This window comes from Labrus bergylta, chromosome 6, assembly GCF_963930695.1.
Source record: "Labrus bergylta chromosome 6, fLabBer1.1, whole genome shotgun sequence".
Taxonomy (NCBI): domain Eukaryota; kingdom Metazoa; phylum Chordata; class Actinopteri; order Labriformes; family Labridae; genus Labrus; species Labrus bergylta.
The window spans coordinates 16,407,393-16,539,905 of NC_089200.1; the positions used below are offsets into that span (position 1 = coordinate 16,407,393).

General features: G+C 38.5%; 1 protein-coding gene across 5 annotated transcripts; it reads right to left on the reverse strand.

Annotated features, from left to right (window-relative positions):
- Positions 1–623: 623 nt before the first annotated feature.
- Positions 624–93,888, reverse strand: pex5la (peroxisomal biogenesis factor 5-like a). 5 transcript variants are annotated; one of them, XM_065955858.1, is made up of 15 exons: positions 93,410–93,888; positions 54,837–54,941; positions 40,770–40,881; positions 36,318–36,527; positions 35,446–35,569; positions 34,603–34,696; positions 34,303–34,332; positions 30,461–30,556; positions 20,659–20,775; positions 18,583–18,726; positions 13,461–13,531; positions 11,454–11,672; positions 8,938–9,103; positions 5,061–5,218; positions 624–2,781 (listed from the first exon to the last, which is right to left on the reverse strand). In XM_065955858.1, the coding sequence occupies exons 1-15, from the start codon at positions 93,437–93,439 to the stop codon at positions 2,580–2,582; spliced, it is 1,878 nt and encodes a 625-aa protein (XP_065811930.1). In that variant the 5' UTR covers positions 93,440–93,888; the 3' UTR covers positions 624–2,579. The 5 variants fall into 5 exon arrangements, with proteins under 5 accessions (XP_065811930.1, XP_065811932.1, XP_065811931.1 ...); XM_065955860.1 differs by lacking the exon at positions 54,837–54,941; XM_065955859.1 differs by lacking the exon at positions 34,303–34,332.
- Between the last annotated feature and the right edge of the window lie 38,625 nt (positions 93,889–132,513).

Consider the following 132,513-nt stretch of genomic DNA (forward strand, 5'->3'; position numbering starts at 1 on the left):
AACAGTTTCCGAGATATTTCTGTCTTAACCAAAGTGCTGGATGAACAGACTAACTTTTCCATAAATTGAGCTATGCTCTGGAAATAATATTATTCAGGGTCCAAATGATGAGGAAATACTTAACAGGACTATTGGATATTATTCAAATAATCTCAGCAAAATAAAGTCTCTTAGACAGTGAGTACATTTTCACCTTGCTTTGACGTTGTTTCCTTTGCCATTGTGTGACCACTGTCAGCATGCAGATGGCATGCACATACTTGCTTGTGTCTCAATGGGTTCCTCTGCCTCCATGATCTATTAAACATTATGGATGGCCACAGCAACTCTCTGCAAACTTTTTTTTTTGATGTCTTACTACAGCTTCAGCCTTTATAACTTCATAACCTTTATGTTAGTTGTTCTGTTTCAATCCAATTATTGTAATTGAGAGAAACAGTAACAGTTTTCTTCTCAGTGCATCCAAGGTGAGTTTCTGGGAGAACAAATGCAGCAGACATGTGGAATGTATCAGATGGCAAAGTTTGATGTACAGTTTGAATTTGGAGGGAGAAATGGAGGCCAAAGACATATTGTTCTACCATGTGGGTATAAAACATGAAGGCTGCAGTTCAGGTGGATGCTTTGTCTGTGTGTGTGTGTGTGTGTGTGTGTGTGTGTGTGTGTGTGTGTGTGTTTGTATCTGTTTCTCTCTTTTTTTTGTTCCCCAGTTTCCTAATGAAGCACTTCTTCCTATTCAGACCATGGCATCAAAGTGCTACAGTTTGGGAAATGAATGGCTCTTGAACTGGTCTCTGGTTTCCCCTGATAGCATTCTCTCAAAGCACTGAATCACCACTTCTTTTTGGTCTGCTAAGGCAGACAAGACCAAGCTGACAATCTGAATGGCAACATAAAACATGACCTTTTTGCATAGGATCTGAATATAGAAACCCACTTCCTCCAGCACACCCAGGCTGTGGACAACACCTGTCAAACCAGCAAGGTCTTGAGCTATAAAGTACAGCAGATTATCTATCCTTTACTTGACTCTGTTGGTGTTCAGTGCACAGAGTGACTAGTGACACAGAAGAGGGTATTTGCCAAAAAGTGTGTTATAAGAAAATAACTTTGCTTCTGAGGTTTTGCAACAACAACAAAAACATCTTCTGAAAGAAATGTCTCCTTACAAACATGTTTTTTGGTTGCAGGATAACTAAATGTTTTCTATAATCATTATGTAAATTAAAGTTCGCAGACGGTGGCGCAAAAACATTTCAAATATGTGCAGCATCCTGCTCAAGCTTACACAAATATTTAAATCATGCATGATGGCTGAGGCAAACTGATTTAATTAAATGTGTGAGCTTCCCTGCCCGCAGAGCCGCAGCGAAGATACAAATGACTGCATTAGGAAATATCCAAAGCTCTTTAAGGTCTTGGCTTGCAGCTACACATTTATTTTTACCTGTAATGCTATTAAGCTGTATTGAATTCTGTTAGGAAAATGAGAGAATGATGTATAGGCTACTAAAGCCATCCTAAGCGGACAGAGATATTTTTAGACCTGTCAAACTTTCTTTCATCAGAGAGAACTCTGAAAGTTTTCACACAAATGAAGGTTTGACAGATCAGTGTTGCCCAGATTTTCTGTATTTCTCCTGACAGTCAGCATAAAGGGAACAAACAAAAGCCAGGAGCCAAGACTGAAAAAATAAATAAAAATAAATGGCTCAGACAGCTTTCAAGTTCAAAAGACGACAGTTATTTAAAGAAATCAAAATCAGTCTGAACATGGCTTAGTGTTACTGTGTTGCAATAAAAATAGTATAAATAAATATTGTTGTTCGCATGCATTAGAGTAAGGCTTTACAACCTGGCTTGCACATTCCACTTGGGTTGAGGAAGTTATCTGTTTGTCTGAAGTGCAAAGGGAAAACTTCTCAAAGTATGTTAATTTTTTAACAAGGATCCATTTATGAAAATGCTTTTCATGCAGTATCATTGTCTGTTGAAAGAGGATGAAAACAAGCCAGGAATTGAATCTGGAGTTCCAGGTCATATGGTGCAGTCTTTATCACTTGCTCACTAAATCCATCCTTCAGGAGGGTGAGACAGTCTCGAGTCTTTGAAAGTAATTGGATAACGAAACCTTTTTTTTTTTTTCCTCGAGACCTCCTCTTTTCTCTGCAAAGCAGCAAGTGAAGGTTCCTCTGTGAGACTCTGCTGGAACTGTCTGTCTGCACGTCTCCACTGGCTTAGCTCTGTTCCACTGGATGAGTCAGTTTTTAATTGATGTGTTCTCTAAGGCATTGCTCATACAATCTTTGCCCGTCCTTGTGCTCTTCAGGGAAATCACAAATTGCAGTGCAAATCCATCACAAAGCAGTCACTACTTGGAAGAACCTGTCCTCAGACCTGCTCCAAGGTACTTGAGACAAAAATATAACAACTTTAACGTCTGTAGTTAACTTTGACATGCATAAAAATCACACTCTTGTCTGTAACACCAGTTTTGATCCATTCTGATGTGTGCACTTTGGTCTTTGGCTGAAATCAAGAAGTGAGGATGAGCTGCTACTGTTAGTACCACCCACTCCTCAGATGTCTAAATTGAAGGCTCGCATGAGAAGATCCAGGTCACCAATATTTGCAGCCTGGAAGAGCTCGGGCTGGTCCATCATGGATAAAGCTATCCTCAGAGCAGCCCAGATGTTTCCAGACATCACCTGGTGGTTCTGCTGGCGACTCCCGCTTTTCCTCTGAAGGCTTAAGGCTGTCAGGAAGTTACTGGCTGCCTCTCTGTGGAAGCAAAAATTAGAATGAATTAACAATTTAACTTTTTAGATAGACAAACATCAGGGCTGTTTTTAGCCACGACAGAAATCATTACAAAATATTAATTTCAGACCTAATTGGTGCTGTTTTGAAGACCCTGTTTTGTAATTTATTTTGAAGAAAAGACAATTTTACTGTAAATATCACTTGAATGCCCCTTGCTCCACCAGGTGTTGGCGATATGGACAGAACCAAGTCAGACTTAGGAATGGGGAAGGATGAAATATATAGATATATTTTTTCTCTTGGTATTTTGCCTACAACCTAACCTGAAAATTTAAATGTATAAATATTGTATATTTAAATGCCTTAAGGAAGAAGACTGATGTAAATGACATTTTAATAACTTAATTTGTGTTTACTTTTCCCCTTCTATTAGGAATATGGTTTGACTTGGAAGTAGGCTATTTAAAGCGTTTGATCCACATACAGTAGTCTCCATACCTGTTGGCATGGGACCCCCCCCCCCCCCCCCCTTTCATGTATGTTTTTCTTGTTTTGTATTGATGCAATTGATTATGCTAAACAGTCAAGCAGAGTTATGTAACTAGGCCTAGTTCCTGGACTATTAACATCTTGAACAACAGGTTTTAAAAACGGTGCCAACACAAAACTCAGACATAAATAATAGTGAACAATGGAGTCGTGGTTTGCGGATAATTAGGAGACGTTTACATCTGTGAAATAAACTTTGTCGGCTTCATAGTCACAATGTTGAGCAAAACTAATTTAACAAGCCAGCAAGCAAGCTAGCTCAGACGGCTACTGCCTCTGAGAATTGTTACCTCGGTGGCTAGAAGTAATTATCACTAATGCTGTAAGTAGTGTCGATAGGCCATCAGACAGGACTAACTTTCATAGGATGCACAATGACCATTCCAACACGTGCAGGACACCCATAGACTGTGATAAATAAATAAATAAATTATAAATGATAATAATGAATATTACAGGACACCTTTATCTTTCCCACGTGCACAAGCGAGATGACACAGTGACCGAACAAGCACACTTACCCTACGAAACACCAGCATAGCCAAGTAGCCAATTAACTAGCCTTAATAACAACCGTCAGCTACATATTGTTTGCAATGTGCTGCATTATTACACCATTAAAGCAATTCCAAAGAAGCGTGAAGCTAGCTTTGGGTTTAAATCTAGCCTGTAAAGTTAGAAAGATTTCGATGTCGGTTTCGGCTCAGCAGCCGAAATAAAGCCATGTCATCCGGAGAAGCTGAGGTAAAGCACCATCAGACGACATGTTTTTACCTTTGGTCATGCCAGTTTTAATGCTAAACCGTCATGTCAACCAAACCCTGATGCTACTTTTTGTCCTTGCTGTGTCCAGACTGAAGCAACTCCTCCATTACTGTGATGAACTCTCCTTAAGGTGCAGACAGTCCCTGCTTCTCTTCACCAATTCAAGTGTTTGTGTTCTGTTCTAGATAATGTTCTGTAAAGATTGCATTTGTGTGCTTGGTTGCTGTGGTAGCTCTCTGTTTTTTTCACATTGTCTCAGAGTCTTCCCGCTCCTTGCCTAACATGTTATCATCGACTATACTTTCTGGTTGTATGTGACATAATGTGTTAACTATGATTGCTGATATTGGGTAAATAGTTTTGGGCAAAATGTTTTCAATTGACACATGACATATGTAAACACACAAATTATTGATTCATTTTTTTTAAATGATGACTATCATGTGAAGTAATTTATTGCAATAACAACACAATGCATGCTTTGCTCCATATTACACTGAATAATAATTCATAAAGACATGTTGCCTATACACTCAAACTTTGTGATTTTTTTTAATGAGAGTTCTTCAATCAGACAATCGACCGAATATGAATAATATTCACTATGGGGAATAACAAGTTTTTATTTTCTGTTATTGCACAAATCAAAAGAGTAGTGATATGATGATAGGAGGATTTGTGGGTGAGAGAAACTAGTTTTACTGCTGCTCTAATTTGAATATGTGTGTGTTTTTTTACTGCACATTAAGAAGGACTAAGCCATCTGCTGCATAAAAGCTGTATTTTTCAGTTTACATATATTCTTTTTTATCTCACCTCAAAGAGCAGCTGGTACCAGACGTTCATAAACAATTTCACATAGTTTTAGATGTTTGGCTGGTATCTGCTTCATAATCCTCCCTCTCGATGGACTGTTTGCTCGTGGTTAGAGGTGAAATCAAAGCATATCGATAACAAATATTAGCTCTAACCAGGTCACTCACCGGTGAGCTCCGAGGTTAATACAGCTGATTCCCAGGTTGTAGCGAGACCTGATAAATCCTGGCTGTAGCTTCAGGGCTCGTGTGTACGCCTCCACGGCCTCCGCACTCCGGTCCCCATTTGCAAGCGTGGCTCCAAGGCGATTCCACAACAAGTAGTCCTGGATGGAGGGCGAGTGGTGGGGTTAGTAGTGGAATGTCAGAAAGGTGATATGAAATATGTGTATTAGTGCAGCTTACTGCCAAGTGAGTTGTCAGCCTTGAGGCTTGCATTTATTTATTTCTGTATGTATTAATGAAAAGGTAGCTTACTGTTTTTAAAAAAGAAAGCGCAGGTGGAATAGAGTTAAATAACCTGCTACACAACACTCAGCCTTTTATCTGCAGTGAAATCATGACAGTGTAATAGAGCTAAAAATGTGTCCTTTATCAATGCACAAATACCAAGAGAGTTCTCATATATTACACAGCCCAGTGTTTTTTGAGTAACCTAACAATGGTAGTTTAAGGGGAGCTGACGTACATCACACAAGGTGTCCTTGTCGTTGTTCCCCACCTGCAGGGGGACAGGCGAATACAGAGGTCATGGTCTGCTACAGTATAGGGGTCCTTCATCTTTGGCTAAGCCAGCCAGCGGGATATAATTATCTCCCTTTGTGTTCAGAGCTAGTTTTCCAGCAGGGGAGCCCATATTACCAAGTCAAATTTGGGAGGATGGATTTAACACTGAGTAATACTCCTTCCGGCCTGGGACGATTTTTGGAGGACAGAGACTGATTTGCATGAAGGGGAAGCAGAGATGGAGGAAAAGTTGGTGCTTGTAAACGCATTTGCCAGTTTGTTTTGTTCCATGCTTGCATATCAGCATTTGAAACGTGTCAGTCTGTTTTCTTTTTGTATGTGGGTGAGCTCTGCTTTGCTATAGATCTTGTTCTGCTCTGAAGCTGCATAATCAGTGACAGCGTATGTGTGCCAGTCAAGAGTTCACAAGGCCAGATTCAGCAGCTCCTTGCTTCACATATTGCTGTGACAGTCGTGTGCTTCACTGCCTCTGTTTGCATGAGCTGTCCCTTGTTGTTTGCGGAGCCATCAAAGATGTGTTCAAGCTTGAGGGCTTCATGCCTACTATGTGTGTTGGCATAAGAGCATGTTGTGTGTGACGATTATGTGTGGCCTTTAAGAATGTGAGTGTTTCTATAGCAGATCTTAGGCACTGGATTTATTTCTGAGAAGCCAAATCTGTTTAATAACCAACAAACCAGCAACACGAGGTAATCAATATTATATATGTGTGCTCTTACAATATCATATGTCGTATAATATTATATGTCGTATAATATCACATGTCGTATTAAAGTTTGCTTTTAGGTGGTAAACTGTATTTTACAGTATAATTTACATGACGGTTTTATGAAAGCAGCACATACAGTAACAGTATGGCAGCTTTCAGTAGCAATTCCCGCTTCCTTATGTAGCTGTCTTTGACGTAACATCCGGTATTTCCGACAGCAACGATAAAAATTTTGTCTGTCATGGCAGCTCATCATGGCAACTGCCTGGGCAAGACACGTCCAGTTACAACTATAAAATTACAGATTTGATATCTGTTGGAAATATTTGAGCTAATGTAAGTACTCAACAAAAAATTATAACATGGGTTTAGTCACATTTTAATAAATGTAGATATTTTTATTTAAACATTGTCATAAAATTCTACATATTGTACGCAAAAAACTAATAATTGGACAGTTGCCCAAGAAGACTGGAAAAGATGTGAAAGGATAAAACACCTGATACAACATCCCAGTTAATTAGGTCAACTGGCAACAGGTTGGTAACATGATTGTGCGTGCGAAAAGAATCCCAGAGAGGCGGAGCCTTTTGGAAATAAAGACAAGGAAGGGTTCAGCACTCTGTGGAAAAGTGAACTGGAATATAGTGCAACAGTTGAAAAATGCTTTTTAACATAAAATTGTAAATAATCTGGGAATTTTACTGTCTACAGTAAATAATAACTAAAGATTTAGAGTATCTGAAGAGATCTCGTCACACAAGGGACAAGGCAGAAAACCTGTTTTTGGTTGCTGTGATCTTTTGGCTCTGCACTTAAAATGGATATAGTTCTATAGTAGACATATGGGCACAGGAACACCTCTAAAAACCAGTCTGTGAAAAAGTGTTGCACAGTATACCATAATTTCTCTACTTTTTATATGTAATAGAATTTTCCAGATGTTCAGTACTATTTGTAGGTCAAATGTGGTCCCGGTTTAAGTCACTGAGAGAGGATGATTGAGATTGAGATTGAGAGAATTAAAAATCATTATCTGTATCTCCACTAGGGGGCAGTATGAGCAATGCAGTGATGCACCAGTCATTCATTCCTGTTTACAGCGTGAGCCTTAGCCACAAGAGAGAGCATTGCCTCTGTCTCAACATGTCCACTACCAACAACACCAGCAAGTGATCTACTGAAAGAATACCTTGGCGTTCTGAACTTCTAAACACGACGGGCTACCATGTTCTACCTTCCCTGCAGAGCTGACGCTTATGGCGAACCTACTGACTTATTGTAACTATATGCTAAAGGCTCAAGAAAACAGTGTTGTACCAACAAGCAAACACTTCAAACCTCACCAAGCACCTCAGTGACAGAAACTCGGACCGCTCCATGAGGTACAAGGCAAGTTAGCATATAAGCTATCTGGCTAGCCGGCTTGTAGGATGGTGATGAGCTGCTAAATTATGTAACACATGATATTTAACGTAAGCGTATCGTGTCGGTATCATCCCCAACCTTCATCGAACATAGTCATGACAAGCAAATTAGAACATGTGACTTCCAAAACGACAATTGTATTAACACACTGTTTTTTGGGGTCTCCTTTGTGTGGTTATTAAAACAGTTGAAGATCTCAATAGCATAAGGAAACCGTATCAGATCAAAACCGTGCCACCTTCTCTGGGCCGGAGATCAGTTTGACTCGGCTGAAATGGAAAGCTGTCCTGTGGTCTGACGGGTCAAAATCTAAAATTCTGTAGGGATTGTTATCAGTGTAATCCAGCCAGCGTGATATGTGGGATGTTGGAGATATCGCTGTAGCATCTTTTCCAGGGTAGGATTTGCTTATTTCAGCAATACGATGCCAAACCACAATCTGCACGTATTACAATAGCATGGCTAAAAGAGTCTGGATGCTAAATTGGCCTGCCTACCACTTTCCCCCCGTTCAAAGTATTTGGAGCATTATGAAACGTAAAATACGACAAATGAGACCCTGAACTATTGAACAGCTATATCCTACATGAAGCAGGAATGTTAGAGTATTCCACTTTAAAAGTTACAGAAACTGGTCTCCTTAATTTACAAACGCTTAGAGTGCAGATGTGATGCAACATGCAACAGAGATGCAAATATATGTATACTTTTTTTTTCTTCTTTTTTTTTAAACATGTTGCTGGCATCAAATTAAAAATGTACATATAATCTTAATCCCAAAACAATGACATTTTAAATTAAGTTAAATTCATACTTGCGTAGCTTGGTACTATTATGGACTTTTGGGAGAATTGACCCTTTAGTGACCTATGACACCAATAACATCCTTTTTTTCTGTAACTTTTTTTTTATTTTAACACTGTAATACCTATTGGAAAATATAAGGCAGTTAAAAATCTTCACTATATGTGGATATTTGGTTTGTCACTGGGTGTCAGAGGAATACTTAATGCTTGTCCTGTAAGTGATGAAAAAAGGGTTTAAATTGACAGATAAGATTAATTGTGCCTGCAGAGTATCTCTGCCTGTGAGAAGTGCAGTGTGAACTGCAGCTTCACTCTGTCTTATGTGCCTGGTTATTTGTGTGTGTGGTGTTCCTACCTCGGGCCGCACTGATAGCGCTGTATTAAAGGCCTCCACAGCTTTGTTGAACTCTCCGCTGAGGTTGTAGAGCACCCCAAGGCCCGTCTGTAAATCCGGGTCGATGCTGTCAGAGTTGTGCTGAACTGCTTCCAGAAAGAGCTCCTTGACCTCGGGTTGCAGGGAGCTGTGGACACACACACAGCAAAGGATTAGTGTGACTTAAGGCTGCTGAGTGAGCGCTCCTAGGATTGCCATGATGTTCTATACTGCATGTTAACTTTTAAACATGGAGTGTCAAGAGAGAGAGTGACAGGAGAGTAAAGGAGAGAGGGAGGGAAGAGACAGAAATGAGAGCAAAGAAAAGTGGAGAGAGGAGAATATAAGGAGAAAAAATATTCTGATTTATGTGCAGTTTCAGTAAGTTAAATTAGTCTCGTGTTCTGTTTGGAATCCTTGTTAGTTCATTAAAATATTAGGTAATACAATATTTTAGTTGTTATTTAATGTAGCTGGTAAGTTGGTATGTTGTTCATTGTTTTACGTCAGTATTCCCCACACATGGACGATACCTGGGCGGGCCGCCAAAGTATATTTCCGACCTGTTTGTATTTCATTTATTTATTCATAAAATTGCTGCGTGCACGTGAGAGCGAGAGAGAGAGAGAGGGAGCGCGCAGAAGGACCTCACAGCTCCATGCAACATAACAAAACTCCCATTTAAAAAAAACAAAAACGGCCCTCTCGACTCCTGCGGAGAGATACGACACAGCAAAACCAAGAGTGAAGAATCATATCCTCAGAGAGCGAGAGAGAGAAAGAGAGGGAGAGATAATGTCCACTGTCCCTACACCCCTCTTGTAAATGCACAGATTGAGGTGCCTTGCTCAAATCAAAACTGAAGCCTCTCATGGCTTTGTTTCAATAATGCTAATGTACAGCTACTTGCTGCTGTTTCTGTGCTGAACACCTATAAACAACGGAATATCGAGTGGAACTTTTCAAAATGCGAGACATAGTCGTTGTGTTTGTGTCTGAGCGCGTGCGTGGATAAATTGAGCAGATTAAAGTTGTTGCACAAACTAAATTAATTTAGAGGCAAAAAAACATTTGATATGAATACAAACCTACTATTGAAAAATACCCTAAGATAAGGGTTAAAAAAAAAAATAGTTAAGTTTTTTTTACAGTGAAGCAGTGATTTTCACAGGGAGGCAACAATAAGAGGAGATGGTGTGTGTCATACTGTGAGGGTCCATAGCCAAACTTGAACTCAAACTTTCCCCAGTTGTTCATTACACCTTGTTTTGATTTTTATTAACTAAACAAGAAAATGTTTTTGTAATAAAAATAATGAATAATTATGTTTCTATCTTGCTACTTTCTAAATGAAGGTTTTAGGGTTACTAAATTACTTGTAATGTAAGTTTTTATGTGTATTCTATCAAGTAGTTCAAATTCATCTCGACTGCATGAATGCTCAACTTCATGCTTAAAACCTCTGGTTCGTGCGCCTCACTCCCCATACCTCCCCCAGAGGGCCTAGTGTAGATCCACAGTTTGAGAACCAATGCACTAGAGTGAAAAATGAAAATGACAGCTAGACAGCTTCTTCTGCCTCAGTAGTCATCCAGTCCTTAGCTTTTGGGTAAAGATAAGATTGCCCTTTTGTTATGTCTCAGTTTCCACCAGGCTGGTCAGCACAAAGGGAGGGAGGTTAAAGAACTAATAGAGGACGGTGAAACAGGAGGAAAGGAGTGAGCAGCTGACATAAAGGATGACACTCCATGGATAACAGGGACAAATATACTGTAATAGTCAATGTTTTCTTTTATTTGGAGAAGACATGAGTCATAAAAATTAGGTTGTTAGGTGTATCAGATGGAACAGGCCTTAAAGGGATATTTCACCCATTTGCTTTAAGCATTGTATCAGTAGCCGTCGCTGGCTGCTGGGGCAGCTAATGCTGTGCATTCTGGGATTTGGTGTCTTTCATCCACATGAACCAAAAAGACACTTTCTGCCTTTTCATGGCCAAGAAGGCACCAACTTCAAAATGTATTTCACATTTCCACTACATATATGACCCAATGTCAATACAGATTCATGTTTCAATGGGTGACGTATCCCTTTAAGATTACACGGACCATCTGACCTCTATAGTAGTAAGAGTAGTAGTTTGACAAGATAGATACACTGCCAGTGAAATTACAGCTTTAGACACCATCTCTTGATGAGGAAACATACAAATTAGTTCTTGCTTCTCCTTACAGAGAACTAGACTAACAATGAAATATGAAAGGCTCGTGAATATCTTTGAGTTTGCAACATAAAAACTCATTATATATCATGTTTTTCAGTACCGGTACTTAATGACTGTGCAGATGGATTTGGGTTCTTCAGTTGTTGCATTCTAACATTTTACTATATACATACAGTATATATATATATATATATATATATGTCTGTGTATATATACCATATATATGTGTGTGTGTGTCATAGATGAAGGATGATTTTCAGTGTAAATATTGCACCTTTCATGTCTTCCCATGTTAAGAACATGTGACATCCTTCGTTGAGAGTTTGGGGATCCGATCAGTTGTGTCTTTCCCTTCAGCAGGTGTTTGTACTTTGGATTGTGCCGCAGCCAGCGGAGCAGGGCCTCACAGGCATCGTTGCGCATACCCGTGTTGGTCAGGCTCACTGCCAGAGCCATGAGGGCTGGGAGGTTGTTTGGGTGGAGCTCCAAACACCTGGAAATAGACAGAACCCGGGCATGTGAGAGAAGAGGTGTTGGAAGGTGTACACTTCAAAGGGAACTCTTGATTTGACAGGCATTAATTGTGACAGGCCAAAGCAAGGGAACATCAGGCTGAGGCTAATGATTCTGGGTCAGGATGGAGGAGCCGCACCTTTCCCTGCCAGGCCAGGGCTGCATGCTGTCCTCAGCACCAGAGTTCGCTTATTTGCATTAGGTTTGCATGAAGGAAAAAAGTGCCATGGCTGATTGAGCCACAACTCCAGGAGGAACATTGCTTGTACTAAGTGCTAAAGTTATATCACCGGTTATATCACTGGGGCTAATGCTGCTAAGTTCCACGCTGGCCTTTGTAATTGAAATGGGGAGAAGAGCAGCACTGTGTCAGAGGAAACAACTCGGATTAGTTAACAGACTGGAGGAGAGGCCAGGAAAAGATTTAGCTTTCATCAAGATGATTTTCAAGCCAGATTTCCTACGACTGACTTCCTTTAAACCCTCATAATCTCAGTCAGACCAAATTATTTCAGGCCACTACTGCAGTGTGCTGAAGGTGAAGATTACATAAACTTTACTTAAGGACACCCGCATCTAAAGTGTTCTTTGTTGAAGATGTTTTGCTTCCCATGAGTACAAGGTGTAAAAGTGGGAGGACAAATATAATTTATTTATAAAAAACCCTAATCCAGACTGACCATCCAGCTATGCTTTACATGAGAAGACTCAGACTTCTTCTTGTAAAGAATTGGAATGTTGGCCCCTTAAATAACACCATTATAGGACCCCAAATCTGTGAAATTGCCTCATCAATTATTTACACATCTCATAAAATATTTAAGATTTTTAAAGTTGCAGTGGCAGAGCTCCCAGTCGAAAGACAGAAAATTGAAATTAAAAATGGACATAACAGTGAAAATAAGTGTTTAAGTTCATAATCATAGTTGTCTAATTCTCTGGCATTATTTCCTCTCGTTGTTACAGTTTACACAGAGTTTACATTGAGCTTGCCAACTAAAGTGTTGACACTGTCGCAACAACAGGACAAATGCCAGTTAAACATCTAATCTCACTTCATACACAAACACTCCAAGAGCAGATGGAGCAATTACACAATAAACTAACACAAATATTAGAACTGCAAAGTACAGCAAATCTACATTGTGTTTGACAATATGGTGCAGTGACATTTACATGCAGAATGTTTTACTTTTTTATATTGTGTTTATATCACAACATGAACCAACCATAGATCACACTTCCAAGTGTGAGGAGGCTTTTCTACTCAACGGTTATCTCTTGTGTTTTCATTTTACTTGTCAGTGTTCACACACTCCCAGAAAGGTGCAATTTCAGGCTTAGGCAGTGTTGTGAATGAAAGTGGGCCATCTCCCATTGAGGAATCTGTTCAGACTCTGGCTCTCTGCAATCACCATCCATGTGGGGAGTCTCTATTTTAAGAATAAATATTGCAGGGTGTTGGCTGGTTTAGTAGACACTTAAAGCAAAAATTATGCTGCTTTCGTTTTTTTTCTATACATTTAAGAACTTTACATAAAAAATGTTGGGTTCACTTGCCAGCTACTGCCAAAAAGTTCATTGGCACCTATCAGGCAAATTTCATAGGGATTAATCTATTTAAAATGATATTTGCACTGAGCCTCATTCGTGCAAACATAGATTGTCCTCGAGCAGGAACAGATGACAGTTTGCAAAGTCCAGGAGTGATTTTTTTATTTTTCTATTTTGTATTAAATGAGAATTTGTTGCAGTTGTTTCACCTTACCGCTGTAGGGAGACGATGGCCGCCTGTTCGTTCTCATTTTCAGCCTGGGTGGTCCCTAACACTTGCCAAGCCTGCAGGGACACCAAACACAGGTAATGATAAACAGCAGGGTATACAACTGGACTCCATAGTCTGTATTCTCCAGGGGTGAAACACAGTAACAGTGACTAAGTTAAGTCTGTCAGACACACTGTGGGATCCTGCACAGAGCAGCATTTCAGACGCATCACTACACAGGAGCTACATTCAAACAATTAGAACAGTGAACAATTTAAAACCATTATGAGGTCAATCAAGGGCAATGTAATCATGACTTAAAATGAATTTTGAATGTTAGGTTGGAGGGTTGTGCTTAGGTGCTCACAGATACACCATTAAATTATTTGCCTGAAAATATATATTCTAGTTTAAAAAGATATCAAACTTATGTGTGGGGTTTATCAGTATCAAGTTTATGAAGGCTTGTGTCCTTTGTTTTATAGACTAAGCAAAATATTTTTCTTGATTGATTGACTAAAAGGTGTGTTGTATTTTGAAATGCAGAAAAATGCCATCAACTGAACTGAATCGGGCTACTTGCTTGTATGACAGCTCTTGTTATCATTTGGCTAATATAAAATAGATTTTTCTCTTAACTATCCCTGCGCTGCAGTGCTGTTTGCACGTATTTAAATTATCTTATTTGCATTTTCTGTATATGAAGCCCCTTTCCATGCAAATAAGCCTTGCAAAAAACGTCTCATTCACAAACCCCTTTTGCTAACAGCCACGCAGTTGAGGGGAAATGATTACTGTCTGCCGAGCGTTGATGGTAACTATGCTGCAGAAGAAAACTTGCTTAAACTTTCCTCTGATCATGGCAAAATTCCCACCTGTAGACGACCTCAAATCTGTAAATATACCGTAACTTGGACATTATTGACATGACAACTTTCTTATCCCTGCTATCTTTGCTTCTCTGAACTAGCTCTGTTCATTTTAGAATTGATTCTAAGATTGCACTGGTCACTTATTAGTGACAGTTATTAGTGTGCTGAAGGATTTGGAAACATAATCTAATTTCAATTTTTGTTGTGATTATTTTTTTTAAAGTTCCTTATCTTCAGTATTTAAAAAAAAAGCAATAAATCATTCTTTATTATAACCAACACGATATAGATTAAACAAGAACTATTCTTTCCGACAGGCAAGGCCTTCAATCACAGTAGTACAGTATATTGACTGACTTGTAAGCTTGTAATAATTATCATGAAAACATAACAAAGCACTGCCACATACGCATGGTGTATACATTAATATGAAAGTCAGTAACAAATAACACGAGCTAAAGTGCAGATTGCAGGAATCTGTGGTTTTCGATCATTCAAAAGACTAAAAAACCCTGTTTGAACATTAGTATAAATAATTGTAATGATCTCCAGTCGATAACAGTAACACACCACACAGACTACAGTGCAAAATAAGTATGGCACCGCAAGCCACACTGATCCTACTGTATGCTTCTCAGTAGCTTACAGGTTTTTGCTAGGGAAACCAGCATATCGACTTTTGCTGGCCGTATGGACGAGTGAGTGCAAGACACGGCACATAGGGCAGGTACACAAAGATTCTTGAGGGCAAATTTTGCAGAGTCGTGGAAAGTTGATCTTGTGCACCTTCCACAAGGGCAAGGGATCCTCTTCTCCATCAGTGGCAGGGTTCATCCGGTAACTGTTTAACTCTGCCTCTGCAACATTTTCCAAGTTGCATATAGGCAAAGCAGGAGAGGACACACTGGTCTCGAAAAGCTGCCAAGAGACTTCTTCGCCTTTACGATGCAACATTCAAAGGCTTCTAGGTGTGTCATTTGTCATCGAGGAATGCCAGGAACTTGGTTTCAATCGCTCTAGTAAGGTCAGCTGACAATACCTGGGATACAGCTTTGGCCGGTTCCATCACTTTGGCAATCATGATTTCTTTGGATCCCCATTTTGTTGGGCCCTCACTTTGAGGGTGTGCTCAGGAAGTTTGAGCTCCCTCTGTGCCTCCATCATTGCTGCCTTCTAACTGTGGGAGAAGTGCCCACCAGCTTCTTGAACAGGCTTTTTGCTATTGACACTTGTCATCTATGAGTGTATTTCCTGAAAGAAATAAAAATAAAAATGGTGTAGTCCCTACAATTGGAGTTGTGTGTTAAAAGGCTATCACCATTACACACACACCGACATTCTCTCTCTCACTCACTCTGCTACTCACACTCTCAACTCACAAACACTCGCACATGCACACACACATTCTCACATACAATAGCGAGATGTAATCGGTTCCCCTAAACCCTGGAGCCTGGTCCATTCATTGAGCTGCGCTGCCATTTGATGCTTTGTCCGTTGTTATGCAGACATGGTTCTTTTCATGGAGATCCCTGCTGGCATGCCCCTCTCTCAGGCTGCATGTAATGTTTTCCCCTCTGTGGTCGTCTCGTAAGTTGGCAGCTTTGAGGTGGAAGTCTTCTTCAATGAAATGCACCACAAGTTAGAGCTCTGCTGTACAGCCTGACCACATGTCAGTTGTAGTAGCGAAAACTATATGTGCAGGAGGGCACGCTGTACCGCTTATCCAGTGTAGTTATCCAAGCTGTAAACCCAGTCTTGGTCGCCGTAGGCATTACGTCTTTCCCTATGAACTCTCTTATTGCCTGAGTGACATCCCTGTCCTGTTTTGAATCAAATTCATAAGGAGTTATGCTTTCGAACATTTTGGTCCGTGTCTCTGTCAGGTGGTATTTGGCTGGATTGGCACACTGGTGGGCATTTTAGCCATGCAACTATCGTACATGGCTTTGTGGTCTTTTTTCAAAGTGCTGATACAGGTTAGTATGAGCTGTATCACTGCCAGGTTCTGCCAAGCTTGAGGTGATTGCACAGCAGGGCAATGTGTAGTGTGTCAAGTTGTTGCTTCCTCTTTTAGCAGACTGCTATACTCTCGCTCGCATGTCATGTGACCAGTAGGTAATCGCAGCCTTAACGGTTAGAAAATCGTATAATATAGTGCATTTAATCGTTCAGCCCTTCTTATGAGCCACCTTGCAACCTTAGATTCTCGTTCTTCCAAATTTGAGGCTTAAATCTAAAGGATTAAGCCTCAACTTTTCATTCAGACTCACCAGTTACGCTAGTGTCTGTTACAGACTGACACGAGAGAGGGACAGCGATGTCAACCCATCACTAAGTTTTCATTAAGTATTGAACTGAGTGTTTGCTGTGATTGACACACATGATGAGGATACCTGAGAACACATACACCACCTTACACTTACACATGAGTGATAATCGAGATTAAACATTTTAAATGGGTCTATAGCATCATTTGGGGAAAATCCTCATTATGCCTAGTATTACTGTTAACAGTTGGTATATGTTCATTGTTTCCAGTACTAGCATTGTGAGCAGGTTGGTAATTTAAATAATTAAGTAATTCAAATTCAAATCCTGAACTAATCACAATACCATTTTGTTGCTTAGGTATCAATACAGGTGACATTGTTTAATTTGTACTAGTTTCATATCGACATTTACAAATCCGGTATTGAGAAAACAGACATTTTGAATTGAATAGTTTTGACTTAATCACACAACTAAATTTATTTCTCTGCTACTATTAATTTGACGGTAAATAATGTAGATTTTAGCAAGTAGTGCGATACACATCTTATCGTGATAAGATTATCGTGTATCGCATTGTAAGGTGTTGCCAATGCACAGTTGCACAAACACTTTGCCCACACATGTGGCAATGCTCTTGATGAGACTTATTCAATTTGATGAGCTACTCTCGCTGGCTCACACCAGGAAAGAAGCTTTGTTAAAAATGGAGAAACTCATATCGGATCTGTTGAGACTTGCCTTCAAAATAAGTGGATAAAAATGATCCACTCCCCAATAAGCCCGCCATGAGAGTGCAAAGTGCAGCTCTGCAGTAAATATAATATAATCCACCGCACACTCGAAATGACTTCACTCTGACTTAATTGTAAACACAGTGTAGTCATTTTCAGTGTGTGGCGGATTATTAATTAATTTTCTCATTGTATAATCCTGTAACTGAGTGGCACCTGAGCATAGTTTGGTGGGGCATGAGGAACCCGGTTGGTTTCTATTATTTTTAGAGTTTTTTTCTCAAACTCAATTTAATTGATTAGTTGATTCATGAAGGTACTTGATCATTAATTTTCTCTCAATCAAATGATTTATAAATTGATCCATATTTGAGATGCTGACATTTTGCATAGTAAACCTTGAGAGTGTCTCTGTGAGAAGCATTGTGTTTGTGCATCGGTTTGACTACAGGGAGATAAACAAGAAGATACATTTGATCAGCACAAGAGGGCAGACATTGATAAAGTTCTAACCCCAAAACAAAAATGTGAGATTAAGAGATTAGGTTTTTTGTATCTAAACACCTAATAACCTGTTCTAAAGCTTATCTGTGGAGATGCTTTTTGTCCTATTCTTTGGAAAGAGGGTCAAAATTATTTCTGAATGGCTCCGAGGTCTTCAGAGTGGGCCATAAGCCACTAAGCACTGTAGGAGGAATTTGGGAATCGTATTAGTTCCATACACCGCAGGATAATCCTCTCCTCGGAATAACTGGCACATTTCTGTATATTCCAGGGGATTCTGGAATTACTTTGTATCAAGGCTTTGCTCTTTCAGCCGAGGTACCTTATTTTGAAACAAGGAGTATTAAAAAAGAGGGAATCGACATTATTTGGCGCAAATGGAAATTCTCATCAAAAGTAAGAACAGATCTTTTTTTTCTTTCTTCTCCAGTAAACTCTTCTTTTAACAAGAACAAAATCCTTTGCCCTCTACAGGCAATCAGCATCCAGCCTGGTACTGCCTGCTAAATCAGCTTCACACCCCCTGTGGTCAGTGAGGCATTCTTCCTCTCCAGCTTTTCTCATCATTTGGGGGAGTTACTGGGGTTGGATGTGGGGCTAAAAATCAAACATATTCTTTTACTTGTCGACCTGACTGAAGCAATCTCCATCCCTTTCTGGAAATATATCACCAGCTGTGAAACAAATAGTTTTATGGTTACCTTGCCTGGTACGTGTGTGCGTGTGTGAATTTAAGAAATTCACCTCTGAATCATGAGGGTCCTGCAGGACAGCAGCTTCCAGCATAAGAACGGCGTTTGGCAAATCTCCCTCTTTGGACTTCTTTTGTCCCTCTTCAAATGCGTTAGGCAAGTCCTTATATGGATTATCTGTGTGGAAGTAGTAACCCTGTCAGCGAAAAAGAAAACAACAACAAAAAATTGGGACAGTGGCAATGTCAGTTTGTCTCCTCTGTATTTATATGCAAACCAGGGCAACTGTCCTATGCGGCTGTGTATTTAAGCAAAGCTCCAGCAGCAGGAATTGATCTTTTCTGTTTCACATCAAACCTTTGCTGGGCTCCCCGGGGTTTGTCTGTTCTCTTTAAATGTTAAACTTTGCATTTTCAGTCTGTTATTACCCTTGTGTGTTGTTGACCGCTTCTAAACGAGATGACTTTGAAATAGCTTTTACTTAAAGAACTAGCTCTGTGCTGGGATCAATAAGAGAGCCCAAATGTTCAATCTTGTATGATTTCCTCATGTATGGAGCAGCTGGAGGGTGAAATAAACTGTTCAGCCATATGCCCAACCTTGGAAAACAACCAAATCTCTCAAAAAATGCTAAACACTTGCATTAGAATAGGATATATTTTTTTATATCCCAAAATGTGTGTTCCTACTTTCTTTATTCACTTAACCAAGGTTAAGAGGCTCAGCCATACAGCAGCTTATACCCTGGCTAAGGTTGCTGCTGATTAACAAAATAAATCAGGTTTACTGCAAAGCTGGAACCAATTCTGCTTCTGTTTCAAGTTTTTACTTTATTTTTAGCATCCAAATTTGTAACTGTGAATAGATACCAATCAATCAATACCACACACCCTCATGCCTTAAGAAAGAAACTATAACCTGGAGGTGATCATTTTCACCTTGCATTAACAACAGATGCAGCCAGCTGAGAGTGCTAGTCATCTCCCTCTATTACATTACAAACCAACTACCTGAACACATAGAGCTTAATAATTAAGATATTATGTCCATGACTTAGCCCACACATATGTTTGTACATCAACAGGGTCACATGGTTTACAGCCACTATGTAGGGTTATTACTTGGGCTGTCAAACGATTAATAATGAATCGCTAAATTTCAATAGTTAATCACATTTTCCTAACAAATTCCATCATTTGGCATTTTAGTTGAAAAGTTAATGAAAAAAGCTAAAGTGGACGGTAAAAAAGTGAAATGTTGTCAAAAGATGGATATTACTTTTGAATCGTCAAACCAGCTGTTCTGGAGTTTATAAAGTAAAACAGATAATTTTGGACCTTAATCACATCCCGATTAACAAGGTTAATGCTGACAGTAGTTAGAACTGGTTGCCTAGCAAATGCACAGGGACAACAAACCTCCAGGAACTTGTTTTTGATCCAATCAGTGCATGGGTTTATGCAAGACATAAATAGTTTGAGTCAGATTTAAACATATTGGTATGCTTACATTTCAACTTAAGAAAGCTAGTGTACCTTTTATCTAGAAATACATTTAATAAGTGAGAGCTGTCAGGAACTAGAACATTATTTATGAATCGGGTAATATTTACACAAAAGCTTACAGTCAGAGTATGATATGCTTTATTCAAATAATTGTATTTAGAATTAGGGACAACTAATTATACAGTATGTTACGGCTATCAATCTTCATCTACAATACCATTCAAATAACATTCTTTAATTTTAATTTTCAAATGATATTCAAAATGTCTTTATTAGCATGTAGTTACACATTTTGTTCACTAGAGGGCTTTCCTACATTACAGATACAGATATTTTCTTAATGAGTTCTCTGGCGGTGTCGTACAGTTTCAAAACTTTGCCAGTGATGGTTGCACATTTACAAAATTAAAAACATATTTGTTTGTTTTTACTTTTGAAGTAAATTCAAATCCTGAATTTCGTTCCAATAGCCCTTCAAAAAAAAAAAAATATATCTATGTATATATATATAGATATATATAGGCATGCAGTGTTTACTCTATGGATACTCTCAATATCTCTTTCTCAGTGTCATGAAGACGGATTTGTGCACATGCTGATTTAGACATTTTAATTATATTGACCTTCTCATGCGGAGAGACACTGGAGGGAATCTGCGCCTGCTCGTTTTCTGTCAGCCAGTTCCGCCGAGCAAGCTCTTCCCACTCCGCCTGCATCTTATCCCAGAACTCTGTGTCTGACTAAAAAGAGTCAGAAAGAGAGCGAGACACACAGGGAGAGGAGGATATAGGTTATTAGTGCACAGTAGAACAACAGCTCTTGTAATTTCCCATCATCCTTCTGTTTGAAATGTCACTTCTGTCTAACTGTAAGACTCAGCAGCTCTGACTCATTACATTTTCAAGTCAAAGCAGAGCTTAAGCGAACTTTCTGATTCTCATATGTCAAATAAAAAACATCAACTTTAATTGACGTTTCTTCAATGTTCACATGCTAGAAGTGATTTTTAGGAAGATAATTAGTTTTAAAATATTCCTGGTTTTCTTTGATTTTGAGTGATATCTAAAACAGTCTGCAAACAGCCTGTCCTTTGTGAATGATCATCTGAAGGACTCAACTTTTTAAACAAGAATGTGGACAAAGTTCACATTTATTGTTTCAGAAATGAAACTGGATAAAAGAGATTGAAGTACATCTTTCTTAGCCTCACTTAATTAACATCAAGCATCCTCATCCTCCTCATGCGATTCAGCTGCTTTATTCAACAGAGAGCAGGTGAAAATGGATGAAGTTGTTGTGTGTTTGTTTTGAAGGTGATTTAATGAACAAACTGCTGATAGTCAGTGAGCAGAGAAGACAAAAATAGTGCTATTAGTTTATCTCAGATAAAAGTTACTTTTTGTTGAAAGACACGAGGGTCCAGCTGCTGCAAGTATTAAAGTGAATTTATTGACTTGTGTGAATTAGGATTTAGCATATTTATTTCACATTTATTTAGGTCAAAATTAAATTAAATACACTTTGTTCTTCCAAGTAAAGAATATCAAGGTAACATGAAAATTTGTTATGCTTGTTATGGGTGCGGGGAGACAGACGCCGACACTTTTAATGACAGCTGTCCTGCTCTATCGGACAGGGATCCTTAAATGACTTCTTTCCCTGATTTCCGACTCTATCCACTATCCTATCTCTACAATAAAGGCACAAAAAGCCCAAAAATAAATCTAAAAAAAAAAAAAATTATTAACTTGACCTTCAAGGGGAGGCGGGAGGGGCTGTCTGGGGGGAGGGAAGGGGTGGGCTGCCCCCTTATATAATGGAAGGGAAACACTGCTCTGCTTTGGAGGGGAACCATACATTTCTTATGACGGGCCAGGGGGGGCCATAATGAAAGATTACCCTTAGAGCCCTATGTTGGCCAGGGGCAGCCTTGCCAACCAACAAACAATGCTGGTAAAGAAAAAGTCAATAACACTTATGAACTTATTTCAAATACTGTTGACCGTTTAAAAAGGGCCTAATGAAGAGGATATGGCCTATTTTGAAATATTCAATCTCAATTATCACTCCTCAGAACCCAGTTGAAGTGTGTGGGGATGTCTGTATCTGCCCTCTGTGGGCAGGGTCAGGTTCTGTAGATCAATGATTGATAACTTTCTGATGTCAACTGACCACAAGCTACCCCTAGCGAACTTCCTGCCCCCAGGGCACCGCCCACAAAATACATCATCACTGTGTATATAAACACAACCATGGTCTATTTAGTGATTATTACTACTTTAATGATTTTTTAAGACAGCATTGATGCTTACAGTCCTTCTCAGTGATGGTCATGGTGCATTATTAGCAATAGCATTAGTAATGCATCATGATCGGAAACAGTTGTAGGCTAGTCACGGTCATATCAGACCTCTGTAGTTTTTTAGTTTGAATTGTAGTTTTAAAAACACGTAAAAACCTTTTTTTCATCTCTGATGCTGAGCTACAATTAGAGCCATCATGAATTTTACTGATACAGGGGATTATGAGCCTTTTATCTCTCTCATTTTCAACAGTGTTTATCTGCTTTAGCCAAGCGGAGTTGAAACGGCATCAGAGTGCATAAAAAAGCGGCATCCAAAACTAAAACTTGAAACCACAACCATGCAGTGTTTCCTTTTTTACCATCCACTCATTGCATCCTGTTATTTCCTACCTAAGTACTTTAGAGCTGGTTTAAGGATGTATGGTTTATTTATCATTTATTATGAGAATGTCAACATGCTGACTTTTAACATTTTACCCGAAGAGCTACTGTGAAGTATACCATCACCAAGCTGATAGCATGGCAGACTCTTTTGAATTGGCTCACACACAGAAATGGCTAGGTAACTGAACTGTCCAGTGGATAGACCCTCCCTAATCGGATTTATTCATGACAGCACATGCCCTTACTCTCAGTTACGTTTTTTTGAGTCTTTTGTGGCAACTGAATTTTTGCACATTCTTTGAGGCAAGGTTTCACTCCAAAGCCAAGTAGTTGAGGTCAGGTTTGGCCCACCCACAATGCAATGCAGATATTCTAACTTAACGATCTGCACATCTATTTCTATCCCTGCACAGGTTAAATTTCCTTGTATAAGTCTATTCTTAATTGCACGATTTAATTTTGAATAATGTAGGGGCTTCTTTAAATCTTTGTTTTGGTTGATATATACATATGGGAGGGGGGACTGCGGTTGTTGTTTAGATGTAACAAATGTTTCATGCATACCTTTGTAAACCCTTTACTAGATGATTCAAATTTCTCTCAGGATCAATAAAGTATCTCTCTATCTATAAAATAAATCATTGATTTTTTCTGGAGCGGCTCAACATTTCGATACAAACTTTGTATAACTTAAATATTATTTATAAGATATTAATTGATGTTTCTTTAATAAGAATTGGCGAGAACTTGGGTCGAGAATAAATATTAGTGATATTTCGGGTGCGTAAGGTTTTTGTGGCCTCCAGGGGCCCCTGAGTGGCTCGGCCCCAGAATGCCTTTCCCCTTTTTTACCCCCTTATGGGCATCAAGTGTTACGTCACCAAACTAGCATGTACCTGAGTGCACCAAGACTTTACAGTTTTGTACATAACTCATGTAGAGGCACAGCTTCTAAAAAAGTACAAACTGTTCTAAGTTAGCCATACCTCTGCTCCTAGCATACAACATTGTCATAACATGTGCAGTTGCTGTCTTTCAAATAGTGAACATTCAAATCAAAGTGTTTATTAAAATTCTATGTAGTATGATACTCTGGAAATACTTGCTTTTTAAAGCTGGATCTCTGTAAAATTGATATTTCTTTTACTATAAAGAATAATAGAAGCAACACTAAAATGTGAGTTTTCCATTTTAGGAACATTTTTGAAAACAGGGCTTTACCTAGATCAAATACACAATTATATCAGCTGATCAGCTAAACCTACCAAGGAATCCAGGTTTTGACAGAGACTATAGAGCACAGAAAGAACTAGTGAATAGGGACTCAAATGTGCAAAAAAAGGGAAATTTGGAAGACTACAGATGTGGTAGATTGAGAGTAAAAAGTATCTTAATGGAAAAAAAACTAATAAAAGAAACTTGAAACTGGTATACATTTACTCAAAGCAAAGTCCTACAGTGAACGTATAAAGCATTTTGATGTCTATCACAGCAGCATCATGGATAATGTAGTCATGTAACAAACAGTCCAGCTGATTAATCTGCTCAGCCCAGCTCTTGTCCTTTTCAGCTCATGAGTGGCTTTTGCTCATCTAAATAATAGAGTAATTGTTATTTCATTATTTCACACTGTGTTGGAGGCTAATATGTGCACTGTGACCAAGTCCATCATCATATTATTCGCGCCTCGACAGTCTGTTGTTTGAGCTGTGAAATCCCATCTGGTAAATAACTTGTCCGCCCCCTAATTGCACTACCGGTTCAACAAATTGCTCACAGAATTTAAATTAAAAAATATATTATTTTTAATTTAAAAGATATTGAGTAATTTCTTTGTAACACTGTGATGGGCGTTTTATACAAGACATTTAATTATGTGGAACAGCAAAGATACAGCATAGTAATTTACATCCTGTACATCACCATAGCTGCAGCTCTAATAGAGAAGCTGATGAAATGTTACGTGAAATGGATTGAATCCTGAGTGCCTTCTGCCGTCAAATCTGTCACCATTGTTTGAAATGAACTGTGGGTCTGGTATTCATTTGTTACCTCATGAATACATTATTAACACATTCAATAATAAAGGTAGTAGATTGCACACTCTGCACTGTTTTTGTATGTCACTTTAAAAAAGGATATATAAATATTTTTCCTCAAGAAATAAGTGTTTTATTAGTCCGCTGGACTTCAGTCAATAATACTGTTATCTTATTTCAGACAATGGAAGTTTAAGATCCCTTACATAGAAGCAGCCTTCCTTTGTTGAATAGGCAACATTTTAAATTCCTGGACTCATACCTCCCCCTTAAGTCAGTTTGACTTGTTTACATAAAACTCAACCTTTGGAGGAAACTAAGCACATGAATATAGTTTGCTTAACCACTTTGCCTCGAGGGGTATCCATCCAAAAAGTCTCATTATTTACCAATGACAGAGCAAAAAAAAAAAAGAGCTCTCATCTCTGGAGCAAGACTGGCTTGGCCTTTTAATGTTAATGAGCTCCACACACACTGCTGCACAGGCCAAGTCCTCGGTCAGTGAGACAGAAATAGGAGACTGGAGTCCCGATAATGTCACTTGGAGATGAATAGAATACATTTCCACAGACAAAGTGCTATGTATGCATTTTGGCCAACAATATGATTACTTGCTAGAGCCTGTGATAACAACACAAAGCTGCTGCGGCAATGGCATTACTTTTACAAATGTGCAGCTCATTATCACAAAGATTTCAGTCAACTTTGAATTTATAAAATCAGCACTGGTCTGATTTGTTTTGTTGCTTGGAAATGTTGCAATGTGACTGTTATTTCACAGGGTAGGTTGCTGTTTTTCCACTAGTTTTTAATGAGTGACCTTCAAAATCCACAAAGAGACATCTGAACAAAGCAAAAGACTTGACACCAATTGATCCGGGGAAATCCCTGCACTAGGGTTGTAAGTACTTTGTGTGTTAAGCATAAATGAAAATGTCACAAACTGAATACAGATTTCTTGTGAGATTGATTTAGTCAACCTCTGTGATCTATTTCATGGAACATTGGACTTCTAATTATTACACTCCCAACATTCTCTTATTTGAGATTTTTCCTTTAACACCCTGAACACAGTCCACTCTGAAGAGGTGCAAAGAGGTTTCAAATCTTGCATTTTTTTAGTCAAGTTAATTTTGACTAAAGTCGCTTTCATCCTCCATGCTGCGATTCACTTGGGTAGATCTGAACACAGAATCAGAACATGGGGAAAAGGACGATATCCTGTCAGTTATTCTAAAGAGGTTTATTGTGGGATTGATGGATATTTATCATCATATTGTAAAATCAATGTACTTTGCTAAATCCCTGTGAAAACGGTCAAATGCTGATATTTCATTGTGTGTGGTTACTTTGAATAAAACAGTGCCTCAACTTTTCTCCTCTCACTTTTATCATGTCTGCATTTATCATTCAGGCTTTAGATGGTGGTTACGGTGACAACAATCATCAGCTTTAAAATTAGTCAAACACCTCTGTTCTACAGTGCTGAGCTCGGTCCAGAAATTGAAGATATAGTCCCCAAATGCATGCTCACCTATTTGTTGTTTCAGATAACACGCGCGTCCACTAATTGAATGGTTTGTATGTTGTTTGTTACATTGCCAAAGTTGATTTGACAAAAAACCTTATTCTGTAGATTACAGCAATCTTGTTTTAACAGAAGGATTTATGTTTTGTGTTTGTAATGCTGATATGATAAAGTAGTCCGGGGTCTATGTAATCAGATTTTAAAAAGCACTTTCTAAATGAAAAGACACTTCCGGTTCATCGTACTGCTTGTATTAATGTTATTGGATTTGTTGCAATGTGATAAGTTTAAGTATGGAGAAGCATTGTGATCGCAAAGTTGACTGAAATCAGTCAGAGTTCTATCTCCTGGACCGCTGCCTTTTCATTGTTCGTTTTAAAAAACCTACAGTTTCTCATCAGTGCCTGCTTTGTTAAATGAATTATATTTTGGAGCCCATTTCCTCCTCCCTCTATTGGTCCTAATTTTTTTACATTTGGCTGCTTCATCTATAATTGAATGAATTTGCAAAAAGGCGCTGTGCTGATTTAAATGATCTCTCTGCCATCTGAGCCATCTCTACCTCCATGTCTTTGTAAGTATAAAAGAGCGTGCATATGCTCAGCTACTTAGATGGGGAATTATCTGATTGTGAGCTTTGACATTGGCAGCCAAAGCTGAAATGACCGACCACATGCATCAGAGCTCCTCTAGAGTGGAGGCCAGCACTCAGGCTGCACGATCAAAGCTTCGAGATACAGTTACAAATCGATGCTCTATGCTTGGATGATTGACCAGGGAACATCTCATATCGGGCTAGGGCATGCTCTCAAACTGCACAAATATTTGGAAGGATGCTGCTTACACAACATGTGACATCACTGCTTACTTTGGGGAGGGATCCCCAAACAGACAGCCCTCTCCTCTACAGCTGTGCTTCTCATTTTCAAAGCGTCTTACTGTCTCTGCCCTATTATTTATTGACCATTACCCATAACTCTGTGTGCAACAGTCTACTATAGCTCTCAGCAGAGCTGAGTTATTCCAATAGTGCAGGGCTTGCCCCCCTTTTCTGAGAAGGGAGAGGTTCATAGAGTGGTAGAGTGCAAGTAAAAAAAAATAATCTTTGCTGGTTATCTAGAGTCCTGTATAGCAGAGAAACAGCTTTTTTAGACACGCTGTTAGTTGTTGTGATGTAACCTTTAAAAAATATCTTACTCTGAAAGAAAAGCTTCAAAGTATTCAATCCATCTGCAAGATGCCAGAAGAAAACTGTGTAAATGTTGAAGGAAATATTTTTTTCCTCATCAGTGGATCAAATAGTAACTGAATGTACGACGACATTGAAGAGGGAAAAGTGAAATGGCTTTGAGTTTCAAAGAAAACAATTGTTTGCTGAGATGTAGGATATTTAGAAGTAATTATCCATGATGGCTTCATATATTCTTGTGGATACGGTATCTTATTTTCCATGTAATTATTGTCCTTTTACACATCATGTCCCTGATAGCATTGGAACATCAAGCATTCTATACAACTCAACAATTGGAGTATATCAATACACAGTCCTATGTAGAATTAAGTCATATGTAATTACTGTAAGTTCTCTGTCCCCTGTGGTATCTGATGTCTGGCCGTATAATGACTGACCTATTTACCTCCCTATTGTTAGCCAGCTGAGAGTCATGAATATTTTTCCTGGGCCAAACACCCTGTGAACTTGAGTGTGCAAATTATAGCATGGACTATTAAACTGTCCACTAACACCACAGGAGTGATTTCATTGCAGGAGGAACAAAAGCCATAGTTTGACAAGGGAATAAAAGGGCTGAAGGAGTCAAATGCAAATCAGTTCCACATGACTTTAGGTGGGTGTATTCAAAACCCTGCAACAATTATGATGCCACATGGGTAGTAGTGGCATTGTAAAAGCAGAACAAAATAGTCTTGGCTTCAGTTCAAAGGATTAAAATTGAAGTCTAAAACATTTAAATTGGAGCATTTTGCAATTAGAAACATGTTCTAAACTAAATTTAGGATCATCTCCGCAACGCAGACTGCATTTAAGATCTACACGTGTCAAATTATTCTGAAGGTTCCAATCTGCTATCCACACTAACCGAGCACCGGTTAACACATCATCAGACCTTCGCCCTCTGCCGAGGTTAAGATCCAGTCATCTGAAGCCTTAATTAAGAAATTAATTGAAATAAATAAAGTAAAAATATAAAAAGGGTTAAAATTTAAAATCTTATTAAAGCTGTTTAATGAAAAGCAACTGTAAACAGGTGTGTCTTCAACCTCGATTTAAAAGAGCTGAGAGTTTCAGCAGACCTGCAGTTTTCTGGGAGTTTGTTCCAGATATAAGGAGCACAGAAACTAAATGCTGCTTCTCCGTGTTTGGTTCTGACTTTGGGGACAGAGAGCAGACCTGTCCCAGACGACCTGAGTGGTCTGGATGGTTCGTAATTAATCAGGAGGTCACTAATGTATTTTGGCCCTAAACCTTTTATCGCTTCATAAACCAGCAGCAGGATTTTAAAGTATATTCTTTGACAGACTGGGAGCCAGTGTAAAGACCTCAGAATTGGACTGATGTGATCCATTTTCTTGGTTTTGGTGAGGACTCTAGCAGCAGCGTTCTGGATCAGCTGTAGTTGTTTGACTGATTTTTTAGGCAGACCTGTAAAGACACTGTTACAGTAATCAAGACGACTGAACATAAAAGCATGGACAAGTTTTTCCAGGTCCTGCTGGTACATAAGTCCTCTAATTCTTGATATGTTCTTCTTCTACTTCTGTTGTCTCATGTCCTTGGCAGAGAGAACTGATGGTTGAGGCAGGAAGCAAAATAGGTTAGAGGTGAACAGTTTCACCCCTGACATGTTCAGGCAAAATCCATCTGCCTTAAAAAGATGTCTGCGTTCCCAGAAAATGTTAAAATTGTTAATAAAATTCACTGAATGGGCATTACATGCAGTTGTAAGCCAGTTATTCAGTGCCAACAACCTGTTGAATCTCTCCTCTGCTCTTCTGACTGGTGGTATGGAGCTGCTGATAAACACATCCACATGCAAGGGGCTGACCATCCTCAGCAGACCAGTGAAGTCCTGCTTCAAGACTTCTGATTGTTGTTTTGTGACATCATTTGACCCAATGTGCAGTATGACATTCTTCACAGTCGGGAGTGTTCAGCCACAATATGCAGGCTCCTTTCTGCTAAATCAGAAACCATATCTCTGGGAAAACACAGTATTTCTGGTGGTAATGTGTTGTCATTCCCGCACAGTCCGTTCACTTCCACATTCACTTCTGGACGATTCGTCTTTGTCTCCAGCACTGCAATTTTCTGAGGAAGTTTGTGGTAATCGTCCTTGCAGAAGGGAGGCATCTTGTTGCTGATTAGCTTTAGCTGTGTACAGTGTTTCAAAGTACTGCGGCACAGGCTTGTCCTCTTGTCAGGCCACAGTCGTGTAGCGATGCAGAGGTAAACATTTTTTTTAAATATGTCGAAAGACCTCCTGTATCGATCAAAAAATACAGTCCTGAGGAATTGGAAATGTCCACTGCCGGCTATCGATTAAATTAGGTTTAGAAAAAAGATGATATCAGCAAAAGAATGTAAGCAAAGCAGAGAGCAAGAAGAAAAGCTGTCTGCACTGTAAGAAAGCAGTGGGCAGTAATGGGTCAATTTTAGAATAAAGCAAAAACGGGTAGTTTTAGATGGCAGGGCGTCTACTTCCTCTCCCCTGAATCTGACTCAGAAAGTATAACGACTTAATGTCTGCATACTGTGCTACACTGATTGCCACTTTGACCATTATTGTATGCAGAGCTGTGATGTCAATCAAATGTGATTTGCCACACCCACACTTCCTTCAGACATGGTTTAAACAGCAAAGAATACTGTTTTTAAAAAATACATTTATGTTGTGCTTGATAATATGCATTGATATCATAAATGCATTTCCACCATTTCAAGACCCATCTTTAGAAGCCTTAACCTCTTGCTCAATCTGTTAAAACACTTGACAAAGGACAATGAAGCAAGGAGACAAACTTAAGCTGTTTAATATGTATATGTTCCAAAGTTGGTCTTTCTTGTTCAGTCTTATGAAGAGTCATCTGTAGCGATGCTTCTGAGCTGACAGGTGACAGATGTGAGCTGTGCTTAGTAGCACTCTGCTTACCTCAACAGCAGCTTTGGCTCGCTCAAACTCCTCCTCCAGGGACTGATTCCTGGACAAGAGGGCGCTGCCCAACCGCTGCTCCTTATTTAGGCGAGCCTGTCACACACACACAAACATTTTATTATACAAATTTACTCTTACAAAATCCATTTAACAGCTTACCATTTGCAAACAATATCACAATTATCATAACGCATACACACACACACACACACACACACACACACACACACACACACACACACACACACACACACACACACACACACACACACACACACACACACACTCAGCACACACATACACACCTACATAGCAACACATCACACACACATTGTAAGCTTAAGGTTGAGACAGACAGGGAGAGTGTGCAGGGTTAACCATCTCTGCTTTCTCAGGGGCCAGTAAATATCCCTGCCTCGACAAAGCCTCTGACGTGCTTAGGAAGGCCAGCAGAATCACTGATGTCAGCATCTCACCCTACCCCTCATCTGAATGCCACTCTACTCCCCCACCCCCCCATACCTCCCCCTTTCCCATGCACCTGCACATGCAAAATCAAACCTGCAAATGCTGATTTGACTTGCACATAAAGCTTCACTCTACTATTCAAATGGAAATTAGTAGTTTATACTCGAGGTTTTGCAAAATAAGCGTATGCCGTAGTTTACATGATTTCAGACTGCATCTGCACAAGATACTGCAAGGGGTAATTAGATTTTCAGATGCACTTCCATGCTCTGATATGTTATGAACCAAGATTTCTGTAAAACAATAAAAACTGTACAGTAGGTAGGGTTAGTGAATCCAGTATAGTCTGAGGATGAGTGGAATCAGTGGCTTCCCCCTGAGGGGCCAGCTAGTACCTGTTAAAACAGACCGCCATAATGCAAGATTAATTGAGGTCACGTAATCTCACTATTAATGGACGAAGAAGTAATTGCCTCATCCATTCAATGTAGATAATCATATTTATTTCCTATTTACACCAACAAAAGGCATGCCGTGTAGAGAAAATCATCTTTGCCATGGTTTGTGTAGAAACTAAAATTTTCTGTTGTAGTGTATTTAACGGAAAAATCAAACCAAAGACAAACTATAAACAAAACAGGTGTCTAAAAAGTCTTGCATCAACTAAACTAGAGAGTTTTTAAAACCATGATTCAGGATCATTTGACGACTGTATTCACATGTTTTTCTGCTTAAGGCTTCTGATTTGTTGATCAATGTAATATTTGTTTATTGTCTGTCTTTGTTCTATGTCTGAAACTTTCATGCTGCTGTCTTTTCCAGGCCTCTTGAAAAAGAAATAATATATCTCACAAGAATTTTCCTGGTTAGGTAAAGGTAAATTAAATCAAATCAAATTTAGAAATAAATCTTTAAAAATAAAAATCAGGACAATATTCAAGGTTGATGTCAGTCTCAGCCCTCTTTCAAGGGGATGGCACAAGTTTTTCTGCCACACATAAACACATAATTCTCAAAAAGATAAACAAGATTATGATATCCAATGTGTTTAGCTGTTTGTTTATATTCCAAACATAAACTAATATTGTTTAAACAGGCTTTGTTTGTGTGCAGGCAAATTCATGGAGCTAAATGACATGGAAAATAGAAAGTAGGACTTCAACAATTAATCCATAAAATCGATAAAAATTAATTATTATTGTGTGCAAAAAATGTGATTATCCATTCGTTGTGTCGCGCGATTATTAAGTCCCTGGCCATCATGGAACTGTTCACTTCAGAGGCAAAATTTGAGCCGAATGTTGTACAGCACTTTCTTAGCTTAAACTGTGTTCAAATGTGCTTTATAGATAACTTTACTTTCATGTATTACAATGATGGCAATAATTTAATGATTATATTTTTCCATGAGATTTTGGCAGGCTAACAATAGATAATTGATTATGAAAACTCAGACGAAACTAAATTTTGGTTTTCAGAGGAGATGGAAATGTATGTGATAGGCTGTCGGACTTTCAAAATCCATGATATTTTCCACCACTGTGGGTCTTAAGATGTCCCTGAAATACACTGATGACAAGTTGCAACGAGGTAACAATATCCTGGCCAAGCAGTGAGTGACTAAAGTTTGTATGGTATTATAATATCAATAACTTTTGAAGGCTTCCCTTTATAAAGGTGTATGGAAAGCTGTTTGATAGATTAAAAATGTAGAGCTTTTGTGCTAAAATGTATGCCCAGAGTAGTAATAAAAGTTCTCTTACAACACTGTGAAAGTACTCCACTAAAAGTAAAAGTCCTCCATTCAAAGTATATCAGTAATTTCACCAGATGTTAAATGTGAGTGAGGAGAGAGGTAAAGCAAAAATCTTTTACACACATATAGCATATATTTGTTTTTGTTTTTATGTTAGCCCATGGCCTGTTGAATGATGTAGCAAATCCCATTAATTAAGGAAAAAACAGCAGATTAATGAATATTAATCATAATTTGCAGCCCTTATAAACACATAGGATCAGACACCTTTGGTTAAACATTACCCTGTTTGGATGTTTAGAGGTATTACATATTAATGCATTTAGCAATAAAAAAACACCAACAGAGTTCAGACCTTTTTTTAAATAAAACAACATAAACCCAATCAGCTAATGTTGCATGTTAATTATTTGCTCCCCACACTTGCAAGTAACACTTCTAATGTAGGTTGTAGATTCGTGATAACTAATCTAATCCCAGCTCTAGCTGGGCATTCTCACATTTAATTGGTTCCTTGTTGTGGTTAATTCCAAGTACCAGCTCAATGGATATTTCTTTAACTTGAGAAAAACAATGCTGGGCAGGTCTTCTTTTGCCTGTTTATAGCTGCTAACTATGGTTGGAAAATTGCCGTTCAGGGAGGGCGTTTTATTTTTCTGCAATCCGTAGCCTAACATATTTCCTCTTCATAGAGATGATATTTAATAGTATCACACGAGAGGAAGTGATGTATTCATCTCAACCTCAAGTGTGATATTGCATTTATGCGAAAGATATACAAGCAGAAAATAATAAATACTAAAACTTAACAACAGATTCATTTGAACCGCACCAACCCATATATTTTACCAATTTAACTGAAACTGGACTGTCTACTGCACTCTTGCTACTCTGTCCGTGTCCATGGTTACCACACAACAGTAGTATGAACATTTACTTGTGTGTTAATAATAATGACTTGTATCAAGAAACTGGTGAAGTTAGAGTCTGCTGTGAGATCCTTTTTGAGATTGAAGCTGAATACGTTTGCATGTTTTTGTAGTGTGGGTTTAGTGTAGGCCTATATTAATATGGAGTAACACAAACATCTCTCTTTTTTGCATGCATTTCCTGTGTGGTACCTGGCAAGCAGAAAGCTAAAACCACTCTTCGTAAGCTACTATGTAACTCCTGAGCTAAACAAAATGTGTTTAATTTGCCAACAACACCCTCTTATTTGGACAGTTATTCCAAAATCTATTATTTATCAGACTGCTGAATGGTTGATGTATGTTTAGCTACTTTGGTAAGATAAGCTCTAATGGGCCTGATGAATAATTCATTGGCTATTAATCTAATAACGGTGTCTGGAAACAAGATCCCTTATGCAGACCTACACAGAGACATCAACTCGGGGGAAAGCACTTGACATTTGGACCTCATAGCACCACAAAGGAACAATCTTAATGCCAACAGTACATCAGAATTTTCTTATAAGCACTTTTTGGCTTCAATGTTATCTCCTCTTTTTTTTATCGTTTGAGTCAAATTTAATGAGATACAGTGATGCTTTTATTTCTGGTGCAAATGTAAAAGTCTTTCAATACCATATGAAAGGATGCATAGGGAGGCTTACATGTCTTCCACTAATATACTGCCTGTTGAGCTGAAATGGAAGAATTGAATGTGTTAGGAGAAAATGATGGCAAAGAATCACACAACATGGTGTCTCAATTTAAAGAAACGGTAATATCAGGCTTCTTTATCATGCGTTAGTACATGCAGTTACATTAATTCTTTCAGGAAAGTCTTATGAAGGCTTAACCATCAGTCAGAACAATGTTTCTGAGGTGTGTAAAGGTTTCTCCTCAGAAGGATGTTCATTTCAAATACATAGTGATCAGTACTGCCTGCTCCTTTTGTGATGAGCACTTACTTGAGATGCTAGGGCAGCCTCTGGATCCGCTTTGGTATTTACTTCTAGGGAGTTCTTATTCGATGGCTCTAATTGGGATTTACAGTCGATGGACCTAAAGCAGAAGAGAGAGAGAGATGGTTTACATTAAAAGGGAACATTGCACTAAACTTTACGTGTTTTTCTACATACAATATCTAAATATTTCTATATTTGAAATCAGGGCCAACTTGGTAAATTAGAAATTCATCCTTAAAATAAATCCAAGAGAACCTAAACTTTTTACTGTATTCACTTGCCTAAAGGACATGGGCTTATCAACAATAAAAACATCCAATTGCATCTGGATCCATTGGATGAGCTGCATTTTCACTTTCTCACACCCTGCTGTTGTTATACAACACTGAGCCAATGTTTCTCATTGTATTTTCTGTCAAACTTGTATTCTCTTTAACAGACGAAGTTGAAAACTTTTATTTTGCCTTCCCCCCCTCTGTTCTTATTCCTGATTGTCGTCCTTGTCTGTTTTTTAAATACTTTTTCTTTATACCGTCCTTGAATTGTTTCACTTATTCAGACTGGCTTCTCTGGTTGTCTTCATTGCCTGCCTCACTTTTCATAAACCTTTAGCTTAGTGTGAATAGAATCACCACTGCATCAGTCGTCTGCATTTGGGTCTTAAGTGAGACTACCTCTGAACGCAACATTATAAGTTTAGTTACAACAATTGGAGAAGTGTTTTTAAACTCAGTGCCCTTTCCCTGCTCAATTTTTTTTTTATTTACAACATTGTAACAACACTGTAGAATGTAGGAAAATGCAAAATGTTGCTACCATGTTAAAGCCTGTAAGGAAAATGCCTACCAGAGAAACTCATTGGAGGAGTTTTTTGAAGAACGCCTTCTTTCTAGCTTCCATTTCCTGTTGCCATTCCTTTCAGGGTTTGGGTTCAGCTCTTCCCATTTATCCAATGGTGAACCAATCGTCACTTGTGAAAGTAAGCAAATGATAGGAAAATTAAAAAAACATGCTGATTAAGCAAAAGATTCTCATTTGAGGTAAAATATTGCATTTCAAAAATATGTCATCAAATCTATCACTGTGGAGTAAGGTTGGCTGATGGATGATGTAGAAAAAGTCTATTTATTTGTTAATTTGGACAATGTTCATGTGTTCTTGACTATTTGATCTCTGTGGATGTCCTTACAAAAGATGCCCAGAATTCTTTGAAGACATGGACTTTTGCAGATAAATTATGCCAAGTTAATAATAAATCTCATTGTCATGAATTATTCAGTACACCGTACTCAATCTGCATAATGAGTTCTTATTAAAGACTTTAACCTTTTCAATAGGCAAATAAGAAACATATTGGCTGTTTCCTTTTGATTGTCTTTAAAGATAATCCCTATCATTACAGTAAATGGCTTGCTCTTTCTCTGCCTATCGTGAATATTTGTGAGGTTAGTTCCTCTGGGGATGGTGGAGTAAGAGATGTAGGATGTTTCGGGATTACGTCGAAATTGGTTAAATGCAAGACAACGCAGTCCAGGGAGATTTTCCAAGAGTTTCAGAATTCTCCTAATACAGTTGCTGGATTTTTAGTCTGCATCACTGTCCTTTTAGAAGAATATATTTTGCTCATAGACTGAAATGTATTTAAGGTATTTAGAGTCAGTTAGATGTATCGGTACACTATAAAAAAAGTAACAAACCAATTTACAATCTGTCTCTACCTGAATCTATGGACGCCCTCTCAGGGGTTCTCATGCTTGGTCCTGTCTGTTCTATTTCCACCTGGATCAGCTCGGTCTCATCCGTCTTCTTCCTGTGAGCGTTTTTCTTCAGGCTGTTGCCGCGGGACGACAGCGGACTCCTCCTGTTCTTGATGGTTTTCCTATCACCAGGTTCACTCAGATCCAGCAGGTCCAGTGTTGAAGACAGAACTGTGAGGGACATGGCAGTATTTAAGAAGTCCTCTTTTGCATAATTGCAGTACTTCTCACACGAAAATATATTTTGGCCGTCTGCCCAGACTTATAACAGCAGCCAAGGTAGATTTGGCAACCCATTCAAACTATTTTTTTCTGACAAAACACTAAATAAGGTGGAGAATACAGTAGAATCGAAATAATTATAAACCCCACTAGTAATAAATCAATGCACCTCTTCAAACTATACTAACAAATGATGCCTGCTTCTCTTTTTTTTCTTCTTCCTTCTTTTCTTGCCATTATGATCTGCTTTGAAAAGAAAGATTAAATATTAGAATTGTGAGTCATGGTTATCTCAAGGATTTTTTTTGCTTATCCCGAACCTCGATAGCTTTCCTTTAGTGGTTATGTCAAGGTAGTTTTCTTTTCTGTCTCTAAGCATGTGTCATACTCTATGAACTTAGCTGTTCTCTTTGTAACAAAGAGAACAGCTGGCTTTCCTTATTTTACAGCATGAAGCTTTGATTTTGATCTACACTTTTTCTGACAGTGAGAAAGCTGTCAAAGGTACTTAAGATGTCAGGAAATGTTACCTCTAGTTGGACATGTAAGAAATGTGCTGCTTCTCTTTAAATATAGTCTAAATATGCTACTCGCTGCTGCACCGTTGGATGAGGATAAGGCTGCCCCTTGAGGAGATCAAGTTTGGTCAATTAAGTAATTCAATCTCAGGTTGGCTGAGAGGCAAAGGACAGAGCATTCAGTCGGGGGCTCAACTTTTGTCTGAGCTGTCGTCTTGCATTGTGTTAAAAGTAAGCGCTTATTTTTGGGTTTCATTAAAACCAAGGAGTGGATTGTCTGTGTGAGTAATAACTTTTAATTCTTCCTTCTGTTTCCACTAGATATGTTTAATGGTATCAAACCAATAATATACTTCCCCTCCAATTCTGGTTTTAATATTCTCTTTTCTTCTATGATTTAAAAGGTTGTAGTTTTAGTCAGACAATCCTTACATTCTGCATATGTCTTGCTAACATCATCATAATTCAAACTATCTTTTCTCAGTGAAGTGTGTTTTTCCTCCAGTGTATCATTAATTGATATGCCTCTAAAGTAAAACAAGTAAAACAAGTTTTAACATTTCTTAAATCCATGATATACACAGAACCAAGTTCCTCATATAATCGGTGTTGTTTATGCGAATTTTCCAGGGATATACTTGCTGTCATGTTGCACAATGAGACTCAACACACATGACTGCATATTTGGTGTGTGCTGCTGTTTCATGACAACCAACTGAGATCAATTGTCGACTGAAATCTCTGCGTAATTAGAGCGCATGCTTGTCTTCCATGCCTTGTGCTCTTAAGATGACAACTACAAATCAGGGGAAGCACACTCTTGGGAAGGTTGCCAGAAGAGTTTCAACATCAAAAAGAAACACGAAGTTGTTCATGAAAAGGCAAAAATGTCAAAAATATTTTACCCTGGAGTCTACTGGAAATGATGAAACTGGGTAGATCTGTACTACTACTGTACCAACAAGTACATGTATGATCCAGAAACCTTTGATATAGTATTAATGTAAACTTGATATTTATCAAAGAAGGGGAATAACAAACTAATACTTTGAATTTGAAATGGCTATTGATTTGGTTTTTGCTCTAAAGATTATGTAAAAGCTTGCCACTGTGGATGCTTAGCAAGTTTGTGAAGAGTGATTCCCTTTGCAGCTCTTGCTAGATGAACCTTACATTTTTTGAGTGTTTTCAGTTTTCGGATGAAATAAAAAAGGAACCAATTTTCATTTTTACATGTAAAAGAGCGTTTTCTGTTATTCAAAAAAGTGCTAGTTACTGGTTACACGCTATGATGGACAGTTGCTACTCAGCTGAAGTGTGTTCTTAAGCTTTTGGTCACCCTGACATTTCCAATTAAGTAAACACTTAGATTTCCAATTGTACATACACAAACAACAACTTTTTTAAATAAAGAAGAGACTGTTGTTAAATAGAGTATTATAACCTCAAGTATCAAGTAGTTCTACAGCAAGAATCATGCATCTTAAGGAAACTCCTGTGGCCATTGAGCCATCATGTCAGAGCAAAGTGCTGACTAAAGAAGTTTCAGTGCAAGGATTGAGGAGAAGGCCTTTGTATAGGGATACAGTGGTGATCAGAGGCTCTTCTTTAATAAATTAGCTTAAGCATTCAGACAAGTGATGGATAACCTAATCTAAGTGAGAAGGACACATTACGTTTGAGAAGTGTTCCCTCATTTATATTTCTTCTTAAGAAAGGAAACCATTGAAACTCTAAACAGCTACCTATTCCTACCTGAGTATATCCAAACCCATGTATCCCAAGACAACCATTCAAAGATGGATTTTTTTTGTTCAATTTTATCCATGTGCAGAGCTAGTCACACACCTCAAAATCAGATGGCACTGAAACTGCATGCAAGAAAGAGCACACTGTAATGTATAGTATGTCCCATATGGATAAGCATATTTATTATGGTAATTCCTGTTTAGTGTGGCTTCATAGTACATGTCGTTGACGGTCCATTACAATGTGAAAACAGATGGACATAAAGCACGCCTGAATAGATTGACATACAACCACACGTGAAAGCCCACTTCACCCTCTTGTCTCTGAACTGTTGGAGGAAATCATGTAAGATGGAGAAACTAATGTGAGCATGCCGAGTACAAGAAAACCTTTTAGGCCAAAGATCTTTAAGACATTAGTTTTCCATGGCCACGTGATACTGATTTATTAAAACCTTAGCTTTCAAATGCCACTTCCCTGAATAGTATAAAATCTAGCTCTTAATAAATAATGTAAACAGGATTGGATCATTTTGTGAATTTTAAAGAACCATGATCAATTAGAGTCAGCCTGCGTCACTGTCAGCAGGAACAGCAGGAAACATTATGGAGACAGACGGTGGAGAGTTTCCCCACAACTCACTCTGCCAGGCTGATTCAGCACGGCCATCAGGCAGTATGGTGACAACACATGTCAGCTAAGCAATCTGGTTCTGCAAGTAGTTGTTCAAGAGATGTTACAGTTCAGTGATCAAACTCCACCCATGTGGAAACCAAGATGGCATCTGACATCTGTTCAAGTCAAAATATTCGATTTCTCAAATCCTTACTTTGACCTGGATGATTTTTAGATTACTTATTGTCAGAATTTAAGCTTGTACTGAACATCTGGTGCAACATACATATACATAAAGGGAGACACATATTTCCAGCGTGCTTTAGTGATATAAAGTTGTCCCCAACTCAAACAAAAAAATCAGCAATTTTGCATGAAAATCTCATTTAGTGACTTGAATTAGTCTCATATTTTACATTTGACTGCTTGTTTAGAACATTTTAATAGACAGAAAACATGTTTATGATAAGGTTATATAAAAACTGAAGACACAATGACTATTTCTATTTCACTAATGCAAATATCAGATAGTTACATAATAATACACAATTTAATGGAATGAAATGTAAAAAATTATCCAAAAATGCAATATCTGTTTAACTGCTTGACTAAGAAGGGAACATTGGTGCACACACATTTGAAAAAAGTACAAAACCCTTATATTATGTTATTATTTTTAATAACTTTGTCTCTAGTTTTTCTTATTTATTGATTAATTCCGATCTACTCCTTATCTTCATGCACCGCACTATTAATATGAATTTACCTAACAAGAAGTGGATAAGATGCACATCTGTATGCCGTTCTGTTTCTTCCCAAATCTGCAGTACATTTGGATGGACATGTGACTATTGTGCAAGAATCAAACACATATACATTTATAGGCTCATGTAGTCAAATTAACTACAATTTCTTCTGTTATCTGAATCTTCTTTGAGAATCTATTTTATCCTTCAAGAAGCATGGAAACCCACAGTAACTGGAAAAGTGGGAACAAAAATGAGCCATAATTAGAATTCACAGTACATTGTCCATCAATGATCCCTTTAAAATGGGCACATAAGCGGTTAATACCCTGTGTTTAATTATGTTTAGTGATATATTTTATTTTCAAAGCAGAAGTAAATGACTGTTTGCTACTCAAAACCCTTTGTATTTCAGTTAGATACTGTCGAGTCATTGCACAGTTCAATCCCAAAAAAAGCAATCTCAAGATTTACAACTAGTAGTACTGGTTAGCATCCTATGTATTTTTGCATGCAACCAGTGAAATTGATTGTATTTGCAGATGGAAATGATTGTACTGTACCAGCTGTGTTGGAAGTCACTGGGCGGGAAAGCCCATCACACTTGGTCTCGCAGAGAAAATCGTCGATGGAGGGGCTTAGGAGGGGGCGGCTCTCTTGTTGCTCACTCACCAACTGAAACAGAAAACAGAAAAAACTGTTCAGGCTCTCATTCAGCATGGAAGTCCAATCTTAATGTATATAGGCCATGTTGTGTTAGATAATAATAATAATAATAATAATAATAATAATAATGATAATAATAATGATAATAATAATAATGATAATAATAATAATAATAATAATAATAATAATAATAATAATGACAATAATGATAATGATAATGATAATGATAATAATAATAATAATAATGATAATAATAATAATAACACAAATTCTACCAGGAGTTAAAATTTGCATGACATGTATAAAAAAAACTGGCTGTCATTTATTTAAATCACCATTGTATTTAATAAGTCATTCTATTATTGAAAGATGGTTATGTTAATGTAGTGCATGACATGTCACTGAATGAGTCACCATTGAGAAAACGACATAGATTATCTAAGGTGAGTGAAACCTAATGGATGTTCACCATTATTGCTTATCTCACCTTCCAAGTCATGAAAATGCTAATTACCTTGCCTGTGATACACCAATTTGTATGCGTGCCAGTGCAGCTGTGGAATAGCTTACATCCAATTTATGATCAGCACCCTGAAGTCACGATACTCCAGCTGCAGCTGGCCAAAATATGTTAACTAGTGATTCATAATTTTGAGGTGACGACCAGTTTTGGCCCATAGTGAGGGTGAGCCACCTCCACTAACATCAGCCTTTGCAGTGTATAAAATGCTGGCAGCGAACAAACATGACATTTGCTATTGTTGCTCTGCAGGCCAAGCTCGCTTACAGAATTTTAATGAAGGTGCTAAAAGATTAATTACCAAGCAAGAATGGACAGCACACAATGTTATATATGAGAGTTGCTGAATGGGTTTTTTATAGTATGTCTACAGAGAGTAAACATGTAAAAGTATCTATACTCTATTGTGATGTAATAGAGTACCTTGTTTACCCCATGTGCTCGATGTTACACCCTCATTGTTCAGGGTCCTGTAAATCTCACTTCTATTTTTTAAAATATAATAGCTGCTGAAATGATCAAGATTTTTTCTCTCCCGTCCTTGCTTATATTCAATATCTAATAAAGAATTTGAATTGAAACCTTCCATTTACCAAGATCTTGGATAGATATATATTACAAAATGACAAAATACAGATATCACCATACAGCTATATTATAATATCAAGTTAAGAAGGCTTTAACATGGCTTATTCTTTCAGGAAGAGGTTCGTACAAATAGTTTTTTAAATGATTAACCTTCAGCATCACATCAAAAAAATGGGGAGGACAAACAATATAGAGGACTCTCTGTTAACCTGCATAATGCAGGCTTTATTGCAAGTACACGTATAAGGATGCATTTATTATCGCTCAGTGCACAACATACAAATGTAACTTTGTGTCTGTATTCTGTGCCTTTATTTTCCAGAAAACGTTTATGGAGGTATGTAATATGGCAAAGAAGAGAAACTGCTGGAGCGTCGGTAGCCCAGTGGTTAGAGCACCTGCTCCCCCTTACGGTGACAACAGTCCCTCAAGCGGAAGGCCCAGGTTCAAATCCGACCTGTGGCTCCTTCCCCCAATGTCATTCCCCACTCTCCCCGATTTCTGGCTCTATCCCTTTTCCTATCTCTAAATAAAAGCATAAAAAGCCCCAAAATAGACCCTAAAAATAATTCATAAGAGAAACCGCTATGTCCTGGAAAGTGACAACATAATATGGGAAGTAGAAAGGAATACAATTGTGTTGTTTTTCAGCCTGAAAAGTGGGATTGAATGGCATCAAAACAAAAAACATTTCTGGAAGGAAATCTCTTCTGTAGTCACCAGTGTCTGGTTTGCGGACCGATTCCAGCGGAGGTTTTAATATTTAATTTACACATGCATGATACGTTACTTGTATAGTCTAGGCTATGATACAATAGTTTTTACATTCAGGTTAAAAACAAGTGCTTAATATCGCAAAAAAAAAGTCCAGTCCGAGGTTGTTCAGCTTTAATTTCTCAGGTGGCGGTGGACAGAGACGAACCTGGTGTCAGATATGGATAATGATAAATATTTAATAACCTAGACTACTACTATTTTGTAGCCCTGTTCATATCAAACAAATAAATAATTGCAGAGATGCAGAGTTTCTTGATATTATTTTATTTATGTTCCAGATAATTAACCCCCGCTGGCACAAATGGCCTCCAGCCGTCAACTGCACAAACTAGCCTGGTCACCAGCCCCACTGAGACAGGCGATGGTGGGCGCCCGTCCTCCTTCTCCAGTGCTGGCCAACCAACACGACTCTGTGTCCATTCTGAAGAGGTCCTAGAAAGACAGACAGAGATGTCGGTCAAGGGCGGAGAGAAACCTCTTTCTACTTGTCATTAATGTGACTTGAGAAGAGGTTACTGAAAACCTGAAACGTCCTGCATCAATTTAATAAAAGGTTTGACCAAACGTTGTGTAATGTCTAATTCTCATCTGAATAGCCTATTTCCAAACATAAGAATTGAAGACTTACGTTTTAGAAGAGCTGGATGAAGTCCTGTCAACGTCTTAAAGCCCCAGGATGAAGTTAATTGTTATTTTGTCACATGTAGCCCGGCTTAAATGCGTCTGTTGTGCGCAATGACGCATGTGGCACAGCAGCGTATGACATTGTTATTTAATTCTCAGTACATGCTGATAAGTTGTGATCTAACATTAATTAAAGTTCCGTGTATTTAAATTATCAGCAGTTACACACACTCACAGAAACACACACACACACACACACACACACACACACACACACACACACACACACACACACACACACACTTTAATCAAATTTATTTAAAAGTAAAATTGTTCCTTTTGCCAGATAATATCCATCAAAGAGATAATAAAAACAAATATGCTTTGAGGATAATGACCCATGTTATGAGATTTAATTTATAAATTTACTGTAATTACACAAAAGAAGCACCACATTTTTCTGCATACAAAAAATTCAAACAAAAAAAACACATGAAAGATCATTATGTTGTTGGGTATTTTTGCTGTAAGATTGCTGATCCAGCACAGGTAGTTAGAATATTTGCTTTGCTGGCATCAGAATACAGCTTCGGTTCATGTGAAGTCTCACAGTGTGAAGTAACCCGATTTCATCCTCTGCTGCTGCCTGCCCAGGCATTCATGCATTTCCTCCCCAATTTTCAATACACATGACAAATCACACAGGGATAAACTTGTTTTTAAAGGTCGCTTATATTCGGCAATTTACACTCTGCTTGTTCAGGGAAAGTGTAATTGTAGGCTGAGGCGGTAAACCATTGAATCTATTACAATGGTTATTATTGTGAAAGAGGAAGAAGCCTTATTTAATCTCTGCTTAATAAAAGCTAAGAGTTACCATTAAACCCTTGTCACTGTATTGACTGAAGAGATAAATAATGTGATTAAGGTAAATAAAACAGCAGTATTAATCCACCATTAAAATTAGTCATACCCAAACACTTTTTCAGTTTGAGTCAGGAAAAGGAGCCTATTTTCTGCAAAACAAATACTAATTATACACACAGTATTTTACCATGGTACTTATCAATATTGATTTGGTCAACTCACATATGCAACCATTGTAAACATTTGAACAACTTAATTGCCAAAAGAATCATCTATAAAGTGTGTCTAGTCTAATGTCTGACAGGTGGTGTTTAATGTAAGTGTAAACTGATTATTGTATAAAGTTGACATAAAAATAAATCCCACAAGGCTCTGGGACTATACGTGATGGAGACATGTCTGCGCTTTATTGTTTTATAAACAATTAATATGATAAATAACTCAAATACATAAACCTTAGCTAAACCTATCAATGATTTTTTTTTAAAGTTAGTTAGTTTTAATAGTTTTTTTAATGGATTCAATGTACAGATGTATCTGTAACTATATATACAAGCAGGGTACGAAATGAACTCACAGGCCAAGGTGGCGGAGAGAGAGAAGCTAACAGTGTAAATAAATTCATAAATGTACACTTTTACAGTGGCTGAATTGATAGAAACCAGAGAAGCATCTGTCAATGAATAACATTTTTTATTTACAAAGCATCTATTGAAGGACATTCAAGAGTTACTCTGCATTAAACAGAGATTCTAGGATAAATCTCCTGTAGTCTGTGTACAAATTCCCCACACAATAGATGATCTTGGAGCTCTCTTTTTATTTTTTAGCATTAAAAATGTCCTCTAAATGCAGGCTACAGCTGTCCCTGCAGGGTATCTGTTTTTGATGGTTTGGCTGAATGACTGAAGGTCACTACTGCCAAGTAGCTGAATGCTGCACATTTGCAGCAAGCCGTAATCTCAAAGTAACATATTTAATTCATAAAAAATGTTTAAGTGTAATGACAGATGTTAACAGAATCTTGGCTTTCAGCCCTTCTGAGTCATATTTATTGCTAAAAGTTGGCAGCATTTTCATATTCCCAGTAAAATATAACTGTGTTAACCTTTATGTTGTCCTCAGGTCTTTTTTGACCCATTTTCAAAGTCTTAATTTTAAAAAAAATATGGATTTTTTCATCTAATTGCCTAAAAACGACATGCATGGTTCCCGACCACGCCCTTTGCAAATGTCCTTCATGATGAAAATTTACAATGAATTATGAGTGTTTTAAAACTAGCTTTTTGTTTTCTTCAGGGGGGCAAAAAATGACTTAGGGGGCTATCGTGCTAAGGGTCATCCAATTGTGTTTTGCAGAAGATGTACACACACACTGAGCCAAACACACTCATACATATTTACACACACACACACACACACAAACACACACACACACACACACACACACACGCACACACACACACACACACACTGAACACACAAATGAAAGTTGATATGTCAAACTGATTTCATTACAACTTTTTCTTGAATGATGAATGAAGCGCACACAGACAAAGACATACACACTCACACACACAAACTTCAAATCTGCAGACACGTATAAATGATTCCATTACTACTTTTCCCTGAACTCTGGGGACCCAAAGTTTGAGACAACACACACACCATAAACTGTTTCACACACACACACACACACACACACACACACACACACACACACACACACACACACACACACACACACACACACACACACACACACACATACCATAGACTGTATAAGACATAAACATATACTCAGACACACACAAAAAAAACCCTTCAACAGAAGCAGTGACCCACAGGTAATGTGATGGGGCAATTGATCAGACTGATTTTCTCTAGCAGAACACAGAGAGACACACAAAGACAGAAAAACACAGTCACAACTTTAAAGCTGCACCTTTGTAAAAACTGTTCTTATTGGACCTTTTGATGTGCTTTTCTGCCTTTGGGACAATATAAACAATAGAAAAACAATCAAAAGGCAACAAAACCCCCAGCGTTTGGAATGTGAAGGAGAGGAAGAAGTGTCAGAAGTAGAGGGCAACACTGAAAATTATGATAATACTTCAGCTGAGAAGGAGGATGACTAACCCATATGAGGAAGGAGAACATACTGAAATGAAAGATGGTTTCCAGTCAAAGGATGGAAATTTGCTCTGGTCTTCCATTCCTTCAAATGACAGATGACGCATGCTGGGGCAGAGAGAAAAAGAAGTCCCCGTTGTCCAACAAGGAATGCAATATTTCGTGCTGATGGCATCAAGTCCAATTTTGAGCTATTTCTCCCGGAGTCAATTCAAAAGATTACCTGGGTCTGTTGGTTGCAGCTTGTGTCTACAGATCCAGTAAAGAAGCTACATTTAGCCTATGGCATGCCCAGTCTGAAAGGGCAATTTTTCATGTCACTCAAGGGGTTCCATGTAATTTCAAGAGTGATTGATGACAGTTGATGATCTTGCACAAGACGAACATGCTGTGTACGAAACAAACTTGCTGCATCTGATTAACAATCCTGAAGCTGATGTGACAGTGGATGAGTGCTTGGTTCCCTTCAGAGGTCGCTGGGCCTTCAAATCGTTCAAATCAAAAAGTAAACCAAGAAAGTATGGCATAAAAATCTGGGTTGTCTGCAATGCTATGAAAAGCTATGCCTGGAACATGCAAAGTTTCACTGGCAAACCTTTTGATGGACAACCAGAAAAAATGAGTTGATAATATGCCCTTGGACAGGATTTACTGAAGAAAGATGACTTTGGTGGTATTGGTTAGGAAGAACAGACCTGAGCGTCCCCCTGAACTTTTGGCAGCCAGAGAAAGTGCTCGATTCTCATCAGAGTTCACTTTCACTGAGACACATGCACTTGTGTCCTACTGACCCCAAAAAAGAAATGTGCTGAAATGTGTCCTGATGAACACTTCAAATGGATATACTGCTGTGAGCCGTAAGGAAGACAAAAAGCCTCAAATTATCCTGCACTACAACCAGAACAAAGGGGGAGTCGACAAACCTGGACAAGGTACAGTATTCAGCTTTTTAAGGAACATTTATTGTCAACCATACAAATAAAAATGGCTGTCTTTCTGCACACTTGACGTGTCTGCCTACATCTCAACAACAACTAAACCCAGCCTGTTTTCTGTGCTTTTTAGAAAGAATTGAAACAATTCTGAAAACTACATTTTGTCAATGGTTGCAACTAAAGTAAAGATTGTTTTTGTTTTTGTACATGAAATTGCTTTTCTCTGTTATCTGTTTTTTTTTTTTGGAAATACATTTGAATCAGTCAGATCTGACCTGTTAATATACTTACTATTATTTGTCAAATACCAGTTCGTAATTATCCATAATAATCCATAAATTCTGTTTATTTCGAGAATTACTATTAATGAGGTCCTTCAACCTTTAATTTCATAAACAAGTGTCAAGTTTGGTTATCACTGATAATGACTTTTAACACAGTTAGGTGCGACACATAATTATGTGATATAGCTCATGATTTATAACCAGTCAAACCAGATGAGGTCAATTTTAACCCATGAGGAGAACAAAGCTTCTGCCCCACCATGTGTTTAGCTCTAAATTACAAATGTTAGCATAGTACTATGCTGAACTCGGACGGTTAATTCACATCCTAAATATTGTATCATGTTAAACATAAGCATGCCTGCATTCAGGGACCGATTTTTTTTATTTACCCGGCACCTTGGCTGTTGTGACAAAAAGTTAATATTGGACTGCATTGCCATTGAGAGCTTTAGACCCTAATTACATTATCAATCAATCAATCACATTTATTTATAAAGCACATTTAAAAACAGCAACAGCTGACCAAAGTGCTGTACAAACAAAAACAAGAGAGCAATACAGATTAAAAAACAAAACAAAAATAACAAGGCAAAACTCACACATGCCTACACACATGCACACAGAATACTAACAATATAATTAGACAATAATATTATAAGACATTTGATAGAAGTACATTTGAAAGAAGTATAAGCAACCTAACTAGGACTCAAAGGCCAACGTGTAGAAATGTGTTTTGAGGCGGGACTTAAAAGATTCCACAGAGGGGGCAGACCTGACTGAGGGAGGAAGGCTGTTCCACAAGCGAGGGGCCTTGACCGCAAAGGCTCGGTCACCTCAAAGTTTAAAGTGAGAGTGAGGTACAGCTAGGAGGCCCATGTTAGAGGATCTGAGGGGCCTGGCTGTTGTGTAGGGGCTGAGGAGATCAGTAATATAAGAGGGTGCCAGGCCATTTAGTGCTTTAAAAACAAACAATGCAACCTTAAAATCAATTCTGTAACGAATTGAAAGCCAGTGAAGAGAGGCTAAAACAGGGCTGATATGCTCCCTTTTACATGAGCCAGTAAGCAGCCTGGCTGCAGCATTTTGAACCAGTTGCAGTCGTGATAGGGATGACTGGCTGATCCCAGAGTACAGGGAGTTACAGTAGTCGAGACAGGACAAGATGAAGTCATGAAAGGGGAGGATAGGTTTAAGTTTCGAGATGGTTCTTAGCTGAAAGAAACTGGTTTTAACTACTGAATTGATCTGGTATTCAAATGTGAAGGCGGAATCAAATATTACTCCAAGGTTCTTAGCATGTGGCTTGATGAGGGAGGAAAGATGACCTAAGCTGCTTGGGACCTGTTTTATGGCCAAAAAGAACAACTTCAGTTTTGTTCTCATTCAGCTGTAAGAGATTCTGGGCCATCCAGCATTTGATGTCTTCTAGGCACTGTGTAAGAGAATTTCAGTCTGATTGATTTTTTGGGTTTATGGGTAGGTATAGTTGGGTATCATCTGCGTAACAGTGATAAGAAATGTTATGCTTTTCCGTTATTTTTTTCAAGCGGGAGCATGTAAATGGAGAAAAGAATAGGGCCTAGGATGGAGCCTTGAGGGACCCCGCAGGACAGATTTGCTGTAGAGGAAGAGGAATTGCCTATGTTCACTGAGAACGTTCTATTTTTTAAATAGGAGATGAACCAATTCAGGGCGGAGCCTCCAACACCAACCATATGCTGAAGGCGATCAATTAGAGTGGCGTGATCAACGGTATCAAAAGCGGCACTCCAATAAAGCCAGGACAGCACAGTTTCCTGAATCGACTGTGAGTCGGAGATCATTATGGACTTTTAGTAAGGCGGACTCAGTACTGTGAGCTACCCTGAAACCTGACTGAAATTTATCAAGTATATTATTTTGGTGAAGATAGGGCAAAAGTTTGTGCAGAACAACCTTTTCTAGTATTTTGGAGAGGAAAGGTAGTTTTGAAATGGGTCGGTAATTACAAAGCAGAAAGTGGTCCAGGTTTGGTTTCTTTAACAGAGGCTGCACCACAGCATGTTTAAGAAAGGCTGGGACTTTGTCGATTGCCAAGGAGCTGTTTACAATTGAGAGGATACTTGGCCCAATGGAGTCAAAGGCCTCCTTAACAAGACGAGTAGGAACTGCGGGCAGGTTGTAGATTTTATGTTAAAAACAGCTTCTTTAAGTGAGGCTAGGGAGATGGGCTCAAACCAGTTCAACTGGGCAGAGTGAAAAAGAGAGACAGAAACATCCATCGTTGGTACTTCAATGCTCTTTCGAATGCTTTCAACTTTACCAGTGAAGAACTTCAAGAAGTCGTCACATTTACCTAACGGCACACCTTGGGTGATTCTGGTAGACGGACAGATGAGAGAATTTATGGTACTAAAGAGGACCTTAGAGTTATGGTAGTTCTTTGAAATCATGTCAGAGAAATGTTTTGCTCTTGGTGCCTTAACTTCTTGCTGGTACCTTAACAGCTGGTCCTTTAAGATATTATAGGAAATCTGGAGCTTATCCTGCTTCCATTTCCGCTCAGTATTACGACAATCGCTCCTTAAGGCTCTAGTTGTGTCAGTGAGCCAAGGTTGAGATTTTGGTTCAGGTTTTTTTTTTTATTTAAAGGGAGCAATGGCCTCTAGAATGGAGGAGCAGGTGGAATTAAATAAGGTAGTGAGTTCCTCTGTGCTGAGCTCGGGAGGTGAGGCCTCAATGATGTGAATGTTTGGGGCAGCTATGAGGGCAGCTGAAAAAATACTAGCGGTAGAGGAGTTAATGTGGCGAGAGCAGCGAACAGGAAGGAGAACAGTTGACTGAGAAACAGGTCGAGAAACTTTAAACATAATTACACTGTGATCTGAGAGGTGAGGGCCAATTATTTCCATATTAAAAACAGGACAACCAGTTGTCAAAACTAAATCAAGTGTGTGCCCAAATTTATGGGTGGGACCAGTTACATGCTGTGTGAAATTAAAAGATTCAATTAAATTAAGAAATTCACCAACTAGTGGTTTGGAAGGACAGCACACAGGGATATTAAAATCACCAAGAATCAGCACGCTGTCATATTTCGACATTATCTGAGATAAGAGGAATTGAGGAATAAAGTTGTTATCAGGTTTAGGAGGGCGATATACCAAGATAATTAACAAAGGGTGTGCCGTCCATACTTTAAGAATCTGTACTTCAAAACTGGAGAAACAACCCGGCGGTAGGCATGTGCAGTTAAAGTTGTTTCTAAAAACGACTGCAAGACCCCTGCCCCGTCCGGAGCGGCCCCGCCACATTAGCATTCAGTGCAAATTAATAGTGATAATCTGATTTTGTTTTGAGCTTATTCTGAAAGAAATGTCACATTTCACAGAAACGTTTTGACCTAAAAGTTGAGTCATAACTTTTAGGGACCAAGGATGGAGCTGTGTGTCACATCTTGCTCTCTCCTAATGAAGGACATTGCATTATCTGCACCGCACGCAGCATGATTGTTGTTGATGTTCTTCAAAGCACTTCTTGCAATTGCCATTGGGGCCAATTTTAAATAATGGTTCTAGGAAAGATGAGACCTCTGCATTTTCCTCTTCTAATCATCCAGAAAATGGGGACAGAACTTCTCCTGTGTTCATCTGGGGAAATGCATCAGGCACTTTGGTAGCAGGTAACATAGAAACGCCAATTATCGTTTCCCTCCTGAGCTGCTTGCTCATTACTCTCACTTGGAGAAGGATATCGTTTTCCCTGCCATTTTTTCTCCTTTGCTCCCATCTTGTTAAACCGTTTTCCTCTTCTCCTATGCAAAACACCTTGGTACTTTGTTTACAAGTGCTTAAAGGAGAATAAAGAAAATTATGTAATGGAAAACTTCATCTAATTGTGCCGCTTGGGCTTTTAAGGGAACGGTGTAGCAGTTGAACTTATCAGAGTTTTGAAGGTGTGGAGCTTGAGTTTAGGACAGGAGGCGGTGGAGAGGATAGAAAACACCACATTCAAGAAAAGGTGTAAATATCAAAGACTGAATGTTGTTAGATTAAACCTGGAAATCCAGCGATTGTTGTCATGGATACTAAAAGACACTATTTTGCATCATGTGTTGTTTATCTGTGGTTTAATTTGTGATCAGGATTTAAAGCATTAATAATAAATGATATGATTTCACTGTTAATGCTGAACAATTTTATTGATTCTGAAATCATAAGAGCATGTTGTTTACTCTTTCGAGCGGTCTTGAAGCTGTTGCTGTGGGTGGTGATGAACTGTTCCACGCACTCCCTCAGGCCTTCATACTGTAGTTAAACAGATATTTATGACTCATCACCAATGTCTTTGCATGATTTGTCCTAAGAACTTTTTCTTTATTTGTGTATCCATGTTTTCTTAAGAATAAGGCAATCATTTTCTTTTGTTATCTGTTATTCAGCAAACCCCATGAAAAGACTGAAACCAACAAAGCAAAAGTAGTTATACTCTCCTATTTCCCAACCCTCCCTTTGGTCCCCACACCTGTTTACTTCAGAGGTTAGCAGGTAACTACTACCTTTTAAAAATATATATATATATTAAACTAACTGGCCACTACCTTGGCTGCTGAGAAAAAGTGTGTTTATATTTCCTTTACACAGTGGCTTACTTCTGCCAACTATACTATAGCCCTTTTCACACATAAGGAAATCTCCTGAAAAACTCTGGAGATTAGGCTACCTGGAGGGGCTTTCGGCTATATGTGAAAGCAAACAGCCAAATTTTTCACACTGACTTTACACGGAGTTTCTCCGGCCAGACCCCTAATATTTTTTCCGCAGAAAGTCCGAGTGAGCTGATGTATGAACGCAGATGACGTTTATATACAGTGACTGCCGAAAGTGTCTGCACGCGACTGCTACGATCTCAGTATGTTGTTCTCAGCTCTTTTGTTGATGTCGTCATTCCACTGGATTACACATAACATTGATATAAAGGCAAATATTCTCATTATAGCATCGTGTAGCGGACTCTGTTGCTCCGGCCGCTACTTCCGCGTTGTTTATTTACGTCACGTCTTACCTCAGGAAATCCCTCAGGTAGTCCTCATGTTATTATCTAGATATTATCCGGAGTGCATATGTGAAAACAGCTTATGATTATCTTTTTTAAAAGGCAACTTTCAGGTTGGAAACCCCAATTAAACCAATAGGTAAGAAAATGGTCAAAATATATTTTTGAAGAAATACATGAAATGGTACTCTGCAATGACTTCTGGAATCACTTATTGTTTTTTTTTACATTTGCTTTTATTGATTATTAACAAATACTGTTATTTAAATGATGCAGCTTTTCATATTACAGTCGGTTGTACTCTGATTTTTAAAAGCACTTTCTGAATAAAATTGGAGTTCAGGTGACTCTAACTGTTTGTTTCTATTATTATTAATTTCATCAGTAAAATATGACTATCACTTCACGCAGAGAAAGAGAAAGAGAGGAGTGAGAGCAATGACAGTTACCTGATACTGTAGACTTACGACTCAGTACACAAGTCCTCTATGTGATGTATTAAGACACAGTTACCAAAAATAAAATGTTTTAGCAGCTTTACAGAAAATTGCCACTTTTTCCTCTAACTTTCTGCCTTTATACCAATATCTAACAGAATTGCAAAAAAATTAGAACAGCGGCATGTCGCTTTCGTTTTTGTTTATTGCTTAAATTTTGCAGATGAAGTAATCGGTCCTGAAAATGGTGCCTTAAACCCCTTGTCTCAAAATGTCATTGCTAATATTTCACCACTAGATCTTCTTTTATTTCAACCAGCCATTGAATAATAAAGAAAACATGAAACTTATTACTGTAATTCGTGTAAACAGGTGTATTTTTCCATTGCGCCTCCTTAAAAGTCTTCATGAATTGGATGGTTGTTTTAACTATAAATAATTACTGAACAAATCTAACATGAGGTTGTGCTCTGACATGTTTGCTTCATGTATGTTTTTCTCGGTCATCCTGTCAATATTGATATTTGCCATCAGTAATATACTACAAAAAGGTTTGTATCATTGATTTTTGTGACACTGCAGCATGTTGGGGAAAACAATCGATGTGTCTATATGCTTCAGAAGAACAGCAGTTCTCACATACAGTAGAAAATATATACCAGGGGTTTAACTCCTGGATGTTGTAGCTTTATAAAGTTCTTTGAAAACATTTTGTTATAGTAATTTACATAGCAAGAAACTATGATTTACAGATTTTAAAATTGACTGTTTTTTTTTTTCGAAAAACACATAATATCTTGTTGGTGCAAACTCAGCAGTTTCTGTCTGACAGCAGACATGCTGAAACTTAATTATATCCTTCCACTTCAGTGGCAGCATTATGTTTGGTTGTTTGACAGCTTATAAACCAGACATTGTTAGAAAGGCAAACAAGTATGAAGCATGCTACAGGTTATTAAAAACACAGACAGATATACACAGCAGTACACACACACACACACACACACACACACACAAACACTGTACAAAAGCAATCAAGCACAGAGCAATACAACTCATTGGCATGTGGCGCAACGTCTCCAGCCTATAATACTTTAATAGTTAAAAAGCAAAAGAGAAGTGAAAAGCTCAGCAGCGGGTAAACATTAATTTGCTGCAGGATTTTTTTTTGTACACAGAGAGTTCAATCAGTAGCTCAATGCCATGCTGTGTGCATTTGGAACATTAATTTATATGCAGTTTGTGCAGAGGATTAGCTGCTTATGAGGTGTAAAAAAAAAGTTCATGGGGAAATTTTTGTTACCTGATTAGTAATGTTAGAGGAAATTTCTGTGGCCCTCTGGTTAATCCCCCCTCGTACATAAAAAAATAGACAATGAGTTTTAAGTATGAGATCATTGTGTCAATCTGTCAGAGGCTAATTTGAAAAGATTAAAAAGTTATGTGTATAATTGCAGCAATTGGAGGCTGCCTCTATGGATCCTAAGATGACTATTCAGTGTCTGTGTAAATGTAGTGGTGTAGTAAAGGGTTTTATACCCCATAGAGCAGCTGGAAATGAAAGATTTATTGCTTTGTTGTTACAAACAACATTTAAAAGGCTTAAGTAATGAGTTAGTAGACAGTAAAGGTCAGATATAGGACACTCAAAGCTTTGCTGTAGTTTAGTATGACCAACACAGGAGAACGTTCCACTTGGAGGCGGTGGGAGGGGGGGTGGGGGGAGGGCGGGGGGAGTTTCTGAAATGGTTCTGCCCACCTTGGTAGTCACTGTGAGGAGGGGCTTCCCTTCTGATGACGCCTTACTGGGTATCTCCTTCAGGACCATGGCAACAGTCTTATCTGCAGCCCTAGAGTCTTTCCCCTACAACAGTGAGATCAACAATGACTTGTGTCAGGAAAGTTGGACAACTCAGAGCTTTTTGCCCCCGTCACGGGGCATCTTAGAGAAAAGATTTAACTTTGTGATGATGGAAATACTGTGTGGGGTCGTCTATAGTAACACAACATCAACTAAAAGACATTTCCACAAGACTATGGTAATGAAAACAAGGTTACTGCACAATGTAGAGGGTATAGACGATGATGAGCATGGTCGTCCACAGCAGAATTTGACAGAATATCATACATAGCTCATTACACAAACCAAAGTATTTCTAGCACTTATGTACAATGTAAGACAGATGAATGGTCACGTCTACCCGGCAGAAGGTTTCAGAGCTACAATATGTATGTAAAAATCCCAAGAGTAAGATTATTGATTAGCTCAAACATCAGTTCTCAGAGTGTTGCACTGAGGTATCTGATGCAACCTTCCAATACCATCAACAATTAGTCTCAAAATAATCCACAATATAATAATCCAAAATATGTTCTGACAATTACAAACAGTGTTTAGGTAGCAGAGAGTTGAATGTAAGTCAAAGCTATCAAAATGTCAACAGTCACTGTTTGTCCACAGATAATTTCTATCATTTTTAAATTGATCTGGAAGACCCAGTATTGGCATATACTTAAATCTTCTTATTGGAATCTGTATCAAGAAGGAAAAAGTGGTATCTGAAAATCTCTAGTGTCAGTAAAATTAAGATAGTTATTTTATCCGTCTTAGCTGATCAGTTAAAGGGATACGTCACCCGTTGAAACAGGAATCTGTATTGACATTGGGTCATATATGTAGGAGAAATGTGAAATACATTTTGAAGTTGGTGCCTTCTTGACCGAGAAAAGGCAGAAAGTGTCTTTTTGGCTCATGTGGATGAAAGACACCAAATCCCAGAATGCACAGCACTCGGCCACTCCCACAGAATCAGAAATACTTTATTAATCCCAGAGGGAAATTCGATCGTTACAGTTTCTCCAAAATATACAGTATAGCAGTAGAAATATAGTATTAAAAACATTTACATATATATTTACTTCAACACATACGGCCATTTCCTCAACTGATTCCGAAATTTCTTCCAGAATTGATCTTGGAAATTCCTGGCAGGAAACAGACTCTATGTCTGTGTCCATAGGCAAACAGTGAGAGCACCGACACTACCAGCCCGCCCCAGCTCGAGCCGGCCCCGGCTCCTCGTCCTCACCGCCGCCGACAGGCAGGCCTTATGTCTCGACTGCTGAGCTGGCAGCGGCGGCCAGCAATATAGCAATATAGCTGCGAGACGGTTGCTGCCGACAGGCTGGTCTTGTGTCGCGGAGGCCGGTGTCGCGGTGGCTGGTGGCTAGCGACGGCCAGCAGCCGCAGCAGCCAAAACGAGGACGAGGACTTTCTCTATAGAGCCTGTTAGCATAGCTTCCAAGCAATATGGCAGACGTTAAGTTTCGATTCTGGGAGTGAGTTCCCACCCACTGATCTGTGATTGGTCTGTAGCTTCAATGTCAAAAATATGAGGAACTAGCGATGTAGTTTCACCCTGCTAACCGCAACAGCTTCCAGTGACGCAAAAATTGTCATTTTGCGTCACTGGAAGCTCCTTTTCAGACTCAGAAATACAAAGATTTCCTATCTCAGGGGAAAATGAGGGCAGGATGCACGACCATTCAAAAAAACTACCAGGTTTCTAATGATTCAAAGCTTAATGCAAATGGGTGAAGTATCCCTTTAAACATCATACCCCAAAAGACCAAAGTAATTAGAAAAAAACTGATTAGAATAAAAATGCTTATTCAGAAAGAAATTTAATTCAGAATGAGAGAGGTGTTTTATGTCAATTGTTTTTCAGATCAATATCCATGTACACACTTGATCTATAGTCGTGTCTTCCTGGTTGTGGTAAAGCTATTCTTACTATTCATGTCTGCACCTCTCTTCAACTGCGTATGTCTGGAGGTCCTGCAGACTTGCTCTCTCCCCTGTTAATCGATTTCAGGGTAATTATGTACTACTGAGCTTGCAGCTTTTGAAACAGAAGGAAAAAAAAGTTAGAAAAAAGGGAAAATAAAAACTGACCAAAGTGACTGACCAAAGTGTTGGACACGAGAGGAGGAGAGTGAAAACTCTGGCACACAGTGAGAGGTTAGCGGAAGAGATACATCTAGAGACCTGCAGCGACAGCGGCGGTTCTTACAACACAGGCGGAGTCATCTTGTACAGTGACTCTGGCCATGCTTACCAAAAAACTAAACCGAAAATAATAACGGAGGTTTAAACACACTTAAGTTCTGCTTGAAATGGCTCCTACTCCGGAGAAAAACTTTACTGACCCACGCCCATTGACAGAAACATGTTGATCATCCGAACTGAATAAGACCAGCTCTGTGCATTCCAAAAGTATTTCATTCTGATGACATTCTTGATGCATGGACACGCACCTCATTATCAGATCACTTTATTTAGCCTCCATGTAAACAGTGAAGTTTGACCCTCTAATCAGAATGTTTTTAAATGGATTGAAGAAATTCTGTACATGCAAGACACTCACTGTCTACATTATATTCCATTTGTAGACTCAGAAAAGAAAGCTGTCCCGGCTGAACAAGAATCACATTTTAGGCATTTAATCTGGATCTTAGCTACACATTTCTAACTCCCATGAAAAATGAATTACACTTTTTTTTCCCCCCACTGATCATGACACTTAACGTGTGTGCCAGTTCTTGAGAGTTCCCTTGAAAATCTTAATGCTCTTAATAAAGTCCTAAAAGCCACCTGTGCCCACTCTCCGGCTCAGTCTCCCTGGGTATAAATGAACAACACCTTAAACCAAGAGGATAACATGAACAGAGGGGCATTCACACACTCAGAGATGACCCAGAAAAGCTGTACTCAAACACTAACATTGATTTTTTTAGTTGGTTTCACTAAATGGCAGATGAAGCTTTTGGAAAAGTGCTGAATGTCATCGCTGTGCCGTATGTGCAGGTATTGTGTGAGCCAACAGTGTCTCACAGTCAGTTTGTAGTGGCTCACAGTGTTGGCAGGGCTTGATGTGTTGTTTTGTATCAACTTTTGCCAAGGTAGCTTTTATTTTTCTAGGAGTGATTACACAGGTAGTGGATAATTTTTGGGCGGACAACTGCAGTGGACAGCTTCGAGGAACTGGATATGCGTTTGCAACTTTGTTATACAACACAGCAGATGAAAATCTTGACGTTAAGATAATGAAATGCTTAAACCCTGGAGAACAGAGGGTTCGTATTTGAGAGCACTCAAGCTGCAAAGTATGAAATATGAATTCTTAACTGTTTAAAAAAAAAAAGATGATCTGTTTACAGTGATGGAGCTTAATGAAACAACTTGAACACATTATCATTTTATTGTTTTCTTTTCTAATACAGCAGAATGTGAAAAAGATTGAATCACTGTGGGGATGTTCTCCAAGATAAAATCAAAAACAAATTATGTTCAGCAGATGAGATTGACTGCAGCATTCTGCAAACAGTTTAATCAAATCATTAGTTGCTGATCCTGGCAGAGGACATAAATGTTGCTGTTTATCTCGAGGCTCTGAAAATCCATTTACAATCTCCCAGTCAGCATGCCGTGTTCATCACTGAACTAATACATTTTTGCAGGAAAGTGTATTACCAAGCCATTCTCGAAGGTAGGACTGAAACGCTTTATGAACTTAATGGTAAAGTTAAACTGGAAAGTTCAGCCATAATTATAATAATCTGTCGTTTGTCCTCATCTGCAGAGAGTTTGTTCCACATGCAGTAAGCAGCATTTATTTTGGGGAACAGCATCATTACTTGAAAATGCTCTTTTTGCAGAACAGCAATTGTGCTCTGAAGAAAAAAAACACAGAGGAGAGAGAAACCTGACTTAGCAGATCATCTCATTGACCAACTATTGCACTCTGCTTCCTGTCTGAGTTGCTGTTTTCAGAGTCCAGATCTAGAGTCAGCAAAAGGAAACAATGATGAATCCTTAATGTAAGAAGCTAATGAAAGCCTACTTAGTCCAGAAGACTTTAGAAAGTGGTAGATGAAGGCCTTGGAAATCTGATAAGCTGTGATTTTAGGTGGCTTAAGGTGAAACCAACAAGACAGGTTTGAGAGCAAAACCTTCCCCACTACTTGAAAAAGTCATTGAAGTGCTTGTTTGCGAGTGCACCAGTTTTGTCTCAAAAGCTTTGCTCCTCTGTTCAAAAAGTCTGTTTGCTTCAAGTCGGACTGGATCTAGTTAGTCGAGTACGCTTAAGGATATAAACACTTTTACTTGCCGGTCTTAATAAGAGTGCCAGATTGGTTTACCATTTACTGTTGGAGTATGAGAGTGAGAGTTTTGGTGTCCATGAAGAAGACAGTAGTTCTATCGACAATGGTGCATGTGATTTCTAATGTGAAACTGTAATAGATACATATACTGAAAGACATATTCAGTAAACATGTAGCTGCTAGCTAAACTGAGTTGACTAACTTTAGTCACTTGCTCTTCATAATAATGCCACCTGCCCAGCCTGCCGTTAAGCCGGTACGAGGCTTTACATTTTCAGATGTTGAAATGGATTTATATAAAGTACTGAAGGAAGTCTACTCGTTGCCCCACTTTTCTTTTGATTGCAAAGCAGAGCGTTTTCTCTTAAACCTGTTCTGTTTGTATATCCCCTTCAATCTACTGAAAGTTAAAAAGTTCAATATATGATAAAAGCTTTTTGTGTCAGCTCAATTAAATTAGTAAGATTAGTGTTGGTGCCTTTCTTTGGATTTCCAGAAAAATAGACTAAAACAGAGTTAATCAACCAAAAAGGCACAGAATGACTTCTGTACACTGAGGGTAATGCATTTCAAACACTAGAGGCATGGTGGTCCAGATTAATGAGGATAATGATAATATTTTTAATGCACAACAGCAATATTACAGTATACCACCTTTTGATGCATTCACAAGAGCGCAATGACATAAAAATGACCATTGCTTCCAAACAAGAAAGTGTCATGACTAAACCTCTTTAGAGAGGAAAACTTGTTCATGGCTGCAGGAGTGATTTTTATACATGTCTGAATGTGTTGGTTCTTCAGAGTGGGTCTCTGTTTAATAAATTGCCGGAGAAATGTCCAAAGACTTGCAAACAAGAGAATATTTTAAACAGAGAGGAATTGTAATCAGTGACGAAAAGGTGGATTGCATTGTCACCCCATTTTTCATTAGACCTTTAAAAGATGGATTTCATGCGCAAATACCCTCTGGAGAAATTTTAGTTCTGCATTATATAGAGGGAGGGACTTCCCACTAAAATCTAGTTCAGAGCTGGATGGGAAAAATAGACGGCTACATAAAGATTGGGTTGAAAAATGTGGTATAGAAAAAAAATCCAGGAATGGACTTGTGTTCATCTCATCTAACATTCAGTTTTAAAGCCCATGTATGAATGCTGAATAAAGAAAAAAAACATCAGTACCCCAGTGTATTACCCAGACTGTTCAGAAACTGGGCACAGTCTGCTCCACACATGCGACAATCTCCGCTGGCTGTGATAATGTGGTGTAGTTTTTGATGTGTCTCTCTCAGCACTCTTGGGTCGACCTCTGACCTCTCACCTCTTGCATGAGTATGCTCTCGGCCTTAGAGAGATGACACCAACAACAGCCGGGGTGACTCTCTGCAGTGTGAAATGGATCATGAGCACATACTCTACTAACACTTGAGGGGGAAATTTGTTGCGCACTACTGGCTACAGTGAGCTGATATACAATAATGAGTGGAGTGCAGCAGCCTAAGTGGGACTCAGGGCGCTTGTGTTAATAACAACAATAAGCTGATCCTCTACACAGTGAGAAGGCTCCTCTATAGAGGACCAAGATGTGGCTGCAAGCAGCTTTGTACCAGCATCTCAGTCAATCATACTCTGTTAGCTGTTTTGGTATTTAAACCAAACTATCCAAACACATTAACCAGAGTATATTCTTGTATTCTATATTTATTACCAGTATGTGAATATTGACAATCAATGTTTAACAATTAATGTTTTTGTTTTACTGTACTTGATGTATAGTTGGGCTGTCAAACACTTCATTTCATTTCATTTATTTCTAAAGGGTCAATGTAGAATATTAAACATAAATGTTTCCATTTGATGCATTATACCACATTATTGCAGTTCTTCATGTTGAGTTGTTGGTTTCACACAGAAAACTGCCCAAAGGCAGGGCAACTGAGGGGTACAGAATAACATCTTAACTTCCCCTGTATGGCAAGTATCTTCTGAGCAAACCTTTAGTTTCCCCTCATGTTACCAGAGTGGTTTATAAAGACTCAAAAAATGCGACATTGAGTCACTCAGTAAATTATGTGTCCAAACCCTGGGGCGCTGGTGCCGCAGTGGTTAGTGCGCGCGCCCAATGTATGGAAGCTGCAGTCTTCCAAGCGGGCGGCCCAGGTTCAAATCCGACCTGTGGTTCCTTTCCTGCATGTCATTTCCCACTCTGTCTCCCTGATATCCGACTCTATCAACTGTCCTATCTCTCAAATAAAGGCACAAAAAGCCCATAAATAAATATTTAGAAAGCATAAACAAACATTCAGGATCATCAACACATTTTTATTTGTGAGGCAATGTTCTATTGTGCTTGGGGCAAAATTATCGTATTTAATTGCAATTATTCTAATGTGAGGATAATTATAACCCTGAAAAACAGCGTAGTGGATTTATTTCTCATTTCTAATCAGTTTTTGGATTCCTTTGTTACCTTATTTTCTGTATAACAAAGGTGTAATTCAGGACACAGAACTAATTAGGGGCATTTGAGGCTGCAGCAAAGTTTTTCTGTTTTTAATGGTCTCTGGTCTGTGCATAAAATGTCATCAAACAACGCATAATTTAGCATAAGTATTTCCCACACTGCTAGGGGCGGTAAAAGTTAATTCATTTTCTAGAAACAATCAAAACTAGTAGAGCAGGATGGCTTACACAAAAAGCGAAGGAGACAAAATCTCTATCTCTATATTCCTATTGATCATATAATTTTTGAGTAATTGTTCAAGAATTTCAATTATTCCGACTGAATTATGGGGCTGAATTTAATACATTGTTTGAGTCAAAAACCAAGTCTTTGCTTTATTTCCTTGGAAGTTACAATAATTGTAAAAATGATTAAAACACTCACAACATAAAAGATCTGTGACACTGTATTTGATGTTTCCAAATTCACTTAGCATTTACAGTTGATCAACTTCAAGTGAGATCACATTAAATGGCTGCTGCCTTCATCTAATTAATTCAGAAATAAAATGTAAAATGCATTAAATGTATTAGACTTTAACCCGTCCAATCACTTTTTTTTCCACCTCTGAAGTGACTTTAAAATATATCAGCTTATTTAATTTGCACAGATGTTCACCCACAGATTGCTTGGGCAGCAGCACTTAGCTGGTGATCTGTGTAAAAGTGTTTGCCTGTCAGAAATGTCTCCTATAGTACTGTGACAGACGAGTCTGTATGGGTTTAAGCTTTGGTGACGCTTTAAGTCCCTCGGTCAACAAAGGAGGTTTGAGGCGATTTGCTGAAAGCCGCGCTGTGGATACATTTCTGCACCTGCAGCATTTAACTGCTGGAGGCCATGGCAGGCTGCTGATGTGATAGAGACCCAAGGCTGACAGTTAGCTTTGGCTTATTCAGGTGACACATGTGAGATTGGCCTTGTAAAGTGGATGAGTTCTATTAAAAACAGTTATTTTAGCTCTTTGTTGTGATTCACAGCAGCTGTTTAATTAAAATAACACCATTAAACCTTATTTTTTATGCATTTGAACCTAAGATCCATGCTGCTCAGAGCAGTTCAATTGTTAACCATTAAATAACTTCTATAACTTGTGTTACTGATGATGCTAAGGCAAGAACCCAAGAACCATTCATCAAACTGTACACATGCTGATAAAGACACTTAACTTTAAAAATCCAAATGGAACAATGTTCTTCTCATCTAAACTTATTAAACTAATGAAAAACAATGAAAAATCATCAATAAACAATATCCACAGTAATGACAGTGTGAGATTTTTGTGTGGGGAAAAGCTTCCACTTAATCCATCTAAACCAGATTCAGCACAGCCCAACAACATAGTGTTTTTCATTATGTAGAGGATGTATCACAGAATTGAAGTGACACTCTTGGAAAGGCAGAGGACTGTAATGCCTTTTAATGGGGATAGATAGCGAATAACTGTCCCTGTGGGTTTACAGGCTGCCGCTCTTTAGGACAGCTGAGCAAATACAACTTAAAAAGAAATCAGCGCTAAGGCATTTGGCTGTTGAGGTTGTCTGGCTATTATTGGAGAAACAGCCACAAACTTACCTCAGAGTTCACACTGTTAAGAACCACCTCACTAAGCCAATGGTCACATCCATGAGGTGTGAATGCAGTGATTGATTTCTGCTGGGCTGATTTGGCCCCTGGTAAAGCGTCCACATTTGGTCAACAATTAACTTTTAAGAAAGATGAGATTTTTTAAATGTTAAAATTATTTGACAGTGTAAGACTATTTGGAGATGGGTTTGGATATACACTATGTTCTGGTTTTGCAGGAGCATTGGAGGCATGCTTTGTTAACAAACAATGAGAGCTTAATATACATACACAAACTCAGATGCACACACAGCACTGTTCCGCCCTGCTGGCTCCTACATTTCACAGTGAAACAGTTTTTGCCTATGTTTTTAGCCTCTATTACTACCTCCAATACCAGCTCAGTGGAGGTTTCGACTTCCCCACAACATTATTATTATTAATAAACTGACCTCATTAAAAAGAAAATACATTATTAGGTTTATATGTACAGTTATACAGCAATATGGTAAGGTCTCTATCTGTAAATGGTTGAATATCAAGCATAAGAAAATAAGGACATAGAGACATCTGTTACGTTGTTTTCTTACTCGGTCACTCAAGAGAAGAAAAAGTAAAAGAGCAAACTGTCATCTGCATAGTTAAGAAGTTCTGTCTGATTTTCTGACTTTTTTAAGGCAGATGTGCTTGTCAAAGAAAGGCCTGTTCCCAGTAGAGCTGACAGTACATATAGCAGTGCAGAGAGCTTACAGTTCATTTTGAGTCTAGTGCACGGAAACACCTGGATATCTGCCATCTCCACACTTCAACCAGAATTAGAATGAGAAAACTTTAATAATCCCTGAGGTGAAGTTTGGGTGTCCCAGTTGCTCTTATAGTCTTATTAGAACTAAAAGTATATAATCCTCAGTGTGTTTATTCCTAAAAGAAGGAGAACAACAGATTTTAAAACCTGTATTTAAAAATAAAAGTGTTATTGTCCGAGTCTAAATGTTGTTTTCAACTATTAGCAGAAGTAGGAATAACTGTGCAGCTGAGGTGGTACCCCACAGTTTTAGAAGCACTGCTCTAAATGAATGATCTGAAGCTTTGTAAGAGCCCGAAATGTAACAAAGACCTGAAATGTAACAACTACCCTAAATGTTATTACATTTTTTTTAATAAAATCCAAAATGTAATAACTGGTTGAGAATGATGTAACAAGATGCTGAGCCCAAAATATAAGAACTTTTTGGCCCAAAATGTAAGAACTTGTAACATCTATTATTAAACCTAATAGTGTCTCCATAATTGACGGGGGCATTGTGTATGATACTACACTTTACATTGAAGCAATAAGCCCTTTAGTCCATAAATTATTGACTCACTCTATGATCTAATAAAATGATTACACTATTTGGAGAAACACATTTTGCCTGCTCCATAATGCTACAAGTTTACGGTTACATTTTGGGCAAAAAGTTATTACGTTTTGGGCTCAGCATCATGTTACATTATCGACCAGTTATAACATTTTGGGTTTTATTTCATTTTCTTAATTACATTTCGGTCTCAGCACTTTTGTTACATTATTGACCAGTTATTACATTTCGGGTTTCATAAAAAAAAGTTTTACAACATTTCAGGTCGTTATTACATTTCAGGTTTTATTACATTTTTTAAAAACATTTTGGGTCGTTACATTTCAGGTTGTTGTTACATTCTGGGCTCTTACAAGCCTACTTTACACCCACATTTTACATTTCTTTGTTTCAAAGTCTAATGTAAAGGGGTTAAAGGCAGAGTCAATAAATTTTTCTTCCTGTACATTATTACTGTATAGGTCAAATGTTAAGACGTCAGTGAGACACTGCAAGACAATCCCCTATACAAAGCCGCCCGTGTTTCAGTTTCAGAATTTAAAACACAACTGGCTGACGAACCACAACATGATACTCTCACTAACCCTTCAAACCTGGTAGCAATACTGTATATGTGTGTGTTGTCCCTGTGGCTTCTTTCGAATCAGGTTTCAACATGAACATGAAACACAGGCTGCTGCTCATAAAACATTAATTCTGGATCACAGAGCATGTAAAAAGCATGTCAATTTCAACTTAGAATGTACTAGGACTGGACTCTGGGGGGGAGGGGGTCCTACATTAATATGTAGGACCTCTGGACACTATATCCACACTCATGCACTGAAGACACAAACGAGTCAGGAAGCATTGGCATTAGTGTAAAAAAAAGAGGCCTGTGGAATTCATTACAGACGCTTCACATTAGATGTTTTTGGCACGTTGGTATTTCATGCACTAGAATCTCATTTGGCAAGAAAGCACAAGGACCTTGCTTATGTCTTAAGTGTGCGTCATTGAGAACTCTAAGCAGTGAAGCATGCATTCCCATTTCTCAAAGCAGCATATATTAAAGGGATACTTCACCCATTTGCATTAAGCTTGGTATCATTAGAAACCTAGGGCGGACTGGTAGTGTCGGTGCTCTCACTGTTTGCCTATGGACACAGACATAGAGTCTGTTTTCTGCCAGGAATTTCCAAGATCAATTCTGGAAGAAATTTTGGAATCAGTTGAGGAAATGGCCGTATGTGTTGAAGTAAATATGTCTGTAAATGTTTTTATTACAATATTTATACTGCTATATTGTATATTTTGGAGAAACTGTATCGATCAAAGTATTTTTGATTCTGAACTAGAGTCCCTTAGTGGGAGTGGCTTGCAGTGCTGTGCATTCTGGGATTTGGTGTCTTTCATCCACATGAAATACACTTTATGCCTTTTCTCGGCCAAGAAGGCACCAACTTCAAACTTTATTTCACATTTTTACTACATATATGACCCAATGTCAATACACATTCATGTTTCAACGGGTGAAGTATCCCTTTAACATTTCTGCTGTTCTGTAACTCGTATGGCGCACATGCACACGGAGGTACATGGAGGTGGGGCATGTTGCATTTTTGTTTGCTTTTATCTTACTAATTGCAACACTCGCATACAGGTCATACCATTCACATTCACAAACTTGTGTTTGAACATTTTTGCATTCTCTGTGATGCACAAAGCTGTGTTTATTGTTCTCTCAACATGCTCCTCTATCCTCTTTTCCCTCCCTAAAGCTGTATGTATTCTCCAGGCAGCTCCACTATCAGATATCTCAGCAACAAATAAGAGGCTTTGTTTTCACTTCCACTCTTCTAGGCAGAAGATTGATTGGACTCTTCAAATTACTGCTCGTGTCCGCAGACGCACGACTGAGACTGAATAGTAAAAGCTCTGAAGTGACGTTCATCCACACCTCTCAGCACTGATCATGCTGTTTTAGGATAACCTGATGACGATTCTTTATGGTGTTGTCACATACAAGGACAGGGAGCAGGCTTCCATGTGTGCAGCCATGACCATATGGTGAACCCACAAGCAACTCAACCTTGTAAGCCCACTGACTCGTAAATTACCAAAGATATAGGACACTTTAAATCTGTCATTTTCAATATAGGTTTTACTTGTGTCACCTTGACATTAAAAATTAAAAATTCCTCAGTAAATTACACACCAGACAAGATGTCCAGATATAGACTGCTGCTCTCTGTGAAAGACAAGGTCATTAACTTAGAGAGATAAAGGCAGCTTGTATGGAATATTTTCTTCCAGATGCCGAACAAGACTGTTATCCAACAAATTCCAAACAGCAACAAAAGATCACATTATGTGGTCTTGGCACTTTAATTAGCTCCAGAGGAATCCTTTACATGTTTATCACACAACAAAGCTTATTCTCTGCTTTGTTTCCTGCTGGCATTTGGACCCTTCACTTTTAGATATGTTCACACTGCAAGCCTTAATGCTCAATTCTGATTCATTCTTCTGATCAATTTGTTTTTTTTGTCCGCTAACATTACTTTTTAGATGTGGCCCGATGTGAAGGGGACACGGTACTTCACAAAATGCTCAGAAGAACAAAAAACTTCATCATATGACAATAAATTTACATTAATTTGATATTAATCATAACAACTGTTACTCTCTACCTCGCTGTCCTTACATAACAATATTAACAAAAGAGGTTGTAAAGGGAACTTAAGATACTATCCCTCTTTGTCCCCTCCATGATAAAGCCTTTTAGATTGCCTCTGTTTTGAAGTTTAGACCCATGACCTGCAGGTTATACAAAAATAGAACTTATACAGCAAACATCTGGCCACATTAGTTAACAAAATATGTAAATTAATTTGAATTGAATTATGGATAATACAATAAAAAGACAATTGAAATTACGACTGTAAGCTTACTGTTATGATCCAGAGTAGGGCTGCACGATATATGGTTTCAGCATCGTCATCGCGATGTGCACTAGCGCAATAGTCCCACCGCAAGGAAATGCGATGTGAAGGAAAAAAAAATCCATCTGGAGCCGAAAAATATATTTGAGCCTTTCAATTAAGTTTATGTAGCCTGTCTATGCCCATTGATATTACTAATAGATCTAAATGAGCATACATTTAATATATTTTACCACATTACATGCAACAACTCTCATAGTGATATATATTAAATTATCTTTATTGGTTTTTCAAACAATCAAATTATTCTTACTAAAGTTTATCACAGCTCACTTTAAATGGGTATATCTCGAATGACATTGATTTAGCTAGTTCATTAATAGGAAAGAGCAGGCTTTTAGCAGGATTAACCTTATATCCCGATATTTCCCCAAACTCTGTTAAATGCCCGTAACTTGGGATAGAGACATCAGGATCCAGCAGATACAGTACAAGGTCATCTCTCCCTCCTTGTAATGCCATAAACTTGTTCAGCACTTCTTATTGCAGCTAAATAAATAATATTGGGATAACATTCTGCCAAAAGCTTTATGGGCATCGAGGGTAAACAAGACTTCAGCTATATCTGATGCTTTTGTAGAGTAGATGATATTATGTAGGCGACGTTGATTACCATAGAGCTGTCGACCTGAGATTAATCCAGATTGATCAGAGTGTACAATCTTTTGCATGACTGTGTCAAATCTCGCTGTGAGCATTTTAGCTAAAATCTTATAGTCAACCCCTAATAGACTTATCGGTCTGTAACTTTAACATTTCAACGGATCCTTCTCTTTTTTTTTGGGATAACTGAGATAGTTGCCTATGTCATTGTGGGAGGCAGTGAACCTCTTTGTAGCGCCTCAGTAAATACCTCCCGCAGCAGTGGTGAGAGCTTTGCAGTGCACTTTTTATAGAAATCAATGGGAAACCCATCGGGGCCCGGAGCTTTACCGCTTTTAATCTTACTAATTGCCCTTTGTATTTCATAAATTGAGATAGCTTTATCTAGAGCCTCCCTATCCTCGACTCCTACATTTGGTAGAGTGACTTTGTCCAGAAACTGTTGTATTTTATCTCTATTTGTGGCTTCAGATGTATATAGGTGCTTATAAAAAGATTCAAACTGCTCATTAATCTCACGTTGGCCAATTGTTACGTTACCATCTGCTGCCTCAATCTCTGAAATATATGCTGTCGCTTCTGCCTGTCTTAACTGGTGAGAAATGTGATCTCTCTCCAGATTTGTAGCATTTTAATCTGGATTTTAAATAGAGTTCTTCTGCCTTACCTGTAGACAAATTATCAAATTCCGTTTGTCTGAGATTACTATTTCCAAGATTGCAAGAGTTAACGAGGGGCATGAGTCTCTTATCTAAAAGGAAGAAGTCAATCCTCGAGTAAGACTGGTGTGCAGAAGACAAAAACGTGTACAATCTGGAGGTGGGGTTTTTGAAACGACAGGGATCCACTAAACCATAAGCTTGAAGTAATGAATTTATATATTGTGCTGAGTTAGACATAATTCTACTGGTAGGACTTGAGCGGTCCAGGATGGGATCCAACACGCAATTAAAATCACCACCTAGGACTAATTGATGGTCATTTAATTCTGGTAGCATAGCAAAAAACTCTCTAAAGAATTCCACATTGTCCCAGTTTGGAGCGTAAACGTTTGCCAAAATAACTGGTACGTTATACAGCTTTCCCTGCACAATGACAAATCTTCCGTTTCTATCTGATATTACTTTAGATTTTGTGAACTGGATGTTTCTACTGTATGTACAAGTATGGCTGTACTCCTACATTTCACATCCCAACTTGAATGGAAAGTTTGTTGAAATCCTCCCCTCCTAAGCTTGGCCTGATCACAAATTTTCAAGTGTGTCTCTTGTAAAAATGCCACCTCAGTTCTCAATTTCTTAAGATCAGCAAAGATCTTATTACACTTCACTGGGTGGTTAGCACCCCGTACATTCCAGCTGGAAAAGATAGTTTGAGGTTGGTTACCTATTCCTGACATATGAAATTGTGTATAATTTTTAGCCTTGTAACGTCTCTAAGAAATAAAGCTGTATTGCCTATAAATGCAATAGAGAATAATGTATATTGCCAGAACACAAATATCCCAACATCCAAAACGAAAAACCCAGGCCCGTCCCCGCCCCCCTCCTGCACGCCCCTCCCCAACTGAGAGGCTGCTAGATCATCCAACAGCGCTGTAGCAACTAGCATACAGAAATACCTTACCAATGAGTCTGAGCCTCAACCTGAACTGCCAGACATGAGAAAAAACGTGTTGTATCTTTCTACCAATATTAACCATATCTCTATTCTATGTAAATGACCATGAATATGTGTCTGTAATGACAGTACATTAAGCCAAAATAGTAATAATACTAATGATGCAAATCTAAATAAATGTGATGATGGGATGCCTGTAGAAAATCAGGTAGCCTACAGATGCCATTGAAATAAAAATGGAAAGTTCCCTGCTCAAGTGGAATTATAGAATTGGCTCTCACGAACACAACAAAATGGTGAACGTATTTTGGAAGTTCAGTATATTGCTCCATACACTCCCTATTATGAACATGAACAGGGTAGGGTACTGAAGAAAACAGTCAGAGTGCAATGCTACCATCTTACAGGCTGGTTGGTCGAATAGAGGTTGATAGTGGCTTTCGAAGAGAAAAAAAACAAGAATAAAAGAGCAGCCTTCAACAAACAGCTACTGGTTTAGCCCCCTCACTTCACTATATTGGCCAGCACATATTCCTCATTTTCTCATTATCCATGCCCTGGGAGGGAGCCCATCTTCCTGCCTCCTCCATAGTGACCGATGCGCCCTGTCCAGCAGCGGAGCCTCATCCAAACGCAGAGACGCCGCGAGCAGCCGGGCTATAAATTTGACCGGGCGCTCACCGACTTCACATCCCTCTTTGATACCAGTGACACGTAGGTTACAGCGCCGTGAGCGGACATCGAGGTCATCGTTCTGTGCTCTCAGAATGTCCATCTGTTTTTTCATCGCTGACACGTCTTGCTCAAGCTGTGTTATCTTATCAGGGTGGTCATTTGTTGCCGCCTCGCACGAAGCTACCTGTCTTCCCAAACTTGCATTGTTGGCTTTTGCTGTTTCGGCGGCCTGTTGCAGTTCTTGTCTCAGCTGGTCAATCATAGCATTCTGACTCTCGACTTTCTCTTCAATCTTGGCAAGTAACTCCCCAGACTGAGCTAGCGCTAGTCTCGTTGGTCTTCTTCTTGCTCATTTCACCCCGTCCACGAATCAAAAGTGCCTTTAGGCTTATTATTGGTGTGTGCTACTTAAACAAGCACTTATTCGTCACCTGGCATTAGCGAAAGTTTGATTAAGTCGGTAAATACAGCAGTTCAGGTGAGGAGCTCAGCAAGGACGCGTCTTCACTTGTTTCGCCGGAACCGGAAGTCCCACAACTCTCAGAGTTATAGCACCTTCTCAGCGCTCTGTCATCTCACCTGCTGTTATCAGGGTCGTGCATAGCGACATGCAGCATGAGTGGTCGAGGCGACTGAGAGAGAGGGAGCGGAGCAGTGATATGAGCGGAGATACATAAGGGGCTAACCTATATTTAGCACTTTCGGGGTTAAAGGCAGCGGCCTCCAGATCTGTGCATTCAACTTTGTCTTCAGTCAGAACGGGCTCTCGGTTTTGTTTTTGAGGTCTAAGTTTTGATCTTCTGATAGCCCACTTTATTGTTTATTTGACGTCCTCCTTCCCACGACTTTCGATTTCATGAGCTGCCATAAAACTTGAAACGGGCGTAGTTTAATGTCGATGTAATCCGTTGCTTAAAGTTTGCTTTGCTTCCTGCAGAAATCACCCTTTTTATCTTTCCAAGGCAGACCGTCTTCACAAAATGCATTGTGCTTGTTCTAGAAATGTCTCTAAACATTACTTTTCATTGATTCACATCTCTGGCAACTGATTACTCAAGCCTACAAAAAAGGCAAAACGCAGGAGGAGGACAAACTCTAAGCGTCTGCTCAGCCTGTATGTGCGCGCTCCCGCTGTGTGTCTCTCTCGCGTGAGGAGGGGTTAACATATTAATAAATATCCCCGTAATATTATTTGGTCGCGGAGGGAAACTTAAATGATAGAGCCTCAGTGCATGAGCGAGTTATTAATAAGTCTGACCTGATTTGAGAAGAATCACTTGCAGGAAATATTATAGATCAATATCAATAGGCTAATTAACGGATATCAAAATGATTAAGACTCTTCATCATTTTTTTTTTTTCTTAAACGCAAATAGCATTCATGGAGGCAGAGAGAGACAGAGGCAATCAGGTGAGAGTCTGTAATCATCATTTCAGGGAGAGTCAGGGAGAATTCAGCTGAACAGAGTGAAGCAGTAAACTTAAAAAAAATATCGCAATATATATCGCAGGAAACAAAAATATTGCAATGTCATTTTTTCCCAATATCGTGCAGCCCTAATCCAGAGTGACTTTTGTTAGCAGATTATCATATTCCTTTAAATGCTTTAATACTAACAGAGGCCTGGGATGCATGACTCAGCAACAAAACAAACGCGACAGATCTAAAGTGAGTATAGTACAGGATCAGGACCAAAACTACAAGATGGAAGAATCTGGAATATGTTATACAGAATTACAATCCCTACTTACAGTACAGGGCACAGGTGAACACCTTCAGATTTAAATAGTAAAATAAAGTCCCTGGAAAATTGCTACTATACCACCAACGCATTAGATCAAAGTCACCAAAATTGCTTTTTGTAAACTGCTCATTTCTTTCCTTTTATAATGGAAATACTTAATGAAAGATTTCAAAAGGGCACACTGGCTTATACAGTGTTGTTATATCACATTTATTGTTTATTTCCCAGAAGCTCAGATGACCCAGCAGGAAGTGAGGCAGAATTTCTATTTCAGCTGTGAAACAAACATCAGTTCTTTAATCATTCTTTGTACAGTAGACCTGCACTCTAAAATACACCAGCCACCTGCGAGCTACTGAAGAAATTAACAAGTGAAAAACCAGCCATTCAGCAAGTCCACATGTGATTTTGCACCTAAGTGCACTCTGTCAGTTAAGAGTAATGATGTTTAGTTTGGTTTGTTTTATTCTATACACACACCTGCCCCAAATACTTCAGAGAGTAGGTGTGTTGTTTTCATGTATTTTATTGTGTGGTGTTTAGAAGAATCGAATGGAAGAATGTGTGGCTTTTTTATCCAGTAGATGTCGCCCGTCGAGCACCAGCATGAAACCCAAACAAACTGCTGCTTGGCGACTACTCCGCCAAATTGTCACACATAATAGTTTTCAAATATAATTTTAACACTGACTTGTGGTTACTACGGTACTCACTGGTTGATGCTTTTTTTTTTGTATAATCTGCAAACTTGAACAACCAAGCCAAAACTTCACTGTATAAAGTTCTGTTTTAGTTCAGTTATGTTTCAAATATCACAATATTAAAGAAACACATAAGGTTTCTAACTACCTGTATGTGAGTCTGTGGGTGTGTTAAACCTGTATTGACACCTCGACAATAATAATTCTATATACAACTTTAAATTGATATAGATAGACCCTAGATAAATGGATGACGTTACAATGAGTAAAGTAGAAAACAACTATTCCATGTTTTGAGGCATCCTTTGTAACATGTCACAGAGACACATGGAATTAGCCAAATGGGAAAAAAGGTCCGAGGTTCACAATTCTGGTTAGTGTTTGAATCAAAGTGGTGGAACTACAACCAACATTTAACATCCACATTCAATCAAATTTTAGATGTTTTCCCATAGGCAAGGAATGGAGAGCAATGGGATACTGAACATTAGTGTATATGTCGGGATTGGCTTTCTCATAGAGATATATAAAAAAAGGAAGCAATATCAAAAATGGTTAGCAAATATTGTCTTTGTGTGGGAAACAAAATATTTAATATGCCAATATTAATGTTTTTATTATTATTTATTTAGCATATTTCCCTGACGGGGATTTTGGCCATTCAAACCTTCATCTACCAAACAACTACATATGATACCAGCTAACTGAAACGCTTATAGGGGATATTTTGATCTGAGAAAACTTCACTCTCCCCTCTGAGATTTAATAGTAAAGAGCTTGATAAATGGAACGCACTGGAGAGAACAAAAGAAACTAAAATAAATCAAGTCATCTTAACATTGGTCCCCTTCCTTGCTGGTGTTCCCTAAAGGAAGCCTTTGAAATCAGAAAAAAATCCCCAGGTCTCTATAATTGACCTCATCTATTTCAAAAATAGGTTCTTGACCCCAACTCTAATTACCTGACTGAACAAAAACATTTCCCTCATCAGTGCCCAGAAAGAGCTGCAGGGGTTTTGTCTGTACTGGAGATATAATTCCTTCACCAGCAGGACAGTGGAGAAGAACACGAGAGTATGCTCTTGTAAAAAAGATTCAGCTAGTCTGCGCTGCTGAAATGCTGCTGAACATTTATCACTATAATTAATGTAAGATGTAAGTAGAGTAATGAAGGGAGAACCTAATGACCCCAAAATATCACTGTAATGCAATAAGGGAATCAGAATTCTTGCTTCACACACTTTCCCAACAGTATGTCTTTATCTTGTATTTCACTGTTCAGCAGATAGAACAGCTAGCAGCATCCAGTGAAGTAAGTTGGGGATGACAATGTAGTAAGGTGAGATGGTCCACCTCTTGGACTTCCCTTGTAAACTGCTGATGTTTAAGGAGGGCGACTTTTATCTCAAATCTTCAGTTTGTCCAGTACTTTGGGATTATTATTAGTTTGAAAGTGTTGAACCAGTTACACTGCTGTGAACATTTTGCAAATACCTTAGGCAGTATACTGATTTTATACAGTATATTTCAATACTCTGATCATGCAGTCATTAAATTCATTCAATGCATACACTGTAAGAGGTGGAATTAAAATTCACTTACTGTAGATCATGGGTTTTGTTCAGTGTATATCCTCCCTGCTTGCTGACATCAGTTATACAATAATCACACTGTGACTTAGAGAAATAATAGGTGTGGCCACAATGGCATGATTGAGCATGACTGAAGGTCAAAGGCAGGTAATAGCTGGGAGGTAATTCTCACCCCCACGTTGAACTTTCCCTCCACTTCCACTTCACCTGTCTCCACGTTTGACAACCCCTCATATCCAGCCAGAACTAAAGCCCTCTCCAGGCCCCAGTGGCCAATTTTTTCTTTCCCCATTACCTCCCCATTAAGGAACACTGTGGAGAAAGAGGACACTGAGCCCCTCTTGCAGAGCCAGCCTGAGTCATTACTTACATTATAGCTGTGTCGCTACTTGAAGCTCTGCCTGCAGCTGCTAATGATGAGAGATGGCAGTAAAAGGAGGAGGATCCCCTCTGTGCATTGAGCAGCAGAGTACAGTAACCTGATTACTAGTGGCTGCCTGGAAAATGGCATTACATCCTAGCTGCAGACACGTCTCTCACTTTGAGCCTCCGACTGTCCTAGATCGGGGCGGCTGCACGTCTTACTCCATGAGGATGAGTTTATCATTGTGCTTTGTCAGAAGCAGTCGTACACACAGCTAAGAGGCTGCTCCCTGCCCCGGAGTGTTCTGATTGCAAAATAAGGCCTTCTGTCCTCTTCATACATTACTGTTCCAGTCAATCAAGACGTGTTTAGATTTGATTACTGCATGTGCCTAAAATAAGGGACGCAGGTCCAGCTACTTTTTGATTAAATGATAAATATGCCAGAGTGCAGTATACCATTGGGAATTAAAGCGAAGATGAAGACATCAGTTTTAAAGTGCACCATATTGTGCAGATTCAGATGTGAGAGCTATTCAGGGCGACCTTTTAATTCATTGACTTTAAGCAGAAAATTGGCTCTTATCATTTGGTTACCTGCAATTCAATCGGGCCCACTCATTTGTCTGCTCTGTCTCAAGTATCTGTGATACTGAAATAGATTCAGAGCTATTTATGGACATAGAGAGAAAGAGAGAGGAACGGAAACGAGACAGAGATTGACAGAGTGTTGGAAACTTTCTCTTACAACAAGACCATTAGTCTGCAGCCAGAGTGGCTCTGTAAGGCCTTTCTTCATCACAGTACATATTTTATAGTTTAATGTATGAGAATAATGTTCTTGATTGTGTGGCTTTACCCTGATTCACACATTACCATAAATGCCCAAATTGGACTTAACAACAGAATATTTTCACAACAGGATCAACCTTATTCTCAACATGATTTTGGCAGTGTAACAGATATTTAATTCAAGCAAATCGTTAAGCATATATTTATTTTTAGCAAAAAGTGCAATTACATGTCATCCTTGCTGACTGCTGTGCCACACTGTTGGTACCCAACTGACACACACACACACACACACACACACACACACACACACACACACACACACACACATACACAGTAATCTGGTTGCCCAGACACAGGCCCATGAGGTCCTTGTTACCTTGAGTGACTTTGTCCAATTAAAGGCTTTGAAAACAGCAGCTGCAGGAGAGGAGCATTGTTGGGAGGAGGAGAGAACGGGTCATTAATGCGAGCATCAGCACCATAACAACCTCCCAGCCTGCTGATGATGACCATTTTCTAACTAGATGCTCTTTTTAGGACATCCTCTGAAATACCGGTCGGCACTTATCATAAGCACCACAGTACCCTCATCATTGTGTCGTTTTCTCAGGCCTGCAGATGTGCCAACAGAGATAATCTAAACATCAACCTGCAATGCTCTCCTCTGAGGTTGCTAAAGGATTTTATGTCATTGCCTCATATTAGTTCACATGATGAGAGGAAAAAACTATGAAACGTTAATGGACAGGAGTCAGGCTCAGTGTTTATGAATTATGAAGCAATCGCAGGTCAAGTGTAGGTCCCCTGAAATGATGTCGCACATTCCCATACCCACCCTGATTAGAACAGTGTCACGCTGCCTCTCTGATGGCCCTGACACCTGACCCCTCCTCCCTGCTGTCACCCAGCCTGCCTCATGTTCACCGCTCCTTCCCTAGAATTGATTGAGGTCCTGCTGCACAAACAAGATAGGCTGCCAGTAAAGGCTTATTGTTTGAGGATGCTTGCTCGTGCTGAGAGAGGAAATTAATTCTCTTTAGATGCAACCATTAACATATCATAAATAGATCTCACTCCTTCAGAAGATGCCACTTAAGTAATATAATTCATCAGACTCATGGAGATTTTCTCCCATCAGGGTGTGCTTTTTAAGGATTCTTTTGTTTGTGCATAGCTATAAAAGGTATCGCAAAATTGTTCCGGCTTAAAGCACTTTATTTTAATGTTCTGTTATTTCTTGTTATTTGAAGTAATTTAACTCCACTGTGACAGTTTGTTCCACTCAGGCTTTTTCTCTGAAGAACTCTATCTGGACCAGCGCCTTTTTGGGATGATACTGTTATCTGTAAAACTGAGCCAGGAAGCTTTTTGGGCTTCAGCTGCACAGAGAGATCCAAGTGATTAAGCAAACATTTAAAAAAAATGTTTGGTAAAAGAGAACAGTTTGGGTTGCTCTTTTAGTTAACTTTAACTGTATTACACTCACTGTTTTTCTCAGTGGTATTGAACTGAATTGAGCATGAGAACATTTTTTAGAAATTAACAACACTGTTGTCCTGTTGCTGAAAATGTATAAGTAGTTATTAGTACTAAGTTTGTGACAATAAGGTTTCTAGAGAAAGGATCATCATGTTTCACTTAAACATGATGCATACTTTATAAAGGTCCATTTCGAGGGATCGTTAAGCAGCCAAGGTGCACTTTGAATATCATATGTGGTTGCAGAAGAAGAAGGATAGAACTGGATGAGTTCATTGGGTCTAACCAAAGCAAGATGTTATCTTTAGTGAAACATTTCTCCATTTTCAATGGAAGGTCACCGTACAGCGTACCTGTGGGCGTGCAAAGTCATTTCCCTTTAAGAAAGTGAGCAGTCAACCAACTAATGGCTGTATCGTGATCATTGCATTGCAATAGTGCAGATCTATCAAAGTGAAGTATGACCCATAGAGGGGAGCCTGACTTGGGAACTGCCAGCTGTTATAAATGGAACTCTATTGTGCATAAGCTCTACAACAGGCAAAAATGTCTTCTCATTCCACACATGTTTGTGCTTCAGGTGTACAGTTCAGCACTGGTGTGTGTTTGTGTGTGTGTGTGTGTGTGTGTGTGTGTGTGTGTGTGTGTGTGTGTGTGTGTGTGTGTGTGTGTGTGTGTGTGTGTGTGTGTGTGTGTGTGACAAAGAGAAACTTTGACAGAGACAGAAAGAGAGAGTGACGCCCACAGGCAGCTCATTACCGGTCCAACACAATTGCAAGGAATCCATCAGAAGATGCATGGCCTCTAACAGGAGCATTGATCTCAATGGAGGCAGGGTGACTCAATATGACAGGACATCATGGCGACAAACTTGTAGCCAAAATGTAAGGGTTGTGTGTCAGGGTTTAGACCTGGTAAAGCGCTTTTCAAATTAAATGTTCAAAGCATTTAAAAAATGCAATTTGTGACATCAAATCAACCTTTGATCAAGAGTCACTGAGGCCGACTAACACTTTTTGCAAATAAAGAAGGCATCAAAAAGAAAAGTCCGTGGTTACCTCATCTATCTTTCGCAAAAGTCAGACCAGACTAGATTTTCACTCAGCGCTCTTAATCAGATAAGACTGATGTCCCGATACGACTGAGAGCACTAATCCAAATACCCCACCCCGAAAAACAGATTTGGGGAGGCCATGGCCATTCATGCAGAGTATCTGTGCAAGGTGAGATAGAGAAGGCAGCTTTATAGCCAGTTATTTCTAATGCTCTGCACACCAGCTCACTGGGTTTCCTTTTGCCGTTTCCTCGATAGCCTTCAAAGCAGATTTGTGCCTTTTTCCCCTGTGATGTTTTCTCTCTGGCCCTTATTCCTCATCAAACTGAGCAGCAGCCAGTCACACCTGCAAGCCAAGATTGGAAACTTTCATTCATCATCCAACTGTGAGTTAGTCCAAGGCAGCCAATTAGCATCATATGGAATTAGGCTAATCTATTATGATCTAAGCCTGAGGCAAACGCACATAGTATATTTATTACAGCGTATTTTAATGGTTGCCCTATCATGCCACATTAAGCTTGGGTGACTTGTAAAGTGAACTCCAGAGTTCTTGCAAGTAAATGCGTCAAATTGACATGACACAAAAGAGTGACCATATTAACTTTCTGTGCCATATCCCTTCTCTTTGGTCAACAGTTAGGGGACATAACAGAGAAACACTTTTTCTCTTAAAGGATATCCTTTCAACCAAATGCGAGGTTTCCCTTACTAAACTGTAGTTATCAGATTGTTGCATGAATGCAATCCAAGTGAGACTGATGTTTTTCTGCAAAGACATACACGTTCACTTAGGCAGGGATTCCTCAGCACAACATCCACGAGTTTGCAGCCGAGGCTGGCTGTGTGCCCGACCATCGATTGGGAGATCTCAGATTTCACAATAGCCTCCGGCTCCATTGCAAATTCCTATTTAAAAAATAATCTGTCGGCCAAAGCAGCTCTGTTTTTTTAGCTTTTTTATTTTCATCGGTGATTGCTTTGTGCCATTACTTCATCAGCCACCTGCTTGATCCCTCAAACCTCAAACACTCAATAACAGACTGGAAACATCATGTGTCCTACCAATCAGTGCAAAGAACTGCATTCATCAATTCAGAAAAGTAGATTCAAGCTGTTATGCCTGATGAGGGACTGATGTTGAAGCTTCCTTCATGTAAATGTACGACTTCCAGCGCAAATAATCACGCTGAGGAGTTCATCATCTGAGGACAAAGTCTGCTGGTCATCCAGAACGGTCTGACGTGTGTGTGTATTTGTGTGTGTGTGTGTCAAGGTTTTAAGTGGAGTATGCTCTCCACACAAGATTAGATGTGGGCAGCGGTGCTGATTACACAAGGGGCTGTGAGGCACACGTAATCATGTCATACAGCTTAGTTTGTTGCTCTGCCAGACTGGAGAGTTTCCATCTCTGCTCTGTCTGTCTGTCTGTCTGTCTGTCTGTCTGTCTGTCTACCCTCTGAAAACAAACTTGGTGTAGCAAATGAATGCAGGGAGGAACAAGCTGTAATAATGAACATGCTGTGAAGAGGCAGCCATTGCCACTCTGAAAGTGCCAATATATCATTTATCTCTTACTGTCTCAATCTGTTATTTGAGGCTGCCAACAGCACAGTGGAAATACCTCGCATTATCTCGCTCTTCAAAGCACGAGCACGTCCTCTGTTGTGCACATCAGGCTGATTTACATTAACAAAAAAAGGCTGGTGATATATGAAAAATGCTCTAGTAGGATTGATGCAACTGCTGGTGTTTTTAATTGTATTTCCTGTTGCGATATCGTTGAGCTGCCACTTTAAATGGAAAAATACATTCCAATTAATGTTGATGTTACATGTTTGCTTTTATTGTCTGTTGTGAAGCACTTTGTTACCGGCATTGAGAAGAGCTACACAAATCAAGTATTGTAATTATTATTATAAAAGGGGAAATGTCTGAGCATGGGCTTTGTTGTTAGAAGAATGGACTGGAGTTGTGCAGGATGTTCAAACATTTTGAAAAGCAACAGAAAAGAACAATACAGCGATTACATCTGAATTTATTTGATTAAAATGCCATTAAGTTTCTTGACATTCAATGTGCCACTTCTCACTTATAGCGACTCTTTAAGTCGAGTAATAATTAAGTATGAGTAATAATTAATCAACTGCCTCTAAAATAATTTGCTGATTAGCAGATGAATCAGCCCTGGATTTTTTTAATAAGGTTAACTACTTAAGTTTTGGGGGCTGTTTTTTTCACAGTAAGCCTTAACTAAATTAGCTGTGAGTCATACTCTGTATTTAATTTGAAGGTTATCAAAGGGAGCTTTTTTTTAAAATTTGTGCTGCATTGCATACGCAAGGTGGACAAAAACAAGTCTAAAATCTCTTTGAGATATGACAGAATCGAGTAAATACACAGAACAGTACTGATCTGATCTTCTGTTGTTTAGTTTCAGGTCTGTCATTCCCCACAGCAACACTCTTCCGTCTTTCCAGTGTCTTCATTTCTCTTACTGTTAGACAGGCTGCCACAGAAAAGGTCATTCACAGATCTATCTATCCTGGGGTATGTGATAGCCTGAGGACGGGCTTTAATTGACGTGATAGCGTTCTCCAGGTTTAGAAAGGTGAAGGGGAAGAGCAGGTATCCACAAATGTTGAGAGTAAAAAAAAGGTTACGCTTTTAAGTCGTCTTTGCTCAGAGTTGGAAATGTCTCTTTGTGAGTTTTTATGACAATGATGTGTTTAGAGACAGTTTAGATTCTTTTTTAAGCATATTCTTGTGCTATTTATTGTTTTTACTGTTTTTTTTTTTAAATCTCTCTCTTTATATACAGTGCCTGCATTTTTAGACATTTCTGCCCTTTGGAAAGTTATTTAAAAGATATTCACAAGTGCTGTGTTTCTTTGTCTGACTGCTCACAAGTTTCTTTTACGACCTTCCAGTGTACTGTTTAAACTAGTCTCCAGTTGAGCTGCAAACAAAACATCAGTGCCAAGCCTGAGAAAATACTCACTGGCTGCTGGCCCGATTTAAGAACCACAAACACAGAACTCGAATCTCAACTGCTTGCCTACCATTGACAAACTGTATAGAGATTAATCTTTATAGTAAGGTTTCAACTCTAAATGAACCTAGGAGAAGCTCCCCTTCCTTTTCTAAACATTCAACCATTTCTTACCCAGATATGTTGATATGAGTTTGGGGGGAATCTACATAGTTCCATCTATAAACCAGCAGTAGAGGTAGTAACAGAGTATTACAGAGTGGGCCTGCAGAAAGAAAAGAGCTGTGATACTGTTACTTAGCGTTTTTTTGATTCCAGATTGTGGTGTAAAATCACACACAGAAGGGGCAGCATGTTTGTGTGGTTTGGTTTAGAAAAAGCCAAACCAGCGTAAGACATGCCAAAATAATTTCATGATTGCTGGACTAAAGGTTCTAAATGCTGCCATAGCCCTGACAAGTAGTTTTCCCCTTCAATGTATGCCATCCCCTAAACACAGAAGTATAGACCTCATCTAAATATATCCATCCACAAAAACACAACCAAAATAACTTCAGTCAATAACGGCTGCCTCTTTCCGTTTTAGAATCTTGGAGTATGTGAATTTCTCTATTTTTATTACTTGTTGAACATTGCACTTGCATTCAAGGTTACTTTGCTTGCATAACAAAACTTCAGACCATTGCAGAATAAAATAGGCCCTGAGGGAAAAGAGCACTTTCTTTGACAGCTTGAGGAACCGACTAGATAACTCCTTATTGTATATTGTATTTCTGAATGTCTATAAACTGTCACACAGGGGAAAAGAGGCATGCATTGATTCAATCACTGTCTCTCAGAGTTTGTGAAGGTCCGACACATACACACATAGAGAGCTTGAACAGCCCAGAATAGTAACAAACTGTGACATACAACTTGAAACAGACACTCCCATAGCCAGCAAACCAGGAACAACACACATACTTGTGGCTTCAGATCCAGACTGTGTCACAGACAGAGAGGAACACCTCCTCTCTTAGGTTCTCCGTCAGTGATGGATTACACTGAGAGAGGAATGAATTGGAAAACACAATGGAGTAACATTCATCTTGCCACAGGAGAGGAGGGTTGTAGAAAGAAATAGGTTCCTTTTCTAACAGGGACATAAAGTGAGATTGCTGTTATGTCTACTTTACTGTATTCTTGTGTTTAGCAACTGCTCATACATACTCTGTCATGTTGCCAAATGACTTAGATGTCACATCATATTGAAACATTTTTTCATCTCCTTCAAGGTCGCTCACCCTCTCTTCACAAGTTTGAATGTTTTGCTTCTAAAACTGGCTACTTTTTCATTATAGTAAACATTACTCTGATTACCCTGGCTCTTCGGTCAGATCAGGCTTAAGTCAGTTGTGTATTTGACAGCAAGTGTCTAGGATGTTGAGGTCTTAGGGTTTTGAAGTTTGATCCAAAATCAGTTTAGACAAAGAGAAATCATATATTTGTGTTTCTCAATAATCACATTTTTTCATTAGTATTAAACCCTGCTATTTATAAAAACATGTCACACAACTTTTGTCATGTACTTTTTAACCTTTCAACATCTATCAAGTCAAATGTATTTGTATAGCATGTTAAAAGACAGCCTCAGCTGACAAAAATGCTTTACACATATTGCATTAAAAAACGATAACAAAGACGGATTCAAATTGTGTGACTCAAAATGATGAATCTTCTGTAGTGGAAAGAACTGATTTTATGTTTTCATTAACTATTTGTTACAATATATGTGTGCTTGTGTGATGTACGTTTGGTTTAACTGAACTTTTATTTTGTGATAATCTGTAAAAACTATTTAGTTTTTCAGGTCTGAACTGTGAAAGAAGTCTCGATCTCACTGAACTTCTCGTGTAAAGTTGAAATAACTCATGCACACACAAAAACAGATGACATGGAATTTCTGCTGGCAGACTTTTCCTTGTATGATAACATATTGTCAGATAAAGCACCACATTACACAGAAACAACTAAAGCGGGGTGCTTTCCCCATCCACCAAAACATGTTCTGTACTAGTTCAAACGCAAGACAAAATCAGAAATCTTTGTTAAAAAACACTGGAAGAAACGTATAATCTTTTCCAGCAGACTTATTAGACATGTTGATGATTTGTGCAAGGTCGTGATGCTTGCCTCATAATATGAACATGCATGTATCATCATTCACTGGGCTGCCAAAAAGCATTGTTCATTCCGTGCATGTGTGGAGAGGAGTCAGGGGGAGCAGGGCCTTCTGACCTCTCCTCTGGCACTCTGCTGCAGCCTCTGTCATGTGCAGAAATCTGAATCACGCAGCCAAACCATTCCTCATTACCTACACTTGTGTGAACATGCCTGAACGCTCACAGCATACAGATGAACACAGAAAAGATGCAGGTATTTTATGCGCACCTTTGAAATGCAAACACAAACCGTTAGCTTCTACCTACACAAAGAGAGATGCACATGCAGCTGGAGTCAGATATAGAGGCCTGCGGGACGGCTCAGGGTGAGAAGTTGGACCTGCTCTGACTTCAGACCTCTCAGTTGGTCGTATACCCTTGAGCTCAGCATACATCCAATCTGTACAGCCAGCTCCTCTCTGTGCTCCACTCTGCAGCCCAACCCTCAACTTCTGCCCGAGAATTCATTAACTGCATGGCTCATAGGTATTTATAGCAACACACGGCAGATCCCCCTCTCGCCACCGTAAGAACAGACAAACTCATACAGAAAGTTCTGGTGCTCAGACACTGGAGTACAAGCAGACTGAATTTGAGAAGCACTTAAAGGAAGTAAGAGAGGCAGGAGGAGAGATCAAATTATATCCCTAAGAGGAGCAACTGCAGAAAATGCATCCATCGCAAAACACTATATATTTAATTTATTATATATTTACATTTTTCCTGCCTCTATTTGTTGCCTCTATATAACTCTAACGGTTATATTGCAATTTTTTTCAGCTATAGCCTTGTTATCCCACACACTTCATCCTTTATTCAGTGTGCACAAATAACATTAAAGAGTCCTATTTCTTACACAGAAGAGCTTAGGAGAGATTCATTTATTGCAAGATTTTTTTTTTGCCGCATGAACCGAAAATTCAAGGGAAATTAAAGCGGCTTCAGTTTACATTTCATCACTTCTCTGCAAACGGCGTGCTTCTCCCTGAAGTAAACTGCTGGTGCTCAGCTGTAAGTACAGGGCCTGTGATGCAGAGTGTTGAGACTGTCATTAGTGGTGATCATGAGAAGGAGGTAATTGGTATTTTTCAGTACAAGCTAATTGCTGTGAGAATATGCAGAGCTTGGTTTTCTTGCAGAGCATTCTCCTGCAATTATCTGCCAAAATCGCTGAGAGGAAGACAAGCTGTTGTATCTGAGGGTTGAGCGGGAAGATTCAGTTTCAAGGTTCAAATCAGGAAGAAGGATGTCGGGAGTCGACAAATCAAAATATGAGGATCTCTTGTGCTCGAGGCGGGAAAAAGACAGATTCACCCAGCAACACAGTGAACAGAATGAGCCATGATGAGGGAAGTGTTTACCAGCAACCAAGGGGTATACTTTACTGCTGATGTGTAAATCTGTCCTCACTATCCAATCTCAGTTTACTGTACAAAGCCAGTCAAACATGACAAGATTCATCTGCATAAGCTCTACTATGAGCTTTGAAAATCAAATGAAACTGAAGAAATAAGTCGTAAATAACATTAATATGACATTTTGACACAGTGATTCAATTAGTTTTAAGCTTCACATAAATATTTAAATTTAGAGTCCGAATGAGTAGATTGCTCTGATGGCTTTTCAGCATGAGTCTGGTTTTGCCCGAGGTTTCTGCCTGTAAAAAGACGGTTTTTCCTTAGCCACAGCTACTTTGCTAAATTTTACTTGGTGCTGCACTCATGGTGGCTTCATTTTGTGGCGTTGTAAATAATATAAAGAAAGAGTATGTCTTTGACCTCTCTGACTCTTTTTGTAAAGTGTCATGAGATAACATTTGTTATGTGTTGGCACTTTGCAAATAGAGATTGATAAGTGGAGTGATTTCAGCTTATCAACATGGTCAACAGTTGTACCACAAAGCTCCTAGAAGTAAAAAAAGACATGGTGGAGAATTTATTCAGCTTTTTTCTTGTTTGTTTGAATTCTCTCTAAATGTCAATGGTAATTACTACATGAAGAGCCTTAAAAAAAAGATAGTCAGTTTATCTTGGCAAAATGAAATGATTGAAAGGCAAAATCTGTCTCTCTACCAACCCCGCCCTGTGTGTGCTCTGTGTGCAATCATCACAAAAGAGAAACTGAGTCTTTCTTTAGCTAATATAAGCTAAAAGCTGCAAAAATGGTGGTTTCGTTTAGGTAAATGTTGACTTGATTTGCTAGCTTGTGGACTTGTCGTGAACAATAATTGAGGATTAGGTGTTTGGGGGATTTTATTGTTCTTGAAGTAGTAAAATGAAGGTGGTTTGTGATAACAGCAAAGCCTAAAGTTGAAGTTGGACTAAAAGAACAAAAAATATGATGAACTTTACAGCCGTACCAGTGAATTTAGTGCTTCAAAAATAGTGGCTGTCAGTGTGAGAACCCCTTACCAAGAGAAAAGTACCGTAATTGATCACCAAAATGGGTTTGATTCCTCCTCTGAGGATAACATTTTTGGATGAATTGCTGATGTAGATCAAAGACGTGGACTAAATGACGGACTAAAAATGGCCATATCCAAGAGAAATTCAGATACATCTAAAATCTATCTAAAACAACAATAACAAAACCCCACTGTTAATTCAGTCAATGTGGGTTTTGGATTGAAGATGACGAGATGTTAAGACTTCTCTTTGGGTTCCTAAAAAATGCTGGCTTTTGACAGTAAGTGAATGCTTAATATACTATAAAAAAAACCTTTTTTTTGTTTTTATCAACTAAGTATGGAATAAATGTAAAGTCCAAAAATCAACAAAATAAATCAGTTTTTCCGTAGATTAGATGATATATTAGATGTAGCTTCACAGATATAAATCAGCGTGGATACATTAGGGGTGGGGTGGCACTTACTCATCACTGGGCAGACCCTTTAAATATTCTGGTGATAATCCAGCACAAATCTGCCATGTCGAAGTGCATAGTTGTTTACCCACATCTCTCATCCATGATAGCTCATATCCCTGGAGGACCAAACACATGCTCTTTCCACTCGCAAACTGAGGCGCCTGGTTTCTGGAGCAAATTAATTCCCAGTTGGAGGATGACTGTTATGAATGGGTTAGGTAGAGAGAGATGGATGGTCTACCCATTCTCCTGCACGGCCCTCTGCTCCTGGTAACAAAGATGCTGCAGCTTGTCCTACTTTTTGTAGGAGGAAGAATGTGGCTTTGTACAGTACCTCTGGGGACTGTGGCTGTGGGTCCGGGAGGGTTGCCGTGTTAACAGACTTGGAGCAGAAAGATAACCCGGAGGAAATCCACCAACATAGGGAATGATAGTGAGCTGCAAAGCTGTGAAGTTTGGTGCAGCACATTGATTATATCCCTCCTCAGACACAGACTTCTTGTTTGAGAAAGTATGCGCCACTGTGTGTTTGTGTGAAGTATGTAGTTCAGACCAATGCAGGCACAAGACACTCAGTCTGAGACCTCTTAATGTTGTGCGAGGCTTGTGATCTGCTGCTCTGCCTTGTTGTAGAGAGCACTTATCCTCTGTGAACCCTCTCTGTCAAAACCCAAAAGAGAGTTTATCTAAGCATAAAACAGCAACACAAGTCTGCATACAGCATGACACAGCAGTGCTGAAGGTTTTGTTCCTCCAAAATGTCATCTTATAAGATATTGATGAAACTACTTCAAAATAAACCTATGTGATCTCGGGTTTAAACAAATCTTGTATGTATCACTTTGTCCTTTACAATACTTACCACAAAGAGGCTGAGGGTGACATTTTCTATCATATAATGGTGATAATTTAATAATAAGATTTGTAGAATTTGAAAATGTGGTTAAATCCCTATTCGCACGGGATTAGTATTACCTGTGGACCTCTGCTAATTTGTAAAATTTGCGGAGGATGAGTGTTTTCAATCCTGTGCAAATTGACCATGTCTGTAATAAAGACAATTTACCTACCATATTCCAGCACACACAGAGGACCTCTGGCAATAATAATCCCATTCAAAATCAGCCTCTCAGTAATTTTGGGCAATACATTTATTTTTTAAAGAAGGTTTCCACAGCTTTTTTCTGTCCATTCCTCCGCTGGAGAGTAGTGGAGGCTTAGCTGGACATTGTAAACAAAGGTTTTAGGTGCAATTCCAGCTTGTTTATCTTGTTTCTGTGTAGCGAAACTGAGTCGAAGAAGGAGCAAACTAAAATCAACAGAATAACCGGAGACTGAATAATGTTCCTCTCACGTGTTGTTAGTGATCGTTGTTTTTATAAGTGTACAGGATGTGGACGTCTGCTTCTAATGAATGTCCGGCGGGCTGTATGATGCTCCCCTCAGAGACAAGGTGGTTGTAATGCAGCGGCACAACGTTTTCATTCAACTCCGGAGTAAATCACAGGCTTTGTTTATCCTGTGAAAATGCACCGCACCAAACACTGACATTGAGGGGGGTAATTCCTAAATTACCAGTCATCCTGAGGTAATACTAATCCAATGCAAATTGGCCTTTTTCCTCTAGAAGTAAACATTGCATTTAAAAAAAAAAATAGCAGGACTGTTTGTTCTGCAAATTCCAAAAAGTGCCCGATTAGTAATTCAATGTTCAAACATGCATTTACGGGTTTAAAATCTGATTTATAAGTGATTAATCAAGCAATTAATTTAACTAAACTAAGACAAAGATAATGCTGCACTCTCCCTACTGTTTTCTATAACATTGATTGTTTAACAGTGTACTTATATTATCCTGAGGGCTTCTGGCTGTTTATTTTCTGTCATATATATATATATGCATCACTTGAGAACCACAGAGAATCTATAATCTGACTCACACTGGAATAATCAATAGTAGAATGGAGTCGCTCTGTAAAGTATGTAAAAAGATCGTTCTTGTCATTGAATGGTGGTAACCTTTGGCAGGGCATCGATCAGTAATCCATGGTAAATCAGTGTAACGTTATTGACGGAAAATTATACTTTAACTAACTGATTAATGATTTTAAACATTAATTCTTAATTTTTAATTGGGCTCATAATTCCCTGTCAAAAAGGTTATGAAGTTGTGAAGAAGTATTACGCACTTTTAGTACCTCCCAACAAGTAAACATCATTTCAATCCACTCACAGTTTTACACTAATTTTCTCATAAATGAAAGTCTAAACCTTGGATTAGATTCCCCAAATGGAAAGCAATGATCGGCATTGTTTCACACACATACAGTACCTGTACACAGACACACAGTCTGTCTGTTGAACATTGATTATAAGGAGCTAAAACAAAATGTTTGACATACTAAACACCATCTCAGTCAGAAGGTAGGAAGATCAATAGAATACATAAGTAGAATAAGCTGTCTGACTGTGCTGAGATTGTTGTATTCCTTTATTCCCACGTTCCACTCCCCTAACAGCAGTCTCTCACATCCTATTTCATCATTAACACCCACATCTGTCCCTGATGTTCACATTATTCCAATAATTTCATTTGATGAATGGGTGGGTGATAGGAGAGGGTGCAGATGACTTTAAATGGCAAAATGACCACTTTTCTATGCTAAATTGGCGAGATCATAACCCGTCTTCTCAAGTCAGCTTACAGGAAAACTGCTTCCGATATCTGCTGAAATCCCTTTAAGTCTCCCTCTAGTCCGCTTTACCAGCTACACAAGCTGCTCAGATCCCTACAGAGCCTAAACTACACAACCGGGGCGGGGGGGGGGGACTGAATGTTGAAACTGAATGTATAGTTACAGTTTTCAAATGATATTCAAAGAAAAACAAAGGAATTAATCCAACATAATTTAACGGGTTAGAATAGCGCCATCAAAACAGTTTCCTCTTATCCGTACCAGAATTGCATTGACTGTATGTTTTAAAGGTCGGTGAGTTTGGGGTGCATGCCCTTCTATTGAATGGAAATAATGGCCTCTCTGCAATGCACTTTTTGTGGAAAAGCTCAGATTTAAAACCTGCCACTAGTGCCAATCAAATAATTATTTAAAGCAGCATGCACAGTACTTTTATAAAACACTGGGACATGACCACATTTAGATTTATATACAGAATATCAATTTTACCATTACCCAACTGAAATGGGTTTGTACAAGCTTTAAATAAACAAGTAAGTTAATCAAATTATGGCCAAACAGGATGGGAATTGCGCTTCATTTAACACTTTCTGTAGTCATGTTTGGGTGAATTAATAATCAAGAATCAAGAAATCAAGGTTAAAGACAAAAAGATTCCCAGTCATTCAGTCTCCTAAAATCGCAGTTCGGGGTGACTGTACTTTTGAACTAATGTCTCAATACTTTCTGACTTGACATTCAAATACAGTGACTGATCCACCTTTTGCACTCTATGTTCCTTGTAGACATTTTTTTTTAAGATTCCTTCCCTGCCTCACCATCAATGAGAGCAGGCTTGTCTGTGGAGCTTTTTTCCCAGCCGGTTACCACTTGATTTCACTCATTATCCCTGCTCCTGAAATAGTCGGGCCTATTAAATGACTCTTAATCAAGACCACGGTTCATTAAATCATGCAGACTTTAAAACAGCCTCTGTGCAAAAAAAAAGAAAAGGTGTCAGGGCTCCTTTGTCATGCCTGGAGCTGAGAGAGAAGCCTCTTAGAGGTCAACATCCCCGAATGATCGACTGTGCGACTATGATTGATTGATGAGCGCAGGTGTTGTGTAGCAAGGTGAACACTGTCGTAGACCCCTGCTGGTGTTAAGACGACCCGTCAACCTGGGTGTTGATTGCTCTGCTCTCTCTGTTGTTTGATTATTTTACTGCTGGTTTCACCTTTGATAACTACTTTGTTTACTTCAAACATTGATTGTGATTGATTGTGAACGTAAATCATCACAACTTGTAGTGGAGTGTTTAGCATTTCATGTAACACATCTGATAATGCAAATTTACTGCATTTTAATGACCTAGTATCACATCTAGGTCTATGGTGTAAGATTAGGAAGGGAACTGGAAATTCAGCAACAATAATCTATTACAGCTATATTGTCTTTTTGACATGCCTTGGCTACAATGGTGAGAAACCAAAATCATAAAGTGATGCACTAACAACACACTTCAAAAAGAAAACATAAATCCAAACAAAGATATCAAAACCTCAACAACTTTTTTAGTTTTTAGGGGAAAAAAACCTTCTATCAAATGGTAATTCCTCTTGATGAATGAACTACAACCTTTTAAGAAAAACTCTGTCAGCCAAATAAATCAGGAGCTTAATGAAAAAATGAAGTGAACGACTGAGATCTTGATCTACTTCTGATCAACGATTGCCTCCATCTAAGTTATCCCCCAGGGGATTTGAAATATGGTAATGAATTTATATAATCATGTTGTGCTTAACAGAGCAAATATGCAAAGGCCTTGGAGCATCACTTTCATTAAGCCAGCATGTATTTTATAGACGGAGTACAAAAGCTTGTGTAATTACATTCACTGTAAACATGAATACCAAACAAGGGAAACCTCTGAAACAATTATGCTGTAACCTGTGATGTCAAAACACTATGGGAAAGAATCCTGGAAAAAGACATCTCAAGGTCTGTCCTATGTATATAACATCAAAGCAAAAAATAAATACAATGATAAGGCTAAAATAAGAGTCTTCTGGCTTTTGTTTGATGAAGATGAGCGGCCTTGCTGAGTCAGCAAGCCTCACAGCAGCTTCAGTAGCACCTTCAAAGAAAAAGCAATGAGGCTGACATCCACACATCTGAAAGTGCATCAATCTGCCCTAACACCTGATTCAGTGAGGCCATCTTCTACTCACAGACATGGAACAACGCACACTTCACATCATGCACAAAATAAATCTATTAGCAATTGCAGGCAGCTGCCTACTTTTCACTCATTCATTTTTGGAGGGTTTTAAGACAAAAAATAATGATCTAAGTATTTTGTTTCTGCCATGAAATACTAAGACAACTTTGAGGAAAAGATACAGTATGCCATCATTCATGAAACTCGCGGCAAGATATTTGATCATGCTCCCAATATTGTATCTCCGCAGATCCATTATGCAAACATCCCATGGAAATACTTTACGCTTCATGGATTATACAGCCACATTAACCACTGGAATAAATGCATGAGGTCACAAAGATACGAGACGGTCGACAAATCAAAACTACAACAGAAAAGAGGGGGAAAATGGACATCCCTATATCTTGTTCCTACAGTTAGCTGCTTCCAGAGCTGCGAAACCATAAGCTGACAAATCTTTCTGGATGACAGTTGTGTTTTTAAGAAGGACTTACAAGTGAAGCTACTTTGGGGAAAGACATCTGATAGTTCTGATTATGAGCGACTACGTTAGGCGACTGCGTTAGGCTACATCAAAAGTGTGTACATTACTCTCAACTGTCTGTGATTTATGTCAAATGAAAATATTCATGAATATGTCTCTATAACTGCTGTGAGAAAACAAAAACCCCACCCCGTCCCCCCACAGGGGAAACATCAGTTCTAATCTGGCTGTATAACTCACACATTTAGGTAGCTCTGATTTCATACACACATGAAGATAAACAAGAAAACACTTCAAGGAGGAAGTGTCTTCAACATCCAGATAAATGCATCAGTTACGCAAGCGAGCGTCACTGCAAAAGATCCAATAACAACAGATAAAGCATCTGCTGTGGATTTGCTGCTAAATTAGCCCCATTTGGTTTAAAGGAGCAGTATCTAGTTTCACTTATGATCGTAACAAAGGCACAGTGTTATGACTCGCATGCATGAGATGAGAAACATTTAAAGTGTGAGATTATTAAAACATCATGGGATGAAACATGTGACATAAAGGTAAAACGTGTTCAATCTTCGATGATATATATGTTACAAACCACAACTAAACAGCCTTTTTACTGACCCCGAACAAACACATCTCGGGAAATCCAAACAAGAACTGCAGACCGCCTTTTCATGCATTTTCAATGACTACTGCTGATTCAGTTATAAGTCATGAAATATTAAATTTTAGTCTTTAAAGCTCAGGAGTCCTGACTCAGGACTGCTTTTTTTTAATTACATAATCAAGTCTGGGAGCTGAAGTATCTCTGTCAAACATCTTTTTTATTATCAGTCCACAACTGTAATGTAGAGAAGTGTCTGTCATGAAACACAGAGGCTTGTTTTCTGCACTGTGAAAAAGTGAGATTATATTGTACTTCTCTTTGAAGAGCAGTTGTGGTCACGATTAAAAAGAAAAACGGAGGCATTGTGGGGGCGACTGACCATTTTTCCCTCAGCATCTTGCCTCATGTGTTCTCATGTATTGGAGTCTTAGATGACTTTCAGTCTCCACTGGTGTTGAAACAGAAAGTTGTTTTTGTTTTTTTTTTGCAAGAAAACTGACGTCATGTTGCGTGACGTCACGAGCACATAAGTGGGCTTGTTAAGCAACTAATGATTTGTGTTTTTCAGTGTCAGGACTGCCCTGTGCAAACCGCCTGTTTACATCCTTCACGCACCTGCACGTGCGATTTTTTGCGCAACTGTTAACTTTATTTTTTTTTCCTCGATGATTTAGCTTTTTCTTTTTTTGTTTTGTTTTTATTGATAACGAACGGTGGGCTACGTTATTGTCGGACTTCATTGTTGCCACTCGTCCCGTCCCCTCAATTTTGCCGACACATCCCAGGCTCGATGTCTCTTCAGCTGTGTTTGATTAAAGCAGATGTCGCTTCATAAAAAGACACACATTTGTTGACCGTTCACGCATGTTTGTGTTGTCAGCGCGGTTACTTTGTCAACGAAATCTATTACCTCGGATAAGCTTGATTACATCACATCCTTTATGTTAAAAATGCCCTTGACATGAACTAAGCTGCGTGTGGTAGTGCACCTTGTTCACATCACTTCATGTGTTCAACCTAAAAACAACAACATTTTCCTCTCATGGACAATGAATGAACAATGAGAAGCTTCCTCCTTACTTGTAAATGCCCCTGGTACATATTGAGCATACAGTCAGCAGCGGATCTCTCCGTCAGTGGATCTTGTTCAGACTTCTTCCAGACTTGTTAGGCAGCCTGTGAGACTGGAAGTGTTGGCGGTGGTTTTGGGGACAGGAGGTCCGGAGGAGCAGCACATACGGGGGAGCTGTCCTCTCCTCAGGTGCTGAAGTTCACAGTTTCCGCTCATCCAGGATTTCTCTGTGCCGTGACACCGAGGCGCGCCGGGCGCAGGAGGAGTGCGACGTCGGACTTCACTTTTACCTCTCCTTACAGTGTGCGATGCTGGGTTGTGTTTTTGCTTTAAAGAAAGAAGTCTTGCAGTCCTATCCTAAGAAAAATCACCGTGACTTAAGTCTTCATCCTGACTACATCGTTTGTCTTCTCGTCAGTGTCTCTAAGCTCGCCTCTGTCGCCCTTTCTCTTCTCCTCCTCTCGGCTGTGCTCTAAATGTTTTGACGCTCTCCGGTGTTCAGTCCCTCTTATAGTGCGCTCCTCTTCCCTGTTTGCTAACTACTCCCCCTGACCCAGCCCTCTGGTGCCTCCTCCGGTGCTGACGTACTCCACAAGGAGACACACAGGAACATTTCAGTCACACTTGTAATGGGAGGAAAAAACTATACAAAAAACCCCCAAAACAAATAAAAGTGCCTGTATGTTTATGAAATTTATCCCATATTATTTTTGCAAGTATTTGATATATCACTCTGTAAAACAACATATACATCTATTGTGTCATTTGTTTTAGATATTTATTGGTATTGTTTATCTATTTAAGGTAGTTTAACATACACACATTTTGGCAACTTAAGTAACAAAGCTCTGATCCGCCCTCACACATTATTATGCAATAAGCCCACTGCGCAATTTCCTAATTAACTAAAAGCTAACGGTGCACAGCACATGATGTGTCTAAAAAAGTCTGATATATCTGCATGCCAAAAACAAATGAGTTGTTGTTCCCAGCTGTCCAATTAGAGGGAACAATATAATCAAAACTGTGCAAGTCCTAATTGTTCTGAAGAACTAGGACAAATGGGTGGTATTGAAGCATCAACATCAGTCACGTGTTAACAAAGACCCATTTTTGCAAATGCCATTACAAAAAATTAGAAAAATAAATGAAATTTTTTAAAATAATTTTCTTCTCAAAATTTTTTAATCTCCAGTCTTGTATGTTTTGCGTTTTGGCATAACCCATTTAAGGTACATTTCTAGATTAATATATTCTAGTCAGTGATACTTATAATAATCCTGGGCAGATTACACAGACAGACACCCTCTACATTTTCAGGGAATTATTTTTATTTGGTGTCCTTCTACTCAAACATGTCAAGGAATGAAATCAAAAATGTAGATGGACATGAATACCTGAGTACCATTAAGTGGTGTTCAATCAAATCTAAGAGCTAAAACAAGTAGCTTAGTGAAGTTTAAAAATGAAATAGCATTTTTAGATACAAAGAAGCTGTGCGATCCAGCAGTTTTGTCTAACATGGTGTCATCCCAACACTATAGTGAAGTCATGCCAGGAAATGTTAATGCTACAGACCTAATGCAGAGGTGAGGGGAAACAGCAGAGTTCTTTATCAAAGCACAGAAAGAGGGAACAATTCAGATCAACTGGTGGTGGGTTTCTGGTACAAAAATCTCTCCAGGCGTCTACAGGTCACCCACTGCGGTGCATATTATAGACAAGAACAGGATGTGGTGAAGGAAATACGCCAGCAGGGCAACAAGCAGCATTCATTGAGCAGGAGCTAGAGTTGGGAGAGAAGCAAGGTCAGAGAGCCAGCTGAGGAGAAAAATGGCAGATGAGAACAAGCTGATGAGGTAGATTTTAATAATTAGAAGCATAAAAGCCATCTTTAGAATTAAATTGAAGGGCCATTAGTATCTCTAAGTTAGTGGGGGAAGTCACAAACATGAGACATGAGACTTAGCTAGAGCTTTTTTTTACCAAGAGCACAAGGAAAATATGGATTGGGACAGACTCTAGTGAAAACCTTTGCAGGACTTAGAGAACTGAAACCAAAGACCAAGGCAATTAGATGTAGCAGACCCTTGGATAGCTGGTAGGGTAACTGAGTATTGGGTGACAGTTCACTTTTGGTTAAAAACAGAGAATACATCTTTGGTTTAAACTGTATATTGTGGTATAGGGTCAGCAGTCAGCAATTTGCAAGATGTAGAGAAAGTGATGTGGCTTAACTGTAATGAATTGTGCTTTATAAATAAATATTCTATTCTATTCTAGTGCAGCTGGTAACTTTCAAGGGACACTTAAAAAAGCCAATGTTTAGCGGGAGTGTGGGCCTTTTAGAGGTGCCTTATGTACCTGGTAGGCATTCAAGGATTCTAGCTCACCACTGGTCTTTAGCTTCTAGTGGCAATGGTAAGGCGTTGCATACTGTATGTCACGATTCCTTATGAAAAAGTGTAATTTGCATCAGGAAAGGCACTGGCCATTACTTATCCATGGTCCCGATCACATTGAAGGCCATGGCAAAGACAACACTGTCCCTTTGCAGTCTGTTTCACTGAGGGATGAGACGCTACAAAGTGTACCAAACTAATCAAAGATTAATGGCCTGAACGACACAGTAGCATCAACCACAGTGCCAAAGATTCTTACGCAGTAGGAGAAGTACTGTCAACATATGAGGGTATTATCATGCCAGGCAGCAGCACTATAATTTCACTGTCAGTGAGACAGGGAATGTTTGAGCCCGTACTGTCAGACATCAAAGCCTGTCGAAATGCAGGTAACAAGCAAAGGAATATGTGTAGTGGCCTAAAATATCTGCCACATTGTGGATTTCTGCCACTTCTCCCTGGAAAACAAGCAAATACAGCACAATAAGCAAATGCAACCAACATGCCTGCATAGAGGACCATGTCAATAATAGCTGCAGATAAACCAGTATATGATGTAGTCCACTATTTCAAGATTTTGCTTTTAATAGTAAGCAATTACAGTTACCAATAAAGCAGTGACACCTTGAAAGACCTTTAGTGTTTGTATGCCATTTGTATGTCACATGGAGTCCACCAAATCCTCAGAAAGATGTGCTACAGAGCAACACTGTCAACTTCTTCTGGTCTAAGCCCTGCTCATGGGATGAAGAACAGAACAACAGTCCCCATCATCAAAAGAATCCTGTACTATGCTGACTCTTCTTAAAACTTTTATTTTTTATTTTTTTATTAAACGAATGTTGTCATAATCCAGTGGTTTCAGATTAACATTATAGTTTAATTGGAGCCATGTTTGTGGTCACTCCTGCAGGAAATGTCTAATCTGGTTCTTTATATACTTAATACTCCACTGTGTTTACAAGCTAGTGAATTATATCATATTTAAAAATGTTTTATAGGTGATGTGACATGTTACAAAGTTCACTCTTCATTATGTTGATCCATAACTGAATCTATTCTTAAAAATAACCTCTGTGGTGGCAGTAATGAAGCAATTTGTGGTGATACATTCAGGGTGTATGGTATTACCTCCTCTAAATAAAGACAGTGCATGATTTCACAAGTTCACCATATGTTTTGCATGTGAACCCTTCTCTTACCTCGCAGCTGCTTTTTAATTGGAGTTGAGTAGCAGAGGATCACCATCTGGACAGCTACACTGTTCTCAGGTCAAATTTTACCACTAGTGTGTGAGTTAAAGCTGCACTGGGCAACTTCTACTGGCAGCTCCAGATGGCAAACCAGAGTGTAAGTGACAGTATGAACATCATTGCCCAGAAGTATTTTTTAACATGATGTAACTGCAAACAATGCTTCCTTATCTGAAGCAAAGGAAATAATATCAGTGAGTCTACTGTTCTACTTAACTCACGATCAAGAAATAGGTAGTGGAGGAAGCTTATGGGCTGTAGCGCTTGAGTCCAGGACAAAATTTCCCAGGGGGACTTATAAGGTGTAATGTATCGTAGCATAGCGTGTCATATCATGTTGTATTGTATTGTATCATATTTCATTATTTTGGATCTTTCACTTCATGAACAGCAAAAACTTTCAATTGTCTCCAAATCCCACCCTTTCAATGCAAATCAGCCTTATTCCAGTAAAGGTCTAATTCACAAACACCAGCACTAACAGCCCAGCCCAGCCCAGTTAGAAAGGAAACACTGCTGTATGTTGAGAGTTGGTGGTAACTGCGCCGCAGTATTTATAAGTGATGTCACTCAAAAACTTTCTGTGATCAGGAAAACAACTCTGTATGACTTAAAAAAATATAAATGTATATATATGTGTATATATGTAAATTAAGAAGGTACAAACCTTCAAATGCTATTATTACTATAACCATGGATTAAATCAGTCCGGGGCTGTCAACAGCTCTTCACTTGGAGCTGTTACGCATAACTTGAATGTGAGTGGGTTTTTCCCTTGACATTTTACTTGCTTGCTCCATTCAGGGAGGATGCTTTGTTTTAAGCATTGAAACTCACACATTTTTTTTAAGTTTGGCCTCACAAACTTGACAAAGTTTCTGCTCCCCTCCTAGCTTATCATCTATATGTGGACAAAATGGTCCACATATAGATGTCAGCATGAGAGTGCAGCTTTTTTGCAGAGTTAAGGTGCAGTTAACGTATATCCACATTTAGATGCAAAAAAGAGCAAACTGCATCTTTGCACCTAAATATCATAAATGCTGTATGTCTTGTGATTAAGAAGATGAGAAAGTAGCAAATGATCCTCATTTTATGGAGCTTTTTGTGGCCGCAAATAATTCTTACAGTGAATCAGGTCCTCACTAAGTAATATGTATTAAAAAATACCTGCAACAAAGCAGTCCTGTCCATCTACAATGTTTTGATGTCCGTCATGGCTCACCAGATGAAAACAAATCCAGCCCCAGGCATGAAAGAAATGATTATTACCCCCCCACCCCAACCCCCCATCCCCCTATTGTTTACCAGAAATGCACCCACATACATTTGCCCAGCTGTACATCAATAGATGTTCACTCTTTTATTTTCTGTCCTCCTGTTTTATCAATTAATAATAATTACACATTCATGCTCACATGTCTATTTTAAGCTGTTTACATCTGACTATGATTCCTTGTGTTGACAGACTCAGAGAGGATCAAATTCATGTTAAGACGAGAGGAATTAATTTTCCACACAATCAACAGACAGCCTTCTCTCTGACAGACAAATTATTTGAGTAAAATTGAAAAGTATTATCAGTCCCTGAAATGTACCAGCTGAAAGAAAGAGCCGCTGAATTGTATCAATGCTGGGAAGGAAATTCATCGAAAGAAATAATAATAGTCATAGTCATTGGCTTATGTTGAATGTGTATATATTGCCACACATGGGCTCTGTGATGCTTACAAAAAAAGAAAGGATAATAAATTTAACTTGTAGGAAAATGCCAAACACCTCACATTATTATCCAGACTAAAAGCCATGTTTAATGAACAAACATGAATGCACATGAACCCTGTCATGGTGTTTCAGATGTAAATAAATGAATGCACTGCATGGGAAATGCACTGAGTCATCAAAACAAATGGCAGTTTTCACACATAGAAGAAATCTTTTGTTATTTTCAGTCATCAGTGGAGAGTGCCTGTCTGAAAATGTGTGTGACATTTCAAATAATTGTACAGGGAAGAATGGGTCTGGCTTTGTGACCTAAAATGATCATGTGATGAAGTCTCCTTTATTACAAATATAACTTATTTTGAAAAGTAATCAAATTTGTCATATGTACACAACAATGCCACCTCCAAACCTTGTCATCAAAATGAAATCAATTATTGCTTTGTTAACTCAAGTAATGCCCAATCGCCAATATAAAAGTCTAATATCATAAAACCACTATTTGCACGACATTTGATTTATTTTAAAAAAAAACTTGGACTTGCAATGTTAGTCAGTCCATCACTTTGGTGCACAGAGGATCCATCAATAACTGAGAGGGATTCTTATGACATTTTGGGCAGACAGTAAAGGTCCCCGGGGAATAAAGCACACTATGGGTCTCCTGAACAAAAACACCTATTGTCTTGACACATTGTACAGATATTAATTGTATCCAGGGAACTAATGATTTGAGCTATTCCTGAATTATTCTCTGTATTAATAGAATGAAAAATGTTTCACTTTGTAAGTACAAGTTTCTCCATTGATTTTTTGGAGAGTTAAAAGGAATGCCAGACATGCATGTCCCAGAAAGCATGTACTGTAAATCTGTCAATGACCTTGTATTTCTTAAAGGGGGGGATAAAAACGTACTTCATTTTTTTCTCATTGTAAAAAAGCACATCAATAAAATGTCTCTCTTAATTTTCTCTTTGCTGTAGTAATGTATCAGTTCAGATTAAAGCTTTTTTACACATCTTTCAAATGACTATGTATTCCAATCAGAAATACAATATGTATGAATTGTTTTTTCATAACGGCATTCAAGCTTTTTATTTTTATCTTGAGAGTCTCACACTTCAAGATGCGAGCATAGTGCCAATTCAGATAAGTGTTCATGATTATCAGAAAAAAGGACACAATTTTATTCCTGAACAGCAGTGGAATTTTAGTGCAAAAAAAAACAACACTTCCAGGAGTTCATTTCTGTTGCTTTACCGGCCAATCATGACACATGAATTCACATCACTATACAACTCAGTCTGTCATTATCTTTCATCAGCCTAATGTACATTTTTGAAATAGCTACTCTGAGCCAATCTTTAAATAGCAGTTAATTTGAATGAGGATGAGAATATAGACGCACATACTGTCTGCTGAGCCCATTCTAGCAGACAGAATACCTAAAGTAATTCACTTGAAAAATGGGCTGGTTAAAAATTTAAATCTCTATTTTATCTCATGTATCATCTTTTGGCTGACGGCTGTATCATGAAACTTCAGAGCTGCTTTCATTCAGATCGGGGAAAGACTAAAGAGACTCCTGCAAGAAAAGAAAGCAGCCATTCAACTTAGACATAAAAGCAAAACACATAGGGACTTTTTTTCCCTCTTTTATAATTGAAGTTATGTTCAGTAATTAATGCAAAAACACACAGTAGAGCTTTATCTTAGAGTTAATGCTAATTTTACCTTGGAAAGTAGCTTCTCAAATAAAGTCCATTACACATCTCTTTCTAGAGGAGCCTACTGCTTGACGCTGTCATTTTTCCGCAAGTTATTTTCAGAGTGACAGTTATTTCACAACCCACAGTGAAAGGTCACAGATTGTCTGTCAACACAATTCTGTGGCTTTGTTTATGTTCAAATGGAAATTGCTGTCTTACAGCATGTCCTGGCCATTTTTCAGTGATGTCATTTTCATGCTTTGTTTGCTTGGGAGCAGTCTGACCTTCAGTCTGTGTCAGGCAGCAATCTGAAAGTGTGTTTATTTTTCACAAACCAACCTATTAGAGCAGGTGAGTGTTGTTTGTTTGTCCTGGACTCACTGTGTGAGAGCACAGAGCCGATTTTTAGAGTCCTAAAAAGTACACGCTCCATCCGCTTATCTCAGCCAAAATGTGATTTATTTTGATTTAGCACACAGTGTAAGTACCAGGCGAACATCTAATCTGCTGTTTGGAGGACAAGTCATTAGCAGTGAGCCAACAAAACACAGACTAAAGAGGAGGATGACAAAAAGTTAATAGAGCAAACAAATGATGTCAAATGATCCAGAGTGGCAGACACTCTGTACCAGTTTACACTCCGACAAACATCTTCCCTTTGGAGATTCTGCTTTGCCCTGGGTTAAGTAACACACCAGCTCTATTGCAAAGTGTGTTGATTCATAACTGTTTTAAGGCGTATATACATTTTTGAAAACTCATCACAATTGTACACTCACTACAAAATGTGGTTTCCATCCAGCAATGAGTAAGTGGTTCTTTTTTTTGTTTAGTACAAAACTTGCACAGATTTAGGTCGTTATTGCGTAAGTGGGTAAAAAAATACAGTCACAACTTTGAAAATAGGTCACAAATCTCTTCAAGAACAGAGTGTTTTTCATCTAGATTGTCAGAGGAGCCGTTGAGGATTCTGAGAAAACCTTGAAACAGCCAATAATTTTTTTTTTAACTGTTGCTTATTTCTATGACCAGAACACAGTTTCTATACACCAAAGGCACTAACATGGGCTAGCCCTCAACATGTTTTGTGGTCTAGCCAATGTTAAATAAAACAAATGTTTTTTCTCATGAACAGATGCCAATAATAACCTTGAATGCACAACGGTGACTATTACGATGAAGCCGTAACTCGTCCTACGCAGTTTCCATGTGGCTGGTAATTGTTGTCTTTGTTGCTTTGAATTAGGCATGAAGCATGAAATTGATAAGTGTTAGGGTACAGTCATAGGGATAGAATTAGAGACAGAGTCGCAAAGGTCGTGCCTGAAGCATGTTAGAGGAAGCTGCACTGCTGAAATTGTCAACGTTCTCTACACACTATTTGCTCACAGCTAATGCTCCGAACAATGACATGCAATGACAGATTAGCTTCGAATTTGTTCAAAAGGGTGTTACAGGATCAAGTCTATTAAATGTCCAGTTTAGCTGATCCAATCTTTGTCATTGTCACTTGGTGCTTCTCTGGGGAAATGCCCAGACAAGTTCATGAGTGCAGTGCATATGTGAGAGGGTTGATAGGTTGACATATTCTTTGTGGTCTTTAAGACAGTCAGAACCTTTAAGTGGTGTTCTGTTTCTTCATTAGTATCTGCAGTGAACTGACCCCGCTTTAAAGTGTGATGAAACAAATGGTCTTGATTAACCATTATGTATTAAAGGATTAAACAGCATGTTATAATAGCCTGATTCAAGTCTCTAGCCTGGCACCACAAGACTAAAATCAAGTAAGGGTAATGTTGCAGAACAACTGGTTAGTGTGGAAAAATAGGCCCCATTAAAACAGGAATATGTAATTACAGAGAAACCAATTTGGAGGAAAGACACATTTTCCGGCTGTCTAACTGGAACTAGCTTTTTTTTAGGGTTGAGTTTTGTGTTTTGTGGGTTAGTTTGTTGGACGCAACACACATGCTTCTGTATATTTTCCTATGCTTAATACATAAATTATGTGACTACATCAGCATTCTTAATGTGCAGCATTAACAATTTATTTTGAAGTGTTTGCAGAAGCATTGTAGTGACTTCACAGTAAAGCCTACTGCTGCTTGTTACATCAGCCTTGGCCTGCCTGCACTAGTTACTCGCAAACATCAGTCCCATAATTCCTGCCAGATAATGCCCTCATCTCCAACCCACTCACCCTGCTCTCCCCTCTAATGTCAAGCTATCACAACGCCTGAATCTTTAATGCCCACATGACATGTCCACAAAGGAAGTAGCCCCTTTAAATATGTAGACCATCCAGTTGTTCTGCTGGCTTCATTACCACGGTTATCTGTGCACTGCACGGGATTCATAATTCATGTTTCTCAAATATTCCCTCAGATGAAAAGAGGCGTACACAGAAATCCCATTCATCTCCAATGCAAACACATACTCGTACAACAGCTCAACTGCTCCATTTACCAAACTGGGAATATTCATGTGCAAAAGTATTTATGTTTATCGGTTAATACAGGATTTTTTGATGAATAAAAAAAGTAGATCAAGGGGTCTGCAGTGCTTTGATATCACTACCCCCTGATTGTTTAGAATGCAAATACAGCTGCCTGCTTCTGCCGTGTGTAGTTGTTCGGTGGTCAACAAAAGCAGGTTGCATTCAGGAGCCAGCTGAGATCCAAGCACCTTCAAACAAGGTTGACCCTCAGCACCTTTCCTTTTATCTGTGCACTTTACTATTTATGACAACATGGTCAATTACTGCAGCAATATGTATTTTTTGTATTTTATTTAGGATACTTTTACCTAACGGCAAAGGTGAGCCACTCGGCATGGAAGAAAACACAACCAGAAAACTGTGGAGTACATATTTGTGACAGCAAAGCATTATTTAAATGACCTTGAACAGGACCAGGATATGATGGATATACTGTATCAGTGGTGGAGTGATGACATTTCTAGGAATGGATGAAAGGACACATTTGTTTTCACTTCAACACCAAGTAATTCAAACTCATAATGAACAATGTAGATGCTTCAGGGAGAGCAATATGTTGTGAATATTGAAATGAATGCATCATTGGAGCCATTTCTGAAGAGATGTTCTCTTTGATCTATGTGATTTGCTAGACATTTACGTCTTTCTGAATCTCTTGCCTAATCAAACACATATTAGCTAGCTCAACAAAGAGTGAATGCACAATGAACTCTACTATTAATGCAGAATTATAGCCACATTATAGCTAATATTTAAATAGTAAGCATTAATAGTTTAGATATCAATCCACATTTATTAGGAAATGTTCAAAACCTCCAGCCCTTGGTCTGGTCTCTTTCATATAAAACAAAGTGCACTGAGGCAGTCAAAACACTAGACTTTGAATAAAGGGCTTTAGATTGTTGGAATTATTTGCAGCCAATTGGTGTATTTAAGTTCAAAGTAAAAAAAAAAATAACAGTATAATCCTGTGTGCATCACCTTCAATAACTGAATGAAACATCCAACCAGTGTATAAATCTGTCTAATATGTATTTGTCCTGTTGGGACTGTTCCAGCCACGCTGCATGTTAAATACTACACTACAAAGGGGGCACATATTTACTTGAAATGTCAATTTGTTTTTACCAATTTGATCAGATTGGCTTTCATGTTAAATGCTCCCTGTATGAGTAGTTTGTTGTCACTGTATCTGCTCCCTCTCTCCAGTCTCATCTGCTCATACAGTGCAATGAATGGAAACCTGACACCCTCAGAACAAAGGGATGGAGATAAAATGAGACGAGATATGAGACAGACACTGGGATCTAGAGTGTGTAGCCTGAGATCGGTTAATTGTCTCAGTAGGATGATAACTGCACGAGTTTCCCACTGATACTAATTAGACACCCTGCTAGCACTGAGACTCCCACATACATACGCCCTTCTGTGGGTGTGGAGCTCCTTTAGTGAATACACTGTGAGCCGTGGATAAGATCTGGGAGAGTTTGAATGATAAATCCATAACGGTCTGAAACATTAAGGCAGTCTCAGTGACATCATTACCCATTGGTTGAGTACAACGATGGCAGGCGCCATATTGGAAAATACTTTAGAACCTTGCTGCAAACATGTTCATTTCTACTGTAAAAAGGTACCCTATTAATGGGGATTTCCCTTCCACATTGGCTTATTTATTTGTTCAAGTGACAAAAATTTTCATATGCAACCTGCGTGACTAAAAGGGATTTTTTTTGTTTCCCAAAGGATCAGATATTGCTTTTTTTTCTCCTCTTGCATAAATCCCATCAGGGTTGGATTCATGCCCAGCGTGTTTTGACCGAGATGTTGTGATCATCCCCCAGTGACGACAGCCAATAACACTTCTGTGACCTCCTAACACACAACAGCACAGCGGGATAATTAGCTGGATAGACTTACAGTGATAAACACACAAACAAGTATTTTATTTTCTGTCTGTAAACTCATAATATCAACACTCACACTCCCCTTATTGTCCAAAGGTTAAAACTTTAAAGTTGGTAGCTCGTTCCCAACTTTAGCTGTCTCTATCTTTTAGTGTAGTTTTCCATATAGTATTTTGCAAATAAATGCACTGTTTGTGTTTGTGGCTTATGTATTGGTCCTATTTAAGTACAACTATAACAAGTGAAAGTTTTACAGATGATTCTGTGTAGATGGCATGAATCATGATTTTTGTATAAATATATATTTTATTTCGGATGTTAATAATTACACACTTACACTGAATAATGTGTAATATTGTCAACCTAAAAAAACAAAAACATTTTCTCTGCTTTATACTAAAATTATTCCCAGTTATACGCAGGAAAATTGGTCAGTCATATTTTGAGAATTTAAAAAAATTACTTCCAAAGAAATTTTTCGTACTCTTAAAAGTTACCTGCAATAACCCTTTGAGAAAATAAATTAAACCCGAAGCAAATATCTCAGAGGCAACACCACAAGTCTGTGAATGCAAAAGAGAGCTCTATAAGCAATAAATAATCAATACAAAAATGTATTTGTGAATACAAAGCGCACGGGCCTGAACACATTTTTTTATATAAAGCACATTGCATTACAATTTTTATTGTCCAATTTTGGTAGTGAATCTAAACTATCACTGTCAGAGAATCACCATGACAAGTCTATGGCATGGTACCGCAATCTTCTTTTTGTCTATATGTAAGTAAATAATGCACTAAATTGATTCTTGGTTTAATATACCTTCATCACCTACCTTTTTAATTCAATTCTTTTTTCAAACTTGCAATGCAGAGAAATTCCAAACATTGTCTTAAATGTTGTCAAGTGTGAGGCATGGTCAGTAAATATAGGGTGGTATGGAAGCTTGACAACCCAGCTCCAACCATCTCATATACCTCATGTCTACTCAGGGTATGCCTCATTAACTTCTTCATTCCTCAAACACACACACATACACGCTCTCTCATGCACACACATTAAACACCAGAAATAGGGTCACATCTCCCCTCCCTACCTCAGTCGTTGGATTATTAAAGCCTGTGCTCCTCAATCATTTGGAACGACTTTAAAAGATGGATTCCTGTGGAGCGATGAATTGTGTGATGAGCTGGTAAAAGAACAGACAAAGTTTAATTAATAGTCTTATTCTCTCCGTTTCATGTTTCCCTCTGTTATTATTATTATAAACTCTCAAACTTTAAAAATCCTCAATAGTGCAATGAGTTTGAAAGATACTGTGAAAAGATGCTCATACAACATGTTGTCTTTGTTAATTAACCAAATCATGAATGTAAATTATTTTCCCCTGCTCTGCTTACACCAGAAGCTTAGATGCTTACTTGCTCAATATTTTATGTAAAGTTAAGTACTTGAAAGATACTAGGTTCTGACAACCATTCCACTACCACGCACTGCAGGGAATCTTCAATAAGCCATTTCTGCTTGAAACATCTCATCCTGTCTTATTGGTCAATCATGATTTTTTTTTAATTTCCTGCTGTCACCTGTCAATCAAAGAGAATGGGCAGTCCTGTGAAATGTCTACTGCTGTTCAGTTTCTTTAGATATTGCTGTTAATACTCATGCTTCAATGTCAGCCTGAACCTTCAAAATAAAATTCATCATCAGAGACACTATAATCCAGGCTCAGTTCAGACCTCAGTGAACTGTTCCCCTCAGAGTAAAGAGCACAGCCTAATAGACAAAAACCCTATTGCACTCATTTGTCAATATCAGACTGATAGAACAAGTATTTAAAGGCTGAGGTAATGATGTGGAGACATAGTCTGGGGTTCCCTGTCAGGACAGCTTTATTTCACTCAAAGAACAACAATGTCTTGGGTCTCTAGTTCAGCTCAGTTTCTAAAGCAGGCGCCCCATGCACAGAGGCTTCAGTGTTCGTTGCATCGTTCAACACCCTGCCTCGACCCTTTAATCCATGTTTGTGCAACGCTCCTCCCATAATTTTAAGTTTTTCTTCAGCTGTCCTTTTAATGAAGCCAAAAAAGAATAAAACTGATCATTTAACCACTACTGTATTTCTATAGATGTGTTAACCTGAGTCTTCCCTACTGTAGAAACACACCCATATCTCTACATTTCATCAAGTCTTTAAATGGTTTCCAAACTCGCTCATAGACATCCAACTTATTTTTCAGGTATTCTCTCCATTGTCATGCATTGGGACATATTCTTAATCCAAGCACCTATTGGTGCCCCAGTTTTCTTCCAGTTTAGAGCTACTGTATCAATCGTTTTGCCTGCAGTATAGCAAAGTCAATATACTTACACTTTTTGGTTTTTAACTTTAGATTTTTCAATGTTCCTTGAAGCTTGTTACATTTATTAAAACACATGTCAGGTATATTATTGTTATAGAAGAAGATTTACTTTATTAATTCCTGCTGGTAAATGTCTTTTATTGAAACATTCAAGACAAACACAGACGAGAAATACACACACATGCACAAACAGGACTCTTTGGAGCTACATTTATGGAGAGATGTCAGAGTGAGGGGGCTGCACATGAACATATCCTCTATTTCCCCTGAAGACAGTGTTGATCTCTAGCCATGAGAGTTTTAATCAATTCTGCTTCATCCTCAACTTTTTTTTTTTGCAAGATAGTTTTCAAAGCCATGGATGATGACCTAAAAGTTGATTTCAATTGTTTGCAAACTATACCTCTGAAGTTTCTGCTCTTAACCTCATAAGTAAGTAAGCTGAAATAATATATATATTATTGTCTGACCTAATGTCATAAAGCAGAGAATGTTTGATTGACAAGTGTCTATATCTTAAACATGACAACCACACAGAATTCTTAGGAGCAAATTAACCCTCTCTTAAGCCGTTTTCACATATGCACTCCGGATAATATCTAGATAATTACAAGAGGACCACTCTGGAGATTCTCCTGAACTAGCTGTCCACATATGCTCCTCATAGCGGGGGGATTTCCTGAGGTAAGACGTGACATAAATAAACAACGTGGAAGTAGCGGCCGAAGCAACAGAGTCCGCTACACAACATCGTAATGAGAATATTTGCCTTTATATCAATGCTCTGTGTAATCCAATGGAATGACAACATCCACAAAAGAGCAAAAGAACAGAAAACCTAATGCAGCCGTTTAATTACGTGCACCGAGATCGCAGTAATCGTGTGCAGACACTTCGGGCAGTCACTGTATATAAAAGTCATTCTCTTTCTATTGGCTCAAGTTGAAATCTCCAGTCTATATGCTGCCGCGTTCAGACATCAGCTCACTCTGACTTTCTGTGGAAAAAATACTAGGGGTCTGGCCAGAGAGACTCCGGGTTAAGTCCGCGCGAAAAATGCGGCTGTTTGCGTTCACACAGGCTAAAGTCCCTCCGGGTAGCCAAATTTCCGGAGTTTTTCAGGAGATTTCCATATGTGTGAAAAGGGTTATATTCAGTCAGTAATGACTATGCAGTGTAGAACTCTTGGCATTGCTGCTCCTCTCCAGTGTTTCTTCCAACACTTCCTGAGAGAATGACTGACAAGGTGAACATAATCATTGCCAAGGTCTGCTGATTCTGCCAGGCTACATCTGATAAATGAAATGAGATGGAGAATTGATGGGGCGCAGGCCCAGCAATGCAGCACAGAATGCCTTTCTGTTAGTCTCCCTATATCTCTGCCTGCCTTTCTGTCTGTCTGTCTCGTTCTCTCTGAACCTGGGCTTGTCACTATCCTGACAGGTGAGCAGAAGGAAAAGCAGAAGGCATAAGGTAAAGATATTCTTTGTCAATGCTTTTAGAAAACATATGAGACGCTAGACTGGTGGGAAGGGACAGATTTCGTTTCCTCTCTCCCTCTGTTTTTTTGTTGTTTTGTACTGTTTCAAACACAAATGTGACAGCTCCTATTGTTATCTAGTATCCCCTTAAACTCTGGACATTTTCTTTCTCATGTATGATTGTGTTACTACTGTATGGTGTTCGATGTGCTGTTTGTCCCTTCTCCCATTCTTTTGTCTCCACCCCAGGTGAAGCTACTGATTGAACAAAGAGGCACACCACGCCTCCGAGTTTTAAAGCTCAACGCTTTAGGAGGATAGGCTTTTTGAGTTGGGACTGCTTTGCCTCTCAGCCAGGGACTGTGTTGTTGTACTGTTGTGTTTAATTAAATTAGCATAGCATTTTAGCTTGTGTTTTCCGTTTAATGATTTAGTTTGTCTGTCAATAAAACCCTTCGTATTGACTTTGGTAAGGTGTACAATGATTTGTTGTTAGCCCCATAGGGCTGCGTTATGGTGGGGTGTAACAATTACCATTGATAAACTACCTATTTGCTGACTGAACTTAAATTTAAACAATTCATTCCTCAATTCAATTTCAGTTAGAAAACAAAGAGAACAAATTGCATTGAGCTGCTCCTTGGTAAAAACAGCACAGCCATATTTAAATGATTCATTGGACATTGTTTTGTCAGCTCACCAGAGACTCAGCATTGCAGGTGATAATTTATAAGCCACCTAGGTAGAGAACAGCATCCATTTCCACTACTGCACAATCAGAAAATGAGATTGCTTCCCTCAGTAAACACACATGGATTACATGCCGATTAGACATGTCTCCGCTTGTCAAAAAAACAACTCTGTTATCCATGACCAATTACAATTGACCTGACGTCATGCAACTCTGGTGTAAGAGATTGCCCTTTGCTTTATACAATGATGTGAGGCTGTAGGGGTTTGTATGGAGGTTTCACATGAAATTGTAGTTCGTCTTTTGGTTGTGAGTCTACAAAGCAACAATTCTACTTGCTCTGCACCAAACCAACTGCTTTATTAAAAACAGACAGGCATCAGTATGGATAATCAAATGTTTGATTAGGCTATTGCATTTTCTGTTTTCTATATGTATTTATTCTCTTTGTGGTGAAACATATTTGGAGGCATGAGTTTATTGAGTAAAATTACTGCCGAAGAAAATTCTGTGAAAAGTACAGAAGAAGTAGAACAGAAAAGCTGCTGCAAAATGTTAGAAATACTTATTATGAATGTTCTGTCCATCTGGGAGGCATTTGTATGACTTGTCTGTAGGCCTGTGGAGGGGAAGGCATGAAAATGAAGGAATCATTACTGTCTCCAAATAGCTAATTTATGTAGCTGGTTACAATGAATCAAGCTTTCTTTGTTCTCAAATTATTCTGCCAGCACAGCAGCACATACTGGAATAACCATCACAAAGCATTCAGTATTTTCGCTTAGTCAAGTTGTTTTTTTTGTCACCTGGGTCATGAATCGATAGTAATGGTCAACACTCAACTCAAGGGTAATTTAATACGTGGACAAGACTTTTTTCTACAATGAAAGCTATTGTTTTCAACACAATGGCTCCCAATGGGTGTTTTTTTTTTTTTTTTTTTTTTTTTTTTTACAGCTAAGCACCTGAATAAGTGATGTGCGTGTGTTCACTAATTTTTTGCAATAATTTGAATTAAAAACACAGGTGTGATTAGCATCTTCTACTATAGACTTTACATACATGTCTCTAGTGTTGTGCCTAGACATGCTTAAAAAGTGAATTCATTGAAAGACCTCTATGTATTAGTTCTCAATTAGTGAATGTGGAACTGAACAAATGTTTTTGCAACTCATGAATGAGAACGTGACTGTAGCTCACTCTGGAGACGGAGAACAACAGCCAGAGAGGTACAGAGAGTTTCCAAGAACTGTGTGCCAAAGTCTGATTCACAGAATCCGACATGCATCCGCCATTGCTACAGCTGCAGAAACCGTCCCAGGCATGAAATGGAAAGTAAAGCAACAATTCCTGTATGCTTTGGGATGTAAATGCCTGACATGTTTTCTCTATGATTAGACTTCTTGCATGTTCACACAATGCTTTTATAGTGTGAAATAAAAGCATGAAAACTGTAAAAGGTTTTCACACAATACTTTAATCTGTCTGTGGACAGTTATTTAGTGAAGGACGTCACTGTGTTCAGGTTCTCAGGCAGGACGTTCCATTCATTCGGGATATAAAAACTGAAAGCAGCCTCTTCTGCTTTGGAATGTGTACATGGGAAGGTTGGAAGACTTCTGCTTGTAGGAAAAGCTGACAAGCATATCCCTTATATTTTGGTGGACATAGACATTCAGTGCTTTGTACACAAGTATCAGAAATTAAAATAATTTACTTTGAACCGGGAGCCAATAGAGAGATTTAAGGACTGGGGTGATGTGTTCACATTTTTTAATCTACTTGTTATTTAAGCATACATTCATTTTTCAACATCTGAAAGTGACAGAAAGCCCCTGAATTATTTGATATGTTTAGTTGGTAAAAGGCTGATTTTGGGACCTGATTCATGTGACTTTTAAATTTTAGATTGTTGTCTATCAGAACATCCTTTTTCTTTTTCTTTGCACTTGCTATTTATAAACAAAGAGCTGAGATAGGCTGCAATTTGTGTCTCTGACTTCTGGTAACAATGAGTACTTCTGTTTTGTCTTCAAGTTGTAGAAAGTTTTCTGACAGTTGTTGGTTGATATCATGAGGACACAGAGGGAGGGAATGTATGGGATCCAAGTCATCTGGAGATAATGATGTGTATAATTTTCAATCATCTACGTAGGTAGTTCATTTTGTGCTTCTGAATAATATGAGGGAGCAAATTAATAGTAGTGGATAGAAGTTATTATTATTATTATCATTATTATTAATAGAAGTGGTCCAATAATTGACCCTTGGAGAACACCACACATTACAATGACCTTGTTCGAGGTATAGTCTTCGATGGTCACAAGCCTTCTGTGTTGAGAATAAGGAGTATTTACCTGAGAATTGTAAGTTGGAGACAGGTCTTTGGTTGGCAATGACTGTTGCATTGAGGTAGGCTTCTTCAGAAGTGCTTTAATGACAGCAGTTTTAATGGAAGTGATCACTGCAAAAACAATATTTTCTAGCTTTTTAAGGTCTAGTAAAAAGTGGGTCATGGTGCCATTAACAATATTCCTGGAGAACTGGAGGGTGGGTTCCCTGTGTTCTTTGGGGCACTGATTTTTTTCTAATATGAATAAGTTTGTCAGAAAACCTCTCACAATCAGTGGACGGCATCTTGGAAGGAATTTTAGGATGGGGTAATAATAAGTATTTCAACAATAGGTAGGAGGTTGTTATTGATATTTTATCCAATGATTTTAGAAAAATGTGACTTTCTGGCCAGTTTGATTTCTTTGTTGTATGCATTAAATTTATTCTTGTAGATTTCATTGTGAACCTAAAGCTTTGATTGTCTTCATCATCGATCAGCCTGACGACATTCTCGCTTAAACTGCCGCACAACCCCAACAACCTTTGACTGTGTAAAAACATAGTTGTAAAACATCCAGGTTCTAAAAGTGTAACGTAAAAATCTGGCCAAGATAAAATAAGATAAAATGCTTAAAAAAATCACAGATGTTTAATCATTGAAACCACAACTTGGATAAACTGTGTCCTGTGTCTAGGGATTATAAACATCAGTTCCTCTCACAGTACGGAGATTAAGCCTCAAACAGATGAGACACAAATTTCCTCCTTTCCTTTAAAAAACTGAGACATTTTCTGACAAATTTCTTCCATTCAGTCCATTGTTAAAGTATTTTACTGTCATTTCATTAATGGATTCAGTCTCTGCCAATATGGAGAAATGTGAGCGAGCAGTTGAGAAAAGCACAGAGGGACCTGTGCCTTTACAAGGAGCTACCTCTGTGTTATATAACACTGGCAAGTCTGCTGTATTGCCTCCAAGGGAGTTCACAGTTCTGCTCTTTTCATTTTGAACAAGTCTCCTGTGTGAGCAACAACAAACATCCACATACACAGCCACTCTCTGCAGATAAAATTGGTTTATATGGGAGCAGTCGGGTCTTCTGTCTGTCTGGATTAATTTATGTGACCTGTAAAGGTTTTACTGCGAGCACCAAGCAGCTCATGTTTGCCAACATGTACACATTTCTTTTAATAATGATGAAATTCCAAAAATAATATCACAAAAAAACAAAGAGGCACTGTGATCTTTGGTTTTCCTGACTGGCATTGATCATAGACATCATGAATAATTGATGCTATGCATCATAGCTGGGTCCATGTAGCTTTTCTGGTGCCATAAGTGGCCATATTTGAACGAGTGGTAGCGAAGGGTGGGAGACTGACAGAGGTTATTTTGTATTTGTTTGCTCAACAGAGTTGTACATTTTAAGAGTTAAAGGAAGAATGTGCAACTTTTTGATGTAGACCAGTAGATTTCGCCCTTGAGCACCAGCATGAAACCAAAACAAACTGCTGTTTGGGGACACCTCTGCTATTCTGATGCCTCCACTCTCCTCAGGATATACCGGTACTTGATTTCTGCTATACTTATGTGTAAAATTTCGCACATTCTGCCTGACTGGCAGGCTGGGACTGCAACAAACAAACAAAAACATTGTGATTAAAAGCCCTGAAAACAACTCCAAAATCTTAAATCAAAGTGTTCACCTCCTGGAAATGAAAGTGTCATTTTACCTTTGGTGGGTTTTCACTTTAAAGGTCTGATACTGTTCTTAATTTGCAATAGCATCCTTTACGGCACATCATCCAAATCCTCAATAAACTTTAACAAATCCAGAACTCTGCTGCACGCCTTCTCACCCATACCTGTTCCTGTAACCCCATCACACCCACCGTCCCTTCCCTCTTGAACTCACTCCATAGTGTTACAACCAGGCTATTAGGCTGCAACAAAAATAGGAGATGAAGACGAGGTACCAAAATAACACCAAATTTATTTACAATATGATCAAATTATTGTAGCTCAAAACAGCTGCGCCGCGATGATTACACGGGGTGTGAGAACAAGATGAGAGAGAGAGCATCTGTCCTGAGAAGAGGATTATATGTACAATATAAGAACTACACTGGACCAAGGTGTAGCCCCTGATTACGACCCTGCTTTGACAGGAAACTGCTACAGAAAACAAACAAGAGCACAGGAGCACTTATAGGGTCGTCACACTACACAGATGTTGCTATGTTTGTTTGTTGGTTCCTAATGTTGTTTTTGTCTTTCAATTTTGAACTTTTGTACAGTGTCCTTGATTACTTGAAAAGCGCATAATAAATAAAAGGTTTATTATTATTATTATTTATTTGTATTGTCTGTTCTATTGACATTATTGCCACTTCTAGACATAAACGCAACATTAAAAGTTATGCGGCTGCCGTCACAACGGTTATGAAACAGATCTAAAAAATTCTGCCTCACAGTGCATCAACTCTTAAATCCCCCTCATCCACCCACTTAAGACTTCTCCATCACATCACTGTCACTCCCTCTGCCAACTCTGCGCTCTTCCTCAGTCAGGGAGCTGACAGCAGCTTTTTTTCCCCCACTAATCATCCTGAGTAATTACTCTCCCTGGGGAATTGATGAGAAGAAAATTTGAAAGAAATGTTAACAAAATAAGTGAGTTGGATTTCTCTTGAAGATGGCGAAGAGAACTAAAAACAGCCTCATAAGTGATACGTTTTGCTCAATTTAAGAAAAAAAATGCTGATTGGAAGTTATTTTTATTTTCATTGGAAATTGTTAGGACAAGTAAACAAAATCAATACTAAGTGTAAGGAAAGGAGTCTTTTTGAAAGCTTAACCTATACTAAGAAGAATCAAATGAAGCAGGCAGCACTGCAGAATTCAACATTAAACTTTTTTTTTTACTTTTTGTGATGGAACAGTTGGGGATCATATAAACAATTCACAACCATTTTCTTTATTCATATCTTACCCTCCCTCATTCAATCAGCACTTGCATCATATTTCTCTTTGCTTTGTTGTCTGGTCTGACTGAGATCAAAGATTTGCATAATTCTTGCAACAGCATTTGCATGATTCATTTTTGTTGAACTGCAAACATATGTTCAAGCTTTGTACTGTTACAAGTACCTTTTCATAAATAAAAAAAAAATCACAAATTTCTTCTTGTTTGGTTGAGGAGGAGGACGTGTGTGACTTTAATCTGAATGAAAACCTCAAATAAAATATTGAAGGTTCAGGGAGGCTGAGATAGGAGACTGTTTTGTGAAGTTAGAGTGGTCTGAGGAAATAGACTGTAACCCTCTCACCGGCTGGTCCCTGTCCCTCTGGATGACCTCTGGGTAATGCTACATCTAGACAGAAACAACAGCAAACATCCATTAAGCCAACTTCTATTCCTTTTTCTACTGTGTCGCATCACCAGGGCTTTATCATATCCCAGCTCACACTGGGCCTGAGACCCATAAATTAACACACAGTATATTTAATTTTTTTTGTTGCTTTGCTCTCTGTAAACCTATAAGGAATAAGAAAACATCATAGGTAGTAGATAATACTGCAATCAAAGGCACTCTGTTTAAATATTTCAACTTTGGTTTCCCCAGTGGCAATACCAAAAAAGACAGGGATCCCTCAGCTCCAAGCCCCACGCTGACAATAAGACTTCTATATGGTGACTAAAATGATAAAGGCTGAAAGCTTTCCTCTCTGCCAGGTCTCTCTGTATCTTTACCTTCAATCTTGCCGGTTTCCTCATGAGACATCAACCATCCAGCTTTTTATAACACTATTTTATCCAGCCAAAGTACATGTGCTCATGAATTGAGATACTCTGACCTTTGTAATGAATAAACCCAAACCAGCAGAACATTTATAAAGGCATGGCAAACAGGCTCCTGGTAAGAAGATCTAAATGGTGTCTTTGCTGCGAACCGATTAGTATTGTACCAGGTTAATGATTTTCTCCTTGACCACATCAGAAAATACATTTTCCTTTGCCCTTCTTGCAGATTAAAAAAAAAAAAAATTATATTACGATTAAATTAAAAAATTGACAAACTACAAAAAGTTCTGTGAGTTGTTTTTTTTTATATACAAAAATAAAAATAAAGAAGAGTCATTCAGTATCACAACAAGCATGGCCTCCAAACAGTCATTTCAACAGCATCGTTATCATTGTTACTGATCTGGAAACATGTATTTTCTCCTCTCCATCGTCTCTCCAATGAAGGGACTAATTTCCATTTATATTGCTACTTAATGCACTCGGTTGTCTGTTGTGTAATTGTACGCAGGGATCACCCTTACACAGCAGGCAGGCCCCTCGCTGGGCCAACAATGCTGATCTGTGAGCCGAGATGACTCCACATAGGTCAACTGAATGCCAGTTAGATGAAGTGTCAAGTAGAGGATGAGTGTGTGTATGTGTAAGTGTGTGTGCTTTTAAAATAGGCAGAAGAGAGATAATTGATGTTATGTTTAGCTGAATATGTTTAGTCTATGGCCATCAGTGATTGGTCGATATAAGCAATGTTGCATATTTGGTTTTATTATGTCACCTTTGTCCCGAGGTTTTGATTAAATAATCCTCAGCCTCTGTACAACAAAAAATGAAATTAAAAAATAAATAGTCCAAGGTTATCATGTTTCTGTTATCACCATAATACATGCCATGCTAATCCTTTAAAAGCAAAAATACTAATCCAGATGTTTAAAAAAGGGCAGCCTCACTACTGAAACCGAAATCATGCCCTTTTAATCTGCTGTCCAATCTGACTGATAGTCACTACCAACTTTTGTTTATTACCAAGCTCTTTTATCTTTTGATGCCATCACATGTCTGTGGAGCAACCTGACACTGTCAGACCAACGTGACAATGTGTTTCAGTTTTCAACATGTGATTGAATCAGACCAAAAGGCCTCTGGATGCTACAGCCAATGCAAGCAGGAAATGTGTGATGGAACTAGTAGCGTGCAAGGTATCTATGGATACCATGAATGTGTAGTCAGCACTAACCATTCAAACAAAACTTGAACTACAATCTGGTTCGTTCCTTACTGACAGGATAATAGATTCAGAATGTTCCACTTTGTTGGCAGCCATCTTGTTTTTTTTAGGACATCACCTGAACAGTGCTTTAACCCAACCCTAAATAAGAGAAATTGTTGGGAGTGGCTCTTAAGTGACTGTTAATGTGACTCTTTCCAGTTTGTTTCCAGGTTTTATGAAGGATAGGATGACATATAACAAGAGTTAAGTGAAGAGGGCATTATGTCATTATGTCATCACATTTTGAGCTGACATTTTGCAGCATTCAATGAAACATTTTTTTAGTTGGACAAAGTGTTTGTGATCTGAACAAAGATAACCTTTCAATGCAAGGAAGCATATGTGTCTGGTTCAAAGGTTGGAATAACATGGGTACAAAACGTTCTATTAACACTGTCACTTACTTTAACACAAACTGCATTTTTTTTTCACATGTATAGCTAAGTTCTCTTTAGTCAACACTATAATCTCCTTACATGTGCAATACATACATAGTGTGACATTAATGCTTTTGCATGTAGATCATGACTCAGGCTGTATCTTTGGTAGCTTGCTTTCTTGTAACTTGCCAGAGGATTTTTACACATTTAAATTAATATGTTCGAAAATCTCGACTGGTAAACTTCTCAGTTCACACTGTACTCAGCTCCTTTATCTACTTATAACAAATTTATTTTTAAACAACTGACGTTAAGTTGAAAGTTGGCTCAGTTGAATAACTCCTCAATCTTTTAGGATGACATCTGAAATAAAACATCTTATTTTCTCAAACAGATAAACCGACCTGATTTATTGCCTACTGCCTTGACAGGGAACATTTGCTTGGAGACAATGTGCTTGCTGCTATTGTCCAAAGTGTAAATCTGTCTGATGACGGCTCATGCTGGGCTCCAAATCACCTGCTGTTCCATCTCTCCATGCATTAACACAATGACTGAGAGCATTGTCAAATACACACAATTTGTCTTCATCGGCACAAGTCCAGCTGTGTGTGCCAGAAAGACTTTTGCATCAGATTTTCTACATTAGTGTAGGTTTATATACACTGTAAATATTGAACAAGTAATACAAATATCACTTTGTGGATAATTTTCTCATGTTTCTGTCATTCTTTACAGGCATGTTCAGCGCCTGAGGGCCCTAACTGTGGAGTGGAGTTTGCAGTACTGCAGGTTTGGGGCTGCCGCGTGGAGGAACAACTGATTCCCTGGAGACTCAGGTGGAGGCTGATTGCAATTGATTTCTGGCTGAGGTGATGTTTCTCCACATCTACACAGGTGCATACTCAGTGTGAATGCTGTGATCCGGGCTGCTGTGTCATCTTTTCCCTGGCTGCATGACCTCTAAGGCTCCTTTTCCATGCTGCTTCTTGTTATAGTTTATGTAAGATACTTATCCAGGGTGAAGGTGTAAAAAATGCAAATAAACAACAAACCAAAAAAAAAACAGATCATTGTATTGAACTTTGACATGTAGCCTACAGGACCTGTAGTACAGATGGCACACAAAAAGGTCGCTGCAAGGCTCCAGCCTTTCTAAAGTGAAGATTTCTGATAATCGTATATATAGGACATGATAGTCCGTTAAATAACTTAGAGTGTAAGACTATTAAAGGGATACTTCACCCATTTGCATTAAGCTTTGTAACAATAGAAACTTGGTAGTATTTTTGAATGGTTGTGCATCCATGCTCATTTTCCCCTGAGACGGGAAATCTTTGTATTTTTTGTCTGCAAAAGGAGCCTCCGATGACGCAAAAATCGCCATTTTGCGTCATTGGCAGCTGCTGTGGTTAGCAGGGGTGAAACTACATCGCACTACATAAGTTCCTCATATTTTCGACCACTGAAGCTACAGACCAATCACAGATCAGTGGGTGGGAACTCACTCCCAGAATCGAAACTTAACGTCTGCCTTGGAAGCTATGCTAACAAGCTCTATGGAGAAAGCTGATAAGAACAATGGAGAAAAAAATATGTTTCATATTCAAACTGATATGGATGAAGGGGATTTTGAAGGTCTTCTGCTCAAATTGGATGTTCGTGGCTATCTCTACAAGCTGCAATATAGCGGCGAGGCGGCTGCTGCTGACACTGCCTGTCGGCGGCGGTGAGGACGAGGAGCTGGTGTCGGTGCTCTCACTGTTTGCCTATGGACACAGACATAGAGTCCGTTTTCTGCCAGGAATTTTCAAGATGCTAATTCCTTCTGGAAGACATCTCGGAATCAGTTGAGGAAACGGCCTTATGTGATGAAGTAAATATCTGTAAATAGAGGACCGGGACCCTAGCTTCAGTGGGAGTGGCCTGCGGTGCTGTGCATTCTGGGAGTTGGTGTCTTTCATCAACATGAGCCAAAAAGACACTTTCTGCCTTTTCTCAGTCAAGAAGGCACCAACTTCAGAATGAATTTCACATTACTACTACATATATGACCCAATGTCAATACAGATTCATGTTTCAACGGGTGAAGTATCCCTTTAATATGTCAAAACGGTCAATCCAAGAACACAATCCTCAAACCTACTTTATGTGTTAAACATCTTTCAGTCATTTCTAACCTTTAAAAGCATAAATAAGGTATGATACGATTACTGCATGCTGGGGTTATCTTCAACACTCCACCTTGTGCCTACTGTATGGCCATATCACGGCTGATATTCAGTGCATGAGAGCTCTCTCCTTTTGTGTGATGTTGTCGAGGTGTTTAGAACCTCTGTTTTCTGTAAAAACACTTCATATTTAACTGATCTGAGAACAGATATTAAACTTTAAAAATTCCCCAGAACTCAGTCAAAAGAGCTGTGAACTCTTGAATATTCTTGTGTGTGTGTGTGTGTGTGTGTGTGTGTGTGTGTGTGTGTGTGTGTGTGTGTGTGTGTGTGTGTGTGTGTGTGTGTGTGTGTGTGTGTGTGTGTGTGTGTGTGTGTGTGTGTGTGTGTGTGTGTGTGTGTAAAAGTAAGTTATGGTGCAGTGTGATGTATTCAGCTGTCCAATCATATTCATTTTGGTCGATGCAGCTTTGTTGTTGGACTGTTTGTAGTATTTCATTACTGTCGCATGATGTTTGGGTCTAGTTTGACAGAATGGTGATATTCTCTTCATTCTTTCTCTAAAAATATACGGCTTTCACTTTCAATATGCCAGTGCAAATAAGGCCTATCAGAGACTTCTTTCCTCACTCAAACCAGAATTTCCCTACAGTATCATTTAGTTGGCATCATTCTGCCACATTTATAAATGTAAATATTTAATTAAGGTTATTGAAACATTTTGAAAGTTAATTCCTGTAAAGTATTTGTGCGTTATTAAAGAAAAGTTGTGCTGTGCAGACTTTGGAATTGCACGAGACAAAAAATGATTCGATTGTTATAAAGAGATTTTAGTGTTATGCATTAAACAGCAAGTTCATTTTCTCATATCATATATATTTCAGAAAATGTAAAGACTATATTCACACATTGCAAAATGTTCCATCTTTCACTTTTCTCTTTGGGTTCGCTGAAACTTATCAGAGAAATATCTGTGTTTTAAGCTTCAAGCGGTTTGACTTTCTCTGAACACTACAAACTATTATACATGCTATGAGTTCATATACTTTCTATTTTGTACTGAGTTTCTCAGATCTGCTTTTCTAGACACTTGTGTATGAGAAAAATGCTCTGATTTAATGTAATAGCTCATCTTTTTAGATTTCAAGTCAAATGAGCTAAAGGCTGCTAAAAACAGCTGAAGAGCTGCAGAGATGTTGGTAAATATAAGCAGCTCTGTTCACTTCACAACTCAATCTAGTTGCAAAATTTGAAATAACAGGTTTTATGTTAGTTGTTTGCTTAATTTATATACATGCCAGGTTTTTAAATAATCGCTATTCTACCAGAAAGACATTATGTTGGGAGTTTTATATCTAAACTTAATTCTCTTACTATTTTTCAGTTCCATTTGAATAATTACTTATATTTCTGTTCATTATGGTTGAGTCTTTTATTTCTAGAAAAAAAAAACAGAAAATGATGATACATCAGAAAGAGTCTTTTTCTCATACTTGCTGTAATATAGAGTAAATAAAACACATACCAAAGTGTATTCAAAATGGCATCAAACAGGCAAATTGGTCCTTTTCTTACATACCAGCATCCGACTCAGTTTTTGCCCCATTTTCCCTCAGTCCAATATGCTGTTGACAAGCCCATGTTTGTCCTCTTAATCCAAAGTTTGTCGTTTTATAAAAGTCAGTTTCTGTCATTGTCAGAAAGTGCAGCAGGGTTTGAAATAGTACTTTAGGTCAGTTTGAAACAGAATTGCTGGATGGCTGCATTTCTATAGGCTTTGTTCAAACTGTAACACTCTCAATGTTCTTCTAATTAAAGCCAAAACCTTTACTCGGGTTTTGACCCAGGAAGCAGTCCTGTGGGGAAGGAGAAGAGAGGAGAAAGAATCGCTCTGCATACAAATGGGCAATTAAGAGCCAATGCTTTGCTAGAGAATCCAGAAGTTGAACGGTAAAGTGTTCTCCTGTGTCCTGAGCGGGGGGGGCTAATGTCTCATCATCTACCGCTGCTATAGAGAAGGTGAAACGTCTCATTAAGTCAATGACACCATTATCAGTGGTGGGTTTTAGGATGACATCATCATCTAAAAGGTCCCAAAATATGTCAACTGCTGTCTGATCTATAGTGACTCAAATTGACCTCGAAATGAGCAAAACTATTTGACTTTGAGAATTGGGCATTTTTGTAAGAATACTGCTGTTTATATTTTAAGGGGGTCTGAGACTTTCATCACTCACAGTTGTTCCTGTAATATTTGCAACACCCTTGTGCAGATGGATGAGACCTGTGTCTGAGCAGGCAGCAAGAGTAATTCTTAACTAAAATTAGACAAAAGAGAAGAGGACAGGATAAAAATAGACAGAGGCAGAGCTATTTCTGGTTCATTCTCTCATTCTAATTCTGACACGTCATTATTTGAAGCCATTATTTCATCTTGTTTTGGCAGCTGGCGTCACTGGCGTTGTTACTCAGAGTATCATCAAAGATTCATCTTTTCATCAGCTTAAACATTCACTTCCTTTTTCTAAATCTGCTGCAGCGAATGTTAATAGACTGTATTTAGTTTCAATGCTTATCTGCACTCAAACGTTAAAGCTATGATAGTTAGTTATAATTCTATTAGTTATTCACTAATATATATATATGTAGAGAGAGAGAGATTTTGTAACTGTAAATGATGTGTTCTTTATACTAGATTGCACCTTTAAAACTTACTGCTCTTATTTTTAGCATTTTCTGGACGAGGAGTGTTGGTGACTCAAGGTGCTGAAGCTCATATTATTGATAAGCAAAAGTTTAGGTTTCTGAAGCAGTTTGAGAGCTACAGCAGCTCCCTAAGCTTCATATGAAGTCTACTTTGTTTTTCCATGGGCCCTTATACAATTAAATATCAAATCATTACCCTTAGGTCCTATTTAAAAGCACAGATCTGTTAAAGCTTTCTTAAGTTGTTTAGAAGTAAAATATTTCACCTGAAAAACACATCACTTCAACAAATTCTCTGTAGGACATTTAACAATCGCTTCAATATCTCTCATCCCCTGAAGGACCCTGCCCATTGTTCAGATTCTCTGGAACAATTCATGTGATTGTAGTGTTTCTAAAACTATTGAGCCTCCTCCATGTTAACTGTGCCTCCTTGTAGCATGTCAACTTTCAGCACCTGACAGTTTCCATTTTTAGCAGTGAGGGAGAAGGTGTCATGGTGACCCCAGCTCCATGTTTCTGCACCCTGCCTGGGGGGTGCAGCTGGCAGCCAGAGATTGGACTCAGCTGGCGATGCTGGAGTCTGTTTGGGTGGGAGGTTGGGTTGTGAGGCCAGATGCGTGAAACACCCAAGCCAAGGTGGCTGAGATTTCCAGAGCCTGAGGCCAGGGTTGCCCCTAAGCAATGTGTGCCTGTTTGAGACTTGTGAAAATGTCCTCTCATTCCTTTGAAGACTATTCCCCAATAAATCAAAAACAGCTGCTGGTTTTGGTAATACTGTTTGTCCATAATCATTTAAAGACTTAAGGTTTGAGAAAACATTTAGGTTGAGATGAAAGGTTAAAGACAATTTTGGTGAAAGTTGAAGAGCTGATGTAAAGATATCAAATTTAAAAATAACATGTACATCTATTTAAGTTTTTTTTCCCATGTCTTAACTTGAAATGCAGAGAGAGGTTTTGTACTGACAAATCTGGGATAATAAGACTTTTTCCATATTTTGAAATAATCAACAAGCTATTGAATAGTTAAAAAAACAGAATGGGTTGGTGAGTAAGTCAAGCATTACTGAACACATTTTCATATTGTCAATCACGGGTTCAATAGCATAAAGGTAATAATATTAAAAATCTTTTCACAATCACAATTCAAAAGTTTGTTCCACATTCTCATATCTCTCACTGTGCACAGCAACACATGTCCCAGGGGGCTTCCCTCTTTAACTCGAGGTAGATGTTGAGGAAACATTACAGTATTAATATGTGTCTCAGTTTGTTCTCCTGATCTTTAACACGTTTTTTTTGTTGACATCTTTTGACATTAGAAAGTGTGTGGCCAAAGCTGCAGGTTGCAAATGTTGCATAAGATGGATTTTGGGAAACCTTAACACACCATAGCAGAATACACTTTTATTAAGGCTGTCAAATAATTATATATATATATTTTTAATCACAATTAATGACTGAATTTGAATAGATGATTACGATTTATTACATTTATAATTGCTTGTTTTAAATTCCTTTATTTTGCATTTCAAAAGTTTTTTGTTATGCTTTTATTTTGTAGCTTTTGTCTGAAGCTTAGTTTGCTTTCCTTCCTGTTTGGTTAAAAACCTGTTTCTATTTTGAAAGAAAATGAGAAACTTCTGGTAGATTGAAGGTTAAGACATTAACCTAATTGAAAAAGGCAATTGCTTCGAATCAAATTTAAAATAGCTAAAGGGAATGTTAAAAGGTGCAATGTTTGATGTCACAAATTGGATATTACTTTTGACTTGTCAACTTGTCTGTGAGTTTTATTAAGATAAATTAGCCATTTAAAAGCGCTGTGGTTTTGCTTATTTCAATCACTCTGGCTGCAGTTATGGGGAATGAACTACGATAGGCTGAAAGGGAAAAAGTGAGATAAATGTGATTCAAAATAATTAATCAATTAATTTTGGATCTTAAATTGCATTGTGATTAATGCTTTAACGCTAACGGCCCTCACTTTTAGTTTTGCTAACAAAAAATAAAAAAATCTTAACAAAAAAAACAGTTTGGATTGACAGCGATGGAGGCTTTTTTTTCAAACCTGTGTTCTCACATCTCATTCATTTAAAAAATAAATGTATCTTAAATTATAAGGAGACACTCATAGATTTCCAAGTCTCTTGATATTTGAATAGTGTCTTTTAATTGTCCAAACTAGTTCAGTAAGAGCTGATGGTGAGGTTTGGTAAGGTAAATCATATTCAGTTTGAGGTGTTCAAATAAACATGCAGACAGGGTGACAAACACAGTGTTAACTTGTGGTCGTAGAAATCCAGTTTTTAGTGTCTCTTATTTATATTTATTTAACTTAAGTTAAAGAAGTTGATCTCCCACAAGAGCTGGATTTGAGCCTTTCTTATGAAATCATAAAGGAAGAAAAAACACTCAAAATCAGCCGTCCACATCTCTATCGTATGTTGTAAGTTTTCTTTATAATAGACCTCTGCTGGTCATTAACCCCAGGTAATCAGCTGTACCATCCCAGTTGAAAATCTGCCTGCTTACTGCAAACTATTTTCCAGTTGAAATCTCTTAGTTTGGCTGTAATGGGCTCCTCCTCATTTCATGGGCTCTTATGTTCTCCAGCACATTGCCCTTTTCACACACAATTACCTCCTCAGCTCCTTTTTCAGGCTCATTAGCAGGACTCGTAGGCTCATCCTGCCCTAAAAGCAGGGGCTTCAAGGGATATGACAAGTTCTTCAGCTTCTAGAGGAGGATCATTTAACTCATCTAAAACTGTGGAAAATGTGAAATCTTCACAACTTCAATGAGAAGTTGAAGTAAGCCCATGGATTGATGGGTAAACTTTCATGGAAGTATCACCAAGTCCTGTAAGTTTGAAATCAACATTAGGGTGTTATTGACTCTGCTAATGGCACTGCATTAAATTAGCACAAAGAATTTCAAATGGAGATTCCCCAGTATTATCTTTAAATCCCTGCACATGATGCGATTAAAGATTTTAGTGAAAGGATAACTTATAAAGGCTGTTTTTGTACCCTTCAACTACACCATGTTTACAGCTACAACAAAAATACCAGAACACTCACAACATCTAAGATTCCACAGAATATAACAAGAGATATCAAGACGGAGTAAAACAGGTTTGACACTACAAAATTAATTCAACCATCCAACCAAGTATGGAAGTTGGTCTGGTAGCTGGAGAGGTGCCAGATCACCTCCTGAGCACCAGCTCTCTCCCTTAGTACATGTCCATAGGATCCTGTTTGTGTGCATGTGTGTATATACTTCAGCCTATGTGTGTGTTGCATGACTACAGAGTGTAAAAACTGAAATTTCCCCTTGCGGGGATCAATAAAGTAAATCTTCTAAATCTTCTTAAACTTTATTGAAGAACAAGTATTTAACCCATGGCCCTTTACTTCATTGTATGTTTCCCTGAATAAAAGAGGGTCAACTGTCACCTCGTGTAGCAGTCACAACTAAATTGCTTTGGAAAAATATCAAGCTTGATAACCTCCAGAGCGTGGCCATGAAAGTCCATAGTCTAAATTGCTCCAGCCAGTCATTAGACCGAACTGCCTTATGGCAAGGTCATGTTACCTTGTTTGATATAACTGACCTTTTGATGTCACTTTTTGTTGGCCAATTTACACATAAATTCTGCCTTTTGGCATTTGAGTCTCTGCACGTGCAGGTGTAAGCAAAAGACCTTGCAAGACCTTGTTTATCTGTAAAATGATGAACAGGACACAAACTGTCTCTGCACATGAGACACTTTAGGGCAGACCGATAACAGACACAAATAGTTGTGTTGGGGCTTTACTTATGCAGATATGAAACTACACATGCTTTTGGCACATCATCTTCACATTGTCATAAAATATCAGCACCCTGAAAAGATACTGAAAGAAACTGTGGCTTTTTCGAAGAAAGAACCACACTGACTTGGAGGAAGTTGTCTGCAGAGGAAAATACTTTGAGTTCTACTTTCATCATTTGAAAGCGCAGGCTGGTCTCAAACTCGTAAATGTACGAGTATAATCTCATAAATTTACGACTTTATTCTCGGAAATTTACGACTTTAAATTTTAAAAAGAATTAACGTGGCCCTAATCCTCCGTCGTATTGTTGGCCATTCAAAAGACACATTTAATTACCAATTGAAGACTGGAAGCTTAATTGATGTTCATTCATTTTTCTAACTTCAATGCAGACATAGATGAGTTGCTCCTCATGATGCTGAAGCTGCCTGCCTTGAGTTCGAATCGCTGATCTGACAAGCACGGCTCTTGAACCCAATCTTGATAAGAAGGTACAGTCTTTACTTGTAAGCACAGGCAAACTGATCCAAAAAGGGAACAGGCAAAGTCATGGTCAAAAAACACAGCAGAGATCAATGCCAAAAAGTAATTCACTTAATACAAAGTCTTGTACGCTTGACAAATGTGAACTGGCACAGAAGGAAGACACAGACTATGAGACTAGGCTGGAATTGGTGGAGGGGGGGGGGACACTCACCAATAGGGTGATATAATCCGAGTTCACCCAATGTTGGGGAATACGGTGGCTGGAGACATCGCGAGGTTGTTCGGCGTGTGCGAGAGAACAATACGTAGGAGGATGGCACAGTATGGGATAAGGTAAAATGAATCACTATTCTGCCGAGCCGATCGGGTAGAATTTACGCCACAAATTACACAATGCTGCAGGAACAGGTCTAACAATACAAGTGGTATGATCTTCTTTGTTTTCCGTGACTGGACATGTTGTGTGAAGAACTTAATTCAAGTAGGGTCTCTTTCACCATTTTCGTCCTAGTTTTGCATTTTTTGCTTTTTTGAGGACTTTATGGTCGAGTTCTGGAGGGAGATCGCGTTATTCTGCCATTCGCGTTTCCCTTGATTTAAAAATATGTTTAATCTTAACTAGCATGTTCTGGACCTTGCTGATATCAAAGCTGATTGCGAAGACACAAGGAAAAAGATAACAAATCGTACCAATTTCATATTTTATGAACAAAACCTTGTTTGCTGTGCCGTTAGCTAACGCTGTCTGAAGTACCGTACTGTCACAGTCTGCACATGAACACAAACAGCTCACATGGCTAACCGCTGTCAATATAAAAAAGTTGAGTCTGTGCTCAACAAAACCAGCTACTGTTTGGAATAGATTTAAACACTTAAGATTTAATTAAATTCTCTTTATTTCATGGATCATAATTTCAAGTGGAGTAACGTGTTATCATAACCTCTACACAGAAGTAAATTCGGAATTCCAGAATTACACCATTCTTTAGTTCATAAGTATTACAGTCATTATTACGCATCAAAAAAAAATTTCTTGTAGAAACCAACCGTCCACAGTGTGTCCATGCAAGGGCGGTGGATTTGCCGCGTTAACTGCCGCTGGAGCTACAAACAAAGAAAACAAAAATAACATGTAGTGAATGCCACATAGTTGACTAAACCTGTTAAACTAAATGTAAAATTGTAAAAATTGTAAAGTGGTTGGTTTATGGTTCTGTACAGATGTAACTTACTGTTATCAAGCTGGTTAGCTAGCTCCCGGAGAACTTCGGAAAGCGGGCGCCCACTCAAAGCCATTGTAACAACGACACATACTGTACACGTACTTGAGGAATCGATTGCTTCTGTCTGTTTTTAAAAATTGGCCAATCCTACTTCAGTAATGTTAGGACAGCCCACTTAATTTACATATTTACATTTCCTTGTACAACATGGACACAGAAATACATAAATGAATTGATGCATTTATATATATATATATATATATATATATATATATATATATATATATATATATATATATATATAATTATATATTTATTGATACATTTATTTATTTATACTTTAGTCATTTTTTGTCCCTCATAAACCCTTTTCACACGTATGGAAATCTCCTTAAAAACTCCGGAGATTTGGCTACCCGTAGGGGATTTAGGCTATGTGTGAACGCAAACAGCCACATTTTTCGCGCCAGACCACTAGTATTTTTTCCGCAGTAAATCAGAGTGAGCTGATGTCTGAACGTGGCAGCATATACTCCGGAGATTTTAATTTGAGCCAATGGGAAGAGAATGACATTTATATACAGTGACTGCCTAAAGTGTCTGCACGCGACTACTACGATCTCCGTGCACGTAATTAAACGGCTGCATTATGTTTTCTGTTCATCAGTATGTTGTTCTCCACTCTTTTGTGAATGTTGTCATTGGACTACACATAGCATTGATATAAAGGTATATATTCTCATTATAGCGTTGTGTAGAGGACTCTGTTGCGCCTCTGTTGCACCTCGGGAAATCCCCTGAGCCCCCTTCCCTCTGACAGGGATAGCCCCCCGCTGTGAGGGGCATATGTGAACGGCTAGGTCGGGAGAATCTCCTGTAAATATCTAGATATTATCCGGAGTGCATATGTGAAAACGGCTATACAAAACGACTCTGGTGAAGTTTTACAATATTTGCCAAGAGGGTGTGTGAATGTTTAAGGCCTTTCTCCGCAGTGCCTCTACTGGCTGGAGCAGGAATTTGAACGACCCAATCACACGCTTTCTAACACTCCTCTATTATTTCAATGGCCCCCGCCCCAGGAGGTCTTTGTAACTGTAGAGAGGCTGTTAACATGCCATAAAGAGAAGGAAACCAGCCTCCTTTGCCACAGGACAAAATGATTTTCTGTGTGGAAGGGACTTTGCCACTACAGATCTATCAGATCTGTCTGATCTTTGCTTTAGATGTCCATCTCCTCAGGTGTTTGGGGACAACTTTCTTCTGTATGGATTTTGTCCTTTAAACAACACAAAAAAATCTCAGAAATTGACATATCTTACACATTTTCTCAGAAATTATTATGCAGTTTTACACAACTCAGGTTCTGTAGTCAAACTCATAAATACCATTTCACACAAGATTTATTTTTTGGCTTTTTGTGCCTTTAATTGAGAGATAGGACAGTTGATAGATTCAGAAATCCGGGAGAGAGAGTGGGAGAGAGACATGTGGGATTTGAACCTGGGCCACCCGCTTGGAGGAGCAAAGCCTCCATACATGGGGTGCACACACTAACCACTGCGCCACTAGTGCCCCAGGATGAGCATTTTTTTGAGGTTCAACTGAAATCACACTGACTTGTAAAACCTGTAAATACACAAAATAGGGCTGATCATTATAGCACAGGGATTAAGTGTTAATATTTACAAACTATTAGCTAAACCAGGACACCTCTTGTCTGTTTACCTTAAACTGTGAATTACAACTAATTGCCCAGACATTCTGTCACCAAGTGGCAATTAACACCCCAACAGATACCTTGGGATCCAGGAAAAGTCCACATGCTGATGTCTGGGGATCGTCAGAGGAGCCAGAAAAAAAAAACGGACAGATTTCACATTGTACCAAACCAAAATGTGTTGATTTTGAACCCAAATGAAGATCCATTTAATTTCTGCTTTATATATGTTTGTGAGATTAAAAGCTACTGTTTCATGTGATTCCTGTTTTCATACCACAAAAAATAAAGTAAAAGCCATCTCAATGAAGGTTCACTGAATGTTCTTAAGTGGAGCACTACTGCCCTCTAGCTGCTACAATTCTATGGACACAAGCCTTAAATTCATAAGTTCAGGATATGTTATAATCATAATGTTTATTATTAAATATAGAATGTGTCACATAAAGTATAATATATTTCCTATGTTTTATATCACAATGATCTATGATGGTTTATTATCAGTGTTTATTGTTTATGTAGCCCGACTTAAAGTTGAATAAGTAATTTCTTACTTAAATTGTTAGATCAAAATAAAATAAAGATCAACTTAAAATTCACCTTTTGTTATGAATAAATGTCTCACTGTAAATACCAGTATCACCTTTAAACAGTTCAATACCTGTTTTCTTCAGTTTCAGATTATAAACAAAAACAACAGTTCTCTTATATTTTTATATTTAAATTAATAATCAAACACACACTTAACACTCATGAAGCAAGTGCTATCTTAATAAAAACCTTGGTGCAGGTCTGTTTTGCTGCTTGTGTGCGGTGAGACCAAAAACTTAGTGGTCGCTTTACTCAAACAGAGCAAAATAAAATAATACAATCAGTACCTTTTCCAAGATGTAAGATCCACAGAGAAAGTTACCAGTCCTTCGATCTATCTAGGAGCAGGTTGGCAGCAATCATGGAGTCCAGTGATTGTCCAGCGTAGCTAGAGGAACTCTGAGCATCCCCAGGTGGCTTAGCGCGCTATCTGGTTGTTGTCTCACGTTTTCAGGTAGAAAACAAAGTGTAAAATCTGTCCGGGCGAAGCTACAGTGTCAAGCTGAGTTAGCGTTCGTTGCGTTTTCTTCTCTGCTCACTTGTTTACAGTAACAGAAGACTCCTCCAAAGGGATTTATATAAGCAGGCTTGCCTGTAGCAGTTTGGATCCCATCTGATTAAACATGAACACATATCTTATTTTACTTCAAACTGCACTCTCTTTACTGTGTCACTTAATTTCAATGGTAATCTTCATGGTAATTCAGTTTGACCAAAAGGAAGGACACCATTGGGATCATTTTAAGATAAATTCATAATAAATTTGTATTTCAAAGAATATGTAAAAGGAGTGAAGTGCACAAAATGACAGATCCTGTGAAGATCCATTTTCACATTGCAGAAAAAGTGCCATATTTCTGTTTTTGGGAATAAACGAATATAGTCTGGTTCTGGCAATTTTAGCAGCTTAGTCCAGTGCCAACACTGCATCCACCTTGGTATCCAACATTTAATTTTATTTCATAAGGATTGAAAAAAACAAGAAGTAGTAGCTTTTTATAGTACTTTTTAAATGTTCATGCACAAGCGGGCAGATGTCGTGGTAGATGGACCAAAAATGAGAGGGATGGTAGGTGAGCGACAGCCCCTTAAAAAATCCAAAGAGAATTAATTTTTTTTTAAATCAGAGGAGGACATTTTTTGTAACATTTTGACTTTCAAAAAAACTCAACATTACAGTCACATTTAGGTTTAATAGTAGTCGTATTATATGGTTGAATCCCTTTTCAATATGTACTTTTCCAGTGTAAACACTTCATACTCTTTCATACATATAATTAAAATATAAAATATACTTGACATGGAACCAATCTGAGATTGTCTTAGCCACATTGAGGTGAGGCATATAAAAGAGAATATGTTCTTGTTTGATTATAATATACAGGTGCCAGAAATATTCTGCAGCTGAATATAAGTAATATAGCAAACATTTAATCCAAGACCAAGCCGGTAGATATGTAACATCATGGTAACTCATGGTAACATCCTCACTCTTACTTTAAACCGAGTCAGTGTATACGGCCCAAATGAGGACAACCCTAAGTCTTTTGAAGATCTCTTTCTTACTCTATCCATTTTGAGAGGATAGTATTTTGTTGGAGGGGACTTTAATTGTACCTTAACCCTCAGGCATCAGTTTAATTTACTACCCTCTTCAGTCACTAAGGACAAAAATGTCCAATTCCAAAAAACTGCGATAAAAATAGAAGAGATTGATATTTTTTTCTACATTTTTCTGCATACATCTCTTAAACAACTTCAGCCCTGCTCAAAATAACCAAAAATTCAATCATTTTTAGGAATTTAACCCTTTAAATGCCAGTTTGATTACTTGATGTCACTGTTGTTATTTATGAAAAACTACAAAAATTAGTTATTTTCCATATAACAAATATTTGGTGGCTGGGGGATTTTTTTTAAATCAGTCTTGGATATGTCAAAGATTATCTAAAATATTGACATATGCATTGTTAGTTTTTGTATAGCATCAGATATAAAATGTAGTTCCCTGTTTGGACATTGGAGAGCGAAAATGTTCAATTTACAAAAACTGCTATAAAAATAGAATAGGGTTAAACCCTGAAGTAGATCGCTCTACAGGCTGCGACACTTATAAGGCTGAAAGAGGAAAATTATTAAAACAATAAATTGTGGATATAAATCTGATTGACATTTGGAGAGAACAAAACCCCAACAAAATAGAATATTCTTTTCATTCAGGTATACGTAAATACCGCTCTCGTATTTACTTTTTTCTGGTCTCAAGGGAACTTCTATCAAAGATTAAAAACAGCTGGTATGATAGTATAATAACAAGTGATCACGCCGCCATTTCATTAAATATTCATATAGAGAAGTTTGTTCATAATCCCCCTAACTGGCGAATTTCAGGCGAGTTGGTTGCAAAATACAACATTCGTTGAATATGTTGAAACTAAAATTGATAATTATTTTGAGTTAAACACAGATCAAGCTAGTGCCAGTGCGAGATGGGAAGCATTCAAGGCGTATATCAGAGGGGAAAATATTAGTTTTACAAGCTCAAAGGCCAAACAACAACGGATGGAGATGGAAAACGT

Bases quoted from the DNA above. Each gene is read 5' to 3' on its own strand.
- pex5la (XM_065955858.1), bottom strand. From the start codon at position 93,439: ATGCTCAATATGTACCAGGGGCATTTACAA. The intron at 34,697-35,445 runs GTAGGCATTTTC...CTTCTGCTTTAG, and splicing joins TCCTCCAATGAGTTTCTCTG to GTCCATCGACTGTAAATCCC. The intron at 2,782-5,060 runs GTGAGTGACCTG...TTGCTTCCACAG, and splicing joins ATTAACCTCGGAGCTCACCG to AGAGGCAGCCAGTAACTTCC.